The sequence below is a fragment of the Trichomycterus rosablanca genome, chromosome 3 (genome assembly GCF_030014385.1).
Source record: "Trichomycterus rosablanca isolate fTriRos1 chromosome 3, fTriRos1.hap1, whole genome shotgun sequence".
Classification (NCBI taxonomy): Eukaryota; Metazoa; Chordata; class Actinopteri; order Siluriformes; family Trichomycteridae; genus Trichomycterus; species Trichomycterus rosablanca.
Window position 1 is genome coordinate 37,772,403 of NC_085990.1, and position 102,372 is coordinate 37,874,774.

The 102,372-nt window shown below is 37.7% G+C and overlaps 4 protein-coding genes across 6 annotated transcripts; all 4 read right to left on the reverse strand.

Annotated features, from left to right (window-relative positions):
- Positions 1 to 4,029: 4,029 nt before the first annotated feature.
- Positions 4,030 to 18,558, reverse strand: prune (prune exopolyphosphatase). The gene is made up of 8 exons (XM_062992082.1): positions 18,443 to 18,558; positions 13,391 to 13,498; positions 13,060 to 13,253; positions 11,889 to 12,073; positions 9,133 to 9,291; positions 8,946 to 9,040; positions 6,790 to 6,948; positions 4,030 to 6,022 (listed from the first exon to the last, which is right to left on the reverse strand). The coding sequence occupies exons 1-8, from the start codon at positions 18,479 to 18,481 to the stop codon at positions 5,618 to 5,620; spliced, it is 1,344 nt and encodes a 447-aa protein (XP_062848152.1). The 5' UTR covers positions 18,482 to 18,558; the 3' UTR covers positions 4,030 to 5,617.
- Positions 18,559 to 21,834: 3,276 nt separating this feature from the next.
- On the reverse strand, positions 21,835 to 43,694 carry myo1eb (myosin IEb). The gene is made up of 27 exons (XM_062992297.1): positions 43,680 to 43,694; positions 42,844 to 42,981; positions 41,799 to 41,888; positions 40,616 to 40,710; positions 39,945 to 40,032; positions 38,749 to 38,838; positions 38,186 to 38,317; positions 36,068 to 36,202; positions 35,399 to 35,531; positions 35,026 to 35,222; positions 34,144 to 34,224; positions 33,964 to 34,050; positions 33,794 to 33,880; positions 33,506 to 33,673; positions 30,749 to 30,834; positions 29,653 to 29,734; positions 29,354 to 29,559; positions 28,563 to 28,707; positions 27,412 to 27,526; positions 27,080 to 27,249; positions 26,854 to 26,999; positions 24,877 to 25,023; positions 24,538 to 24,695; positions 24,206 to 24,280; positions 23,202 to 23,397; positions 22,146 to 22,321; positions 21,835 to 22,054 (listed from the first exon to the last, which is right to left on the reverse strand). The coding sequence occupies exons 1-27, from the start codon at positions 43,692 to 43,694 to the stop codon at positions 21,978 to 21,980; spliced, it is 3,315 nt and encodes a 1,104-aa protein (XP_062848367.1). The 3' UTR covers positions 21,835 to 21,977.
- An 8,446-nt stretch (positions 43,695 to 52,140) lies between these two features.
- On the reverse strand, positions 52,141 to 75,681 carry pi4kb (phosphatidylinositol 4-kinase, catalytic, beta). Of its 2 annotated transcripts, XM_062991261.1 has the most exons (12): positions 75,596 to 75,681; positions 69,637 to 70,670; positions 64,357 to 64,401; positions 62,672 to 62,899; positions 61,720 to 61,947; positions 61,520 to 61,629; positions 61,106 to 61,210; positions 60,885 to 61,008; positions 60,265 to 60,530; positions 59,099 to 59,231; positions 58,897 to 59,017; positions 52,141 to 54,478 (listed from the first exon to the last, which is right to left on the reverse strand). In XM_062991261.1, the coding sequence occupies exons 2-12, from the start codon at positions 70,648 to 70,650 to the stop codon at positions 54,297 to 54,299; spliced, it is 2,556 nt and encodes an 851-aa protein (XP_062847331.1). In that variant the 5' UTR covers positions 70,651 to 70,670; positions 75,596 to 75,681; the 3' UTR covers positions 52,141 to 54,296. The 2 variants fall into 2 exon arrangements, with proteins under 2 accessions (XP_062847331.1, XP_062847332.1); XM_062991262.1 differs by lacking the exon at positions 64,357 to 64,401.
- A 7,273-nt stretch (positions 75,682 to 82,954) lies between these two features.
- selenbp1 (selenium binding protein 1) lies at positions 82,955 to 99,361 on the reverse strand. 2 transcript variants are annotated; one of them, XM_062992084.1, is made up of 12 exons: positions 99,277 to 99,361; positions 95,276 to 95,332; positions 95,070 to 95,182; positions 94,744 to 94,929; positions 94,442 to 94,562; positions 93,522 to 93,704; positions 92,110 to 92,291; positions 90,353 to 90,431; positions 90,152 to 90,273; positions 84,553 to 84,645; positions 83,300 to 83,418; positions 82,955 to 83,176 (listed from the first exon to the last, which is right to left on the reverse strand). In XM_062992084.1, exons 1-12 carry the CDS (start codon positions 99,278 to 99,280, stop codon positions 83,014 to 83,016), a joined length of 1,422 nt encoding a protein of 473 aa, XP_062848154.1. In that variant the 5' UTR covers positions 99,281 to 99,361; the 3' UTR covers positions 82,955 to 83,013. The 2 variants fall into 2 exon arrangements, with proteins under 2 accessions (XP_062848154.1, XP_062848155.1); XM_062992085.1 differs by lacking the exon at positions 99,277 to 99,361 and having other exon boundaries at positions 95,070 to 95,126; positions 95,276 to 95,293.
- Between the last annotated feature and the right edge of the window lie 3,011 nt (positions 99,362 to 102,372).

Sequence of the window (102,372 nt, forward strand, 5' to 3'; positions counted from 1 at the left end):
TTTTGACCCAAATAATTTCAGGTAATCTTATTAAAAAAAACCTTAATTTACAGCCCTAAATGTGTCAGCATATAAAACAGTCAAAGGTAAACATGAAAATTATTTTCCCAACAAATCTCATCTGCAATCTAATCTGCCCAAGATTCAATTCTCATACAAAGTAAATCAAATGTACTGGAAAAATACATTTAAAATGATACAGAAGAACACGACAAAACTTTAATGCACTTATAATGGACATGTACTGTCTCATGGCAGTTTTTGCATTTTTAATGATTTCTGCTACAGTTACTTTACTGTGACTAAATATTTGGAACATATACATCTTTAATCCATTTTACAACAGTTCCTAAGCCCATGCCAAATAAATGCTTGCTTGACTATACACAAAGTTATCTGTGTTCCAGCACCTTACTACACATGATTTTTTTCCAGTGGGAAAGGGCAGAAAGAGCACTGTTTAATGTATTCGGGTGCAATACCATTCCTATGGTAAGAGAAGTAACCAGCTGTTGTCAATAATAACTTGCTAATAGAAACGTTTATAATGTCATTTAACTCATGGCTTTAAATGATCTGTAAGTAGATTTTTGACCTACAATTGATGTCGGTCACTGTCCAACAATTAATGTAAAAATAAAAAGAACTTACCGATTCTGACTGGTAAAACCATTTAACAAAATACCTGGTTTGGATATGTGATCCACCCCTATAAAGCAGCGATTCTAAACAATTCTGAAGCAACTGAGCCCTTAGTAAAAAAAAACCCAGACCCCTTTATATTTTTATTATCAAAACAATGCTTCAAATGTAATGGGAAAATAGGTCTATTCATATAAAGTCTTTTTGTGTGAAGTACCTCATGGATTAGAGGTGTTTTAATGCACAAGTGTACTTTTAGCATTAGTTCTAATGGGTAATAGAAAGCAGTTTAGCTCCAATGTAAGTTTAATTTTCCATGACAACTGCCAATTCCCTAAGTACAGTGCCTTGCAAAAGTATTCAGCCCCCTTGAACTTTTCAACCTTTTGCCACATTTCAGGCTTTAAACATAAAGATATGAAATTGTAATTTTTTGTGAAGAATCAATAACAAGTGGGACACAATTGTGAAGTGGAACGAAATTTATTGGATATTTTAAACTTTTTTTAGAAATAAAAACCTGAAAAGTGGGGCGTGCAATATTATTCAGCCCCTTTACTTTCAGTGCAGCAAACTCACTCCAGAAGTTCAGTGAAGATCTCTGAATGATCCAGTGTTGACCTAAATGACTGATGGTGATAAATAGAATCCACCTGTGTGTAATCAAGTCTCCGTATAAATGCACCTGCTCTGTGATAGTCTCAGAGTTCTGTTTAAAGCGCAGAGAGCATCATGAAGACCAAGAAACACACCAGGCAGGTCCGAGATACTGTTGTGGAGAAGTTTAAAGCCGAATTTGGATACAAAAAGATTTCCCAAGCTTTAAACATCTCAAGGAGCACTGTGCAAGCGATCATATTGAAATGAAGGGAGTATCAGACCACTGCAAATCTACCAAGACCCGGCCGTCCCTCTAAACTTTCAGCTCAAACAAGGAGAAGACTGATCAGAGATGCAGCCAAGAGGCCCATGATCACTCTGAATGAACTGCAGAGATCTACAGCTGAGGTGGGAGAATCTGTCCATAGGACAACAATCAATCGTACACTGCACAAATCTGGCATTTATGGAAGAGTGGCAAGAAGAAAGCCATTTCTCAAAGATATCTTTAAAAAGTCACCTGGGAGACACACCAAGCATGTGGAAGAAGGTGCTCTGGTCAGATGAAACCAAAATCGAACTTTTTGGCCACAACGCAAAACGTTATGTTTGGCATAAAAGCAACACAGCTCATCACCCTGAACACACCATGCCCACTGTCAAACATGGTGGTGGCAGCATCATGGTTTGGGCCTGCTTTTCTTCAGCAGGGACAGGGAAGATGGTTAAAATTGATGGGAAGATGGATGGAGCCAAATACAGGACCATTCTGGAAGAAAACCTGTTGCAGTCTGCAAAAGACCTGAGACTGGGACGGAGATTTATCTTCCAACAAGACAATGATCCAAAACATAAAGCAAAATCTACAATGGAATGGTTCACAAATAAACTTATCCAGGTGTTAAAATGGCCAAGTCAAAGTCCAGACCTGAATCCCATCGAGAATCTGTGGAAAGAGCTGAAAACTGCTGTTCACAAACGCTCTCCATCCAACCTCACTGAGCTCAAACTGTTTTGCAAGGAAGAATGGGCAAAAATTTCAGTATCTCGATGTGCAAAACTAATAGAGACATACCCCAAGCGACTTGCAGCTGTAATCGCAGCAAAAGGTGGCGCTACAAAGTATTAACGCAAGGGGGCTGAATAATATTGCACGCCCCACTTTTCAGTTTTTTATTTCTAAAAAAAGTTTAAAATATCCAATAAATTTCGTTCCACTTCACGATTGTGTCCCACTTGTTGTTGATTCTTCACAAAAAATTACAATTTCATATCGTTATGTTTGAAGCCTGAAATGTGGCAAAAGGTTGAAAAGTTCAAGGGGGCTGAATACTTTTGCAAGGCACTGTACATGCTTACTGTGATTGTCTATTTAAAGAGCAGCATGACTTTACACTTATATTTTGTATAGATTCCAGCCAAGCAAGCTTATACAGTGGTGTTCAAAAAAATAGCAGTCCAACACCATTAACCTGATAAATCACTGTTTTTAGTAGAAATGCTATTTCTACATAGCAAATAATTTACTTGAAAGTGTAGTAGAGTAATGAAAACAAAACAAACCCAACAATTAGGACATGCATGCCGCTCATTCTGAGTAATTGAAGCATTGATTGAAAGGGGGTTGTTCAAAATAATAGCAGTGAGGGAGTTCAATTGGTGAAATCATTCATTCTGCAAAAGAACGGGTGTCAAATTTGGCCCTTATTTAAGGTAGGAGGGTGGCAAATGTTGCACAGCTTGGTCATAGCACATTTCCTTCTGAAATACTGGGGAAAATGGGTTGTTCCAGACATTGTTCTGATGAACAGCATACTTTGATTAAAAAGTTGATAGTAGAGGGAAAAAACATACAGAGAAGTGCAGCATATTATTGGCTGCTCAGCTAAAATGATCTCAAATGCCTTGAAGTGACAACCAACACCTGAAAGACGCAGAAGGAAGCGTGGAACTACTGTTCAAATGGATCGAAAAATAGCCAAAATGGCAAATACTCAGCCAATGATCACCTCCAGAAAGAATTAGGAACATCTGAAGTTCCCAGTGAGTACAGAAGATGATTAAGTGAAGCCAATTTACCCGTTGTTAAGAAAAAGACGTGTCCTGAATGGGTTCAAATTTGCCAAGAACACATTGACTGGTCCAAAGAGAAATGGCTCAACATTTTGTGGACTGGTGAAAGCAAAATTGTTCTATTTGGGTCTAGTGGCTGTAGACAGTATGTCAGACGACCATCGAGCACTGAATTCAAGCCAAAGTTCACTGTGAAGACAGTAAAGCATGGTGGTACAAATTGATGATATGGGATGTTTTTCATACCATGGTGTTACGCCTAGTTATCACATACGAGGGATCATGGATCAATTTAAATATATCAGAATACTTGAGGAGATCATGCTGCCCTATGTCGAAGAAGAAATGTCCTTAAAACGGGTGTTTCAACATGACAATGACCCAAAACATCTTGATTACAGACAAACAACATTGAGGTAATAGAGTGACCAGCCCAATCCCCTGACCTCAATCCCATAGAGAACTTGTGGGCTGACGTCTGAAGCGCGTTTTTTTGAGGCAAAACCCAAAATTGCAGAAGAACTGTGGAATGTAGTCTAATCATCCTGGACTGGAATACCTTTTCAGAGGTGCCAGAAGTTGATCGACTCCATGCAACACAGATCTCAGAAACAATTGTTTTGCCACTAAATATTAGTTCAGTAATTTAAAGTAAAGTGAAACCTCAAACATTTTTTCATGTTATAGATAATTTTTAATGAAAAATGCTGCACTGCTATTTTTTTGAACAGCCTAATATTCATTTTTCTTAACTTTCTGTAAAGGATAAACACAAACTGGCAAAATTTTGTTAATGTTTTGATTTAGAATTGAAAGTGTAGTATTTTCAGTGCATTTGCATTTATGGAAATAAGTTATTATAATGATTTTGTGCTTTATTCACTTTTTTAAAATCACTGCTATTTTTTTTAACACTACTGTACATGTGATTATAACAAGCAGACACAGTTTCTGAAGCGTACACAATTGATTTCCTGTCTGTGTTTCAAATCCTACATTATAGTGTGTAACTATACTACTCTTTCAGTACAGGTTGAAAGAAAGCCTATTTTAGACACAGCTGTTTCTTTGAGCTCAGAGGTTTGAGAGGCATAGCTAGGCTAATAAAAATAATGTCATTTTAACAAGACTTTCTCACCTTTAAGTCAAAATCTTTCACATCTCTTCAGACTTGTTACAAATGATTTTGAAAGAACAAATTTTGACTGTTAAGATTATCTCTACTAATCGAGAATGTTCAATCTTTGTGGCTGTCTTTCCTTCATAGGCTAGGGGAACCTTGTTTGAATGTTAGATATCACAGCCTCAATAGACTAATAGGAGATCTTAAATGAAACATCTAAATGCCTTTGCCAAAAGGCTAAAACAATGTCAATGTAAGCGAATTACATGATTTTTAATGACAATACTTCTGAAACCAAGTATTTGAGCTACGGCTGTTGCCAAATTTGACCCGACAATAATGACTTTAAGTTTATATTGTAGGCTTCCCATGGCAACTTGTGGAACCACCACAAATGCACCACTTTCTGATTAATCTTTAAATGCAACAAAATATCAAAAATATTACCTCTAAATTTGTACTTGGACTTATGCTTTTCATTTTTTAGTTTGTTGTTTGTTAATAAAATTAGGACAGTGAAATCTATTTGTTTGGTACATTTCTCTTACTGTATTAGCAGACATGTTTACTTATTTTAAACATTTATGCATTAAACATTTTTGAGAGTTCAAATCCTGGCTCTTCCATGCAGCCACCTTGAGCAAGGCCCTTAACCTTCTCGGCTCCAGGGGCGCTGTACAATGGCTGACCCTGCACTATGACCCCAGAATTCCAAACGAGTTGGGATAAGCTGTCGTACTGTACATGTATATACTGTATGTATATGTATATATGACAAATAAAGGCATTTATCAATTTTTCTCCTAAAACTACAGTAAGAAATGAAATCAGTGAATGTCTAAAACAGTCTAAATTATAAAATAATGAACACATCCAATTTCGTAATAACTGTATTTTAGGATTGCTTCATGTTTAATGATTGAAAGTACAGGGTGAGTCAAAATTATGTTAACATTATGTTAAGATGATTTACAGGTCTCAACCTGTTCGCCATCATGTTCAACACACAAAAACCAGCGAGCAACAGTACCATTTAAAGCCCAGACCCACATTTCGTGGGGAATAGATCCATTAGTGTTAACATAATTTTGACTCACCCGGTATTTGAAGAAAACCTGTTCTTTTCAACTGTAAAATTCCTCAGTGGCTTTGAGGTTCAGTACCGTGACTTGTGCACCATTATTGTCCTTCATCGTCCTCCTCACTGGCTATCTTGCTGACTTTTGCTACTAGTATATCTGTATTGATCTTGGGAAGCCCGCTGTCCAGTGGGCAGCCTTCGACCAGACTGTTCATGGGGGTTGGAGGAACGCCGGCATCCTCTTCCATCACTGTGTCTTCACAGCACTGCTGAAAGTCACTCATCTCCTGTGCACACTCATCTTCTAGATCCAGGTCTTCCAGGTTGCCTCCTTGTGCCATTTTCTGCTCATAGTCTTTAAGGAAGTCTACAATGATAGGCAAGACCTTCTTGCGAGAGGCCAGTGTGTTGCCCTGAAGAAAGGCCTTTATCTCTGTATAGGGACTGCTCATTGGACTTAGGTTCAGATGAGGGTTCCTGGCTTTCTCCAGTGCTCGGATTACCTATTTAGTAAGAAAACATAATAATGTAGATGTGATTTCTAGCTAATATGCATTACAATTCTGTTCTAAAATTTTGGATTAGTACTGGATCAGGATTTTCCAAATGGTCCAGGTGTAATCCTGATAGGCAGAATAACTTGTTTGCAGAAAGCTGATTTACTGTGATGATATTATAAGATTAGTGTAGTTATTGTCTGCTTGGAAATGGAAAGATTGTGATTGATCCAACTTTTTATAGTTACCAAAAAAAGGTAAATGTTGGCACAACTTATAAGGTAAGAATCTAAGATGTAATGTTGTAATCGTTTTCCTTATCACAATTCAGCACATCTAACCTACAGTACAATTCACTAGGCTTTCCTCCTCAAGACGACTGGACAACATCGAGTCATTAACATCACCACAATGACTAGAGATAATTTTTTTCATTCTTTTTTGTACTTTTTTCACTCCAAACACATTCTGCTGCATATCATCTCTCCATTATTCTTGATCAGTACATTTATTTTAGTTTGTGGTTGTAGTATTATTTGGTCTGTAGTCACGTGAGTGCGTGTGTGCACTGTGACTGGTTTAAAGTCCAGTTAATTTATCAGACTGCCACAACCCTAAACAGACTGAAACTTTTGATGAAAACATAAATGAACAATGTATTTTTGAAAATGCTCTAAGAACTGTTATGAACATTGCAGTCACTTGCAGTCTTCATTCATGGTTTTAATTGTATTACTATTAGTGCATGTTTGAGCTGAATGAGCTTGACGTACCTCCTGACTGTAACACGAGTTGGAACTGTAAACTGCAAGCTGTCTGAAGGGCTCCTTATCGTCAATAAATGAGATGGTCATGATCACCGCCAGGTTGTATTTGTGCTTATGACAGAATCCACAAAGCTCCTGTTGTAGGTGTTGTCTCTGTAGAAAAGACTAAAAAGAAATACTACAGAGTTAATTTTACAGTCTATAAGACTTCAATACTAATCCATAATACCTACTTTACTTATTAGTTTCTTAACACTTAAAAAGCATTTTCAAAGAGTATCATTCTCCCTGTTTTGTAGGCTATTAGGCTTATGCAGTGGATGGCTTGTGGTGGAGGGCCAGCTGAACTATACTTAGATAAGACCAACCCATAATTTGCATCTGCTACATGAATTACTCAAATTTCTTTTGGGAAAGAAAATCCTTATTTGCAGTGTATCTGGAACGTTAGTTTAATCCCAATGTTCACTAGTAACGTGGTGCAATCACTACTCAATCATTCAAATTGTTTGCTTATATGCTAGTTCAAGTAAAAGTAGGCGAGGCATGCTCATATTGTTTTATTTTTCCAATGCACAATAATATATAATTTGTTTAATATTTCTTTCTATGGTTGTTGAGTCCACTATCAAGACTTTAAATTTTTATTTATGTTGACTTTAATTGTTTATTTTTAGCACATTATGCCATCCTGCTTAAAAGTATTCTGACAAAGGTTGCATTTGTAGAATGATATATTAGTATAAGCAAGTACAATCTCAACATAATAAGGTTCAGAGTTGTCATGACAACAACATGACAAAATGCTAGACATTATTGACAGAGAACCAGTGGAGCTATGGATGGAAATCAAAGGGGTCAACAAAGAAAAAACCTGAGAAAAACATGTAAAGAATAAAAATTGGATGACCAGTGAAACAGTGAGATCAAAATCTAGAAGAATAAAGATCTTTTAAAGGAACTAAAGTGTAAATTCCAGAGAGCCACAAGGAAGAGCAAGGACCAGTAAGACAACATCTGTAAAGAAGCTAAACAGGGAAACACACTTGGAAAAACAAGCATTGTTTTCCAGAAGATACGACATCATAAATACATTTTAACAATTTGTCTTTCCAAACAATGGATGAATGTGAAAGCTGGACAAAAAGTGGGAAAGAAAGAACATAGGGCTTTTTGAACTCTGTGGCTGGCAAAGAGTTTTGAGAGTACCTTGGATGGCAAAGACAAATAGATCCTTGATCAAACAAATCAAACCCATCATGACCGCGTTTACACACGAAGCTGAAATGCACTGTTCTCTGTCACCTTTCTATCATAGCCAGTGTGAACTTCTTCAGCATGCTGTGCTACAGTAGCTTTTCTGTGAGATCAGATCAGACAGGCTAGTCTTCGCTTGCCACGTGCATTAATGACCCATTACCCTGTCCACTTTTGGTACATTTTATCCACTGCATAGCTGGAACACCCTGTAAGGCTTGCAGTTTTGGAGATACTCTGACCCAGTCATCCAGGCATCACAATTTGAGCTTTATCAAAGTTGCTCGGATTCTTGAGCTAGCCCATTTTTCCTGCTTCAAACTCATCAACATCAAGAACTGACTGTACACTTACTGCCTAAAATATCCCACCTCAGGTTTTAATTAAATAATCAATGTTAATCACTTGTCAATGGTAAAACCTGCCAGAGGTTTTAATGTTATGGCTGATCAGTGCATGATCACTGAATAACTCAATCAAGAGGATGGTTTGATTGGTGACCAGTAGTTTGTTTGTTTATTAGGATTTAAACGTCATGTTTTACACTTTGGTTACATTCATGACAGGAACAGTAGTTACTCATTACACAAAATTCATTAGTTCACAGGTTTATATCGAACATAGTCATGGACAATTTTGTATCTCCAATTCACCTCACTTGCACGTCTATGGACTGTGGGAGGAAACCGGAGCACCCGGAGAAAACCCACGCGGATACAGGGAGAACATGCAAACTCCACACAGAAAGGACCCGGACTGCCCCACCTGGGGAACGAACACAGGACCTTCTTGCTGTGAGGCGACAGTGATACCCACTTAGCCACCGTGCCGCCCTGGTAACCAGTAGTATTTTACAGAATACATTTTATGCAGGCTTTATTAAAAAAACAAAAAAAACCTCTTACATCAAGGGTCATGTAGACAACGCTGACAACCACCTTCAGATCTCCCTCAGATAACGTCTTCATGTCTTTTAACATCATCTGTTCTGTACTGAGACCTGATTCAAACATTTTATCAGAATTATTATATCACAGTTGTGTACAAAATATATTTCTTCATTTAGCATTCGTTTGATAATGTACCACTTACCAGCCACATCAAACTTGGCAGTCTGCAGAGATTGGAAGAACATGCTCCTGGGAGGGAGTTTAGGAAAATGCGTCTCTAGAAAGTTAATATACTGGCTATCCTTGGGTGTAACTTTTCCTGCCTCCGGTGCCATATTAACACAGTCAGTGATGATAGTGCCTGACAACACAAGGGAAATCTAAAAGTTAGTTAATTTAGTGGAAATACTGATATTTATTATTCTGGTGCTGGTCATAAAATTAGAATATCATGAAAAAGTTGATTTATTTCAGTAATTCCATTCAAAAAGTGAAACTTGTATATTATATTCATTCATTACACACAGACTGATATATTTCAAATGTTTATTTCTTTTAATGTTGATGATTATAACTGACAACTAATGAAAACCCCAAATTCAGTATCTCAGAAAATTAGAATATTACTTAAGACCAATACAAAAAAAGGATTTTTAGAAATGTTGGCCAACTGAAAAGTATGAACATGAAAAGTATGAGCATGTACAGCACTCAATACTTAGTTGGGGCTCCTTTTGCCTGGATTACTGCAGCAATGCGGCATGGCATGGAGTCCATCAGTCTGTGGCACTGCTCAGGTGTTATGAGAGCCCAGGTTGCTCTGATAGTGGCCTTCAGCTCTTCTGAATTGTTGGGTCTGGCGTATCGCATCTTCCTCTTCACAATACCCCATAGATTTTCTATGGGGTTAAGGTCAGGCGAGTTTGCTGGCCAATTAAGAACAGGGATACCATGGTCCTTAAACCAGTTACAGGTAGCTTTGGCACTGTGTGCAGGTGCCAAGTCCTGTTGGAAAATGAAATCTGCATTTCCATAAAGTTGGTCAGCAGCAGGAAGCATGGAGTGCTCTAAAACTTCCTGGTAGACGGCTGCGTATACCTTGGACCTCAGAAAACACAGTGGACCAACACCAGCAGATGACATGGCACTCCAAACCATCACTGACTGTGGACACTTTACACTGGACCTCAAGCAACGTGGATTCTGTGCCTCTCCTCTCTTCTTCCAGACTCTGGGACCTTGATTTCCAAAGGTAATGCAAAATTTACTTTCATCAGAGAACATAACCAGAGAACCACTCAGCAGTCCTTTTTGTCTTTAGCCCAGGCGAGACGCTTCTGACGCTGTCTCTCGTTCAAGAGTGGCTTGACACAAGGAATGCGACAGCTGAAACCCATGTCTTGCATACGTCTGTGCGTGGTGGTTCTTGAAGCACTGACTCCAGCTGCAGTCCACTCTTTGTGAATCTCCCCCACATTTTTGAATGGGTTTTGTTTCACAATCCTCTCCAGGGTGCGGTTATCCCTATTGCTTGTACACTTTTTTCTACCACATCTTTTCCTTCCCTTCGCCTCTCTATTAATGTGCTTGGACACAGAGCTCTGTGAACAGCCAGCCTCTTTAGCAATGACCTTTTGTGTCTTGCCCTCCTTGTGCAAGGTGTCAATGGTCGTCTTTTGGACAACTGTCAAGTCAGCAGTCTTCCCCATGATTGTGTAGCCTACAGAACTAGACTGAGAGACCATTTAAAGGCCTTTGCAGGTGTTTTGAGTTCAATATTGTACCTTGTCACAATATTCTAATTTTCTGAGATACTGAATTTGGGGTTTTCATTAGTTGTCAGTTATAATCATCAACATTAAAAGAAATAAACATTTGAAATATATCAGTCTGTGTGTAATGAATGAATGTAATATACAAGTTTCACTTTTTGAATGGAATTACTGAAATAAATCAACTTTTTCATGATATTTTAATTTTATGACCAGCACCAGTACATTACTACCACACTGCTACATCTTTTTAAGATTCTTGTGGATAAAAATGCTGAGCATATTTATATAAGAAACTTTAATTTATTTATTTTTAAATTAATTCATTTTCATGTTTTACCACTGTTTTATCCTGGTCAGGGTCTGGCTTTTTCTGGAATTACACAGCACACAATACAGCTCACCATCCACTATCACATAAAATGGTCAGGAAATGGTTTGACTTGTCTTAATATGATATCACTCATCTTTTCTTTGCATTATCCATGCCTTGGCTGCACACTAAAAATAGTTCCAAAAAAACAAGGTTGAGACAAGGTTGCCAGCTCCTGCAATATTAGAAATTCTGCAATATTAGATAAATAAATGTTATTGAGTGTTATTAGCACAAAACATAGGAACTTGAACTGTTTGTACTGTATTGTTTTGTAGGTTTTCTCAGGTTTTTTTGCCTTTGCTTCTGATTTTGGACTCTTTTATTGACAAGTAGATCTCAGAATTACAGATACACACTGTAACATTGTTTGGACTGCAGAATAAAAGATTAAATCTTTTTCAGTTTGGCAGTGGTTTGTCTTATCTAACCAGTCGGCTCCAGACTGAGTAAACAACAGACTGATCTGTGAGGACAAGCATTCATGTTGAAAATCGCTGCCTTAGTGTCTGACGATCAGCCATGCTGTTTAATGACTGTGGTAAGCCTCACAGGTCAAACAATTGGGTTATTGGCACTGAATACAGTCAAGCATTTTTCTTGCTTTTCCCTAGGCACTTAATAGTTAGCCAAAAAATAACTAACTAAAAAATAAACCACACACACCACATCAGCAGCACCTGCAATTGTATACATTGTGTAATGATAAAACCAAATTAGCCCTATAATCAGTTAAAGACAAATAGCAGCCAGAATGAACACATTAAGGCAAGTAAGTGGTTGTTTAAATAAGTTCATCCACTAGACACTTACCATATATAAGCTTTGCCATCTGTTCATCCAAAATCTCAGGAGCTTTCTGGACAATTCTTTCTGTCACCAGGGTGGCACAAGAGCCCACCGTCTCCACGGTGACATGGCAAGAGGAAGATGGGATCCTTTCTAAACGATGATGATCAATAACTTCCACAACAGAGTTCTCCAATGTCCTGTCAGCTCTGCACAAAGGAGATCCTACATTGCAGTACATCCAATATCATATTACTGCCTGCACACAAGTGTTTTATAGCACTATTATATGCACACTGAAGCTTAATGCAGTTTTAAACAATGTTTGATATCTACAGACATTTACTTACGCTGGTTGCTAAGCAGACCTTAAATTTCATAGCATAATGTAAAAAGCTGTTAACACTGATTGAGGTGTATGGACTAGCAAAGCATAAAGTATTCATGGAATTATTATTTAAAAGTCTCCTATAATCTTTGATGAGGCCGTTTGGTAACATGACTATCCAGAATAATTAAAACACCTACTTAGTAATATTCTGAAGAATGGAATGTATTCTGACAGCTCAGCCATTTAAAAACTCACTAAAACAAGTACTTGAATGGCGCAGCAGTCTGACGCCAGCACACCACTACAAAGTTGAGATGCAGTCTCCAGGTCTGGGCAGTATGGCTCCATGTCTCTCAACACTTCTTCCTTTACAGCTGGACAGATTGCACAACTGTCCTTGAAAACTAAAGTTACTTATTTATTGCACATTTTCTTGTGTTTTTTTTTTGTTTGTTTTACTCCAATTAAATATCTTAATGATTTCATTCATTATTCTCTTTTAATTCCTCAAGTCAGATTTACATACTGGATTGGTCAACACCCTGGTTAAGAATGACCACCAATATACTGTTACTGTTGGCCAGCAGGGTACTGGTGAAAGCTATGCTAATTTTGGCTCAAGAAAGAGAAGGAGAACCACGAATGGGAGCAGCTGAAAAAAGAAAGAAAAGGAATGTGTGTGTTGCAGGCCTGAAATATAGGAAAGGACGTATAGTAACAAATTAAATAAGCTGACTAGACAAAATAAAAAATATATTGGGTTCATACTGTCTGCAAAGTAATAAAAGTCATGTTTTTGATTTGGGATTATAAACAAATCAATCACACTATCACATTAGTTAACACATTATTGAAGAAACCTACTTGGTCAAAATGTTGTGATCCACTAATGTAATGGCTATGTTTTGCAGACTATGCAGATCCACCTCATCTCTAAACAGCAGGTAATCTTGGGACAGGCCACTTTCTCTCAGCAGGAAGTTGTTGTCTGAGCAGAGAGGAAATTCTGCTCGTGGAATGTTTAGTATGGGCACTGCTGCTTTCCCAGAGTCTAGGGTCTAAAAACCAAACAACATCCACATTTTATACATCAGGGTCACTCACACAATATGAAATGTAAAGTATTTGAAACTCAGTTCAGTAAACCTACATGCCAAGCTTTAATCAGCTGTTACATTTGCTGTACATTTCTCACCTTTGACAGAAAATAGGCAAAAGTGATAGCTGACACCATGGAGTCAATATCACATGCCTCATTTCCCAGCACAACATGTAGCAGCCCAGAGCTGTTCTTCATGTGACTCTAAGAATAACAAAGAAGAAGCAAAGTAAAGACTGGATATTAAACCCTCTACCACTCTATCATAAGGGCTAGGCAATATGGATTCAAATAAAGTAATATATAGTGAACACAGTAAACTCAAGGTATACACTGAAAAGGCAAACCATCAAAACCAACCCACAAAAATCTGCATGGCAAACGTCCATGTCCATTTCAAAACAGTTGTGCATGTCAAGGTCAGCGTTATATTAGAGCTGATAGAGGTTACTCATAGTACACATGTTAAATGCAGCATATATGGGCAGCATAAAGGGACTTTAAAAAGGGCCAACTGGGTAAAATATCTTTGATACAGCAAGGGGTACCAACTAGGGATGTCCCGATCACGTTTTTTTGTTCCCGGTCCCGATCCCAATCATTAATTTTGATCCCGATCCGATACCGAGTCTCAAACTGATACTTGTATTTTCTAGGTATTGTCTAGATAAGAACTAGATAATACTGTTCACACAGTGCACACTTCAAGTACATTACAGTTATTCAAATTAATCCAATGTATATGTTTAACAACTGAATAGCTCTGCAGTGCTGTAGGGAAAAAAATGCCTGCATCCAAGCTATTGCTTAATGTTCTTTTATTTTTACAAAATAAAACTAAACAAACTTAGTGCAGCATTGTAGTAGTAAAACTAGAACACTCAAAATGAAGTGAAGGTTCTTTTTGAGGAAAATCAGCATCTCTGCCGTGTTAGCGGACAGCCGGATCCTCTTCTCATCATAAAATAATAAACTCGCTGTATTCGGCTGAGTGTTTATTTTTTAGGTGCCATATCAAATTGGTATATCGTTTGGTTAAATGATATCTGGTTTGTTTATGAGCCACTGTACTTGTAGGCATGTTGTAACTAAGCCAATCAGAGTGCTTGATACTGAGATGTCGTTCAGTCTTGTAACTCGTGCTGTATGTTATGCTCCTTTCATACTCGGATTAAAAGTTATTGTTTTGTAAACTGGTGTGATCCTTGACTCACACACCATATAAATAGTAAAATTCTACAGTAATGAATGCAGCTCTGCTACTACCGCCTCGTGAAATGCTCACATTGCAGACATTACACTTTCACTGTTGGACTCTCTGTTTACAACACCTGCTTGACCGCTAATGTAAAACGAAAAATCGGGCTTAGGATCGGGCTTAGTAAAGCCGATACCGATCAGTTAAAAAATGCCTTGATCGGGCCCAATTCCGATGTTTGAGATCGGATCGGGACATCCCTACTACCAACTGGCGGCCATGATGAGTACCCACCAACTGTCTGCTGACAGTCAAAGTGATCATATCTATCCACTGTCAAAAGCACCTACAATGGACAAGCAGGTATCGGAACTGGACATCAAAGCAATGGAACTAGTCTGACAAATCCTGTTTTCTCCAAGATCATGTGGACAGCCGGGCATGTGTGCATTATTTACTGCGGAAGAGAAGGCACCGGGATGCACTGTAAGACAATCCACCTTACAATGTACAGAAGTTGATGGACCTGCTGGTAATGTCCTGGTACCAGATCGCACAGAACTTTTACAGATGTCCTGTGGAGTTCATGCCTTGGTGTTACTTACTTAATAAGTAAATAACACAAAGTCTGGGTGTTCCCTACTACAATTACTAAACCTGCAGATAACTTATACTACAAATCTACATAATAAATTAAATACTAATGTTCTAGATATGTAAATTCACATGAGCCAAGCAACATCCACATTTAATATAAACACACACATATATAATTGCATAAATGCTATCACTAAGATAAGCATGAGTAGTTTGACAGTTTGTAGCCCCGCAAAGCACGTATTCTACTAAAAATTAACTACAGCTGAAGGTAGTGGTCTGATCCCCAGACCACTGACATCTGGCAACCTATTTCACAATGAGGCTTTTTTTCTGTTCTTCCTGTTCAAAAGATCATCAGTTACAGCTTTGAACTGCAGGAAACCCCCAGCTTATTCACAGATTCTGCCTGCTGCTGCTTTTATAGATTAAATAGTGCACATGGCAGAATTTTGGTTTAATCAGCTCTAGCACTTATAATGTAAAGGTAGCAAAAGTGTATCTTGAGACTCTAGTCAGTTAAAACGAGAGTCTGTCATATTGCACTTAGTGAATAGCAAATGATGATTGTGTCTATATGTATTTAAAAAAAAGCTTCACATATTTACAGCTCATTTTAACAGAAAATGCAATACAATTGACCAATGTACCTTTAATATGACCTCAAGGAGTACATGTTGGTGTGTCTTTATTCACAGCCCATAGTGTCTAAGAACTGTGTGCACTAACATTACTTCTCTTAAAATACAACATTTAGCAAAGCTGTTTTTCTCTGACCATACAGAAGGTATTTCCAATATTAAAGTCATACAAATCAACTGATCAACTGAAGATCAAGGAAATTTTACTCAAAGACAAATACTGAACAGCTACCATGACCTGGGCAAGATATTTTTGTAATATAAAGTTACCATAAATAAATATTTGATTGTGGATTTTGTCAAAATATAAACACATCTACAGAGAAAAGCAGACTGTACTATACAGAGGACTGTAATAATGGATGCAAAATGTGATTGTTGTGGATGTTTTTTTCTTTCAATTTAATCAATTTCAATTTATTGGTGCAATTTCTCTGTTGAAGAGACAGGCCTGTCCGACAGGTGTGATGCAGATTCTTACAGAGAGCATTAAAAAATACAGAGGAAAGCCTCAGACACTATATTCCTTAACTACTTGTGTCAGCACCAAAACCACAGTAAGAGTTACTGTTGAAGCAACAATGGTTAAAACATCTTTGATGATGGGGTTATGGGACAAATGAATAACTACTAGGATGTCAATGATTAATCAACTAACCAATGACTGAAAAAAAGGAGTCATGTTTCAACTTCATGCTGCAGGTAAAAATGGCTATGTTTGATTTAAGAATGAAGCTACAGATCTCTCACACAACTGTATAGAGAGTTTAGACTGCTGATTTGTAACTTAGAAGTATAATAAATCAGTTTTACAATAAAACATACTGAACTAGCTATGATTTTACACAAAAAATAAATTTTCTGATCTGATCCACTGATCTTTTTATGCTGTGAACAAGTAAAATTGACTGTTGTAACACAGACCATGAGTATGATAGTAAGACCAACATTAAGAGCCAATTATTTACATTTTACATTTTCAGCATTTAGCAGACACTTTTATCCAAAGCGACTTACACAACAAGCAGAACACAATGAGCATTAAGGGCCTTGCTCAGGGACCCAACAGTGGCAACTTGGTGGTGGCGTGGCTTGAACAGGCAACCTTCAGTGTACTAGTCCAGTACCTTAACCACTGAGCTATCACTGACTGTGATGTTGATGTTTTACATAGACTTAGTAAATTAACCGTCAGTTAGAGTATCAATATTAAACCAGTATTGATTTGAATGCTTACACATGATACTTTTGCGTTAACTATCAATTTAAAAAACCTAAAATTTTAAGAATTGTTAGATCCAGTTTCGTAAGCTATTTAAACCAGGGAATATAGCCCGCAGGCCACTTTTGCGGCCCGTTAAAATTTTTAATGAATAAAATTACAATTAAAGTTAAATAAATTAACTTAAAGTTGGCCAGCAAATAAGCAGGTTTAAAAAACAGCTTGAACTGTTTGATCTCTGGGTTTGCTATTGCCCAAAACAAATATAAAACACTCTCCATTTTCTTTCCCCCAACTCAAAACATTGACGTTACACCTACATTAACGTTCCCAAGTTTTTGGATAAACATGACAGCTCCAAAGAAAGAAAACCCAGACAGTGCATGCAAAAGATGCTGGGAAAATTAATATAATCTTTCCATTAGCACCACTGGCACCATGTACAATGTCCAATGCAACTGAATGCGTGTGAATAAGTGAATGAATGGTTGACACCAAAATACTACTTTCACTTACAATTATTAGGTTAATCAGTGCTAAACATCTTTTGTTTTGTTTCTCCCATAGGTGTCCAAATCCTAAAATGTACATATTAAAGCTAGCTTTAGGAACAGCCTCTTATTTGAACAGCATCAGTCTACAGGAACATGACTTCCCCTATAAACAAACATTTTGGTAATTAAAAAAAAACAAAAAAACCATTATGTTACCGTGATTTAAGCAAGCCAAAGACAAGTCCCAAGTATGTGTTACAACATTATGGAGTTGCAGTGAGAGAGTGCAGGTGCTAGACTAGACTGACTGCAGTCTTGACTTGTCTCCCATTGAAAATGCAGTATGAAGTGCAACTTAAAGCAAAAGAGATCCTGGACAGCTGATCAGCCAAAACTAAAACATGCAAACTCCACACAGAAAGGACCCGGACCGCTCCACCTGGGGATCGAACCCAGGACCTTCTTGCTGTGAGATGACAGTGCCACCCAATAACAACAATGAAAACAATAAAAAAAGTAAAAAAAAAAAAAAAAAAAAAAAAAACTAAAATATCACACCGTGATATTACCAGTATAGTCCAATGCTACTAATCACATCACATTAGTGCTACCTTAAATTAACCATATTTGAAGTAAGATATTTAAATGGAAATATTGAATAATAATAATATCAATGTCATTATATCTTGTTTGTGGGCCTGTGTTTGTGTGGTAATATTTAAATACACGATTACACATAAGGTCTGAAAATGTTGACCCCTGCACCTTCAAGGTACAATGATCAAGTATGAACTTTTTTAACAGTAGTACTGTTCTGCAGATACAAGGCTATAGTTATGATACTTTGATATTTGATGATACTATTAGACACAAGTTTATTTCAGACGGACAGGCCGGTACTGTGTCCGGTAAATATAAACCCCAGACATGGCTGTGCTATGAACTTTAAGCCTTAAGAGTAGAATCACACATCGACTGAAGAGCCTGGTGTCTTACCTTCAACACGTCACCACAACTCCTCAAATATGTCTCCATTTGCACTCGGTGTCTCAGGAGAGTCGCGTACAGAAACGTCTTTAGCGCTAATGAACTGTCTCGACCTTCTTATGATGTGTAATGTGTAGTTTAATAGCTCTAATGCACTCACACACTGAACATGCACACTCACGTTACCGTTTGCTAAAACAAACACAGAGGTCTAAGCTCTTGCTTCCTAGCTGTTGGAGAACAGACAAGTGGGTGAGCGCGTTACCGCCACTGACTGGAGTGGAGAAACTGTGTGAATCCCCTTTTAGTGGTTTTTAAATCATTAACATGGATGTAAAACAACAGCAAACGCTTCTTCTCTGTGGCTGTGCTGTACTGTTAGTAAAGGACATCTTAATGAGTTTAACACTATGGTACGGAGCCCCTAAGGTGACCCCCCAAAAAAGCGTGGCCACGCCTTATTAACTTGTGGGAACGAGATAGTTAAGTCGTGGCCACCACTTAATAAGGCGTGGGAACGAGATAGTTAAGTCGTGGCCACCACTTAATAAGGCGTGGGAACGAGATAGTTAAGTCGTGGCCACCACTTAATAAGGCGTGGGAACGAGATAGCTAAGTCATGGCCACCACTTAGTAAGGCGTGGGAACGAGATAGTTAATACCACCACTTAATAAGGCGTGGGAACAAGATAGTTAAGTCGTGGCCACCACTTAATAAGGCGTGGGAACGAGATAGTTAAGTCGTGGCCACCACTTAGTAAGGCGTGGGAACGAGATAGTTAATACCACCACTTAATAAGGCGTGGGAACAAGATAGTTAAGTCGTGGCCACCACTTAATAAGGCGTGGGAACGATATAGTTAAGTCGTGGCCACCACTTAATAAGGCATGGGAACGAGATAGTTAAGTCGTGGCCACCACTTAATAAGGCGTGGGAATGAGATAGTTAAGTCGTGGCCACCACTTAAGGCGTGGGAACGAGATAGTTAAGTCGTGGCCACCACTTAATAAGGCGTGGGAGGGAGATAGTTAAGTCGTGGCCACCACTTAATAAGGCGTGGGAACGATATAGTTAAGTAATGGCCACCACTTAATAAGGCGTGGGAATTAGATAGTTAAGTCGTGGCCACCACTTAATAAGGCATGGGAACGAGATAGTTAAGTCGTGGCCACCACTTAATAAGGCGTGGAAACAAGATAGTTAAGTCGTGGCCACCACTTAGTAAGGTGTGGTAACAAGATCCTTTTATTTTCACAGCTTACACAAATCATACAGAATCGGATATATGCTGTTCATGTACATGGCTCACTGCAAGAGACTCCAAAATATCAGCATAATTCATTCCAAGATGGAAATAAAAAGAAATCAATTCACTCTCCATTTTCAATTTATTTATTTGTTAGACTGAAGAAGTCACTTGGATGAGTGACGAAACGTATCTCTACAACAAACTTGTGTCCAGATGAACTGATTCAACCTTGTGGATTTGTGTACCTGGATTACTGAGCACGCATCAAGAGATTTATTTGTTAGGATTTTAACATCATGTTTTACACACTTTGGTTACATTAATTACAGGAGAAGTAGTTCGAGTTACACAAGATTAATCAGTTACATGTTTCAATGTCAAACACAGTCGTAAACAATTTTGTATCTCCAATTCACCTCACTTGCATGTCTTTGGACTGTCAGAGGAAACCGGAGCTCCCGGAGGAAACCCACGCAGACACAGACAGAACATGCAAACTCCACACAGAAAGGACCCGAACCGACCCAGAACTTTTTTGCTGTGAGACAATGGCAAATTAAGGCTGGTAATATTTGCAAACATGTATACTGGAACTTGTATCTGTAGGAACACAGTATTCACATAACACAGCAAACTGCATGGCATTTTCTGACCACCATGCTGCCCATGACATGGTGGTGATGTGTTCGTGTGTGTTGTGCTGGTATGAGTGGACCAGACACAGCAGGGCTGCTGGAGTTTTTAAATACCGTGTCCATTCACTGTCCACTCTATTGGACACTTCTACCTAATTGGTCCACCCTGTAGATGTAGTCAGAGACGATCGCTCATCTATTGCTGCTGTTTGAGTTGGTCATCTTCTAGGCCTTCTTCAGTGGTCACAGGACGCTGCCCATGGGGTGCTGTTGGCTGGATATTTTTGATTGGTCTTGAGTGGACTATTCTCAGTCCAGCAGTAACAGTGAGGTGTTTAAAAACTCCATCAGCATTGCTGTGTCTAACCCACTCATACCAGCAGAACACACACTAACACACCACCACCATGTCAGTGTCACTGCAGTGCTGAGAATAATCCACCACCCAAATAATACCTGCTCTGTAGTGGTCCTGGGAGAGTCCTGACCATTGAAGAACAGCATAAAAGGGGGCTAACAAAGCATGCAGAGAAACAGATGGACTACAGTCAGTAATTGTAGAACTACAAAGCCAATAAAATGGACAATGTGTGTAGAAACCAGGAGGTGGTTTTAATGTTATGGCTGATCATCGGTGTTAGTAGTACTGTATATGTAAAACAGCACTACAATTTTTATTTAGTAATTAAAATATTTTATTAAAATACAATTTAGGCAGGGTTTTTCAAACAGAGTTTTTTTTGACATACATTGAAAACTGTTAGTAACTATAAGTTGGAGGCTTATCCACGTTGCAGCTTTTTGATGACTATTTGACCTGAGTTCGGTAATGTTTAACCTATTTTAAAAGTAACTTTACAGTAATCTTTATACTATCTTAGTATATTTATTCTATCTTAATAAAGTATTTACTGTATTGATCTAATGTTCATTCAACTGAAAACATCCCCAGACAAAATATGCCTGACTTCATGGTTGTATTTTGCAGCAACCACAGCCCAAATGATGCAGGCATATTTATGGTTTTCATGGCATTTAGAATATGACCCAAAACAGTCCAAATGCAACCAACCACATATACTACATGTGTGACATTTTCATTTTGAGTCAGATGTGACCCAGTTGTAAGCTCTTGTCCATATGCTGGAGATGGTTTAACTAGGTTGTAGCTGTGTGATTACATTCAGAGGAGCTGTTATTTTCTGGCCGCATACAAGCTTGATGAAAGCGACTATTTGTAGATGTTTTTTATATCTTAAACACAGGAGGGACAAATTCATCCTTTATATACCTCATACATTTGTACTTAAAAAACATAACAGCTGATGACAACTAATTTGCTTTTTAAAACTGATTGTCAATGTTATACATTGTTATTTATGTGTGTGTGTAAAACTACATGGTGTCAATAATAAAAAAAATTTAAAAAAAGAATTTAAAATAGACTTCAAATGTTCTTTAAAAATATTTTAGGATGTGAAACATTAAAAATTTATAAAGAGTTTATGCGGCCCATTTTCTTTATCTAAAATATTTTTGAAGTGTCTTAGCTGTAAGACACATGGCATATGTGCGATATACTATTCTTATACCATTATTGTAGTTCAGTTTGATCTTTGGCTGCTGAATAATCAGTTCATTCTCTATTAGTGTCTAAACTTAAATCTTCTCTACGTAATTGCCAGGAAACACGCCCTCTCTTCCCCTCAGACGTCCAAACCACCAACCAGAGGCATCTAAAAAAGACACAGATGCATACAGATTAATGTCAGTAGTCACTATCACATGCAATGGCTGCATATTTTAGCATGTATTTGTGTTTGTTACCTTCATTTACAATCTCGATAATGTCATCTGTATTAAAGCTGAGCTCGTCAGTGTCCTGGGCATCATAAGCATACAGAGCACGGCACTGTGGGGAACGGGGTTTGGGTCTCGGGGCAGGTCTAGGCATCCCTGCTCCGGGAACAGGCTTGACCTCTTTTGAAAGTCGTCGATGGAGTCTACAATAAATTAAAAAAAAAAAAGTAACTGAAAAAGAATCTCTATCTATCTATCTATCTATCTATCTATCTATCTATCTATCTATCTATCTATCTATCTATCTATCTATCTATCTATCTATCTTTTAATGCTGTGTTTACTCTTGTGAGTTACATTCACGGCAGAAGAATCTTTAGAATACATATTTTACAATGCAAGTTGAACCCAGAGTTAATTCAAGTTTTGTATGTTGCGAGGTGGATTATCCTGCAGTGCATCCTGGTGCCATTTTTTTGGGTAAATGATGCAAACATGTCTGGCTATCTACATGATCCACAGGATTCATCAGACCGGTCAACCTTCTTTCATTCTTCGTATGTCCAGTTTTGATGTCCAGTTCTGATGACTGCCCATTGTAGATACTTTCAGTGATTGAATACAGTTACCAATGGGCTTTGACTGGCCTGCAACTATTCTTTATACACAAAAGGATTTGATGCACTTTGATGCAGTTTGTTGTGACGAATATACCTCATCACCAGTGTTAAAATTATCTGAAAACTGAGCCACAGTAACCCTATTTGTTAGCCCATACCAGACACCACAGCCTTCGTGTTTCAGAGATACTTCAACCCATCTGCTCAAAATGATATGGCTCTTTTTCAAATCACTCAGGTCATTATGCTACCCATATTTGCTGAATTCAAAATGTGAACTATGAGTAACTACAATCAGCCCAACATTAAATATATCTCTGATCATAGCATGAACAATTGTGCACCTGAATTCATGCTGTTACAGCCCATTCATGCTGTACTAATTTAAAAATACTACTTTTTTAAAAAAAACTTCTATTCAAAACGTAGACAAATTAAAACAGTAAACAATAATTTAGCTCACCCTGCCACTCCCTGATCAGGCACATTCATAAAGCCCATGTCAGTGTTAATTTTGTTCTGTTTTTGGCTAGGTCGAGCCCCATGGTGGCGAGGGAGTGTTGGCTGATCCATACTGGACTGATGGCGCAGCAAAGAAGCCCTGGAGGAAGTCTGACGGTTCTTGTTTGCCCCTCCTCGTCCACTAGTAACGGAAGACTCTGAAATGAAAGAATTTGCTGATTAAATGTTATAATATACCTCTTAACCTTTATTACAAAACATTAAATACACTTATACAATTAAGGCAGTCAATATTTCTGCATTTATAGTTGTTCTGTGATCAAATCATAGAACCACACTTTAATTACAATTCTAAGTTTGTTGTAAAAACTAAAACTTAAATTTAGATTAAAGGTTTTTATTAGTCAGGTTCAGCCGAAGATGCCTCTGGAGGCGCTTCTTTCTTGGACAAAAAATTTACCACCTATAGTTTATCAATAACCAATGAGAAACAAAGTTTACTGACATTATAAATTATGTACATAACCAGATTAATAATCCAAATTGCTATATGTCTATTTTTGACCCAGCTTATCCCACATATAACTAATTATATATTGTAAATTCTATAAAAACATTTTTGATATATTATAATGATATATTGTAAATTCTATTAAAATTTTTTTGATATATTATAATGATATATTGTAAATTCTATAAAAATATATTTTTTAAATGTTTTAACCATTGTCATATAAAAACAGAACATTAATGTTCTGAATTAAGGCCAAATTGAATTTTAATCATTACAGTGGAAACATTTGAAAAATCATTGATACATTATAAATATACATCATTGATTTTCCATAGTAACATGCAGAATATGTGCACTGCTTCCACGTCATTTGAAATGTCACATTTTTCCAGTGACTGCATTCAAATTTGGCACTTATTCATTTCCATACATTAGACTAAACTAAAAAAACATTAAACTGAAAAATAAATGAATATAATATAGGGTCATACCATGTGAATACCTCCCAGCGTTCTGACTGGAGTTTCCCACATATCTGCTCTTCCGCTTATCTATACGAGTGGGTCCTAAAGAAAGAGAAAGTCTTAATATTACACATACAGTATAAATGATATAACAAAACCATAAAAAGCTAAACTTATCAGTCCAGTGTATATTTTCAAAATAAGTGTTTGGTTTCATTAGCCGCATAACTGATACACCAGATTGTGTTCATTACTTATTTTGACTTAGAAGTAGAACGTAAATACATTTTGGAAGGAAAATATAAACAGTGGCATTAACAGATGTGATTATTAAAAGATATTCCAAATGAAGTGCTTACTTGAATTCTTAGGAAGGCCTTGTCCAATGCTCACAGTTAGGGTTTTGTTACTTGGTTTGAGCACCACATTATCTCCCTGTCCCAACTGAAACTGGATCTGCCGGGAGCCAGCTGATGCAAATGGACCCCAGCCTCCTTTTTTCACCTTAAATTCAAGACTGAAATGACCAACAGAGCACAGTGCATTAATGCATCTCCAGTATACATTCAAGTAACAACATTAATTTGGTAGTGCTAGTTTTAAGTGACACTAGTAATGGGAGGCCATTTTATTAACAACAATAAATTGTATTATCATTCTAGTTTTAAGATAAGAGTGATTAGTTAGAGCTTAGTTACAGGTTGTTGAACTTCAGTGGCAGCTTCCTTTGAGTTCTATCCTCATAGCGTTTATAGAGTAGACTCAAGAACTCAGTTTTGAAGACAGATTCCAGCACACTGTCATATTGTTCTTCATGAATTATGAAGAAGTCATCCTGCAGAGTGCTGAAACAAGGTACAAACCAAGGTAAGTTCCACAACAGACAATGCAGAAAAGCTTGACAAGGTATGAAGTTATGGCTTACCAAGATAAAATTCTTCACAAGTTAAATTAAATTTTTGTTTTTAGTGTGAGACAATTTAAAATGTGAAAGAGTAAAGGCCAGCATGTGCATCCTCAGGGATCAAGTAGATCACCTTTTTCTAAACAGAAGCTGTGCAACATCATTACTGAATTGTCTATACAAATTAGCTCACAGATAAGTGAGAAGGTCATAATGCTGGTTTGATTTACAGAGAAAAGACATCATCATGAACTATACCCACAATCACCCAAAGATAGGGTAAAAGTTTTGTTTTCAATTCGGGATCCCTCAATCATGGACTATTATATATACTATTGATTGATTAACTATTATTGATAATAATGTATATGTACTGTTATTATTATGGGGTCTGTCTGAGAAACCAGTTTCCTTTGTGTGCGGAGATTGCATGTTCTTTCTGTGTCCTCGTGGGTTTTCTCCCGGTGCTCCGGTTTCCTCCCACAAGCAAAAAGAAATGAAATCAGTCAAATTGAGCACCCAGGCAAGAAGGGCCATGGTCAGAGAGGTAAGAAAGAACCCAGCGGTTACTCAAAAAGAGAGCCAAAAGTCAGATGAGCGCAGCCAAATACAGAAACATCCTCCGACAAGGTGCACTCAGACTCAACAATGACCCAGAGCATACAGTTAAAAAACAAGTTGATGTCTACGAATGTCTCTGAGTGGCCCAGCCAAAGACCAGATTTAAACCCCATCAAAAATCTAGTTCCATGCAAATCTATTAAAAAAAAGGTGTATCCAATAAGACTTGCAGCTGTAATTGCTGCCAATAGGACTACTAAAAGTATTTAATAAAATATATGATATATTATATTTCTGTGTATTTCAGTTTTTGGTTTTTAACTGATTTTAGAAAATCTGTAAATACATGTCCTCAGTTTGTCATTATGGATGTTTCAGCAATTATATCTATTTCTATTCAAAATCAAATTCACAACACAAAACTTAATGGGTGCTTGAGGGGCCTGAATACTTCCTGAATCCACTGTACGTAATTCACGTTTTTTTTTGGCATTTTTCCTAATTTTCCTCCCAATCTAGTCATATCCAATTACCCGATTGCATTACGCTTCCTCTCTGCTGATGCTAATCTCCACTGCTGACTCAGGAGAGCGAGACTGACACACACCCCCTCCGACACATGTGCAGTAGCTTACTGCATCTTTTCACCTGCACTAGGCGAGTTCATATGCAGATCAGCTTTGTGTACGGAGAGCCACACCCTGATCAACACAATATTTCCCAAATCTGTGCAGGCACCATCAATCAGCCATAATTGCATCAGCTATGAGGTCCCTATCCAGCTTTCCACACTGTATGAACAACAAGCCAATCATTGTTCATGTAGCCGCCCAGCCCAGCTGAACGGCAGAGTTGAATTTCGAACCGACAAGTTCAAAATGTCAGCTCTGGTGTGCTAGCGCGTTTTACCGCTGTGCCACCAGAGTGGCAAATGTCAGTCTTTAGACAGCTACAAGGCAGACAATGTTTAGCAGAGTAACAGTTATTTGACATACCAAATAGTGCTAAACAAAACTGACTGCATTAAAAATCATGTCTGCACCACATTACATTACATGGATGAGGTTTTAACAAGCGTCTGGGCAAATAGAGAAAATAACAAATAGAATTTATATCAACAACCCAAAATGCTTATTTGATAAACTTTATTTGTAAGAAGGAGAAAAATGTCAGGAATTTTTGTTGAAACTATTTACTTTTTTACAAATACCTTAGAGAAACAGACTGAATCTTCTGTAACTCAATCTGCCTTTTGAGGACCTCACGAATCTGTCCCTTTTCTGGACCCTGCTTCACTTTCTCCCTGCCAATCATGGAGAGGAACTTGGACGTCAAAATGAGGTCACGCTTGACAGTCTGAAAATGTAGAGAAAAGTTGCAATTATAAAATGTCCTTTAAATCTAGGATCAATGTCCAGTGATCACACTAACCATACCTTAAATCTGCGGTCATATTTTACCACCACATCAGCAAATTCAATCCTCTCCCTGCGACCCACAAATTGCCTGATCTCAGGCCGGTTATCTGTGCCAATGTAGTCTCCCATGAAATTACGGTTGAGACTGTTCCTCCTTCTTTCCTTTTTATTTAACAGGATGTCTGAGGCTAAAACAGATGAGAGTAGTTTTAATATCTGGTTGCATCCATGTGATTAGTACTGAAAGAGAAGCTATCTCTATTCCTCTGGTGAATACAATGTTTAAGGGTAGAAAAGTGAGTAAACAAGAGAATACCAGCCTTAATTTAATAATCTGATAACCATATTACCTTCCTCTCGCATTTTGACGTATTTGCGAACAGCAACATGTTTGCGCCAAGCTTGCTGAATGACTCGAGCATAGCCGTTATATTTTCTCTCTCTCATCTCTTCCAACAGGAACAGCTGCAGGTAACATTGGCTGTCAGTGATACAGATCTTTTAAACACATCACTGGGAATCTGAGATTTAAACTATAGCTAAAAAAGAACAGTATGCAAAACAGTATTTTTTTTTTTTTAGAAAAATACATAATAATTATATAAGCTATGGTTCTAATCCAACTAATTATTTCTATAACAAGGACTAAGATGCCAACAGGGTTTGGCATCTTAACAGGCGACATACTACATTATATTATTTTCTTAGTTTCATAATCCTGAATTACCTCATCATGTCATATGTTCATACTAATTTAACAAAACTTTACATTATACAATTGCGTTATGCTTCCTCTCCACTGGAGCTCACCCCCGCCTCGACTGAGGAGAGCGAGACTGACACACGCCCCCTCTGACAATTGTGCAGTAGGCAACTGCATCTTTTCACCTCCATGAGGCGGATTCATGTGCGGATCAGCTTTGTGTACGGAGACCACACCCTGATCACCTTATTCCTCTACTCTGTGCAGATGCCATCAATCAGTCAGCAGAGGTCTTAATTCACTCAGTTATGAGGAGTCCCTATCCGGCTCATCCTACCCTATAAACAACAAGCCACGCGGCCGCCCAGCCCAGCCCAGCTGGATGGCAGAGCTGAGTTTTGAACCGACGACTTTGAAATGTCAGCTCTGGTGTGCTAGCGTGTTTTACTGCTGCGCCACCTGAGCGGCCAGAAGATTTTATTTAAGTGATGTTTAGATTTAACAGGGACATAATATGTAGTCCAAATATACCCAGTTGTAAATTAAATTGGGTTATCTGAGTAAATGGGGGCAAGTTTCTTTTTAGTACATAGGAATAACTTTAATCGATAAATTAAATGATTATTTAAAACTGGTCGTATTTTACTTTAATAGAGCATAAAACATTTTTATTTTACTTAGTTTAAGCATATTTTTGTGATTATGATAAGTTGTATATATGATGTTTGGATATTGGTTGAAATAAGCATCCCAAAGAGGCGTAGTCAGAAGTTAGGCACCATTGCAAAGCACTCTTACTGATTCTGGAGCTTTAATGAAGATCTTGTTCTTGCCTAGCTGGTACTGATCTTGATCCATATTGACAGACTTCAGCAGGTGAAGGACACCCTGTTTTTCATCTCCACGCCACCTTGGCCATGTCTCTTTTGTCAGAATTGCATACCTGTGTTCAACAATTTTAAGGTTTTTAACTAGCAGCCATAACAAATAAATGTTTCTTGATCTTTATGTTACCTATATACCATTTTTAAAAAGTTACATTTTAACCAAAATTTTTATTCGAATGCTCAGTGTCATGCAGAACAAAATGACTATGACCAAGGGCTCTGCAGCATTTGTTCTATCCGCTTATAGACCTGTACTCCATATTATACCAAGATTTTTTTTTTAATAATGCAGTGAAATTTATTTATTAGGATTTTAAAGTCATGTTTTACACACTTTAGTTACATTCATGACAGAAACTGTAGTTACTTGTTACACAAGATTCATCAGTTTACAAGTTTAACGTCAAACAAAGTCATGGACAATTTTGTATCTCCAATTAACCCGACTGCATGGATTTGGACAGTGGGAGGAAACTGGAGCTTCCGGAGGAAACCCATGCAGACATGGGGAGAACATGCAAACTCCACACAGAAAGGACACGGACCTACCCACCAGGGGATCGAACCCAGGAACCTCTTGCTGTGAGGCAACAGTGTACAATTTTGCTTCATACAAAGCTGTGAATGTACACAACTGGTATGTCACACTGATCATGCAAAATCATGCATGATTAGGTATCTTTAAAGTAAAGCTCAGCTCACCTGTGTAAAAACTTTTTGAAAATGCGTCGGAAAGCATAGCCGGCCCTTCGCACACGTATGTTCTCCCGGAGACCAAGATACTCCACTTGGTGTTTCATGCGGCTCTCCTCCCAGTCCCGTGGCTTCTTGGTCTCGTTGGGTTTGATACAGCGAATGTAGTGAGGGGTGCATTTCATCAGCGTCTGCACTAGGTTATTGGCCTGTTTCTGTAAAAGTAGGGCAGTATGTATTTAAATATGGAGTTTCTCTTGACCTTGCAAAGTATGTTTAGCTTTTGTTTTTTGTGTTTGTTGCCTTACCTTGATTTTGGCACCTGCAGTGGTGGGACGACCCTTTTTTTCAGCCTCGAGATTTTCTGGGAAAAGGTTTTGAATAAAAGCACTGTCCCCAAAGAAAAAAGATAGTGGCAAAGCATTAAGGTTGAGAAACATATTTTGAAAAATGAACAAGTGTAATTAAATAGTACAAAATGTACAATAATATAAATCTTTACAATCATATTATTTTCACAATGCCTAATTCTCCCATTTTTAGCCCACCAGTGTTCTTGAGCTATTGAGTTTGAATCTCAGCTGTGCTATCAGCTGGCTGGGCACCTACACTGACACACAAATAGCCAAACCAGGGTTCTTCGTCGTGGTGCAGGTGCATCTTTTTCTTTGTGGATGCTGTTTTTCCTGAAAGCAAGCTCAAATGTGGACTCATCTGACCACGCCACCCACAGCGCGTTTCCACTGTCTTTTGGTCCATCTAAGATGAGTTCAGGCCCAGAGTTCAGGCCCCTTGATTCTGCATAGAACTGATTTATGGCTTTCTATTTGTATAACAGAGTTTCGGGTTGCATTTCTTGAAGCAACAGAGGAATGTGTTAAGTAACAATGTTTTTTAAAGTACTCTCAAGCTCAGGTGGTTATATTGATCACAGTAGTCTGACTGAGCCCTGGATGGCTTTGGGAAACAGGTAATTCCCTGAATCTTTTTACAATGCAATTCCTTTACCTAAATTATTTCCAATCCAGCACTGAGTAGTTATTTTGAACCAAGTTTCTTACAAAGTGGTGAGCCATACACCATTCTCACATGCAAAGATCCTCTTTTTATACCGTCATAACACCCTCAACTTTTACCAGTAAATAAGCTATATATAACAATATAATATAGGCATTTCTCTCTTAATTTGCCCCATTGCAACATCTTTTGTGTGTTACAGGTATCAAATTTACATGTGTTTATATTTACAAAACACAATCAGTCAAAGTTGATCAGCCAAATCATAATGACAAGTCATTTCTTTGTACCTTTGTTAGTTAAATAAAGGTAAAAAATTCTTGTTTTTATTGCATTTTACAAAACATCGGGTTTGTAGTAAATCAATCAAGAAAAACTGCTACTTACAATTCACTGCTTTGCATCAACTCGATGATATCATTAAAGAGGACATCTCTGTTCCTCTCACAAAATCCACTTACATTGTACGATACCTAAAAAAACAACCATACATTGGCTATAAATTAGTACTACGCATGATTAAAAAAAACTTCACATAATGAGCTTGTGCCTGGCTGTCCACATGACTCATCTTATCAGTCAACCCTTATTCCATTGCTCAGATGTCCAGTTCCATTGCCTGCACTGCAGGAGCTTTTGATGGTGAACTACAGTTGAAGGGCACTTTGACTGGTCTGTGAATAAGCAATCATATACACAGAAGGGTTTGATGCACTGTGTGTGTTGTGACACATTTACCTCATTAACAGTGTTAAAATTATCTCTAATTTAAGCCACATTAGCCCTTCAGTTGGTCGGTAAAAGATGCTACAGCCCTCATGTCCTCTTGAATCAATGAGTCTTGGCCATTTAACAACTTGTCAGCAGTCATGGCTCATCCCTCCCTAGACCACTCTTGGTGGATACTTATCTTGGCTGCCTGTAAGCACCTCTTTTCTTGCTTCAAATGTACTTAAATCTAGTTGTCTGGCCATAATGATTTGGTCTTAGGTCTTAAAGCTGCCCATATCTGCTGCATTCACCACATGTAGTAAGTAACTACCATTACCCCAACATTTAATATATCCCTGACTTTGACATGTATAATTGCTATATACACTATATGGACAGTATTGGGATGCCCCTTCAAAATTTTTACATGTTCAGCATTTAACAGACGCTTTTATCCAAAGCGACTTACAGTATTGTGACAGTATACTGTCTGAGCAGTTGAAGGTTAACGGCCTTGCTCAAGGGCCCAACAACTGTAACCTGGCAGTGGTGGGGCTAGAACCAGCGACCTTTCGATTATTCGTCCAGTACCTTAACCACTAGGCTACAACAAATTTTTCTACCAACTTTGTAGCAACAGTTTATGGAAAGGCCCTTTCCTGTTCCTGCATGACTGTCCCTCTGTGCACACAGCAATGTATATAAAACCTGAAGAAAAGCTTGGTTTAAAGAAACTCCAGTGGCCTGCACAGAGCCCTCACCTCAACCCCACTGAACAGCTTTGGAATGAACTGGAACATCAGTCAAGGCTTTCTAGACCAACATCAGTGCCCAGTCGTACAAATGCTCCTGTTGACTGAATGGACACAAATACCCACAGAAATTCTTTTAATTCTTTTAAGTCTTCTTTTAAGCTTCTTTAGAAGAGTGTCAGCTCTAGCTGAAAAGATCGCATACTGGTCACTACTCTATACCATTTGTTTTTGTCCAACTAGCTTATAGTCAGGTGTCCAAATACTTTAGAATGGGAAAATACAAACAGGTGCAGCACGGGAGCAAAACTGCAGGGAAAACAGTGGAACTGACAAACAAGGGCTAAAACAGAAAATCGTAGAAAGTCATAGGACACACCTGCACAAAAGCATGAAGTTGTAGAACTAGAACTGACCACAGTCACAGATGGGCATTCTGATATTAACTGCTGAGAAGTGATGAATAAGTAATGTATTAACTAACAGAGATTTCTGAAAGTGTGTAGTACAGACTGCTGTGTGTGTTTTAGTGGTTTTAGGTTTCATGTTGCAGTCATTTCTGAATAAGACTCCCAAGTCCTACGTATTACAAAGAAAACTGCCAAAGAGGAACAAAAACACATTTTAAATGGCTAAACAGTTGATTTATTTATTTATTGTAATTAATAGAAGTTGAGGAGCTAACATTTGTAAACAAAAAATATTGTCCTAGTTTCAAACAATATTGACCTAAACCATGTTATTCATAATCCTGGCAGTTGCCCCACAACAAAAAACCCTCTAAATCTACCCGTTTTCAGCTATTAATCCAGTAAACACGTTTAACCCTAGAATGGGTGTAAAACAAAAACAAAAAAGTCATGTTATGCCATCTTAGCTGGACAACCTCAGGGCACCACTAGTATATCTGCACTATTAAAACTTATATATTTTACTTTTTCCACACCATATTCATCCAAAAACCTGAAGGTGATTAGAAAATTGGATTAAACCTAAACAAGCATGGATACACAAAAATACCCATACTCTCATAAAAGGTACAGATAATTAAAATATAAGGTTAGTTATTAACAAGCTTCTGAACACACTAGCTTTTTTTTTTTTTTTTTTTTTTTTACTAGATTTTACTATATTATTTAATTGGTTATACATTAGTAAACATCTATGTCAGGTTTTAGCAGCAGACTTTACAGATGGATCTGCAGCAAGTTGTCAGATGCATCTTGCCAAATTATGGAAACACAGATCAATTTCAAATGTCAGACAACAGAAAGTTTCGAACCGAGGAGTTCAGAATCTCGGCGCTGGTGTGCTAGCGGAATATCCTGCTGCGCCACCTGGGTGCCCTAAAATGTTTTTAGTTTGATACTAAAATGTTCACTGGGTTTTATCTTGAGAAGCTTTGCTAATGATATACTAATGCTAATAGCAGCTAGTTGCCAGCCTCTTTACTATTTGCTTGTGTTGTTTAAAAACATCATTCTAAATCTGTTATTATTAAACAAAATAATTTTAATGGATTAAATTACCAGTTTAAGAAACTGTAGGCAATAATAGAAATTAACAAAAATTAGCGAAAAAAAGTTGCATATGAGATTATGAAATAGAAACATGCAGTAAATTACTTCATATAATCATTTAAAAATACAAAGTAAATGCCACAGTAAATGTCTCTCCGTACCTTGCCAGCATAGTGATGCACAATGAAGCCTTTATTCCAGCTGTTAAAGTGCTCGTGAGAACTGATTTGCGACTGCAGTTTTTGAACCAAAGTCTGGTCTGCACCCTCGCCCTTGGCATGCATGGTAGCACATACATCATCCAAGATGCTCATGATACCCACAGGATTCTGGAAATAACACATGCCATTGTAACTCTTCATTACTTTTATTTGAAAAAAATCCTTTCCGGCCTTTTAAGGTATCACATTAATTTTCCATTTAAAAATATAGAAAGAATATACACTCACCATTTTGGACTCTATTAAGTCACATACAATTTTGTTGTTAAAATACTCAATGGGTGTCCATTTAATTCCCTCCTGTACGTACTCTTCCTATAAAGAGTAAGAATGGATACAATAATCACCCGGCCTACACAAACTGCTTCATGTCTGTTTAAAATAATTAAGCTGCTTACCTGCTCAGCCTTCAAAGTGAGCTCAATAAAGATCTGCTGAAGCTTCTCGTTTACAAAGTTTATGCAGAACTGCTCAAATCCATTTTGCTGTACGTAAAAAACACAGAAGCCTGTTTTATAGTTTCAAATTATAAATCAAAAACTGAAGCTTTATATTTTTTGGGACTTTGCAATTTCTACCTGAAAGATTTCAAAACCATAAATGTCCAACACGCCAATGTTGAACTCCTCATGGTCTTTCTGCATAGCTTTGTTTATCGCCTTTGGATGAAACAGAAGAGAAATGTCAGTAAATTTACAGACACCATGTCATAGAAGCACTTTTTATATTCCTTTAAAGTGATTCAGTATTATACAGGACTGATACATAGATACAAATACACAGAAACAGAATGTATGTACACACATTTTCTCAGCATACTGTGTGGCTTGTAGAAACATTCTAACCTATGTCATCTGGTTGGAAAGGTTCTATTTGGGTGACAGCATTAATCAGGCCTGAATGTGTCTAGTCTAATTAAACCCAATTTTCATTAATTTGGCTACTAGGCTACATAAGTAACCAAGGTGGCAATTACTTTTTCACACAGGGCCAGTTTGTGCTAGAGAACTTTGTTTCTTCAATAATTAAAATGATAATGTAAAACATGTACATTGTGCCTATCTTAGTTCTTCATTACATATCAAGTTCCATTTGAAGCAATTATTTAAAAAAAAGAAAGAATGAAACTAGATGGAATGGCAAACAAAAAGAGCTGCTTAGTTACGGCATGCTAGTGTTATAAACATACTAAAGCATAATGGTCTCTCTGCTTGCTGAGGAAGTGTCAGAAGATTTAATGATGTCACTCAAAGGTCTTAGTTTGTTCTATGAGTCATTGAAATCATAAATAGACACCATGTTTAGCAGATATTTTGAGATGACTAATAAATACCAGTGCAGAGCAAAGATTTGTCATGAAGATCAAAAACAGCTAAAGCTTTAAGCTACCATCACATATCTACTTCAGAGATAAACCTTTACTGTGTAAATGTCATGCAGATTTTAAACCAGTTACTTACATCTACGAGGTAGTCAAAGAGTCGTGCGTAAAGTGCTTTGGACAAAGCATCACGTGTAAAGCAGGCCTGCTCAGTGTTCAGAGTAACAGAAATGCTCTCAGTTTTGCCTCCCCATTTACTGTCCATATTCCTACTAGTCAGTTTCTTCTTCAAGCCTTCTTGAGCTATACCCATAAGGTACGCTGGGAAAGCAAGAACTGCAAACAGAAAAGAGAAACTAGCAGATTTAACACTGACAAGTAAGAGCAGCGACGACAGATAAGAAAACAGTTTTACCTAAAATCACCTAAAGGCTCTAAAAAAAAAACGTGTAATAAGCCATTTAAGAACTCAGAAAAGCTTGCTTGTCAAGGTTATTAAAAGTTTCACTCACAGTCTTCACTCTCTACCACAGCGTAGTTACCCTCCTCTCTGAAAGTAATGTTGCCAAGATGAAGAATTCCAGCAACAATCTGCAGGACAGCATCTTGTTCATCCAGAGAAAGACCTATGACTGACATAGCATCCTTTAAAGACAAAAATAACAAATTACCTTTATTACTCTGATGTGAAATCATGTTTGTGGGCAAAAACACTTAATATTTCAAACAAATGTAAAAAATATTTTACCAATCATTTACTGCACATTCACAAAACAGAAACCAACTTAACTTGGGGTTCCATTTGAAACACTGTGACAATGCAAAAAAGAATAATGCAGCTGCTGATCGTGTTTTTTACAGCATTTAAAATTGTGCATCTCACCGAGCAGCTATACAACTAAGTGTTATATGAAAATCTTTGTGGATCCATGTCTGGTTTCTTGAAAACCAGACCTACCTGACCAACTCCTCGCCCATAATCCCTCACAGCACCTTAGCATGCAACCAGTCAGCATTAAACACTGCTTGTAGACTTGCCCTGGAGTACCATAGTATATTATTTTAGTCAAATCATGCCAAAGATTGGTAGTCAACTGAGAGAAAGTTTTAACAATTTGTTATACCATTCAAATAACTCATGCAGCAAAAAAAAAACAAAGATCCAAAGAGTTTAAACCCACCATGGTGTCAAAGAACTCTTTCTTGTCATTGATATCGTCCACAGTGTAGGTACCAGACTGGTTCATGTAGAAGTAGTAATCAGGAGTAGTAATCCCCAAATTCTCTTTTTGTTCTTTGGAAGCCCCAGATAGAAGCTGATGGAAATAAACAGGGTAATAGCAGTTTAAAAAAGTAAAGTTTTTTGAACAGTATAGCCCTGTTATATGACGGTTGAACTAAATGCTGAGACGGCTACTGCACGGCAACTTCACATCCGGCGCATAATGACGTAAAATGATTTCAACTAAATGAATGAATTGTTAATCTCTGGAACTTTAATATTTTCACACCATAGGTAATTGCAGCCACGGAAAGCAAATCCATGGATAAGAAGGGACTACATTATTAATAAATGTCATTGTGATGTTTTCAATTGTTTTAATCAATTAATTTCAGTCAAGTTCAGCTTCAACAAAAAATATAGGGAAAATATTGTAGCATCAGCATGTTGATAACAAATACAGTACTGATATCCGATTTGTTAGATTTGATCTGTAAACAGTTAATAGCTAATATTTGCCGCAAATATTTACAGGTAGTGCCAGTTTGTTAATCCACCATCTGTGTGTTGTCTGAGTTTTTGATTTGTTTTGAATGCGTGTAAGATTTGGTTTGCTTGTGCATGAGCTAAATTTCCTCTGTCTGCTTAATAAAAGTCTTACCTCTGTAATTCAGACTTTGATTCAGTCCAGTCTGTCTAACCCCAACCTTGCAATATTAATATTGACTTTAACACAATGCTCATAATAATCAAGATTATTAAAAAAAAATAAAAAATAAAAAAAATTAAAAAAATTCTCTAACACACTATGTGTACACCCAGGCACAGATGAGACACAATACCAGTAAAAATCAGGTCTTTTGTGAAATTATGGGTGTAATTTAAGTGAACAATGTTAGTAATACATTCCCTATGGATGCTATGGAGATTTAATGCAATGATTTGTCAAACAATATAGTTGTGATAAGTAAAAAAAAAAGTATTAAGTCAGAAAACATATAGTCAAATTTTAATTGCAGCAGTAATGAGGAAAACCTCATCATGAGCTTATTGTCCTGCCCCTCTATAAACACACAGTGAACTGCGTGTCCATGTAGGCGGTTGCCCGGCCAGTCGAAAGCACAGCTGAGATTTGAAGACGGATCTCAGGGGTAATGGGCTAGAAAATTATAGAAAGTAGGATACTTTAGAACAAATAATTTTCCAGTTATGAAATCATAAAACTATCAAAGCCAGATCTGCCTGTGTAATTAAAATATACCTATGCTGATTTATGCCAAGTTCACACTACACGACTTTCCAAGTTGTCAGGTCGCTGTACAGTTTACACTACACAACTGGATCTCTTGTAATCGGGAGTCTTTCAAGTCGGTGTGTATTTCACACTACACGACTGATTGCTGATAGGGGGTTTCACACTACATGATCTATTACCAACTGGAATTGCAGGCGAGCTTCTCTGGTCTCCCAAACTACGTTTTGTCATGAGAACAAACGCAAGAAGTGACGAGGAGTTTAATGATGCCACGTCCAAAAATGCACGTCAAAAAGTTTGTTGCGCTGATGTGCAGTGTAAATGCAAGGAGAAAAAAATAAATAAATCTGAGTGGATTTGGCTACGTGAACAGCATGGATTGTTCTATAGTGAGTTGGAGGTTAATAAATATTTTTTGCAATGCAACGTTGGCGTTATGTTTTGTAGAGAACGATAAGGTCAGAAATACTGTAAAACGTGTGTGTGTGTGTACTGATGTATTCTGACAGAAACCATATTATGCCCCTGTCCCACCTGTTTACAATTTCTCCCCTGCGTTTCCCCTCACCCCGTATCTTGCGTTCTCATTGGCTGTTAGACATAGCAATAGAGTTTTGATCGCCGAGCGAACGCAGAGTTGTTCCCGAGCCGGCAAATCTAGCGGCGACCAGTCGGCGAGCGAAAATCAGGGCAAAAATCGTGTAGTGTGAACTAGGCATAAGATAAAAACATCTTCCTCTTGACGATTTTCCTGAATAATGCTTTATACTGAGAAGAAATTACTTTATGCTTTTTTGTGTTAAAAGTGTTTAAAAGTATTACCTGATAGTAGATATGGAAATTTCTTTCACCACTGTTTTGAGACACTACCCTGGATTTCTCCAATAGGAAATTTGAGATTTTTCCTCCATCAGGCTCACCTCCACGGCTGAACTGGATCTCGAAGTATTTTCCCTAAGGTGTAAAATATATGTGATGGTTGATTTTAAGGAAATTGTCCTGCAGTTTTAATACATATTAGACTGCTTGTTGCACTCATGCAGTGGTATAGCACAGTTAAGGCAATAAAATAGTGCTGCACTTTCATAACCCCACAAATCACTCTGTATGACAATGCACAAAAAACACTAACAAGTCCTCACTTGTAAAGAGTGTGCTGTTAGCACTTGTCCAAAGGCCCACTGGAATGCACACAAAATCTTTATTATTAAGAACAACATGTCTGGACCTGGCAGAGTAGGATTACTGAATGCCTTTTGAATTTAATTAATTACTAAAGCACAGAAACTTTGCAATCAGCATGTGTTCATTACACAACGTTCAACTCATTACAAATAAACAACAGTAAACAATCTTAATGAAAATAAGTAGTTAGATTGACTCACAAAGCGACTAGAGTTGTTATTGCGCACAGTCTTGGCATTCCCAAAAGCTTCCAGTAGAGGGTTTGACTTAAGAATGATATCTTTCACATGCTAAAAAAACAGAGATGAGGATAAAGATATTTAGGTTTTAAACACACATACATACACACACATACACAGAGACCATTCCCCAAAAGTTGGTACATTTTATAAAATGCAATAAAAAGAAGAATCTGCGATTAGTTAATTCTCTTTTAATTTTTATTTATCTGATAAGTGAAGAAAGAAATTAGAAGAAACATTTCTAATGTTTTCACTGATCAGCTTCATTGTGTTTTGTAAATATAAAAACATTTAGAATTTAATGCCTGCAACACACTCTAAAAAAGCTGGGATAGAAGCTTCCAGTAAAGTGTTTCCCCTACATTTCATCACATTTTTTATTAAGGAGACTTTTGAGAAGTAAAGACACTAATTGTTGCAATGTTCAAGTGGAAATGTATGTTCATTCTTGTTTTATACGAGACATCAGCTGCTTAACAGTCCGTGGTCACCATTTCTGATTCTCCTCTTTATTTTGCTCCATACAATTTTAATAGGAGACAGATCTGGATGTTTTAGGTCGCATTTCTAGATGCAGCGGTGCATATGTTGAGACAACAGTTTTCTGAAATTTTTGCAAGCCCATGTGGCTATATTTATCACAGTTGCATGACAGTTTCTCAAGAAATGTCATCTGGGAGATCAAAGGTCATGGACCACACATTCAATACTGGTTTCTCTCCAGATTCCCTAAATCTTTTCACACTATTATGAACAGTAAACAGCAAAATTACTTGCATTCTTGCACTGAGAAAAGCTTTTTTTGTACTGACTGACCATTCTCTCCTTAAGTTTGGCACAAAATGGTGTGCCATACCATCGTTTGTAAAATCTTATCCTTTGGTAGATCCTCCTTTTATACCCAGTCATGAATACCTCACCGGTTACTAATTTACCTGCTCATTATGGAATACTGTAACTTGAATATTCTATAAACTTTTCACAATTAGAACTAAACTATAACCCCAAATTAGAATATCTTTTAGATTTACTTTGACTTTTTACTTTTCTGGTTTGGGGTTTATTAAAAGACTAGTCTGTTACATTTATTTTTTAAAGACATTTACATAATTTCACTTTTTATGTGCTTGGTGACAAACATGAATGGTTCCTACCTGAACTTTAGGTCCGCCTCCAGACACTTTGGAGATGTAGCTCATGATATATTTTGCTGCCACAGTCTTTCCTGCCCCACTTTCACCACTGCATAAAGTTTATATATATACACACTTTAATTTCATTTATAAACTTATTGTCCAAATAGAAATGCATAACATTGCCAAGCCAAAACATTAGGACCATCCACCTAATTTGTCAGAAGTTTGTGGGTATGTTCGTGGTACTCACCATGGCTGCCTGTGAGCATGCCTTGCTGTTTTATAGATACTTTAACCAAATTTTTTGTCCATAACAATTTGGCTGTTATCCAAATCACTTCGGTCTATGTCGTCCCACCTTTGCTGCATTCAACATGTGTACTACGAGGAATGTCAGCCCAACATTTAATACAACTCCAACTTTGACATGTAGATTTGTTATGAATTAGGCATTGCCATGCACATTTTGGGGGTGATCCTAATGTTTAGTTTAAATCAGTTTGTTTAAATCAGGGGTGCCCAACCCCAGTCCTGGGACCCACTGTCCAGTACACTTTTCTACCTTTCCAACTTCAAACATATGCAAAGCAGTTTTTTTAGCTAATATGCAGAAAATGCTTTAAAGAGTGCAAGGCAGTAAGTCCACAAATCTGAATTTCTGGTGTACCCTTGAGTTAACAGATACTGACCTGATGATGACACACTGGTTCTCCCCATCAATCATCATGTTGCGATACATGTTGTCAGCCAAAGCATAGATGTGTGGTGGATTCTCATACTGAGCCTAATATCATATGAAAAGCAAATTATTAGGTTGGAGGCAGGAGGGGGTGGTTTGACAGATTTATTTTCATATTGTTGAAAGATTTACAAATTTTTTATGTCACTGTAGGTAGAGTTAGTTATAAATATTAAGGAATCAATATCTTACACTATCAAAATTTTTTCATTCATCATGGATTTTTACTGACTGCTAAATCCAAACTGTTTGTTTGTTTATTAGGATTTTACACTGTCATGTTTTACACTTTGGTTACATTCATAACAGGAACAGTAGTTACTCATTACGCAAGGTACATCAGTTCACAAGGTTATATCGAACACAGTCATGGACAATTTTGTATCTCCAATTCACCTCACTTGCATGTCTTTGGACTGTGGGAGGAAACCGGAGCCCCCGGAGGAAACCCACACGGACACAAGGAGCCCTTAATCCCAACTGGACACAAGCCAGGATGTGTAAAATGTAATTATTATAAATAGTTATTAATGAATAAACATTTAATTGTGCAGTGCTACTTAGGGTGAGGAATTTTTTCCAGTTGTTTCCAATGTTACACTGAATAGCAGCAAGTAAAAGGGCCTTGAAGGTTCAATGGTTAGGGTACTGGACTAGTAATTGAAAAGTCACTGGTTCAAGCCCACATCTGCCAAGCTGCCACTTTCGGGCCCTTGAACAAGGCCCTTAACCCCTAATTTCTTAGACTGTACTCAACACAATTTTAGTCACTTAGTGTAAAAGCATATGCTAAATGTGTATGATAAATGTAAAATACTGCGTTGATAAGCCAAGTAGCATAAATAGAATATTTCTGAAGAACAGAAATAAAAATGTATCCACACAGGCCATAACATTTTTAATTTTCTTCAGATTTTCATCAGGCTGCTCTCAAACTCTGATTTTAACTCCAAACATTCATATGTTTTAACTTCCCTCTGCAGGCAAAGCATGGCATGGCAAGTGTGGACATGCAACTCATTCCTGCTCTGCTGAAACCAATTCTCCACAAGTACTTAGCATAATTTCACAACATTAAAATACTATGCTTTATTAAGCATTGCAAACTAATGCGATAATGCAGTTCTACTCACAGCTCCCTGATAAAGTTCCACTTCACGATCTGTGAAATATGGCAACTGCTTAAATGGGTTGACAGATATCAGCACAGGACCTATGTAGGTCTGACGGTTAAAGGTCAAGGAGTTAAGTGATAGACACATTGACAATTTAATCTATAAGTATTCACAGAAATGTAAAAGGTACTATTTTTTTCTATTTAAAGGCATAGAGTAAATCCTTATGTAACGGGTTATTTGATTTATCATAGCCTACTCTCAGCATGAACTAATCTAGCCATTCTAATTTGAACTCAGGATATTTCCATCCACAACACTGATGCTTAAAAGATGTTGTTCTCAAGTCAGCCCATCTGGCGTCAACAACAATGCAATGCTCAAAGTCGATTAGATGAAATGTTACCTATTCTAACTATAGATGTAAATAATAACTAGTTTCTTGTCTACTCATAAATAATAATTTAAAAAAACCCTAAAATAACAGGGTTGAAAAGTGATCAGTCTTTGTATTTAGTACTTTGTAGAGCCACCTTTTGCTTTACATACAGCCATCAGTCTGTTTGGATATACTGTATCTCCACCAGCTTTGGACAAAAAAATGGGAAATATTTTTAATTGCAGAATTATTTAAGTTTAGTCAAATTTAATAGTTAGTGGCAATGGACCACTCTCATCAAGTTCAACCACAGATGTTCTACCAGATTTAAGTCAGGCCTCTGACATAGCACCCCAAAGACATTTACTGTCTTTTTCTTAAGCCTTACGTTCTGATAGTGTGTTTAGAATAGTTGTTGTGACGGAAGGTAAACCAAATGCCCATCATTTGCTGTCTGGAAAAGGGCTGTTGATTCATTTGGGAGTGATTGACAGCATTTTCTGTTCCCCTAATCATTAACAATTGCCCATGATTACTGTTGTCGATCATAGACTGCACTTAGCTAAAACACAGATGGTCTTCCGTCCAACCGTACTTTGTTATACCAGTTGGAGATTATACTTCTTTAGTAAAGTCAAAAATTTATGAAAATTTTTCATAAATTGCTTTTCACTTAAAGGATACAAAGATGAAGTCATCCATATATCTTTTCTTTAGGTTTTCTGTGATGGCATCTTCACTTATTTTGGAGAGGAGGACCATGTCATCCACTCCACTTACTTTCACATTTTGGGTTTGCCAGTGATATTTCTCCTTACTCCCCTGAAAAGAGAGAAAAAAACATTTAATATTACAGTTGCATAAGTATAATATTACACTGAGCTCCCATATACACTTATTACACACTTTTATTATAACCTTTGTTTATTGTTATTTATTATAAAATCTGTTTCAGAGCTTAAAAAGCTAACAACTATTGAAAACCTACCTAACCCATTTTTTGTGTGAAAAATGTGCAGAAGGTTTGAACATTAAAGATACAAGATATGCAGCATTTAGTAAAATCCCTTTTAATTGACAAAGCAGCTTGAAAACACTTTCCCAAAGTCATCAATGCAGAAAATGACTAGTTCCGACATATTATTGGGCCTCTTGTGACTTTATAAACAAAATGTTTAGGATCTACCCAGACATTTTTTACTAAATAATGACAACAATGCTTTCATACTAGGCAATAACTTTTATTAAATTTTAGTTTAATAAAAGTAATTTCAACAAAGGTCTTTGCAACTCAATCAGTAGGGGTTTGATATGAATAAAATGTATATAAATGTACTCAAAAACTAGAAGCAAAAAAAAGCTTTTGGGTGGTGTCTCGGACTGTGTGGAAACATTCATAGTGAACCTCGCTAAGCACCATACAACTGAACTATATCAGTAGGTACATTATTTGTTCTTTGACATTCTATCAAACAGAGCTCTTTACTGGGAACTGCTTCACAGTCTTCTATTTAAGTTACCAAGTCGACTGACATAGCTGACGAAACATTTAGTGAGATTAGGGCTAACAACTGGTTTCTTTCCAAGCTTACCACAGCCAGATTCACAGACACAATCTTAATGGAGGCTGTATAGTAATTGTAACAAAACACTTCAGTTATAAGCCACTATTTTAAGATAATAACACTGTCTGGTCATGACCTCAAAACATGGCTTTAATAATGGACTGACATTGTCTACATGTCTTATAAGAGCAATAATGTGGTGTCAAACAGAATTTTGTTATTTTTATTATAATAAGTCAGAAGACATTTGGGTGGCACAGCAGTCTAATGCGCTAACCCACCGTCACTGAGATCAGAATCTGAATATCAGCTGTGCTATCGACAACCCCAGACACGATTAGCTATGTATCTGTAAAGGAGCTGGAAATGGTCAGGCAGGTGTTTTTTTTTGCTGCTGGGACAACAACCTCTGCTGGCTGATAGAGATGCCTGCCCAAAAGGTGCTTGACTGCAGATGTCATTGTGCGGCTCTTTGTATGCGATACTGCGCTCTATAAGACTGAGCAATAAGCCAGGACATAGATGAAGATATATGGCAGCACAGCAAACCACAGTTCAATATACTTACCAACAATTTCTTTAATTGTTTAAGGATATCATGCACTGTAGATGGAGAAATATGGTAAACCCTTTAAATTGTTCTTTAAGGAACATTGTTTTTAAACATTTCAATAATTTTCACGTGCATTTGTTAACAAACTGGAGATCCTCTGCCCACCTTTGCTCATCAGAGAGATGGATACGGCTTTTATACCAAACCATGATTACAATCACCTGTTGACATCACCTGTTTAAAATCCCATCATAATTTTTTTTTTAACCTCAATACTAGTACTAGTAAATTGCCCTGCCCCAACTTTTTTTGGAATGTGTTGCAGGCCTGAAATGCATGTATATTAACAAATCAAATAAAGCTGACAAAACATGAACTATCTTGGGTTTATACTGTCTGCAATGAAATAAAAGTCAATGTAAGAAATGCTGTTTTTATTCATTTGCATTTTCCATACTGTCCCACCTCATTCTGATTTGAAGTTGTAATATCATGCTGTCTTTTCTTTTAGGTATTGTTTAAACATTCTTTTTGACGTCAAGTATTTGATGTCATGAAAAGCGTTTTGCTTCCTGTTAAACTGGTAGAAACAGTGTGTACTGCTCATGGCTGTGTATTTGCAGATGATGTTGCAAGTGGTATTGTTCTCATGTCTTCTTTGGCCATTGACAAAGCTGCATTTGTGGAGTGCTTAGGTAGCACAGCATTCTACAACGCTAGCCCACCACGACTAAAATACAGGTTTAAAATTCTAAGACGCTATTGGCTGGCCAGTTGTCTACACAGGCATGATTGTCTATGTCTTGGAGGCGAGGGGGGATGGGCCACTTGTAGCACCAACAACTGCAGCTTCACTATCCCAAAAGGCTTGGAATTCAGCAAAGTGTTTTGGGCAAATGTAAGTTCTGTGCAACTCTCCTATAAATGATATTTTGTCCATTCTCTTCTAATAGTGAAATAATCAATGTAAAGCTTATATGGGGTAAGCAAGGCATGCAGTTCCTTAAATGTTTGTGTAATTTTGTGACTTCCAGGATGAGTAATTAATTTCCTTTTAAGAACGTTTTGGCAGGCCAGCAACTTCTGCAACTTTACTACTTTTTTCCCATTTGGAGATAAAGATGCTCAGTTTGTTTCACTAAAGCCCCGGAGCCTTAAAAATTGCTTAGTAACATTTCCCAGACTGGTTCCTCTCAAGGTTTCTTCCTGTATTTTTAAGGGAGTTGTTCCTTGCCACTGTTACACTCGACAGGGGTTTTTGTTCTGTTGGTCCTGGATTCTGTAAAGTTGCTTTGAGTCAATGTCCATGGTAAAAAGCGTTATACAAATAAATGTGACTTGACTTAAAATATTTTTTGGAAATGATGACGGGAGGAGTAGTAATTGGTCGTGTCTGAGAGAGCTTATAGTCCAGATTTCTACCTTTCTGGACCGCTCAAAGAAGCTTTAAGGGAAAGAAGATTTTCATGTGATGATGATAATGTGAAAGCAGCAGTGCATCAGTGGCTACACACTCAACCAAAAACATTTTTTGATGATGGCATTAAAAAGTTGGTAAGACGCTGGAAAAAATTTAGCGCAAAGGAAGGTGACTATGTAGAAAAGTGATGTCGTTTGTTTTTGAAATTCTTAATAAATAGAGTTAAAAAACTGCGGAAACCTTTTGAAGAACCTTTGTGCATACAATTTTTGCATTTTGTTTCATTTGGGTGAGGGTTCGAATTAAGACCCTTCAACCCTCTTAATTGCCAAAAATCTAATTCAAAAGTTTGATTTTGTTGTGTTTGACTAAAATAAAGTACATTTGCCCTGTTCTACAATCTGTATATTTTTTTCTTGAAATACATTTGTGTCCACTTAATACATTTCATTTCACACTTATGTAAACTTTCTCTTAATTGCTAAAAATCTATTTTAAAGATCAAAGTCTAATCATGATTAATTAAAAGGGGCTTTTTAAAGTACCAAGGATCAAAAGTTGAGACAACAAATCTACCTGAAAACAGGTAAATACTTAAGTGCCTTCTAAAAGAGAAGGTGACTGAAATGAAGTCAATTTGCCAGAAGAAACAAAATTTAATCAAACTGTTAGCAAAAAAAACCTAATTACTTGCTTTTTGTTATTTAATGTACTTTCAATTAATATGTTCAATAAAAGGGACAATAACAAAGTTATATTACATTACAATTTCCTACACTATTTCAACATTAATATGATAGGTTGTTTGTATATTTGACAACAAATGTGTTACATTTTAACACAATAAATATTAAAAGACTTAAGTGTAACAAAGTATGTTTGTTCGCAGAAAAAGGAAGGTTACAAAAATCCCAAGGCTGATTCGTATCCCTTTTAAGTGAATGTAAGATTGTAAACAAAAACATAGCCTTTGACTAAAGCAGTTATTTGGCAAAGAAACCTATCAGGCACAGTTCGATACTAATGTAGTGTACCTGAAAGGCCGCGCCCAAAACACTTTATTACCAAGCCTACTGTTCAAACAGTTAAAGCATAACACTTAAACCACCAAAAAGAACATAATTCATGTGAAAAGTTAGATTTTAATGTTCGACTAAAATGAAGTACATGTACCCTGTTCTACAATCTGTATATTGAACAGAAATAAATTTTCCTGTCCACTTAATACATTTCATTCCACACTGTTGTAAACTTTCACAATCTGTTCACTCCACTAAAACTTAAAATTACCTGTGCAGGTTTACTATATTTGTTCCTTATTTATCCTCATTTTTCTTGTAAAGACTCACCATTATAAAATCCAAACACTTCCTGTTAGAGGAGTTGCTCAGGTGTCTTCAGGTAAGTTTTGAAGAAATCAGCAGGTTTCAGGTGAAACTCTGGATTAACTGCATTCAGCACCGTAAATCCATCTGTTCCACTTTACTGCATTCTATTGCATTTAAAATCCTCAGAATAAATTGTTAATAAAGTCCATCGTTTGTATGTCCAGTGACTTAAAATCATTAGGGTCCGGTGGATCTGTAGGAAAAATTACACCCTGAGAGTCCACACAGGCAAGCGCCGACAGGTAAGAACTGCGGCATCATGGGTAGGTGTAAGACTTCAGAAGCATTAGGGAAAGGCGCCCTCTGCCGACAGAAACATATACAAATCAACAGTAGTACTAACTGTTATACGAACTATACTAATTTTTACACTCTTACTGATACTTGTACTAAATGGGTTTTGTATCATTATTAATATATTAAAAATAAATAATAAATATAATTATTATTTAACCCCCAGCTACTTTCTTTCATGGAACATAATTTGTATATATATATACTGGTGCTGGTCATAAAATTAGAATATCATGAAAAAGTTGATTTATTTCAGTAATTCCATTCAAAAAGTGAAACTTGTATATTATATTCATTCATTACACACAGACTGATATATTTCAAATGTTTATTTCTTTTAATGTTGATGATTATAACAGAAATAATTTTCTAATAGAAAATTAGAATATTGTGACAAGGTACAATATTGAAGACACCTGGTGCCACACTCTAATCAGCTAATGAACTCAAAACACCTGCAAAGGCCTTTAAATGGTCTCTCAGTCTAGTTCTGTAGGCTACACAATCATGGGGAAGACTGCTGACTTGACAGTTGTCCAAAAGACGACCATTGACACCTTGCACAAGGAGGGCAAGACACAAAAGGTCATTGCTAAAGAGGCTGGCTGTTCACAGAGCTCTGTGTCCAAGCACATTAATAGAGAGGCGAAGGGAAGGAAAAGATGTGGTAGAAAAAAGTGTACAAACAATAGGGATAACCGCACCCTGGAGAGGATTGTGAAACAAAACCCATTCAAAAATGTGGGGAAGATTCACAAAGAGTGGACTGCAGCTGGAGTCAGTGCTTCAAGAACCACCATGCACAGACGTATGCAAGACATGGGTTTCAGCTGTCGCATTCCTTGTGTCAAGCCACTCTTGAACAAGAGACAGCGTCAGAAGCATCTCGCCTGGGCTAAAGACAAAAAGGACTGCTGAGTGGTCCAAAGTTATGTTCTCTGATGAAAGTGAATTTTGCATTACCTTTGGAAATCAAGGTCCCAGAGTCTGGAGGAAGAGAGGAGAGGCACAGAATCCACGTTACTTGAGGTCCAGTGTAAAGTTTCCACAGTCAGTGATGGTTTGGAGTGCCATGTCATCTGCTGGTGTTGGTCCACTGTGTTTTCTGAGGTCCAAGGTCAACGCAGCCGTCTACCAGGAAGTTTTAGAGCACTTCATGCTTCCTGCTGCTGACCAACTTTATGGAAATGCAGATTTCATTTTCCAACAGGACTTGGCACCTGCACACAGTGCCAAAGCTACCAGTACCTGGTTTAAGGACAATGGTATCCCTGTTCTTAATTGGCCAGCAAACTCGCCTGACCTTAACCCCATAGAAAATCTATGGGGTATTGTGAAGAGGAAGATGCGATACGCCAGACCCAACAATTCAGAAGAGCTGAAGGCCACTATCAGAGCAACCTGGGCTCTCATAACACCTGAGCAGTGCCACAGACTGATGGACTCCATGCCACGCCGCATTGCTGCAGTAATCCAGGCAAAAGGAGCCCCAACTAAGTATTGAGTGCTGTACATGCTCATACTTTTCATGTTCATACTTTTCAGTTGGCCAACATTTCTAAAAATCCTTTTTTTGAGATACTGAATTTGGGGTTTTCATTAGTTGTCAGTTATAATCATCAACATTAAAAGAAATAAACATTTGAAATATATCAGTCTGTGTGTAATGAATGAATACAATATACAAGTTTCACTTTTTGAATGGAATTACCGAAATAAATCAACATTTTTATGATATTCTAATTTTATGACCAGCACCATATACTGTATATATACTGGTGCTGGTCATAAAATTAGAATATCATAAATTCTATATATATATACAGGGGTTGGACAAAATAACTGAAACACCTGGTTTTAGACCACAATAATTTATTAGTATGGTGTAGGGCCTCCTTTTGCAGCCACAACAGCGTCAATTCGTCTTGGAAATGACATATACAAGTCCTGCACAGTGGTCAGAGGGATTTTAAGCCATTCTTCTTGCAGGATAGTGGCCAGGTCACTACGTGATGCTGGTGGAGGAAAACGTTTCCTGACTCGCTTCTCCAAAACACCCCAAAGTGGCTCAATAATATTTAGATCTGGTGACTGTGCAGGCCATGGGAGATGTTCAACTTCACTTTCATGTTCATCAAACCAATCTTTCACCAGTCTTGCTGTGTGTATTGATGCATTGTCATCCTGATACACGGCACCGCCATTGGATGCACATGGTCCTCCAGAATGGTTCGGTAGTCCTTGGCAGTGACGCGCCCATCTAGCACAAGTATTGGGCCAAGGGAATGCCATGATATGGCAGCCCAAACCATCACTGATCCACCCCCATGCTTCACTGTGGGCATGCAACAGTCAGGGTGGTACACTTCTTTGGGGCTTCTCCACACCGTAACTCTCCCGGATGTGGGGAAAACAGTAAAGGTGGACTCATCAGAGAACAATACATGTTTCACATTGTCCACAGCCCAAGATTTGCGCTCCTTGCACCATTGAAATTGGCATGAGTGACCAAAGGTTTGGCTATAGCAGCCCGGCCGTGTATATTGACCCTGTGGAGCTCCCGACGGACAGTTCTGGTGGAAACAGGAGAGTTGAGGTGCACATTTAATTCTGCCGTGATTTGGGCAGCCGTGGTTTTATGTTTTTTGGATACAATCCGGGTTAGCACCCGAACATCCCTTTCAGACAGCTTCCTCTTGCGTCCACAGTTAATCCTGTTGGATGTGGTTTGTCCTTCTTGGTGGTATGCTGACATTACCCTGGATACCGTGGCTCTTGATACATCACAAAGACTTGCTGTCTTGGTCACAGATGCGCCAGCAAGACGTGCACCAACAATTTGTCCTCTTTTGAACTCTGGTATGTCACCCATAATGTTGTGTGCATTGCAATATTTTGAGCAAAACTGTGCTCTTACCCTGCTAATTGAACCTTCACACTCTGCTCTTACTGGTGCAATGTGCAATTAATGAAGATTGGCCACCAGACTGGTCCAATTTAGCCATGAAACCTCCCACACTAAAATGACAGGTGTTTCAGTTATTTTGTCCAACCCCTGTATATATATATATATATATATTATATATTGCGTCATGCTTCCTCTCCACCAGTGCCGATCCCTGCTCTGATTGAGGAGAACGAAGCTAACCCACACCCCCTCCGACATGTGGGCAGCATGCCGTATGCATTTTATCACCTGCACTTTGATGAGTGCAGTGCAGCTCAGCGTTGTGTATGGAGAGGACACACCCTGAGAGCACTCTTTTCTCATCTCTGTGCAGGCGTGCCATCAATCAGCCAGCAGAGGTTATAATTGCACCAGTCATGGGAGAGAGACCCCATCCAGCTTAGTCCCACCCATATCTGAACAACACACCAATCGTTGTTCATATGGCTGCTCAGCCTTAGCCGGAAGGCAGAGCTGAGATTCGATACGATGTATTCGAGATCCCAGCTCTGGTTCCAGCGTGTGTTTTTACCGCTGTGCCACCTGAGCGGCATGGAACATCATTTTGACTTGATAAACTCTTTTAAGCTGCCTTGCTAAGTGCTAACAAACTCGTGTCTCTCTTGTGGAATCTTTGTCAGTTTTTCTAGTGGAAAAGTTTCCAGCTCATTAAAGCAGGGTGACCATATTTTGGTTTAAAAAAACAAAAAAAACACTTGACAGGATGGCAGCATGGGTCAACTGGGTTGACAGTTTGTTTGGAAGGGTTGGCAAAGTAATTTCATGTAATTGGTGGCACCATGGCAATGTGTATAAAGTAGGGGTTTAAATATTTGAAAGATGCATCAATAACCGTCCAACTATGTTACTGAACTTCAATAAATAAACAGCTACCTTTTAACAAGACAACTAACAAATGCATTTATGGTCAGATAATTTTATTACTTTCAATTCAGCATTTAGCCCTAAACAATAACAACAAATAAAACAGTTCATCAGAAGAGCTATTTCAACAGAATGAGGCGCTATCACAGCGTTGACAATAACCTCTATCTTAATACGTGAATTTGGATACATTTACACTGTTTCAGAACCAGAAGACGGAAAGACTTTTTAACAAGGCAGGCATGCAGTCCAGTGATCTGTAGCTGTTTCAATGTTTTGTGGTGTGAAATGCAAAAACAACTGCAGCAGTAACAACACCTTCTGTTACCTGGTCTTTACCTGACAAACTCTTTTTTTTGGCTGCAGGTTTGTGTTTTGCTGAACTGGCACATTTATTTAACACTGACACGTACTGTACGTGTCAACTTTGTAGGTCATGCATTCTGCCTTCCAAAGATTCCAATCGAGATAAAAAAGTGAATTTTTCATTTGCGCTTGGGCATTTTTTAGAGAACTGCGAAAGGGCGGGACTTAAAGAGAATTTTTTTTTAGGTCTGAAAAAGAGGACATATGGTCACCCTATTTAGGGTTTGATGGTTTTTGTGCTGCAACTGCCTTCATTTAATCCCACCAAAGATTTTGACAGAATTTCAATCTAAAAATGAAAAGGTCAGGATAGTGTTAACCAGACTTTGGTTTCTTGCTGGAAAGTCTGATTATCACCAAGGTTCAATTTCACCACAGAAGGCAAAACATTCCTTCTCAAAATCCCTTGCTATGCCAGTTCATCTCTAAGCCTCAGAACACCCCACCCTCACCTCAGACATAGCCAATCATTTTCTATTATACAGGTTTATACAGATTTCTAATATTCTAGTCACTACACAATGCATGACAGAACTACAATGGACCACACACACACAACGTGATAGACACATTAATTTATTATACAAAGTAACATTCAGTTATGGGAGGTCATTTACATCATAGTAAGAGCTGGTCCATCAAACAAGTTACAAAGGAAAAAAACATAGAAACAAAGTATAAAAGGTGAAAAGAAAGATGCACATCTTAAACGACTTACTGAAACAACTTTAAATAAATCACAACAACTGGGCTTCAACTAAAACAGGAAATAAAAAATGGTTCTAAAGAAAGAAAAAAAAGTCCTGTTAACACGCATACAGGCCATTTTAAAATAAAGCTACTTCCTGTTGCAGCTCAGGAGTCTTTACTCCCCAGTAGGAACCAGCATGTTATAGGTCAGTGTTTCTTAGCACCAGTCCTATGGGCCCACTGGCGTGCAAAGTTCCTAACCTGTCCTGCTCAAAACCTAAAGCAGCTCATGAGCTTATTAGACACTTAGTGAGCTGGATCATGGCTGTTAAAAGGAAGCCTGAAGAAGGTCTGTTACAGAAGAAACTTGCTGCTTCTTTCAAAGGTATTGCATGCTTTTTAATGCATGCCTGTGTATGTAGTAACATTTAATAAGCTGAATCAAACTGAGATTTTCTGGTCTGTTCAGCACATTTGCCCAATCGTCAGTGTTAGCCCAACTTGACAACATCTGAACCTTTAAAAATAGGTTATATAACAGCTTGGTTATATAACAGCTTCCCACCATTATGACAAAACTTGAAACATTTTCAACGTTTAAAATTCAGCTTATGTGCTTAGGTGTTGCAAAGGTAAAACATGCAAGCACACCAGAGCTGACGTGTCAAATTCACGAGACACAGACAATGATGGGCACGTCTGTCAGGTAGGCAGGGAATACCGGATAGCATTCCTCAAAACTGCTGCCATTACAACCTCTGCTGGTTTATCAATGGTGCCTGCACAATGAGAAGGGGGATAAAGATCAGTCCATGCATCTCTATACACAATACTGATCCCCAAATAAACCCGCCTCTTGCAGGTAAAAAGCAGCAGCGATTGGCTGCTACACACGTGTCAGAAAGGGTGCGCGTTAGTCACGGCTCTCCTCAGTCAGAAATGGTGATCAGCAGCAGTAAAGGAAGCAAAATGCAATCGGGTAATTGGATCAAACTAGACTGAAAGAAAGCAAAATGAATTAAAAATTCAGCTTATGTATATCTGTACACAATGAGGAATCTTAGAATGCTGTCTAAAAACTGAAATGAATTTACCTCTTACAAAAAAAAAGCAATTCAGATGTAGTATGTAAGAATGCAAGTAATTGTAAATAGGCAATAAATAGTGTTTTTGTCTTTCAGTTCTCTTTGACTACTAAACTGAACCAAATCTGATGTTACTGGCATTCTTTGGATTGTATCTCACACACAACTGTATTTGCAGGTGTTTTTTCATGTGCTTGGGAAAAACATTGTTACAGGTTACAGAAGGCCAAATAAAATGCTTGGAGACGATTAGTGCATCTTTTGAGAAACAAGTTTGTTTCAACCAGTAGCAGATAAAAAAAAATTGCATATAAATTTGAGAAAATTGCCTGGTTCTCTCAAACCTCCCCTAAAATAACACTGATCAGACAAATTTAGAGACCCCACTGATGACTCTGGGCTGCTTACACCACATCTCAGTCATATACACTATATACAATCTCAACACATTACTCAGTATGTGCGCTGCTCAGTTAGCCCCCCAGCAGTGTTTGCATTGTATAAAGGTGTGAAAACTGTAGGTTGCTTACTTTAAATAGAAAGTGTTAGTGACACAAACACAACTACTTAAAAAAAAAAAACATAAAAAGAACAAGAACATTTAGGTCACAAAAGCAAAGAGTTCTCACAGCCTCGTTTTAAACTAGGTTCTAGGATTCAGAATAAGAGCAGATTCCAAAAAGAAGGAACAAAACAATTGAATAAAGAGGAGCAAGGAATCAAACCATAGCAGGGCTGTTGAATGTTAAAAGACAAGACAAAACTTCACAGCTGAGAACCTCTTCAAATAGGGTATAAAATCCATGATCAAAAATTCAGTCTGGGTATACAAACATGCTAGAATGATGGAAATGGAAAGGGTTAAGAAAGAGCCCGGAAGTGGCCTCTGAAAGTGGTGCAGCTTTTTCCAGTTCTAACGTCCCAGTCCGCAGTCACACCAGCATTCACATGATGCCGTTGGTAAGGTATTGGAAGCCATCATACAGCTTGGTGGTGATTGAGCGCATAGAGCCATCCACCATCTGCTCCACCAGCACCTGCAGCTGCTCTTCTGTCAGGCTCATATGGAATCGCTCTTTCAGGTTACGGATGGTGCTGGAGCCATGGAAGCAGGGCAGCTGAGAACCTGTAAACACAGACACTCTAAAAAATGCTGTCTGGTAGCACTGTTTAAGTAGTCAAGCTGGTGATGCAAAAGGACAGCACACTAAATGAAGTCAAAAGTTTACATACACAAGTGAGGGACATTTTATGATGATTTTATTCTTATTATTTTAGCGTTCCATTCTGGAACTGAATGTTTAAAACCCATTTCATGTTTTACCAATGCCTTATCCTGTTTAGGATTGTAATTTTAATTATCAAATATATCAGCATCAGAACCTAAAGAACTAGATCAGGCAACTCACCACTTAGAGACCGTATCGCGCACAACCTTAGATAACGTAGCCCCACTCAAAACTAAACTGATTAGGGAGAAAAAACTTGCTCCATGGTACAATGACCACACATGTGCACTTAAACAAGCAGCACGGAAATTAGAATGCAAGTGGCGTCACACTACACTGGAAGTGTATAAGATTGCTTGGAAAGATGCTCTAACTGAGTATAAACATGCACTTATAAAAGCTAAATCTTTATATTATTCATCCCTAATAGAGAAAAATAAGAACAATCCTAGATGTCCAAATTAACTAAAAACGTCAATGAAACTAAATCTAATACACCACCCGACTGTATCAGCGATGATTTTTTAAAAATTCTTTAATGATAAGATAGAAAAAATACGACTTCAGAGTCAGAGTGTGTCACCTGCCAATGTTAAGTATGAACTCACTCTTAGCAGCACTGGTGATAAGTGATGATAATAGGGAAACAATGTAATTCAACTAAATTCCTTTAATCCAATCTCCCAAAATGAACTAACTGTTGATTAAATCATCGAAGTCATCATCGTGTATACTCGATCCTGTTCCAACTCGTTTACTTAAAGATTTACTGCCAGCTATTGTAGAGCCCCTGCTTACATAAATCAATGCATCCCTTAACCTTGGGTATGTACCTAAATTGTTTAAAAGTGCCGTTATTAAACCCCTGATTAAAAAACCTAATCTTGATCCACATGTACTAGCTAATTATAGGCCAATTTCAAACCTTCCTTTTGTCTCAAAGATATTAGAAAAAGTCGTTTCCAAACAGTTATGCTCTTGTTTGAATAAAAATTGTATTCATGAAAAATTTCAATCTGGATTTAGACCCAACCATAGTACCGAAACCGCATTAATTAGAGTAGTTAACAAGTTGTTAATGTCTTCTGATAATGGAAGTGTCTCTTTTCTTGTTCTATTAGATCTTAGTGCAGCGTTTGATACGGTCGATCATAACATTTTACTGGATAGGCTAGAAAATACAGTAGGTGTTAAAGGACTTGCACTCTCTTGGTTCAAATCATATTTGACTGACCGCTCTCAATTTGTTTATTTAAATAATAAATGCTCGGAAACTACAAAAGTAAAGTGTGGTGTTCCACAGGGGTCGGTACTGGGACCGCTATTATTTACACTCTATATGCTTCCAGTAGGTGAAATTATTCATAAACATGGCATCAATTTTCACTGCTATGCAGATGACACACAGCTGTATATATCAGCCAAACCAAATGATACTGACACAATCAGTAAGATAGAAGATTGTGTAAATTACATAAAAAACTGGATGTCGTGTAATTTCCTTTTACTTAATTCAGATAAAACTGAGGTTTTACTTGTTGGCTCTAAAGCTGCAAGAGACAAGTTGTCTAACCTGGTGCTAAACCTAAACACTTTCTCTGTTACTCCCAGCCCAGATGTAAAAAACTTAGGTGTCGCAATAGATTCAGATCTTTCCTTTGATACACACATTAATAATATTACTAGAGTTGCTTTCTATCATTTGCGTAATATTTCTAAAATAAGAAATATACTATCTGTTAATGACGCCGAAAAACTGATCCATGCGTTTATAACTTCTCGGTTAGATTATTGTAATGCTCTTCTAACTGGATGCTCTGGTAGATCCATAAACAAACTCCAGTTAGTTCAAAATGCAGCAGCTCGAGTGCTAACTAGAACTAGAAAATTTGATCATATCAGTCCTGTTCTATCATCTCTTCACTGGCTGCCAGTTAAATTCCGCATTGATTACAAAATACTTTTACTAACCTATAAAGCGCTACATGGTCTGGCTCCACAGAGTGAACTTATTAATCACTACAACCCAGCGCGTCCACTTCGCTCACAAGACGCAGGGTTACTTATAGTTCCTAGAATTAAAAAGATCATTGGCTGGTGGAAGAGCATTTTCTTACAAAGCTCCACAACTTTGGAATAATCTTCTTAATTCTGTGTTTGTATGATTTGTGTAAATCCTATTTATTTAAAGTATCCTCCAGACCACCCAAGAAGGATGGGCCCTGCTGAGTCTGGTTCCTCTCAAGGTTTCTTCCTGTAATTTTCAGGGAGTTTTTCCTTGACACAGTCGCCCTCGGCTTGCTCAACAGGGGTTTTTGTATCTGTTGGTCCTGGATTTTGTAAAGTTGCTTTGAGACAATGTCTGTTGTAAAAAGCACTATATAAATAAGTTTGACTTGACTAGTGGGTCCAGTTTTCTCTGATATCACTTGGCGGAATACAGTAACACACCCAGGCATAACACCAATCCATTGTTGGGCCTCAGTTAGACGTATACAGTATACTTCTGTGTATGTAGACACCCAGATAACACAGTGGTAGTGGGCAAGCATAATCTACCGCTGTGCCACAGAAGGCCTACACATATTTGTTTGGGCAAGTAACTTTTTTTTTTTTCATAATTTAATGCAAGTTTTCTGAAAATATCCTGGGTCAACAATATAGGTAGAACAAATAAGATTGCTAATGATTATGTAGATTATAATCTAATAATAATAATAATGTAGAACAGCATACATTTACTTTACTTTGTGGCATGACCTCATAATTCCTTGTTTGTAATTATGATTGACTATATATCATATGGCATCTCTGTGCCGATATAAACAGGACTAGTTTAACTGTGTTCAATAAAAAGGACATGGAACAGTGAATTCTTACCCAAGGTAGGAAGGAAAACTCCAACTGCCACTTTATGCTAAGAGGAAAATTGTCCCGATGCTCAGATTTACTCCACTAACCACCCAAAACTGTCTGTCATGAATTAGAACTATTTACTACCAGCTCTGTATAAATTCTACATCCTTAATGTTAAACTAGTTTTCTTCAAGGTGTTATATTTATCCTACTGTTTTACACAACTGCCATGTTTGCAATATTATTATATATTATATTACTCATTTTAAACAATAAAGCATGTATGACTTGATAAATTGAAACCTGATTTTTATATTTTGGAAAGACCCTAGAAGCTTGTTTGGTTATTGCTCAACAGTCAATTAATGATGTTTGGTTATTGGTTAAGCACAATTATACAACAGTTAGTTCCGACCTTACAATCTGATTGGTTGAGAAGCGTTCTAACTGTGCTGATATTTGTGATAACAGCACGGTCTTTTCACACCACAATGGTATTACTCCGCTGACGCGTTGCCAGTAACGACAAGCTTCATGCACACAAACGCGCACGCAGCGACACAGACTTTATTCCCGATCACGTTTTAAATCCGTTATCTGATATACAATCTAGCGCACTGTGTAGGAAACATAAATCCACGATCTGATACACAATCTAGCGCACTGTGTAGGGAACATAACCAATTGTCTAATATATTGTCTAGTGCACTATGTAGTGAACATGAACGCGTTATCTGATATACAATCTAGCGCACTGTGTAGGGAACATAAATCAACTGTCTAATATATTGTCTACTGCACTATGTAGGGAACATGAATGCGTTATCCGATACACAATCTAGTGCACTATGTAGGGAACATTAATGTGTTTGTAACGCGAACAGTTAGCTTAATAGCCCAGTTAGCAGCTCCTAAGAGTTCTGTTCTCACCTATAGCCTTTGGTGTGTGAGAGGTTTTTTGTTTCTTTTTTTTTCTCTTCGGAGGTTCTTGACTTTTTCTTTTTGTTGTTCTTACCTCCCTGAAATGAGTTTTTGCAACTTGGGATGTCTGCTTTGTAGTGTTAAACTTTATATTCGTTGTGGAACTACTTTTTAACGGAAGGTATTGTCAATATTAAAGCATATTTATTATGAAATTCAGGGCTTATTTGATTTATTTTCTTTCTTTATTTCGTAAAAACTGTTGTATAAAAGCAATAGAACACTCGAGGTCGTGTGTTATCGCGAATAACATCACGGCTGTGATGATCTCGCCTTCGGCTCGTGCCTGCGACCAAATCACAGCCGTGATGTTATTCGCGATAACACACTCCCTCTCGTGTTCTATTGCTTAATTAGCTTCTCTAACACACACACACACTCCATTACTAAAAATTGTGAATATACAATGTGATCAGCCATTTCCATTTTCAGCCCACGTGAAGCTGTGAAAGTGGGCCTAAGTGTGAATAAATTGTACCTTGTTGCATGATTTCTACTATTTGGATGACTTTCTCCATGTGTTTGCGTGCAGCAATTAGACCCTGAAGCATTAACATTTTGTAATAGTTAAACATGTCTCCATCTTGACCTCCCATGACCTAAAAGATAAAACACAAGCTTTAAGTTAAATAAAAGCTGATTAAGTTTGGTTAAAATATTTTCTTCTTGTTGAAACTCACATCAACAAATTCATTGGTCAGTTTGAAGGCAGATGTCTCAAAGCCTAAGTTTCTTGGAGAGCTTGACAAAATAAATCCAAAGTCAATGTGAATGATATGGCCATCGGAGTCCAGCAGGATGTTCCCATTGTGCCTGGAAAGTAAAAAAGTGCATCGGACAGGTTTTACTGGCAAACATACTGCAAACAATAAATAGTTAATTAAACAATCCATCTTTTCTAGTGCTGCACTATTTTTTTGTATTGTTGCATCTGCAAAAGGCTGCAATTTGCAAGTATGCCTGCCAACAAACCACAATTTTATGTGCTGTGTGCACTGACACATCTGAGTGATTCTAAATGAATCATACCAATGAATAAGTACTGCATATTGCAGTTTTACAGTTCTGTATTAAATCTGGCATAGGTTGTGTATACCAAATCAGACAGCATGTGTGTATGCGGGTGTTGAATTAAATGATCAAGGTGCGATTTTAATATCTTTTAAGGCATATTCGTATATGCCTTGCATCATAATTATGACTTCAAATAATGTATTTTAAGCCACTTAAAAATTCATCTAAATGAAATGTATCTGATTATAATTTATTTAAACCTCTCTGTTATTTATTTAATAACTCCTTAAGTTATCTAGTTAGCAAAATATGTACAATCTTTTTGTATCATTGATTACAAAACCAGTTCACAACCCCTTACCATCTGGTACTACAGAAACCTTGAACCCTCCTGTCCAAAGCCACCTTATACCTAAACTCTTAAATAATTCAGAAAATAACCTGCAAGCATAGTTTAATATCAGGAGAATTTTTTTAATGGGGGCTTATGTGGCACAAATAATAGGTGGGGCATAAATAAAGACACAACTGGTTATGTCTGTTGGAATGGATAGCAACTGCAGCCTTATCTGGCCGGTTAAATAATGAATGGAGGACCTTTTCTGCAAAACAAATTATAAATGGTGAAGCCAGTTGGCATCAGTATGGAATCTGACTGCATAATCTCTGCACATGTGGATCAACACTAATGTTGTCAAAGCTTTTAAATACAGATTGCATCTCTATGATTAGCATGCTAAGTTAGCATCTGTACTGAATTATTCAACACTGACCATACTGTATATGTATTATTTTCACACCTACAGTGCGCCAGAGCATCTGGCAGACTTACCGGTCTTTAACCTGCAGCAGGTAGCAAATCAGACAGTAGCCAGCACAACTCTGAACAAAGTTGCGCTGTGCTGTAAGAAAGGCCTCGGTAGTGTAGTTGCCATGCTCCTGCAGAAAGTAATCGAGCAGTGAGAGCTGACTTTGCTTCTTCACTTGGTGAATGGATACTGCATTGACCACTGGCTCAATCATGCCACTGTCAGATGAGATAACCAGGATCTTATAGGGTTTAATCCACAGAGGGACACGTTCCTGCTCCCAAATTGTCTGTAACCATACAGAACAGAAGTAGTCATTAGAGGGAGAAAAAAAAATCAACATCACACATTTGCAAGTGTAGTGGGCAGACAGGAAGCACTTAATATGTATATTTTTCATCTGCACATTTACACAATGTTTTTGGGTCAACTGGGACATTACTGTCATATTAGAATCATTACAAAGGTATTCTACTTAAAGAATGATTGAAATATTATTTAAATTAGCAAACTTGAAATGTTCTCCACATCAAATTTTACAGTTTGGTCTCTAAGTCTCTAAGAAGATGTACTTTATTCCATTTTGCCAAAATAAAGTGACATTAATATTTATAGATTATAAATATAATAATAAACTATTAACCTGTAGTTGTTTCAGCACTTGAAAGGCAAGAAGCTCCTGTCTGAGATCATCACCACACTTTACTATGACTGAGAGGAGACGCCAGTTAGGCAAATGCCCATATGGAGAGCCTTCCCGGATACGTCTAACACAAAAAGAGCTCAAGTCAATGCATGTATACAGAAAACATAGTAACCCACTAACAATGTCAAAACTTTTTTTTTCTTTTTTCTTTTGCTTACCTAACCTTCTCCTGCCAGGGCTCTTTTAATGCTACTGCTGAGGGATCCTCTGGATCCTTTTTAAATGTTGTTGGGGTGTGAGCAAGCTGTTCAGAAAGGCGCCGCCTAAACACATGCACATAATTATAAATATGGTAACAGGAGCAGCTAAAAGCAATACTCATTCATATTCACTTTTTCACATATTCATTATAACTATAAGCAGGCAGCTACAAAAACGTTTACTTGCATTATGTTACAGATATATTACAAAACAATTAAAGAGGTGCTCAGTGTCATAGTTAATACAAAAACAAGCTTGTCCTGTCAGAGTGTAAAACATAGCAGACTTTAATTTTACTTAGGTATGACATGTTTATTCCAGACTAACCTTAGTCAATTTACTCTGTTTTACATTACTCAATCTAACTGTACCTTATGTCTCCGGCAGCAATAAAAATAGGCTCTTTGCTCTCCTGGCTGGTGATGCTATCTACTGAGAACTGGGAGATGTTGTCACAGCTATTTGTGTGAATCTCTGGCAGCTATAGAAGGAACCAAAACAAGTGAATCAAAGGTGGGGCAAATAATGAAATAGTCATATGAAAATAAATAAAGCAGCTGTGTTAAAGTACCTCAACCTGTAGCTCTCCAATATCATCCACAGACCAGGCCTCATCATCGTTATCATAATTGGGCACAGTGGAGAAACTGCTGGCACGCTGCTCGGCTGTCATGCCACAGTCTGGAAGATTCTCTACTGATCGTGTGCTGCGGATTCGTGTTTCTGGGATCCTTACCGGCACGTTTGATGTCTCAAAGTTCTCACACTCTAAAACTTCCACGTAGATTAGATATGGTGCCTGAATGCAAAATGGATAAAGAGTGTAATAAAGGTTAAAGTGAGATTTATTCTGCCTAGTTAATGTAGTGGGCACTTAGGTGGTACAGCCATAAAATATGCTAGCACACTACTGCTAAGATCTGGGGGTCAATCTCAGAGGGGCTATCGGCCAGTCTGGCTTCTACACAGATGTGTAGATGACGATGAGGTCAAACAGCATAGTCATTGGGAGGTGTGCTTGTCAATGTGCTCTCACTGCTTGGCCCAAGCCCAGATAAAATATGGACAATTGCATTATGAAGGACGTCAAGTGTAAAACCAAATCAGGTATGAAGAACAGAATCTGCTGTGATTCTGTACCCCTAAATACTGGAGCAACGAAAAGAAAATCTTTATTTTTAAAGGTTTGTTCAATTTAGGGACCAAAATTATTTTACTGTGTTGGAAATTATATAACAATTAAATGTTTTCAAATTGTACGTGGTACGGAAGGACATTAATAATGAACTAATTTACCTATAAAACAAAAAAGTTATATAAATGTCATGTTTGTTTATTTCTTACTGTCTACAGGTTACAACAGCTTCTACATGGAACAAACCTAAATATAGCGCTAATTCTAAGGAATAGATAAAATAATAATAATAAAAAAACTTTTGGAATTTGTCCAAGGGTGTCTAAACAAATATTTCCACGAAAGAAAGAAAATGGTGGTCCTATGCAAATGTTTATACACAACTCACCTTGTCTTTGGAGTTGAGCACGACCGCCTGCGTGTGAGGAACTCGCACCACATGATGGTCGAATGCTGCAGTGGGCAGCCACACACGTGCCGGCAGCTTGTGGTTCAGCAGTGACAGTTCAGAAATGAGTCTCTGGGTCTTCTGTTCCTTCGTGGGCAAAGTGGCCAATCTCTTTCCGATGCCCATTAGAGACTTAATGAACTCCCTCTGAGGCGTCAGTCGTATAGGCTTATGGGAGAAGATGACGCCAAAGCAAAGAAAGAAAAAAGGGAGAAAGAGAGACAGAAGTTCAAACAGTAAATTCTCTCACATCTGACATGTACTGTTAATTAAGTTTTCTACAGTTCTACAAGCATGAAGTTATATGTGCTATTGATACAAATACACCAAAAATATGAGTAATTGGTTGAACTAAAAAAAGTCTCCATGCAAGATGAAATCATGACATTGAAGTGACATTGAAGCAAAGGACGAAGATAAACAAATTAGCAACAGCTGGCCAGAGGGTGGCAAACAATGACCATACATAAATAAATGACCTGAAATGAAAGCATTGTTTAGACAAAAAAAAGTCCATTCCACAAAGGCAAATGTGGAGTAAGACTCATCAAACTCCTCCATCTGTGTTTTAGAAGTACCAAATAAAGTGAAAAGAGATTTTAGTACCACGTAGAAGAGGATATACAGAAAGCTCAACCACCAAAACATTTACCTAGAGGATGTAGGGATAAACAAATCAAAGTGTGTGCATTGCTTAAACAAGGCAGAGTGCTAATGACTGCATATGTATTTACTGGTAATGTATTTACCATGATAAAGAAAAAACAAAGCAATGTTTCGATAGGGGTACTGTGTTCTTTATATAAGCCTTTCTAGAGGGGTTCAATTTCCCCCCCTTTATCTACCAATCTAGCCATTTCCTGCCGCCCTAGCCATTGCACAACCCCCGATCTGATCAAGAAGAGCTGGATCACCTTATGCCCCCTTTAACACATGCCCTATCTGCAGCCGCTTCTTATCACCTAAGTGTTGGGTTCCCACACAGAGCCGTATTGTGTTTAGAGAGCCATGATAAGCTCTATGTGAGTCTCCCCATTTCATTAAATGGGTTCATTTAATAGAATTGACTCCATAAATCACTGTTGTTTTTCAATATAAAGACAGACCCATCTTCATAAAGTAGTTTTATGGTGAATCCTAAAATACTAAATGATGGCCTGTGATATCTGATTGTAAATAATTGATGATGAAAATTGTGCATCTTTTAAGATGGAGGACTAAATATGTCGAATTGGACAAACATCTTAGACCTGGCACAAACATTCAGCTCCAAGTTTAACTGAATTTAATACTTTGTTTAATAATCAGCAAACTTTGGATTTTGTATATGTCAAAAACAGAAAGAAGTCTTCTGCAAACGTCCAGTCAAATTAGTAACGTGTAGCATGGGACAGATGGTGTGCAAAGGGCGCACATTTACAAGCATGTCATGATTGATCCTAATGATCAAAAGGTATACCCATGCACCAGATTAAATAATCCACCCAAAATTTTAAATGACATGCTTGCAAATCATCAAGGCACACATATGAAGGAATCTGGGAGTCCAACCCCAACTGCGAACAGAAACAGCCATCATCCCACAATGCACAGATAAGGATGATATTAGACAGTGGTTGACTTACGGTACCAGCCTTTAACTCAAGACTGTCGGAGCTGGAACTCATGTCCTGGGAAAGGGGAGGGTGGGTTATGGTACAAGAGCAGGAGGGTGGTGGAAAGAGGAGAGCAAGACAAAACAAAATAAAAGACACAAACACAGAGCTTAATATTATGCAAGATCTCTTATAGCTCCATGGTTCTGTCCAGGACCTGACATAAAACCATGTTGATCTGTGTTTGCAACCAGCGTTTAATATGAATAAGAACAGCGCAAAGCTGTTGCCTCCCAAGCACAAACAGGTTAACTACAGCTTGTTCAACATGGAAGATTTCTACATTGCGGAGGAGAAACACATCAGAAGCAACAAAGAACATCAAAGAAATAAAACTAAATGTCTTATCAGCCAGTTTGGGATGAACTGAACAAAGTAAACTTCTGACTTTTAAACCTCAAAATCACACATACATGTCAAACACAATCCATGTTTGTCCAGGCACACTTTCAGCACACTGATACCATTGTTTACACTTTCTGAACAAAGCTACAAAGAAGCTATAACAAGAAATTTAAGTAGAATTAGCAAGGCTTTTACTTTGTCCTGTTCTGATAGTTACAATATTCATTTCATTTTTTATGTTTTATCACAGCTTTATCCTGGTCAGGGTCAGCGTGGTGCAATGCAGTATCCAATAACCCGAATGCCTATCCATCACAGGCCATCAAACCAGTCAGGTTGTTGGTTACCTGTTTACTGTTGCCTAATGACAGCATGTTTATGGTTTAAATGCATTGCACTGCTGCCAAATGGCTAGCTGACATAAATAAGCAGGTTAACAAGTGTTTTCTTATTAAGTGGCCGTAAGCGTACTTATGTAAAAGTTACATTAAACAAAAGTCTAAACATTAATAATGTTAACAAAAATTCATAAGTAACAAATTATAATAGTGTGGTGCAAATTGCAGCTGGTTTTAAAGATTCTGCTGTAAGCAGCAGTCATGGAGTCAGCAGTCATCAAGTGAAGGAGATGAAGAGCTGATGTTTTAAATAAATAAAATGAATTGTAGAACCATACCACCCCCTTTCAGTACAAATGATTCGAGAGCCGATACACAGAGCCATATCGCACACAAAGAGCCACGCAAAGCTCCATGTGACACCCCCTTTCCCCATAACACAGGCACACGGACCAGAGATCACATATTGTAGTAGCAGTGGAATTAAAGTCCATCCAACCTCCCCGCTCCAAAACATAGCCAGTTGTGTTTGTGTGGATGTCCAGCCAAGTCGGTGGCTCTGCTGAGATTTAGACTTGAGTTTGAACACTGCAGTGGTGTGCTAACACGTTAGACTGCTTTGTTACCCAAGGGCCCAGCCACATCCATGTTAATGCTCAAAAATACATATTATTTTGTTTAGATATACATATGCACTGAAAGTATATTAAATAACAAAAATGTGGCTGTATACTCAATTCCCCTAACTGCAACTGTATATTAATGTAAACAAACACAAATAGTATATTTACTTTCTCAAATGACACTGGCTCTCTGACCCTAAAGTTGAAAAAGCATTTGGGCCAAAAAAAGAAGCATTTCTTGCCAAATATTCAGTTCCACTTGTTTACAAAAGCATGCATCATAGTTGATAGCAAGCAGCTGTGATTTACACAGACAAGTCCAAATTCCACTAGATAAAGAAGTAATCTCCATACAGGGAGTCTGCAACACCCTGGACTCAGGCTATTTTATTTTCTACGGTGAACACAGAGAAACTTTGCTAAACTGTAACATCTTAGGACATGGTGAAAAACATTATGCCTGTGATCTGGCAGACTACAATTTTGCCTAGATTCAGACCCGGACCTCTTGAGGAACAAAAAACTCAGTCATAGGCAAGCTTAAAATAAAGGTTGACAATAAATACAATACAATAAATCCAGACTAAAGCCGGTGCTCAAACAAAGACAGAACATGCAGTGGCTAGGAGAAACAAACAGGCAATTACCACCACCACCATGTCCCTCCAAAACACTAATCTTCTAATACAGGTCAGTGCCACAAAGCAATGCTTCAGCCAGGAGCAGTACTCTCTTAAGGCAGATGTAATTGCACTCTACAGTGAAATCATTACACCTTACAGTATGGCAAGCATTATAGTCCATATAAAAGTCAATCAAGAACCATGACTAGTAACAACCCAAATTTCTTACCATCTCTGTGTGCATTTTGCTTTGTACAGATAGCAACCATCATGGAAGAACAAACATGCAAATAAAAGAGAATGGAGAAAAAGTGTGCACCAACGTGAGATGATACAAAACTAATAATGACCACTAATTATGAAGGTTAAGAGGTATACAGGTGTATACAATTATTTATTTAATTATTTGCTTTTCTAACTTTGCGGCAACAATTTGGGGAAGGCTCCTTTCTGTTCCAGCATGATTGTGCCTCTACACAAAAAACAAACTTCATGAAGACAAGTGTGGTGACGAGTTTGTTGTATTGAAACTTAAGCACAAACCAGGCCTTACTGTCCAACATACAATGTCTGACCTCATACATGCACTTTTGACTGAATAGGCACAGATTCCCACAGACACACATTAGAGTGGAGGCTGTTATAGCCACAAGGGTTGTTAATGCACAAGCTTTTGAAATGGGGTATCCAACAAGACCACACTATAATGCAATAAAACACTAGATATATGGACATGCTACAGAGTAACAAAGTTTTCAGATTAGAAGACACATGTATATGAGTAAACATATGAAAGCTAGTTCTATCTATACATTAGAATAATGAAACCGAATAGACACTTGTTGGAAACTTAAGCCAAATTGACATTGATTTTTACTATATGCTTTCACCTGGTCAGGGTCAGAGTGTATCCACCAGGCAGGAAGGTGGAAGACAACAAGAGTACCCTTAAAAACTTACAGATAAAAGCAAGAATCTAAGCAAGCATGATGCTGTGCGACACCCACACACCCAGCTGAGCCACTGTGCTATGAGCAACACATTTATTACTAAAAGCAATACAGTTTGACCACAGTTAGTCATGCCCCCCTGCTGTGAAATATGATTAACGACTGACAGTCTCAAATGTCTTTAATGATAACATAACTTGAGTGCGTCTAACCTTTGTAATAAGATTATTGGCAAATTCTGACCTCTTGCAGTTATATGATTCTTTCATACAAACAAAGCAGAAATAAGTTCTTCATTTCAAATAAGAGCTAATGTATTACAGCAGGTGAAGTCGGCAATGCAACAAAGGAGAGAACCATTTAACTTTAGCAGCACCAGTTCACTCTTCATTTGCATAGTCAATTTTGTGCACAGAGGAACTAGTTTTTTTCAGCCAGTGTAAAACAACATCCTTTCTAGGTATTTTTTGCTATGGTAGACTTGATAGTAAAATTAACATGTTGCTTAAAAAGTGCGGTCAACACTACAGATCCCAATCGAGTTCGAACTATCAGTAAGGGAACCCAGAGTGCTGTGTTTTAAACCCCTTCTGTACAGAAATATTCAACTTCCTACACCTTAAAAGGTATTATGGTGACGTGTATAAGATTGACTTGTGAGGATATGCAACAAAACTCTCAGTAAAGAGAAGGAATACAGTAAATAAAAAAAATGTACACACCGCTGTTATGATGCCAGGTTTTTGTGATGTAAAAAAATGAGACCAAGATAAACTATTTCAGAACCTCTAATGTGACCTAGAATCTGTTCAATTCAAAACAAACTGAATGCTGCTCAGGTGGCGCAGCAGTAAAAACACAAGCTAGCGCACCAGAGCTGGGATTTCGAATACATCGTATCGAATCTCAACTCTGCCATCCGGCTGGGTTGAGCGGCCACATAAACAACGATTGGCCTGTTGTTCATATAGGGGTGGGGTATTAAGCTGGATAGGGACTCCTCGTAACTGATGCACTAAGACCTCTGCTGGCTGATTGATGGCACCTTCACAGATGCGGGGAAAAAGTGTGGATCAGTGTGTCTCTCCATACACAAGGCTGATTCGCATATATGCACTCGCCTAGTATGGGTGACAAAATGCATACGGCTGCTGCCCACGTGTCGGAGGGGCCGTGGGTAAGCTTTATTCTCCTCAAATCAGAGCAGGGGTCGGCATTAGTGGAGAGGAAGCGTGACGCAATCTGGAAATTAGACGCGCTAAAAAAAGTCTGGAGAAAAAGGGGAGAAAATGCATAAACCAAAAAAAAAAAAAAAAAAAAAAAAAAAAAAAAAAAAAAAAAAAAAATAAAAAAATATATATATATATATATATATATATATATATATATATATATATATATATATATATATATATATATATATATATATAACAACCTTAAATCTTTGAGGGGAATAAAAAAAACTTAAAATAATGTGGCTGCTTTAGCTAAGGCAGCAGGGCACCTACACAGACATGATTGGCTATGTCTGAGAGAGGGCTGGCAGAAGAGATTCCTCATTAATCCTGCAATCTGCTGGGTGACACAGACTAACAGAAGGTTTTAAGATCAGCAGTATTACGTAGGGGTTGAATAACTGTGACATGGCTGTATTACCAAAATATCCTGCTACTCCAAAATACTACATCATTCACTTTCTTTGTTCATTTGCCTCCTCAATTCATTGACAAAGACCTTTTTTAAAGCAAATGTAGAGATATAAATTCTTATTTCCTTAAGGGAAGTTGCCTTTTTCTGACTGGAACTGTAATTGTTACTATGTAGTAAGGGTTTGGCTAAAGGAGAATGTTTGGTAGCTAATTCTTTCAATTCTTTTAAGACCACAAAGACAACCACAAAGCCACAAAAGCATCTAATCAAACATCTAAGGGACTGTAGATATTGCATTTCTCTCAGGACTCATGATTTCATTGTTTAAAAGAAACTAGATACACTGTATTTTGTTACTATTGTTGCTATAGTGCCACAACCAGTTACGTACTAGCTTTAACAGCGCAATTACTTTCATCACACACCTTTTTAGTTTCAGTACATTTTAATAATAATTATCCTTTAAAAACAGCTTCATGTGTCCTTATGTTCTCACCATCATTTATTACATTTTGTATGACGATCTGATACCATTTACTGGGGGGTAAGCAAGCAAAACGAAATACATTTGAGTGGCTAAACTGATAGTAAGATTAAGAACAACTGTGAAATATTCAGCAAACAATCACAATGATCAAACACAATCTTTAATGACCACTGAGAAAAGGTAATGAACACAATAGGCTATAAAACACATCATCACACACTCATCACTGCTCACCTCGTCCGGACTGCTTTCCACTTTGGGGTTGCTGGCTGTTCTTTTCAGGTTGCTGCTGAGGCTAATGCTGGCGGTGGCATCTGATTTAGAGCGCTGGTGGGTACGCTTGGAGGGTGAAAGGCCATGCTCGCTTACACTTGGACCCAGGTTGTGATTTTGCTGCTGCAGCTGGTGGAGGCGTGCACGCTGCCCAGTCGGCTTTAGCTCGTCAGACAAGATAAGTCGGCGCAGTTTAGTGCCACGCGAGTGCCGCTGTGTTGAGATGTGCATGTCAGACGAATAGGCACCCAGCAGCCAGGCACACTGCAAAGAGAAACCAATGCTCTGTCGGCAGCGGTGCACTACATAGGGCTTAATGGCATCACCCACATCCTCATCCATGTGGATGTACATGTTTAGCAGCTGCGGCAGGTAAAAGTCCACATCCTCATCTCGGAAGCTGAAGAGCCGGTTGCCAATGTAGGCCTGCACACCTGGCTCCTTTGAGTTGTATAGGTATGAAATAGCCATGGAAATGTCAAAAAGCTTGGATTCAAACAGACGCAGCAGCCAAGACTGCTTTGATGAGTTGTTCTTGTGGCGTCGTCGTGCACTCTTCACTGTACCCGGTGTGGGCTCCTCCTCCTCCTCACTAATCTTCGGAGGCTTGCCTGAAACTGTACCATCTCCATTTGGGGGTTCGGTGTTTTCAGTTCCATTTACCAACTTAGGCTCAGTAGCAGGTAAAGGGGTTTCTCCATCGACTTTGAGAAGCTTCTGGAGGACTTCCTGACAGGCTTTTTTGGCCACTTCAGTATCAATGACCAGGCTTAGTTCACCCACACCTTCTGATATGACATCCAGCGATGGGCTAGAAGTGGGCAAGCCTTCACTGGCACTGGGGCTGGTGAATGTTTGTGGCTCAGAGGATGGTGAGGAGGGCAGAGAGAGAGACGAGGTAGTGGAGGTGGACGACGGACTCTTCTGTAGCTCCTCCAGCTGGGAAGGGGAAAGCTCCAGCTCTGTGTCACCCATGGCTGGATAAGCTTAAGCCCCTGTATAAAAAAAAATCAAGACAGGTATTATTTACTATAATCTTTAGGGCTGGGTATCGCCACTAATTTCCTGGATCGATTCGATCTTCGATTAGATTTTCGATTCAATTTCGATTCAACACATTTAGGCATATTTGAGTTACATTAACAGGTTTTGTTTAAATATGTACAGATGTTCAGAGAACGAATGTGATAATTGTACAAAAAACACTCATTATTAAAAATATTTGTGTATTTTGTTTACATAAATAATTAATCCAAAACAGAAAACAGTAACATTCATTTTTTATTATTATTTTATGTCTGACACGCTACAACATTGTAAATGTAATGTAAACATACACCTGGCTGTTGAACAGCTTATGCCAAGTTTACACTACACGACTTTCTGATTAACACCTGGTCGCTGTAATGTTCACACTACACGACTGATCGGCGATGGGGGGTTTTACACTACACCATCTATCACCAGGGGGAATCACAGGCGAGCTTCTCTGGTCTCCAAAACTACGTTTTGTCACGAAAACACACGTGAGAAGTGATGAAAGGTTTAATGATACCACGTCCAAACATGCACATCAACAAGTAGCGAGAGATGAAAGTTTGTGCGCTGATGAAATAAATGAATCTGAGTGGATTTGGCAACACGAGCAGCATGGCTTGTTCTATAGTGAGTTGGAGGTTAATCAATATTTTGTTTTGTAGAGAACGATCAGGTCAGAAATACTGTAAAACTCGTGTGCTGATGTATTCTGATAGAAACTATATTGCGCTCCACCACCTGTTTACAACCTCTCCCCTGTGTTTCCCCTCGCTGTTTCACACATTGATTGAGAGCCGAGTTTTGATCGCAGAGCGAACACCGAGTTCCTCCCGAATCCAGCACCGACCCGTCGCCGAGCGAAAATCAGTGCAAAAAGTTGCGTAGTGGTCATAACTTGAGCTTCTGCCATGCTAAACTGATGTGCAGGTCAGATCTCGTTGCATGAAAAAACACTGGCTGGTCACGCGAAATTAAAGGGGGTAACAGATTTCCGTGTGCACCGTAAAAAGGGGCGTATTTAAAAGATCGATCTCGCGTTTATATGAATCGATATCGGATCGTTCAAATAAAGATTGATTCGAATCGAAAAATCTATTTTATAAACCCACCCCTAATAATCTTATCTGTATATTATTTGAAACAATTAACATTTTCATACAGCAGCTGAAAGAAAAAAAAAATGCACTGGAAGTATAATAAATACAAACAATTGGGATTCCACCAGACCAGATTTGTGGCAAGCACATTATTTAGTGTAACAAGTCCTAGATACCAGAATTTTACCTCAAAGTATCTCTGTGACTGTTTCTCATCCCCTGTTTCAATAGTTTTACATGGCTTACCCTCAAGCTTAACATTATAAGTCGAGTTTTATGAGCTCATCATAATACTGACATATGCTGAAAATATGCTTATGTGCTAGTAATAACACTAAAAAAAAAAACCTGAATTTGCAAAAAAAAAAATTTACTATGATTCAATTAAAACCAACCCAAATTAATAACCATTGGTATAACGGGCAAAAACTAACTAAAACCAACCAACTAAAAAGATTAATTTGTATCAATTTAGATATTTTATTATTTACGTCAGCTATTTATTTGATGCCGAACTGCTGATTGACAGATTTTTGTGCACAGGATAAAAACGTAATGTCTCCCAACCCTGTGAATCTGTTGTTTCTCAAAATATACATGCAGACAAGTGGGAAATTACAATATTGGTATTGTACGAAACTCAGAGCTCTTTCATACCTGCATTGGAACTGAGATGGAACTAATTGGATTAGGATATCCTAACTATTTATTCACAGCTCAGTTAGAACAAAATAGTAAATGTTTCAGGGGCACTTAGTCATATAGTCTAATCACTTTTTGACAACTCAATGCCCTTTGAACACAAGATTCTTACCCCCTGGCCCAGAGAATTGTGAAACACAATGCTCCATGTGATCTACACTTGAACATAAATGCTACTGGGTGGATACTTCCCCTTAGTCACATTAGAAAAAGAGAAAAAAAAAAAAAAAAAAGTTTTTCTACATTTTTAGGTTTCAAAGCAGCATAAATCCACATGAATGTCTATTTTATCATTAGTTTTATGTCTGCAGGTAAAATAATTATGGGCAATTTAAGACAAAAGCCAAATATACAATACTTCAATTAGTTTCCACTTAAGATTACATTAACATCTTAATGTTAATTCATTCTTAATGTATCAATAAATTCTTATTAAATTACTTAATTAACCAATAAACCATGAAATAATTGCACAAAGTGATTTTTACATACAATACTGTGTTGTGTGACAAGAATACAGTTTTGTCCCTAAAAATCTGACAGAGTCCAGGAAATATAAAAAGGTTTCACTATTACTGTTCTACAAACCATGAAATAATTCATTACAGGGTTATAGCATTACTTTTGTCATAATAAAACTGTACATGGCTCTGCTCTGGTAAGGTCACCTTGCTGAAGTAGAAGTTATGTATACCCTCTTGCATTTGTTATGATTATCTGTTTCCCTAGATTTACAGATGGCAGTTACAGTCTTTCATTACATCTTTCCACATCTTCTTACTTCCTCATGTTTAAATTTACAGTGCTGGTTCACTCTACATGTAATAAGATTTAGCATCAGTAGCCCCTTCATCTTCATCAGGGTCGCTTTTGGTCTAAAGCCTATACTAGTAACACTGGGCAAAAGGCAAGCAAACACTCTGAACAGAGCACCAATACATTGCAGTGCATCACATAGACACATAATGATTTTTCATTTCATAAACCACTTTATCCTGATAGCTGTGACAGTGGGTCTAATTCCACTGGGAAACACTGGTAGGAATACCAGTGGCAGAAAGGCAAAAAGGCAGGAAAAGCCTGGTTGTGGCGCCAATCCAGTATAGGGCTTTGGCCACTCCCTACTTCTCTCAGACATCTAATTACCAAATATTAGTAAGACAGTAAACAAAACCAAACCAGTTTTCAATAATGTGGACTTGTTTGATGTCTTTAGGTAAAATAATTATAGGTAATTTAAGACAAAAGACAACAATACAATAAAAAGTGTAATAAATACAAGGTAAATCACTTTTACCTTCAAGCAATTTTCACTTAAGATTACATTTACACCTTGTTCATTCTTAATTTATCAATATTTTTTAATTACTTAATTAACTAATAAACCATGCAATAATTGCACAAAGTGATTTTACATACAATACCCTAAAGAAACATAATCGATGTTTGTAATTTAACAACTGGTGTGTGTTGTGAGATTCAAGCCTGGATCTAGCATAACAGACCGCTGTGCCACCATTAATGCACCATTAATTCAAGAATGACAATCAAATTAACATATAAATCAGTATAAGTAACAAAGTAAAACTGTTTATATTTCAATAAGGTGCACTTGCCTATTAAATCTGGTAATGTTTAACATTTTTACCAGCCAAGTGGCACTATAATGACTAATTTGTTTAATTATAATAACGTACACATACCCATGTGTTCAGTTTAAGTCCTGTATAAATAAAAGTGTATAAAAGTCTTGTCCAGTTGTTTTTGAGATTAAAAGCACCGTATTTGGTGGTAGTTTACATCTAAGCTCGAATTAACTTTATCTAAGAACAATATTTGAACTTTGACACATTTCTCTCTTCAAACATCAAATTTCTATACTACCCACAGACAATATATTGACTTGAATTTATCGAACCCATGTTCTTTTATACTTATTAGTATTATTATTGCCAAAAGCTTGGCTTGTTGTTGTGACAAAAGCGACTGAGCACACAGATCTCTGGTTGCAGTGCAAACTTAACCTGGCTTTAGTACTGACAGGCGACACCACTTACCTAACCTCACTAAACAATGAGCTGAGAGAACAACCTGGATCGGATTATCTTTCCTAGATTCAGCAGGCAGTTTATCATGAGCGAGTTCAGAAGAGCCAGAAGGGCCACAGCATACGACGTTTTAAATCCATCCAATTAATCTGGATCAAGTATGAGCAGACTATCATGCAGCAACAGGGCAACACGTTGTAACTAATTAATAACATTATGTTTAAAACGAATAATTAGCAAATCGCGCTAGCTAGTTTGTTTGCTAGCTTGCAAGCAAAGTGCTTAGCTGCTAGCGTCACTGTTCGCTGTGCTGAAGAGTATGTAAAACATTTACGACATCACTGGTGGGGTGCTAACTTTTACATACTGTTCAGTTCTATAGTATTCTGCTTGCAACGCAGCCAGTATTGCAAATGTTCCGCAGCCAAATGCTAAACCTGCTCATGCGTAACAAAATATAAACTCCAGATATTAAACTAATTCAGACACGAAACAAGCCAAGTTTCTAAACCGTAACTCCGGCTAACTCATTAGAAAAGCTAGCTAGTTTAACCTCCTAAAATTACTGACGGACTGCTATGTTTAACGTTTATGACGAATGCTGCGTCCCAAACCGACAAGTACACACTACAACGCATGTCAATATAATAATGACACCTAAAGTGGATTACTAAAATAAAATGCGGTTTGGGACTCAGCCTTTGCTAGTTTGGCTAATTTACAGAGTAGCTAATGTCAATACATACCACTAATATAATAAGAGACCACAACACACACATCATTTATAGGCCTTAACCAATACAATTCCTAGCCATGATGGAGGATGTCAGACAAATGTATTTAATCCAGGTTATTTTACTTTATGTAATGTGAGTGGGCGGCTGCGAGGACTAAATAGTTCGTGCTGGCTAGATTAGCAGCAACACAGCTAACACCGTCTTTAACTCATTGGCAACACTTCATTTTTGTCAGTTTCATTAACTCATAAAATCTCATGATGACATATAAACAGAGACATTAGGAAACGTATTTTACCTTAGTAGACTTGGTTTTCTCGCTCTATCTCTGTTCTAACAGCTCCATTTGGAAGCTAAGATTCCCTATAGGATGCCGAAAAACCGGCTTGCATTTGCTAGGTAACGTTCTAATTCACGCCCATACACTTCCCCTACCCACTTCAACTTGGACACGTCCATTGTGTAGATACGCAAGCACAGGAAGTTCTAAATGGAAATGTAATTTACCGATTATTTCACATGATAAGTTTAGTTTTGTCAATATGATCATAATCATATATCGTTTAAACGAATATAAGTTTAAAAACTTTCATTTATTGACAGACTATTTCCCCTTTCAGTAATGGACTGTTCCGCTTGAAAGCCACAAGTAAGGGTAAATAGAAAGTGCTCGTCAAAAAATTGTTGCAGTTGCCAGTGGCGTTTTAGGAATTAGGGGTTAAATCCTTCCACTTTCATTAGGAGTGTACCACAACTGCTAAAATAGCCACAATACTTTCACTTACAGTTAAAACCACAATTATTTTTCTAATTGGATATATACTGTAGATAATAAAACAAAAATATTTATTTTACACTGTGCTCTATGCGCCTGTATTCCTTTAAATGTATCAATCTTTTAATCCTTTTAATCCTTAGTCACATTAAAAGACAGGTTTTAGTCATTTTTGGTCAGAATTTTAAAATATTTTTTTTTAGTAGTAGAACATTCACCACACATTTTTACCCATAGTGACTTACAACTTCATACAGTCTTAAGCAATTAAGTGTTAATGACCACTGAGCTACCACTGCCCTACTACTAATAGAAATAGTAGTAGCCTCTTTACATTACCACAAGATCTTTTACTTGTCTGTCAGTCATGTTAAAATGTGTGAATACCAGTGTTTTACAGACAGGGTTTTGAAGGGAATGCAGAAAATAGTATGTGTTTTTGATTTTTAAAACAGTAATGCTGCATTAATGACCATGTGGGGACTGGAACATTTTTGACTTCTGATCAGAAAATGCCCAATGGCACTCCAACTCATAATTCTTACTCAGAAAGCCAGAGCTTCTGTAGACTTCTGTCGATTAGTGAAAAACAAAGGTGCAGATTAATACAAATATGGAACAGTGGTGCAGCTGGTAGAGTCAGTGCTGCACAGCAACAAGGGCCCTGGGGACCTTTCTTTAATCCCTGCCTCCAGGCCTCTAGAATTAACTTTGCCTGATAACCATGATGAATGATGTACAAAAGTACTTTCTATTTTATTTTGCAGAATGACTGTAGTGCAAGATCATAACTGAAACCACCACAGGGGTCTTTCTATTTCCAAAGTCTAACTATCATTGATCACTATTTAATGCTATTAAATAAACTGACAAACACATCCGGAGCACAAAACTCTTAGGACCTTATACAGTGATTACCACTAAAGAAACAGTAATTTCAGTGATGTTTAGCATTAAATGAGTTGTTCAGGAAAAATGGTTTCTTTGAAAAAAATCAATGCAAGGGAATAGCAAAATGTACTCAGTGTTATTTTCAGCTTAAAAAGTTAGCCACCTCAGAAATCACCAATGTTCTATTACAAAGCTTAGTTTTATTTGTGAGACAAAGTTTTGAATTAACAACTAAATCTATAGCTTAACAAAAAAAACCATGTACATAGTAGGAAAAATCTTTCTAAACAACATTGTAAATTTCCTAAAATAAATCAAATCAAGTCCAATTATGTGTTTACAGTCAGTACTCAAATATCTAAATTCTAAAAGTCCAGTGCTAACAGAGGTGGATTTATAATAAGGCAATGAGGAAGTGTGTACAGCACAGGATTTGTTAAAGCTTTGTCAGCTTACTTTCTCCTGTCACAAGATTTGTTTTTAATCATAGTCAACATTTGCATCTGCTTTTAATTTATAATCATGCTGATGTCAGCAGAAATTTACTTGCAGACTGTACAGTCAGCGTATGCTCTAATGTTTTCCTTTTGCTCACCCAACAATTGCAAAAAACATATTTATTCTTAAAGGCTATTATTTGCACTCCTGACCAGTTGATTCCAGAAAAACATTTCCAAAAATTTGTGCTCCTTACACAGTTTTCATTTCAGAGAGACCAGGTATACTGTATATTGGTTAGATTCTTTAGCCAGGTGGTCGGGGCCCTCTCCATGTCCATGTGGGTTTCCTCCGGGTGATCCGGTTTTTGCCCTCAAGTCCAAAGACATGCAGTCAGGCCAGTTGGAGCTACTAAAAAGTGTATGTAAGTGTGTCTGCCCAGGGCCTTTTGTCCAATAGTTTAAAATTAACTATAATTAAAAATGAATATAGGCTGCTCAGGTGGCGCAGTGGTAAGGTATGATAGCACACCAGAGTTGGGGTTTCGAATACATCGTATCGAATCTCAGCTCTGCCTTCCGACTGGGCTGGGCGGCTGCATGAACAACAATTGGCTGTTCTTCATAGGGTTAGGGGTAAAAAAGTCGGATCATAGGTCCTCATAACTGGTGCAACTGCGGCCCCTGCTGGCTGACTGATGGCGCCTGCACAGGGCTAAGGAATAATGCTGATGGGGGTGTGACCCTCCGTACACAGTGCCTGTCGGTGTATGAACTCGACTCGTGCAGGTGAGAAAATGCAGTCTGTACTGACTGTACGTGCCGGAGAGGGTGTATGTCAGTTGAGAGGCGTCCTCAGTCAGCGGTGAAGGGTTGAATCAGTATAGAGAATGCAATCAGGGTAATTGGACACAACTAGATTAGGGGAGAAAATGGGGGGAAAAATGAATGAATATATATCCACACCTTGAAATTGAAAGATTTTGTCCACTTCATACTTTTACCCCATGATGTCACTGCAAACTGGGTAAAGTGCTTTGAGGACATCGGACCCAAAATTCAGCCCGAGGACCCAAGCACTGACTGGGTCACTGAATACAGTGAACTTATAGTATACTGTTGCAGAGCAGTTTGTAAGCAGAGCTTTGGCACAGTTTTTATGAGAACAACCTAAATCACAATTTCTAAATGGCAGGCTAGCAGGAAAACAAAAATGTGATGAAACATTTAAAGCAAAAAATAATAAAACCCACAAGTCAAAAACATACAGCTGCAAGATTTTGGAATTACCTAAATTACTGCAATAATAATTTCAACAAAAAAAAAAGAACAAATCAGAAAAAAAAAAATTGAGACAGCATGAAAAATGCACAAAACATTATCGAAATGTTTGTAATAGGGCTGTCGAAGTTAACGCGATAATAACGCATTAACGCGATCTCAATTTAACGCGATTAAAAAAAATAGTGCCGTTAACGCAAATTCTATTTGGCCCTGCGAGTCATCCATAGTTCATGTTGAGGCTTGCCACCGTTTTTCATTTGCGGTTTGTTAACATAATGTAACCGAGCGTCGTAGTGATGCACTTGCTTAATAAAGAAATAAATACACGTTATATTCACAAATTGTCGGAAGCATAACACTTTATTAACTCCTTCTGTTACGGTACCGAATAGCGGACAGCTAGAGTCATTACGTTAGCCAAGCATGCTATTCCATGAACTATGGAAGCCCCAAAGGGTCAAAACACACTCACTTCGTGTAGAAACGTCCATCAAACCATTGTCACGATACAACCACAGAAAAGTCTGTTACAAAAACTACGCCTTATCCCACCTAAAGCTGATCTACAATGTTTGCTGATGGAGAAATTTTAACCTACAATCTGACATTTATACGAAGTCAAGGGTCTCTGCTGGATAGTATTACTGCCTAGTATGTGAGTGAATAAAACTCCCTTACAGTTTTCTCTTGTCCCAGCAGTTTTTAACATAAGTACATTTAGCATAAAATGTGTTCACCATTTTAATGGTAACATTTCACTTAAAAATCCTTGTTTTCTTCTTTAAAAAAAAAATTTGATTAATCGCGATTAACTATATGAAATTCTGAGATTAATCGCGATTAAAAAATTTAATCGTTTGACAGCCCTAGTTTGTATATTTTTCCTCTTTAGTGCATCATATCATTAAACAATTCAAAAAATCTGGAGGAATTTTAGTGTGTAAAGGGCAAGGGCGCAAGCCTAAGCTGAACACCCATGATCTATTATCCTTCAGTTGGCACTATCAAAAACCGTCAATTATCAATAGCTAATATAAACACATGGGAAAGGGATTACTTTGGCAAACCTTTATCACTGCAATACAGAATTACATTCACCAATGGCACTTAAAACTTTACTGTGCAAAAAAGAAGCCTTATGTTAACCATGTCCAGAAGTGGTGTCAAGTTCTCTGGGCTCTGAGGCATCTGGAATGGACCATCACACAGTGGAAACATGCTGCACACATTACAAAGACATGGCTGTGGAAGAAGAGAGTACAGGTACTGGACTGGCCTGCCTGCCTGCAGTCCTAACCTGTCTGCAACAGAGAAAGTGTGAAAGAAATGCAACGACAACCATGTTCTCACCTGCAGACCTTAAGATGTTTGCAGGAAGAATGGGACAAAATAACACCTAAAAACTCCATCGCTTGGTATCCTTGGTGCCAAAACACCTTTCAGGTGTTGTGAGAAGGAATGGCAACATTATGTGGTAAATGCTTCAGCATCCCAACTTTTTTGGAATGTGATGCAGGCCTGAAATTCAGGAATGGATGTTTATTAACAGATTAAATGAAGTTGACCAGATAAAACATGAATATTTTGGGTTCATACTGTCTGTGATTAAATAAAAGTCATTGTAAAAAATTCTGTTTTCTCTTCATTTGCATTTTCCATCTTGTCCCTACTTTTTAAATTTGGAATTAGTAGAACAGCTGTGAAATTGGCCCCTGGAACACACCCAGGTTTGTGTCAAGCCATTAGGTCACTACATAACTCAGGGTCTGATTGCACAAATTGTGCTTTACACATTTAACCAAAATTTAGCCTTCCTGAGTGCAAGTATTGTATTGGCTTTCTGGATTTACATTGCATCTTCAATGCTGTCCTACACAAGTAACACTTATAATCATTTCTGCATCTGCAGTAAAATATATTTAAAATGAAACAATGATTAAACAATGATTATAAGGTACCAGTGCAGAACATACACCACTATTACTGTCATGCGGAAATTTCCAGAGGCAATAACAGCTCAGCTGTAGTCCACACAGTTTAAAAATCGAACCACCAAGGCTAAAATATATAGCATATAAAAATGATTTGTCCTTAACTGCAGTACTAAATAGTTAGTTCCAAATGATCTGTTAAAAACATTGGCATAATGGGGATATTCCGCTTGCACACCAGCACCGAGTTTCTGAACTCCCCGGTTCAAATCTTGGTGTTGCCACCGGTCGGCTGGGCGCCATCTAGCGAGCATAATTGGCAGTGCCTGCAGCAGAAACCAATTGGCTACCGTATCTGCATGGTGGGGGCCGGACTATTTGTGGGTGGGTGGGTCTTCATACACTGTGTAAGGACCCTGATTGGTGGAATAGACGCCTGTGCAGAATGCTGTGCACGTGTCGAAAGAGGCGTGTAAAGTGACGTGCTCTCCTCGGACGCTATCTGGCATCTATCAGCAGCGGAAGACAAAAATTTAGTGCGCTAAATTGGGAGGAAAATGGGGAGAAAATGCATTAAAAAAAAAAAGCCCTTGTTTGAAAGCCCTTGGGTCTTGGGTTTTAAATGGCTGAATAACCACACACAAGTTTAAGGTCAGTGCAATGCTAAGCAGTGGCTGAGATAACATAAAGTACACAGTCACAGACACAGTTATGAAATCCACCTAACCACCTGGCAATGGATAATTGAGTGCTTCCAACTTTGTGACATCAGTTTGAAAAATAACCTTTTTGTTACTGCACAACAATCCCTGTTTGGCACGGTGGCTAAGTGGGTAGCACTGCCTCACAGCAAGAAGGTCCTGCGTTCGATCCCCAGGTGGGGCAGTCCAGGTCCTTTCTGTGTGGAGTTTGCATGTTCTCCCCGTGTCTGCGTGGGTTTCCTCCCACAGTCCAAAGACATGCAATTGAGGTGAATTGGAGATACTAAATTGTGCATGACTGTGTTTGATATAACCTTGTGTGAATTGATGAACCTTGTGTAATGAGTAGCTACCGTTCCTGTCATGAATGTAACCACAGTGTAAAAAACATAACGTTAAAATCTTAACAAACAAACAAACAATCCCTGTATGCACAATGTGGAATGTATAAAGTAATGTTCTGGTGAATTAAGTGTGAAAGAACCCTGGCTTGCATCTTGATTTTATTTTAAACTTTAATAAAATACTTAAAAGCAAATGCATGCCAATGGTATTGCCCAGTCTTTGTAGCCAATGTCCTTTAATGTGCATGGGATTTAATGAAAGTAAATCCACACAATAAAGTTCCAAAATCTTTTTAAAACGTCAGCAGATTTTTAGAAAAGCAATAGCATTTATAGTAGTAAAGTGGGCACCTACTTTATATAAATGGCCAGGGTTTTGAAGAGATATGCTTAATAAGCACAGATGGATATGATGTGTGTGTGTGTGTATACTGTTGGCAGTGTATTCTATCTTTATTGGCAAAAATACACATAAATCAGAGCCATTGTTGTCTAGTGCCGTTACTTTGGAATTATAAAACAGTATTTTTAATATAACAATGTGAATATAACAATGAAGAATGTTTTTAAATGACAATTATTCAATAATGATAAGGAAGAAATATATTTCATATATTTTAATATATTTCATATACACAGATCAGCCATAACATTAAAACCACCTCCTTGTTTCTACACTCACTGTCCATTTTATCAGCTCCACTTATCATATAGAAGCACTTTGTTGTTCTGCAATTACTGACTGTAGTCCATCTGTTTCTCTGCATGCTTTGTTAGTCCCCTTTCATACTGTTCTTCAATGGTCAGGACTCTCCCAGGACCACCACAGAGTAGGTATTATTTGGGTGGTGAATCATTCTCAGCACTGCAGTGACACTGACATGGTGGTGGTGTGTTAGTGTGTGTTGTGCTAGTGTGAGTGGATAAAACACAGCAGCGCTGATAGAGTTTTTAAACACCTCACTGTCACTGCTGGACTTAGAATAGTCCACCAACCAAAAATATCCAGCCAACAGCGCCCCGTGGGCAGCGTCCTGTAACCACTGATGAAGGTCTAGAGGATGACCAACTCAAACAGCAGTGCATAATCATACCAGCACCATCTCATTGTCACTGCAGTGCTGAGACTGATCGACCACCTAAATGATACCTACTCTGTGGTGATCCTGACCATTGAGGAACAGGGTGAAAGCAGGCTAAAAAGGTATGTAGATTAATAAATGAAGTACAGTTAGTAATTGTAGAACTGCTTCTATATGGTAAGTGGAGCTGATAAAATGGACAGTGAGTGTAGAAACAAGGAGGTGGTTTTAATGTTATGGCTTATCAGTGTATATTTGATGCAAAAATGTTTTACAACCAAATGTCAGAGGTGCAGTCTCCTCCAGGGTACCGGACCTCATGAGCAAGTGCAGGACCATCAGGCTCCTCTCCAAAATCCACCAAGAAATTCTCATTAAGGGTCAAACCACCTTTCTCTGTGTCTACATCAATCTGCAGAATGACTGAACCTCGCCTGGAACAGAAAAAAGCAACAGGAAAAATATATATTTTATATATATTTTATATGTGCAAAACTGTAAAGAAAAAAATAATCTTATAGACTATTAAAAAATAACATGACTTATTAATGTCTCACTTGATGAGATCAGGGTAGAACTGTTTATCCCATGCACTGTAGAGAGAAGTAGTTGCATAAAGCCTTTTCCCATCCAAGCTCAGCTGAAGCATCTGTGGACTCCCTGGTATTCGCTTGCCCTGGTGTAAAAAGCACAGTTAGCTTTGGTTTTTGGGTCAAACAGTGGCAGAAAGATTCAGTGTGTCTTAATATTAATATACACAGGTAAAACTGGTGTAAATACCAACTAGTACAACTTACAAATACAGTATGTGTAATATATATATATATATATATATATATATATATATATATATATAATAAAAAAGGCAGCAGTCATCCATCTATTCAGATATAAAGTGAATTCAGACTTCAGTGTGTTGTGGACTTGATTTAAAATGGATTCATTTTACCCATCAATCTACAAACGTGAGAATCTGTGGTTTGTTTGTTTTGGTTTGTTAAGGCACATATCTGCATACCTTAATTTCATTGTCTAATCAAAAACCAAGCAATGAAGTCCAAGGCACTGTCTGTTGTTCTGTACGATTAAATTGTGGTAAGTCATAAATCAGAGAAAGGATGCAAAACAATATCTAAGGTTTTTTGAGGGCCTTAAAGAAAACCTACTCTGGAGCGCACACAAACTCAGACTAAGGCAATAGTTCACCTTTTAACATGACAACATACAAGATAATACTGTAGTGGCTGGACTAAAGTCTATGAATGTCCTTGAGAGTCCTAGCCAAAGCCCAGACTTCAACCCTATCAAATATCATTATCAAACGGTAGAGAGACCTAAGGACTATAATTCACATTTGCTCACCATCTACTCCGATGGAGCTAGAGAGAATGTGCCATTAAGAACTAAGGTATACTGGCCAAATCCAGGTGTGGAAAACTTGTAGAGATGTATATTTGCAACTATTGTTGCTGCCAAAGGATATTCTACAAAGTATTATATACAAGGTCTGGGTACTTTTGTGAATAAGACATTTCAGTTTTTGATTTCGAGTTAATCTTTAAAAAAACTAGTAGTTAACTATAAAGCTAAATAAGACAACAGGTAGATTATTCAAATTTGGTATAAGCAGTTCATAACATATATTATTGTATTTTTTTTTCTATTTTGTTTTGGTCCAGAAACACCCACTAAAATCAGTGATGCGTTTCTCAACTTTTTAAATCAAATTTTCCATAAATTTGTCACCAGTTGTAGTACAGTGCCTTAATGTCTATCTGAAATATGTTATACAGACATACAATTGATGTACCTTAACTATCCGTGGAGAAGGTTGTCTTTCCAGTTCTTCGTCCTTCAGTACTTTCACAGGACCATCATTTTGAATGCTGCCTCCAAGAAATATCTTAAAACATACATTTATTAAATAGTTTTGTTGCAAGATTATGTGAATATTTATCTATACAAAGCGTTTATATTGCAAAAATGTACAGTGTACTGTTCAGAACTGAAAGGCATAATTTCTAACAGTAGTGACCCTCCAAATGTGCTAACAAGCTCCGTATTGCCAAATTTGGTGTTGCAATTACATCAGGATAAGAACTCTTTTGGCTTGTAGACTCAATGGCATTTTACACAATTTCCAATTTATGTTGCATGGGAGCATGGGCACCTGTTTTCCCAAGACTTCAGGTTTTGCTACCTTTGGCCTAGTTCTATCCATACACACGTAAGAGACAGTATTCATAAAAAATACTACAGTGGTATGTAAAAGTTTGGGCACCCTGATATTTTTCATGATTTTCCTTTATAAATCATTGGTTGTTCGGATCAGCAATTTCAGTTAAATATATCATATAGCAGACGAACACAGTGATATTTGAGAAGTGAAATGAAGTTTATAGGATTTACAGAAAGTGTGCAATAATTATTTAAACAAAATTAGGCAGGTGCATAATTTTGGGCACCCTTGTCGTTTTATTGATTTGAATACCTTTAGCACTAATTATTGGAACACATAATTTGTTTTGTAAGCTCATTGACCCTTGACCTACATACACAGGTGAATCCAATTATGAGAAAGGGTTAAGGTGGCCAATTGCAAGTGTTTCTCCTCTTTGCATCTTCTCTGAAATGTGGCAACATGGGAGCCTCAAAACAACTCTCAAATGACCTGAAAACAAAGATTGTTCAACATCATGGTTTAGGGGAAGGATACAAAAAGCTATCTCAGAGATTTCAGCTGTCAGTTTCCACTGTGAGGAACATGAGGAAATGGAAGACCACAGGCACAGTTCTAGTTAAGGCCCGAAAGGCCGGCCAAGAAAAATCTCAGATAGGCAGAGGCGAAGGATGGTGAGAACTAGGGATGCATCAATACCATTGTTTCCCAACCGAGTACGAGTACAAGTACATGTATTTTAGTACTCGCCGATACCGATACCTATTTAGAATGATGCAATCTGGAGCATTATGGAATAGTATAGTTTTTAGTGTAAAATAGTGCAGTGGAACAGTTGCTTGGGTTGCCATCACTAATTGTAAAAAAAAAAAAAAAAAAAAACCACCGCACAGCCATCATTGAGAAAGCTTCTGACAAGCTAACGTTAACGTTCATTAATAAACGCACGTAATTAACGTTGTGCACTTCATACATGCGATGCGATTCTGCTGATTGAAATATTTACTTTAAAAGGATAATACAGTCCGATCCCATCTGAGCCGATTCTATCAGCACATACATTCGTGGTTCACCTCGGTAAATCGTAAACGACTCTGAGTCGGCTCCCGCTCTGTGGTAATAACCAGTATAATTAAGCCTGAGCTTTATCAGGTAAGCGAGTCACACAAAATGTTCTATAGTAGTTGGTGTTTATTTACAACCGCGTCATTCATTATAACAGTAAACACGGAGAGATGACTGAGAAAAGAAGCTTAAAATGAGTCGACTCCTGAATCACTTGTATCGACACTGTGAACAGAGTATTGAACACAAACACGTCCTATAACAGCGGTCGCTGCTTTTGTAACCGGTTATCTTCGCTGTTAGCTCTATTTTGAAAGTTTTTTTTTTTTTTTTCAAACTCCCGTGGGTGAAAAATTACGGAGCCCCTTAGGGGTCACTAAGGAAAAAAATATATATGAAGACAAAATCCGTACCCTCGGTTTAGTAATCCGTACCCTCAGTTTAGTAAACCGTACGCACGGATTAGTAAACCGTACCCTCAGTTTAGTAAACCGTACGCACGGATTAGTAAACCGTACCCTCAGTTTAGTAAACCGTACGCACGGATTAGTAAACCGTACCCTCAGTTTAGTAAACCGTACGCACGGATTAGTAAACCGTACCCTCAGTTTAGTAAACCGTACGCACGGATTAGTAAACCGTACCCTCAGTTTAGTAAACCGTACGCACGGATTAGTAAACCGTACCCTCGGTTTAGTAAACCGTACGCACGGATTAGTAAACCGTACCCTCAGTTTAGTAAACCGTACGCACGGATTAGTAAACCGTACCCTCGGTTTAGTAATCCGTACCCTCGGTTTAGTAAACCGTACGCACGGATTTGTAAACTGTACTCTTAGTTTAAAGTCCGTCCGCGGTCACGCTAACTGCGCTACAAGTTTTACTGTGCGCCTAAAACCCGTTTTACGGTAATACAGTTGCGAAGCATTGAAGAGGATAAAGCATCTTTTTGCAGCTTAATATATTAGATATAATAAACACACACACTCGTGTATATATATATATATACTCGTGTATATATATATATGTGTGTGTGTGTGTGTGTGTGTGTGTTTGTTATATCTAATATATAGTATGTTAAGCTGCAAAAATATGCTTTATCCTCTTCAATGCTTCGCAACTATATATATATATATATATATACATATATATATATATATAGGCAACAAAAGCACATAACATGGTAAAATTATGCAAATGTATAATTTTAAAATTCCATTAAAACAAGTGGAATTCTTACAGACCAATTTGAAAGGTCTAAAATAAGCAAATCAAATTATTATCAAAGTACTCCACTTTTTTCTTTAAGAGCATTAACTCTTTTATTAATGGAATACATTTCATACATCTTTACTGTAGTAATCTGGGGTGATGGGATAGCAAACTTATTAAAAAGTCAAATCAATAACAATAAATAAACAATAAATAAATCAATAAATAACACTAGTACTCATCTTGTGATTTTGAGACTATTTTACCCTAGGAATTTAGAATAATAGGATTGCAAACCAACGTAAAGTAAAATGCAAATCAAATTATTATCAAATCGCCCCATCAGACTCTTAAAGAATACTTCTACTTCTACTTACTGACTTTATGAGTCTCAGACATTTATACTGTACATTTCACTTTACGTTGGTTTGCAATCCTATTATTCTAAATTCCTAAGGTAAAATAGTCTCAAATCACAAGATGAGTACTCGTGTTATTTATGATTGTGGGGTGGCATTTGATAAGATTTTGATTTGACTTTTTAATAAGTTTGCTATCCCATCACCCCAGCTGTAAAAATATGCTTTATTCTCTTCAATGCTTCGCAACTGTATTACCGTAAAACGGGGTGTGGGCGCACAGTAAAACTTGTAACGCAGACAATCCGTGCGTACGGTTTACTAATCTGAGGGTACAGTTTACTAATCCGTGCGTACGGTTTACTAAACTGAGGGTACGGTTTACTAATCCGTGCGTACGGATTACTAAACCGAGGGTACGGATTTTGTCTTCATATATATTTTTTTCCTTAGTGACCCCTAAGGGGCTCCGTAAAAAATGAATTGCTTTAGTTTTAGAAGTAAAAAAAATCTCGCAATGTCACGCCCCCCGGTCAGGCACTCGCGCCCCACAGGTTGAAAATCCCTGCGTTAACGCAGCAACGTACACTAGGCACAAGGTATCGGATGTTTAGTATCGGAGCCTCGTTTGCGAGTGCGAGTACGAGTTAATGAGCGCGGTATCGGGCTAATACCCGATACCAGTATCGGTACTCATGCATCTCTAGTGAGAACAGTCATAGTCAACCCACAGACCAGCTCCAAAGACCTACAACATCATCTTGCTGCAGATGGTGTCACTGTGCATCGTTCAACTATTCAGCGCACTTTGCACAAGGAGAGGCTGTATGGGAGAGTAATGCAGAAGAAGCCTTTTCTGTGCACACGCCACAAACAGCGTCGCTTGAGTTATGCTAAAGCACATTTGGACAAGCCAGCTTAATTTTGAAATAAGGTGCTGTGGACTGATGAAACTAAAATTGAGTTATTTGGACATAACAAGGGGCGGTATGCATGGCGGAAAAAGAACACAGCATTCCAAGACAAACACTTGCTACCCACAGTAAAATTTGGTGGCGGTTCCATCATGCTGTGGGGCTGTGTGGCCAGTGCAGGTACTGCGAATCTTGTTAAAGTTGAGGGTCGCATGGATTCCAGTCAATATCAGCAGATTCTTGAGAACAATGTTCAAGAATCAGTGACAAAGTTGAAGTTGCGCCGGGGCTGGATACTTCAACAAGACAACGACCCTAAACACTGCTCAAAATCTACTAAGGCATTCATGCAGAGGAACAAGTACAACGTTCTGGAATGGCCATCTCAGTCTCCAGACCTGAATATTATTGAAAATCTGTGGTGTGATTTAAAGCGGGCTGTCCATGCTCGGAAACCATCAAACCTGACTGAACTGGAGATGTGTTGTAAAGAAGAATGGTCCAAAATACCTTCAACCAGAATCCAGACTCTCATTGGAAGCTACAGGAAGCGTTTAGAGGCTGTAATTTCTGCAAAAGGAGGATCTACTAAATATTGATGTAATTTTTCTGTTGGGGTGCCCAAAATTATGCACCTGCCTAATTTTGTTTAAATAATTATTGCACACTTTCTGTAAATCCTATAAACTTCATTTCACTTCTCAAATGTCACTGTTTTCATCTGCTATATGATATGTTTAACTGAAATTGCTGATCCGAACAACCAATGATTTATAAAGGAAAATCATGAAAAATATCAGGGGTGCCCAAACTTTTATATACCACTGTATCTAAGTGCTGGCATAATTAAAATGTCTCCCCCAATAAATCAGAGTTATTCCGCATAACTGTTACAATAATTTACATATTATGAATATGCAAAACCTGGCATAGATATGCTTTGCCAGTCTAAATCCAGAGATTAATGTTTAACATTGAATGTTTCCCAGACTATGAGCTAAGCATTTCCCATTATTGTAGGATAAAAAACAGCCATTACAGTATGTACAGGTGGCAAAAGTCAGTTTTCATCTAATTTTTGTGATCACCTTAAAACAATTGAATCCAAAATTGAAGATGGCAACTGACATTAAATTACTTAACTTGTACAATAAAATGGTGCAACTTTATTTATTTAACTACAATAAATTTAAACTGACACAGACTTTGTTAAACTGTTTTACCTCAGCCTCACTAAGTACCCTGTTTCTCCCAGCTTTCCAAAAGTTTACCAATATATCACAATTAAACAGACTTAATTTAACAGGAGCAAACAGCTTTTATAGGTCTATAGATCACAAAATATTGGGGGCCTATTAGTTGCAAAATGCAGTGAGATTTCTACCAGTAATTTTAAGGGAGTTTTTCTTTACCACTGTAGCCCTCAGCTTGCTCAACAGGGGTTTTTGGTTTAGAAGTGCTGGACACTGAAAACTTGCTTTGAGACAATGTCTATTGTAAAAAAGTGCTATTCAAATAAATTTTAATTGCTGTAAAAACTATATGTACTAATTATCTGTTGATAGGGATGCAAGCTTATTAGTTATTGTTAGTTATTACCCAGGCATGCTGAAGTTCTGTTGATTAATATTGATCAATTTATTGATTGCCTTAAATCAAGTAAAATGTCTAGGTTTTTACCTGGCCCACCATACGGGGATTTCTTTTGTCAGTAATGTCATACTGTCGAATGTCACCATGCAACCAGTTGCTGAAGTACAGGAATCGGTCATCCAGTGAGATTAAAATGTCAGTAATGAGACCTAAATTGGGACACATTCATGCTGATTAACATGCTTACAAACTTTCCAAAAAGTTTTAATACACTTAAGCGGGACTTACTTGGCATCTCTGGTAGGACCCAACCCTCCACTTTCTTACTAGGAACTTTGATGACTCTCTCTGCAGCCCAATCACCTTTCTGAGGAACATCCAAACATTTATTGTACCCATTTTAAATACAACCCCAATTCCAATGAAGTTAGGACGTTGTGTAAAACATAAATAAAAACAGAATACGATGATTTACAAATCCTTTTCAACCCATATTCAATTGAATACACTACAAAGACAAGATATTTAATGTTCAAACGGATAAACTTTATTGTTTTTTTGCAAATATTCACTCATTTCCCAAAAAAGTTGGGACAGGGGCAACAAAAGACTGGAAAAGTTGAGGAATGCTCAAAAAACACCTGTTTGGAACATTCCACAGGTGAACAGGTTAATTGGAAACAGGTGAGTGTCATGATTGGGTATAAAGGGAGCATCCCCGAAAGGCTCAGTCGTTCACAAGCAAGGATGGGGCGAGGTTCAACACTTTGTGAACAACTGCGTGAGCAAATAGTCCAACAGTTTAAGAACAATGTTTCTCAACGTGCAATTGCAAGGAATTTAGGGATTTCATCATCTACAGTCCATAATATCATCAAAAGATTTAGAGAATCTGGAGAAATCTGTGCAAGTAAGCGGCAAGGCCGAAAACCAACATTGAATGCCCGTGACCTTCGATCCCTCAGGCGGCACTGCATTAAAAACCCACATCATTCAGTAACGGATATTATCACATGGGCTCAGGAACACTTCAGAAAACCATTGTCAGTGAACACAGTTCATCGCTCCATCTACAAGTGCAAGTTAAAACTCTACCATGCAAAGCGAAAGCCATATATCAACAACACCCAGAAACGCTGCCGGCTTCTCTGGGCCCGAGCTCATCTGAGATGGACTGACGCAAAGTGGAAAAGTGTCCTGTGGTCTGACGAGTCCACATTTCAAATTGTTTTTGGAAATCATGGACGTCGTGTCCTCTGGGCCAAAGAGAAAAAGGACTGTCCGGATTGTTATCAGCGCAAAGTTCAAAAGCCAGCATCTCTGATGGTATGGGGGTGTGTTAGTGCCCATGGCATGGGTAACTTGCACATCTGTGAAGGCACCATTAATGCTGAAAGGTACATAGAGGTTTTGGAGCAACATATGCTGCCATCCAAGCAATGTCTTTTTCAGGGACGTCCCTGCTTATTTCATCAAGACAATGCCAAGCCACATCCTGCACGGGTTACAACAGCGTGGCTTCGTAGTAAAAGAGTGCGGGTACTAGACTGGCCTGCCTGCAGTCCAGACCTGTCTCCCATTGAAAATGTGTGGTGCATTATGAAGCGCAAAATACGACAACGGAGACCCCGGACTGTTGAGCAACTGAAGTTGTACATCAAGCAAGAATGGGAAATAATTCCACCTACAAAGCTTTAACAATTAGTGTCCTCAGTTCCCAAACACTTACTGAGTGTTGTTAAAAGGAAAGGTGATGTAACACAGTGGTAAACATGCCCCTGTCCCAACTTTTTTGGAACGTGTTGCAGGCATCAAATTCAAAATGAGTGAATATTTGCAAAAAACAATAAAGTGTATCCGTCTGAACATTAAATATCTAGTCTTTGTAGTGTATTCAATTGAATATGGGTTGAAAAGGATTTGCAAATCATCGTATTCTGTTTTTATTTATGTTTTACACAACGTCCCAACTTCATTGGAATTGGGGTTGTAGTATTTATTGAAATATTACAAGTGGCTGGCAAACAATATGAAGTTTTGCTTACAGGAGTCTTGTAAAAGCGGAACACAGTTCCCTGAAGTGCACAGCCGACATAGCCCTCAGCTGCAGCAGGGTCATGAAGAAAGCGGATCTCCAGAGGGATGGCACCCTCTTCTCCCAAATTCAGTGTCTGCAAATGCTTGTGAGTGGACCAGTCCCATATGTGGAGGCTCTGCCCATAGTGACCTGCAGAAATAAAAAAAATAACCTATGACTTCAAACAGTCAATTAGAGACTCAACCATGACAAATAAATGCTTGAATACATGTTTAGATTTTTTTTTTTTTCATAAATTTGCATACAGGGAACGTACTGGCACTGAACGTACGGTAAATACAGTAGGTGACCTATCAAAGTTTTTAATACAACTAAGCTAATCTAATTTCTGACTGTATTTCCTTCTCTGCTAACAACCAAAAACATGCAAAATGCTGTTCAGCCCTATTTGGCCCTATGGGAAAAAGTAATTGCCTCATTATCTACTGAATCAACCATTTAACCAAATTCAAATGACAACAGGGTTCAGATTCACTAGCCACACATAGGACATGATTACTGCCATGCTTGTTGAATTGAAAATCACTTAAATAAAACCTGTTTCACACGGCTATTGCCAAGGCTCTGGGACTAACAGTGAGTAAGAGTATTAATCACAAATGGAGAAAACTTGGAACAGTGGCGAACCATCCCAGGAGTGTCTGACCTGACCCATTCAACATAAACATTCAGATGATTGAAATGTGATGTGGAACTTTTGGAACACAGGGGTCTTGTTACATCTGGCATACAAGCAAGTCCACCTCTGATTGGCTCAAAAGAAAGAACATTAGGGTTTGCAGTGGCTGAGTCAAAGTCCAGACTTTAATTCCATAGAGATGCTGTGGCAAGATCTTAAATGGGCAATCCATGTATCATCTCAGTGTATCATTGTCATCTCAATAACAATTCTGCAAAGAAGAGTATCAATTACGAAGCTGTATTTTTCCTCTGCTAGGACAGTAGGAAAAGTAAAAAAACAAAAACAAAGTAAATTATTGAAAAAGACGGAGACAAAATATTTAATGTTTTAACTAAGCAACTTATTATAAATTTAATGCAGACTCCGACTCTGGCCTAGGAAGATCGTACCTAACACACGCCCTCTCCGACATGTGTGCAGTTGCCAACTGCTTCTTTTTACCCAGGTGCTGTTTACACAGGGATCAGTATAACATACAGGGAGTAATGCACTGCTCTCCATAATTTACTATCTCTGTGCAGGCGCCATCAACCAATCAGCAGAGGCCTTATTTGCTGCAGCAATGAGGAATCCCTTTGGCCAGCTCTTCCTCAGACATAACCAATCATGTTCGTGTAGGTGCTTAGCCAGATAATAGCAGAGCAGTTATTGTAAGACTCATAAGCTTGTTAACTCACCTGCTGCCACATCTGCAGGATTAAAGCCGTTGGCAAGTTTTTTGGGGGCTCCCCATTCTGTGCTCATCATGACATTATGGCGTGGTTGGTACCAGAAGTCATAACCAAAGGGTGCTGCTTCACCTGGCAATTCCCAGTTACCGATCATTTCAAATGTCTCCCCATCCAACAACACAAAGCCACCTAGCCAGACAGACACACACATACACCTGTTATACACTTCTAAATAGGAAATACTGAATGTGCCATAACATTTAGGCTTACCATTTTTATGTATAATTTTCAAATATTATATTTATTATTTGGATTTGGGCAGTTTATCTCATTCTGGATAGCCAATCTTTTCAAACTCTGTATGATTAGATAGTGACTGTATGTGAATGTGATATCTTTAGGTCTCTGATGAAAGCCTTGGTTTGTCCATTAGGTACATATGGATGTAAAGCCTGAATACTGAAGAAAGAGGAAGAAAGACACATTCAGGCTTTTGAGAACAAGTGCATCAGAAAACTGCTGAAAATCTCATGAAGGAAGATGATGACCACTGAGCAAGTTTACAAGATTGACAGAACAGATAAAAAACAGAACCTAATTAAATGCAAATCTTATATAATGTAATCTCTATAATTAAGTCTTGAAAAAATACTTTATGGGTATGAAATCTACAACACAATAAAGTACATAAAATGTCAAAGGGTCTGAATACTTTTTGAATTCACTGTATATATTTATATGTGAGACAAAACATTAAGCCCACTCCCCAAAAACATGCATGCCAATGCCTATTTCATTACAACTGTGCATATCACAGTCAGGAATTAAATAAATGTGTATTTAAAGAAAGTCATTTGAAAATAATGTCAGAACGCTTAATATTAACAACACATAATAAATACTTAATTATCTCAGTATGATCTTACCCTTGCCATTTCCTGAGGGGTCACCCATGGCACTAATCATAATTTGACCAGAGCCCAGGCAGTGAGATGTATGAGGATTGGCTAAGCCACACTTCCAGAACATCTCCACAGGTTCTACTGTCTAGTTAAAAAAGAAGAATTAATTTATGATGCTTGTGTTCAGGAGGAACTAAAATACAGACTAAAAGTATAAAGAGATAGAGACCTTCCTTTATTAATAATAATAAAAAATAATATGCAGCTACATATATATAAACATTTAACAGATAATGCAGAATTTTATTGACTGTAGTGTCAGCTACCTTGTGAAGTTGTGGAGCTCGAGGATCTGTCCCTACATCAACAATATAGATGCGGGAGGAGATCAGGGACGGTAAGATGAGCCGATTACGCTTTTTGGAGGGATCATCAAAACAGCTGCTGCAGGCATTCCATCCAGAGTGATGCAGTTCATCATTCACGTTGGGCATAGGCAACCTATGAATCACCTAAAAAAATGCATGAGAAATATTACAAACCTGTAGAACGAGGGTTTAATTAGAAACAGCACAGCACACTTTTTATGATTTGGTGTACAAAAAATATCAAGCTCTTCAACAAATAAACAATTTTTTTTATTTGCCTTCACCTGGCAATAATTGGAGGAACTGGGATTAACATCAACTGTAGCAAGATAGTCAGGTTTCTTGATTTCAGTATTCCGGTAAATACAGGGCAGGTAAAGGATCTCCTCCCGAGGACCTTGGGGATGTTCAGGTTACAGGCTTTTAACATGTACATCTTTTTAACTGTTATCAATTAGTATCACAGAATCAATGATTGTGTTGCACTCACCTTTCATGGCCTCCAGAGGACTTTTGTATCCTGGGCCACATCCTGAGCACTTAGTTGCTGAGGGTAAAAGGTCAAACAGTAATATAGAACACACCTTTGAAAATACAATGGATTTATTCTGTATGGGTTACATATTCACTTGGACAAACCATGTAATCAAAGGCACTTATGGTCCATTAGGATAATGGTCCGTTAGGATCATTAAGGTTGCACCAGCCAACTGTTACTCTACCACAAAATAACTTTGTAATATTTTGTAAAGCAACCAAGGATTAAAACAGTAATGTAGGTTTTCTTTTTTTAAATTTGCAGGATGAAAAGTGCCTGCAGCAGATACTAATTGGCCACCGTATCTGCAAAGTGGGGGTCGGACTATGTGTGGGTGGGTGGATCTTCATACACTGTGTAAGGACCCTGATTGGCGGAAGAGACGCCTGTGCAGAAAGCAGGGGCGAGAAGAAGAGGGCGTGTACAGCGACGTGCTCTCCTTGGATGCAATCAGGTATCTCTCAGCAGGGGAAGACAAAATTGAGTGAGCTAAATCAGGAGGAAAATGGGGAGAAAATGCATAAAAAAAACCCCAAAAAAATTACTGTCCGTTTCAGGGTGTGTTACTACACTTCACCCTGTGATTCCAGAAAATTTTACCCTGAACCAGCTATAGCGGTGGTAGAACATAAAAATTAATCGAAATAAAAATAATGTGTGGTGTTAGTTAACATGATATGCTTTCACAGCATTTTAATTTACTTGATCTTTAAGTATGTCAAATCTTATCTGATTCCAATCCAGATTTTTAATCCCTGATTAATATTTAATATCAAATAAATTTAATACTATTTCTTGTTAAACTGGTCAGCTAGGAGGCTATGGTTGTTCTGGAGTAGTTTTTTGTTAAAGATGCAACAGATGTGATATTTCACAATCACCAAGAGAACTGTAAGCCCTGCAGTATACAAGAGTATACAACACCTTGTCTAGAATAAACAACAAAACTAAAAGTCATCCTCCAGTCATTTTTTTCTTTTCACAAATGCTGCAGGCTATGCTTTATGCAAGGCAAAACCTGTAAAGACATTTTTGTTAAGACCCATTTACTCATATTGAAGTACACTGGCTCCTTTATTATTTATAAATGTCTTACAAAATTGATATTTAACGGAAGAGCCCTTTGAGTATGTCAGTTTTGTTTAATGATCTGAAGCGTGATTAATACAGAAAGCAGAGCTCTGGTATGTGCTGATAGATGATAGAGATTAGATATGGTAACTAACAGTAACTAAATAAACTCTCTGCATGATTCTTTTGACAAATTATCTCATTTGTTTAATCTTTAGGCCAATTGATGAACTGACATAGATTACATCCTTCAGTACCAGGCACTGGATCTGTTTTCACACAAAAAAGCTTATGAACAGGGTATGTGCCAACAGAATGCATGTATGTACAGTACTTTGTGCAATCTCTTGCACCTTGTGCAAATACTTTTTACACAATCTCTTCCTTCAAACTTAAAACTTTCCTCTTTGCTGCACATTATTCTTTCTTAACTTATGTTATGTTAACATAGGTCTTAACTTTATGTTCTTTTCTCTTATCTATTATTTATTTTGTGAAGCGTCCTTTGGTATGTGAAAAGTGCTATATAAATTAAAGTAATTATACTCTGCTTTCTGTATACATCACTCTTCAGATCATTAAACAAAACATGACATGCTTAAAGGACTCTTCTTTATATATAAAAAGAAGACAATGTATTTTAATATGAGTAAATGGGTCTTAAAGGAACAATGTCTTTATAATTTGAAAAAATGGTAAGCAGTCACAGGTTTTGCTTTGCATAAATCATGTCCATCAGCATTTGTGAAAATAAATGGCAGAAGGATAACCCTTAGTTTTTTTGTTTATTGTAGGAATGGTGTCCCAACTTGTCTGGAATGTCCCTAATGGGGTTTGTAAATATGTCAAATCTGGTCTGGGACTATTTCAGCTTTTAGTCCATATTAGCTCAACTGCCAACATTCACTATCAGATAAATATGAATAATTTGATTTTTATTGTTAAAATGATCAGCAACACCAAGTTCAAATTATGGGCGACACCAAGTTCATATTATGAAAAATTGCTGTTAACTTCAGCTATAGCTCAGATTGTATATACAACATACACAAAACAAATTGGCCAGAACTGAGCTGTTAGAAACCAATAATGTTGTGCTATGACCTGAAAAAACAACTGCATCCATTACCACCCAAAAAACCAACATGCATTATATGGACAAAAGTATTGGGACACACAATTTAGTCATTGAATTCAGGCGTTACATTCAGTTCTATTGCCACAGGTGTATAAAACCAAGCACCAAAGCTAAGTGGAGTATGGAGTGGTGTAAAACATGCTGAAATATGTTCTGTGGAGTGACAAATCATGCTTCTGTATCTGGCAGTCTGATGGATAATTCTGGGTACCTGTCAGACTGCATTGTACCAACTGTAAAGTTTGGTAATGTTATGGGATTATCTTTCAGGGGTTGGCCTGAAAAGGCCCCTTAGTTCCAGTGAAGGGGTCTTAATGCTTCGGGATACCAAAACATTTTGGAGAATTATGCTCCTGGGAAGGGCCTTTTCTGTTTCAACATAACTGTGATCCAGTTCAAAAAGCAAGGTCCATAAATCCATGGTTGGGTGAGTTTGGTGTGGAAGAATTGGACAGGCCCACACAGAGCCTAGACCGCAACCCCATCAAACTTTAGGGATGAATTAGAATGCCGATTGTGAGCCAGGTCCTCTCATCCAACATTAGTGTAACAAATGCTCTTCTGGATGCATCAGCAATGATTCTCACAGACACACTCCAAAATCAGAATAGTGGAAGCTGTAATAGCCGCAAAGGGGGACCAACTCCATATTAATACATATGGATTTAGAATAGGATGTGATAAAAGCTCCTATAGAGAGTGTGTCCCAATACTTTAGTCCAAACACACACCAACATATAAGGAGTGGAATTATAATGTTGAACCGATAGATGAATTATGTGTGCTGGATTCAAATTAACTGATTATAAAACTTTTAGTATTAATTCACACAGCACCTGTGCATGTATGTGAAGGTGTGAATTCCACAAACACATCCATGAAATGCCCAGAACTCATGTTTTAAAATGTGTAGTTTCAGTTCTTGTAAAACACATTCGAAACACTTAGATTATAATTTGTATCTGTTTAAGGATCTACTGACTCTATGGGTGTGTTCGAAAACCTAGGGAGCTGCCTTGCTGTCTTACTGTCTACATAGGCAGCTGACTTAGTAGAGAGGATTCTAATAAGTTAGTGACTTAAAAGTCAGGTTATTCGAACGCACTACTTAGATAGCGATAACATCGGGTTTAGCATTTCGCGTTTAGCATTTAGCATCTCGCCATTAAAACCAATAAACTGAGGTAGCACAGCACGCTAACGTCAATAACATCTCCCTTCATGTACCGATAACGGTTAAATTTCCTGACAAGCCCGAACTTGCAAATAAAAACACTCGGCACAAGTTTATACAAGTTAAAAATCAGTAATATTTTATTTACGTTTAAAAATAACTCCATTCGTTTCAACGACCCGTCAGCAATGTTTATTTTTCTGTGAGAGCCGACCCGCAATGAACGCTGTTGCCTTGATCACTAAGGCAGCGTCGGAGCTCACTCGTTCTTGAGCCAAAATAACATTGAAATATGAAGATGCCTCAGAAGTGAGGATTTTAAGTCATCTAGGATTCCGAACAGCCTCCTTCTCGGGAGCGCGCACAGGATGACGTAAAATGCTGCCTATGTAGACAGCACACTAGCTTTTCGAACACACAAACTGTCTCACTCATGTCTGTAAAGACTATGCTACTTGCTGGTGTCTTATTTACCTTGAACGATAAAACAACTTTACAGCTCTTACATGCATAAACAAAAGCTGCTATAAAGAAAATAGACACAATGTAACATATAATTCGTTTACATACCCATTTCGTTGTGCAGGAACTTGGTCTAAAGCTTGTGGAGGACGTGAATGTGCTTGCAGAAAAAACTACCAGCTCTTACATAAGCACAACCGAGAGGAAAAGGAAATACTGCACCTTATTCACCAAGCCAACAACCTGAAGTCTGCTAGTTCACTTAGTGCTATACTGTCTGAATATTCAAACCATAAAAGTTACATTAGTTCTTGTCTACGTATCTAATGTATGTTTTAATAACACGAAATTTAAGGTGCACCGTCAAAATGTTTGTACTTATTATTACAAATAATGTGGAAAATATCAGTAGTGCGTGCAGAAGGGTTTGTGTAAATAGCCAGCAGTAAAACTCACAGCCACCACGCATCAAAAATTCAACCCACGTTGAATCTGCATTGACTGATGCCAAAAATGACCAAATAATTACATTCCGACAACATTACATGTTTACTTTTAACTTTGTGTTTTACTGGGATTTTTTAATTGGGATTTTCACGTAAAAATCACGAAGTAAAAGTAATGGTAAATAATGGTTCGGTTGAATAATGCTACACTTTTACCGCTACAAAGTAAATGTGATATGTCGAAAAGTGGGTAGTAGCACGCCACTCGTTTTATTTACGTTAAATTTATTCATAAACCTGTTCTTAAACAAAACGTACTGGTAAGGATAGTAAAATTAGCTACTTGAACTCTGTAACTTTAGGAAAATATAACTTAATGTGAAACTAAATGAACCAGTATTTGTAAGTATTTGGACATTGTTCCCTGAGACAGCTAACAAGTCAAGTCAAGTCAACTTTATTTATATAGCGCTTTTTACAATAGACATTGTCTCAAAGCAACTTTACAAAATCCAGGACCAACAGATACAAAAAACCACTGTTGAGCAAGCCGAGGGTGACTGTGGCAAGGAAAAACTCCCTGAAAATTACAGGAAGAAACCTTGAGAGGAACCAGACTCAGCAGGGCCCATCCTTCTTGGGTGGCCAGGAGGATACTTTAAATAAATACACGATTTACACAGAGCATACGAACACAGAATTAAATTATCTAAAAGTTATAACTGGTAATAAATAGATAAATAATAATAGAGTTGTTCTTCGGTGTAGTCTTCAATAATGTCTGTTGTGATTTCTTGTCATTCTTGGTGCAATTACTCCAGACCAGTCACATCCGGCAGGAGCAGCATAGTTGTCACGGCAGTCTCGACTTTAATCCTTAACCTCGGCGGGTGAACAGGTTTCCATCAGAACGCCCTTTGGAGTAAAACAACAAAGAATGTAGTTAACAAGGCTGTGGAAAACTAACATGCTAAACAGCCAGCCTTGTGGGGTTCAGAAGAAAACAAATATGTTTGTAGTTCAACTTAATGCTAAATTATACAAACATTAAATCCACAAAAGTTGTAAAGTATGTAAAATAATAATAAACTTAATAAATATTGAAAAATATTTTGTTTCCTTATTTTGGAAACCTTGTTTTTAAGCCATATGCTGCTGTTTGGATTTTAACACCATTGGATTTTACACATTTGTGTAATGTAATGGCAACCATAGGTATTATGTATCTGTCTTATTTTGGTCCATTTTACATTTTCATCTTTATTTTTATGTTCTTGTGTTGTCTTGGGTAATAATTTCTTTTATGGTTCCAGGCATGTGCACTTGTTCTGTCCTTGGTGTACTTGGGGCATTCTATTAGAATGTGTTTTATTGTTACAGGTGGTTGGCAGATTTCACAGGTTGGGTTTTTTTCTCCTTTTACCAGGTGTTGGTGGGTTATTCTGGTGTGGCCGATTCAGCACCTTGTGTAAATGACCTGATCTGTGCGTCGTCCCTGGTGAATTATTAGCTGTGCTGTTGTAACACGCAAAATGTGGCTTTATGTCATGTTACAATAAGCTTTGTGAACAATGTGTGGTTGTCCTAAAGCAGAATCTCTTTAGGCTCTTGAGAAAGTTAATTATAATGACCTTGGACCACACAAGCCCTGAAAAGACTTAGCCAATACAGCATTTTGCTTAAAATGCACCTTAAAATAACTGCTGCTATATTCTCAAACACTGCATAATCTTTCTGCACCTTATATGACAGTTTAAATTTATATTTTATATTTAATTTATAATTTATATTTTTTTTATTAGTTTTTATACTAAGTTTTAATTCTGTTAGTTTAATTTTGTTTTATGTATACTTAGAATTGACGTTTAGAGGACGAACAAAGTAAGAATTTCATTGTACAGTGTCACTGCTGGTTCTTCTACGCACACGACAATAAAACTCTTGAATCTCTTGAAATTAGTAAAATTTTTCATGATGTCAAATCAGAACACAGAAGGAACATACCTGAATGTACAAATATTTTCATGACAATTTTCATTTTCAAAAATGTATCAACACAAAGCTAGTTTTAGTTAACTACATTCGTGCTCATTTAGTTGAGTGATTTTTTCATCTTCATTTAAGCAGTGGAAAATCAAAAGCTTATCCCCTGAACCCAAAGGGCAGAGCTGAAATACACCCTGAAGTGGATGTCAATTCATAAAGGGTGACAAAAGGTCCAGTGTCCATTTGAGCCCCAAGTTCTGCACATTTTGCCATGTGTAAAAGCAGTTTTTTGAGCTTGAGTAATAAACCATGTACTAATCATTGTTCTACTTAAAAAAACAAGTGTCTGGAGTTCGCTTTGAGTTAACTCTGGTGTGAGATGGAATTGACAAAAAACACTAAATACACTTAATATATATATATTTCTCTTCTTTTTGCTAAGATTTCCTGTATAGCTGATGTGACTCTGGAGTTCCATAACTAAGCTTTTTTCTCAAAATACTTTTGATTGTAAGAGCAACCCTAAAGCAGCCAATTTACTCAATGTTAAGTTTTGTGAGGTGGAAGGAAAATGAAGTACCTTGCAATGAATAACTTGAACTTATAATTAAAACTGCAACCTTTGAACAGTGAAGTGCCACTGCTAGCCAAATCAGAAGGGTGTATTGTTGCCAAACAGCTCCAGGTGATTAGGTTTTATCGTTGTCCTCTAGTGCTGTGACTGTCTGGTACCCAGTTGCTAATAATGAACAGGAGAGATAATACTTTTTGA

Excerpts from the sequence above, each read along its gene's own strand:
- prune (XM_062992082.1), bottom strand. The coding sequence starts at position 18,481 with ATGGAGACATATTTGAGGAGTTGTGGTGACGTGTTGAAG. Across the intron at positions 13,499-18,442 it reads GTTGTGGTGACGTGTTGAAG|AGTCACATGAAGAACAGCTC; the intron begins GTAAGACACCAG and ends TGTTATTCTTAG. Across the intron at positions 6,949-8,945 it reads TTGTCTACATGACCCTTGAT|TCTTTTCTACAGAGACAACA; the intron begins GTAAGAGGTTTT and ends ATTTCTTTTTAG.
- myo1eb (XM_062992297.1), bottom strand. Across the intron at positions 35,223-35,398 it reads TGTGGTAGAGAGTGAAGACT|TTCTTGCTTTCCCAGCGTAC; the intron begins GTGAGTGAAACT and ends TTCTGTTTGCAG. Across the intron at positions 27,000-27,079 it reads AATATGACCGCAGATTTAAG|ACTGTCAAGCGTGACCTCAT; the intron begins GTATGGTTAGTG and ends CTACATTTTCAG.
- pi4kb (XM_062991261.1), bottom strand. The coding sequence starts at position 70,650 with ATGGGTGACACAGAGCTGGAGCTTTCCCCTTCCCAGCTGGAGGAGCTA. Across the intron at positions 64,402-69,636 it reads TGGAAAGCAGTCCGGACGAG|GACATGAGTTCCAGCTCCGA; the intron begins GTGAGCAGTGAT and ends CCCCTTTCCCAG. Across the intron at positions 54,479-58,896 it reads AGTAGAAATCATGCAACAAG|GTTCTCAGCTGCCCTGCTTC; the intron begins GTACAATTTATT and ends CTGTGTTTACAG.
- selenbp1 (XM_062992084.1), bottom strand. Across the intron at positions 95,183-95,275 it reads TCCTCTGGAGGCCATGAAAG|GTCCTCGGGAGGAGATCCTT; the intron begins GTGAGTGCAACA and ends AACATCCCCAAG. Across the intron at positions 94,930-95,069 it reads GTTCCTCCAATTATTGCCAG|GTGATTCATAGGTTGCCTAT; the intron begins GTGAAGGCAAAT and ends GCATTTTTTTAG.